At 38.8% G+C, this 144,179-nt stretch overlaps 1 protein-coding gene across 2 annotated transcripts; it reads right to left on the bottom strand.

Moving 5' to 3' along the window:
• Positions 1–34,738: 34,738 nt before the first annotated feature.
• On the bottom strand, positions 34,739–94,762 carry VIPR2 (vasoactive intestinal peptide receptor 2). 2 transcript variants are annotated; one of them, XM_065831225.2, is made up of 13 exons: positions 94,456–94,759; positions 91,265–91,367; positions 77,952–78,059; positions 74,227–74,324; positions 60,989–61,086; positions 56,465–56,606; positions 53,429–53,579; positions 52,632–52,692; positions 51,230–51,299; positions 45,921–46,012; positions 42,741–42,870; positions 42,612–42,653; positions 34,739–40,987 (listed from the first exon to the last, which is right to left on the bottom strand). In XM_065831225.2, exons 1-13 carry the CDS (start codon positions 94,504–94,506, stop codon positions 40,814–40,816), a joined length of 1,320 nt encoding a protein of 439 aa, XP_065687297.1. In that variant the 5' UTR covers positions 94,507–94,759; the 3' UTR covers positions 34,739–40,813. The 2 variants fall into 2 exon arrangements, with proteins under 2 accessions (XP_065687297.1, XP_071661412.1); XM_071805311.1 differs by lacking the exons at positions 34,739–40,987; positions 42,612–42,653; positions 42,741–42,870 and adding an exon at positions 42,877–43,514 and having other exon boundaries at positions 94,456–94,762.
• Positions 94,763–144,179: the final 49,417 nt, after the last annotated feature.

The raw sequence follows: 144,179 nt of genomic DNA, 5'->3' as shown, positions 1-144,179 counted from the left end.
ACCACGCTGGCTTTGCCTGGCCGTCTGTGCTGCTGGAAAGGATGTGGGGCTTTGGAGGGTAGTGCCCTTTCTGAGGAGGGGCTGGAAATACCTTTTGTATTAACTAGCCCCCGATTCCCTTACCATCCTTTCTTCTGTATACCTGTGGGGTTTTCAGGGACAAAAGACAGTCACAGGTATTTTCATTTGATTTTCATTGACCAGGTTTATTTGGGAGTGGCCAAACAGAGTTAATCAGTTCAGATTCCTGCCTGTGAGAGTGGGAAAAAACCATAATCGAAGAGTAAATGCACAGTCTTTATGAGGAGATGGACACTTATTGATTATAAAAGCAGTCAAAGAAAGCTGACATGATTTGAGGATGATAAATACTCCAGTAAAAGCATAAGGAACAAGTTCCATGAGCGGAAACATGAAACTTCACAGGAAAACTTGTGTCCTGGCAGGCACTAAAGAGATGAAAATCAAAGTTGGCACATGCGCATGTGCTTGAATCCAATCCACTTCTTGTGATATCAAGAGTAAATAAAGCCTAATAAGCAATCCTTCCTAAAAATAGCTTGTGCTTGCATGTCCCATCTATCCAGGTTCCCGGGAAGACTAATTGAAAGTATGCAGTGTGGGGAAGCTGGAATTGTGGGAAAAGTGTGTCCTCCTGGGTGGAGGGCAGTTTCTCAGGCTCAACCATTGCAAAGGTGTAAGAAAGAGATTCTGTGCAAGTACTCAGAAAGGAGACAAGAAGGGACAAAAGGAGGCAGCTCAGAATCTGGAGAGCACTGTTTCCCCTCACATGAGGACAGCATCAGGAGGGAGAGTTTGGCAAATAAATGGCTATAATCTATTCAATACATCACATCTGGCTTATCCTGGTGCTCTTGTGACCTGCTTTCAACTTCAAGATAACTGAAGAATGCTTTTATCCCTTATCTGCTCTCACAGCAAACCTATCCTTGGCTCCTGGGGCCAGCAGCGGTTCAATCATGGGAGAGCACATGGGGAAAGAGCCACGTGCAGCAGAACTCCCATGGCACCAGCGTCTTCCTCCCAGCCCCTGCGGGTTGAGCACTGGCGAGAAGCAGCAGGTGCAGGGGGAGAGGAGCTGTTTCACGGGCTGATGTGGAAGTGTCTGTATTTCATATGTGTGGCTTCATGAAATCACAGAATAATTTCAGTTGGAAGAGACCCTCAAGATCATTGAGTCCAACTGTTAACCCAACACTGGCACTAACCATGTCCCTAAGAACCTCATCTATGCATCTTTTAAACACCTCCAGGGATGGTGACTCCACCATTTCCCTGGGCAGCCTGTTCCAGTGCCTGACAACCATTTCCGGGAAGAAATTTTTCCTAATATCCAACCTAAACCTCGCCTGGTGCAAATTGAGGCCATTTCCTCTCATCCTATAACTTGTTACTCGGGAGAAGAGTCTTGCTTCATTTGCATTCCCAGCCGGACAGTCTTGATGTTTCATTTTTCCTGTGGATAACTGTTCTCTGATTTTAATTGCCTATCTAGCAAGCTGTGATTGAGAACCTTTTATCTCCAAAAATTGTGTCACTGTCATGAATAACTGGAGTAATGGAGAGCAATTAATAGTGCTGAAACTGACGTACCAAAATGGCTGAACTAATTGAACATGTTATGGTGAAATTACCTCAAAATATTTTCAGTACTATGCAAGCTGATCTTGAGGCGGAAGGGAGCTGGTTCACAGTACTTACACATTAATTTTCATTATGTGTTTTTCAAAAGCTTGAGAAAGGTGATGTTTCAAGGGGGTGGGGTGCAGGGAGGCCACCACGGTGCCTGCTGGCAGAGGAGCTGTGCTCTGGGAGCGCATGGGTGACAGATCCTGCGATGCCTCCTGCGGTGACTTTGGTTGGATTATTGCCATTTCTCTTTTAGCAAGAGCACCAAATGCCACTCTGGAGCAGCAGCTGACAACAGAGCCAGAAGAACAGGTTTATAATTCAATATTTAGGTCAACTGTCTTTCATTTAATGACCTTGGGACTGAAAAAAATGGTGATAAATCGGAGGCAGAGAAAGCGTTTTCTTTGAGCATGGGTAAGCACAAGAGGTGGGTAAGTGAAAGCAGGTAGGAGTTTTGAAAGCATTTCAGTCAGTTTTGTATAATTTTAAAAGTGCCACCAGTGCTTAGAAGATCACAAGAGCTGTGCAGACCTGTCAAGGTATCAAGAGTCACCTGACAGTATTTTCTACTGGACCTATGCAGCTCTCACTGATTTCTCTTCAAGTCCCACTTTCAAAGCTTCTAATTAAATTTACTTTTGCACATAAAATACTACTGTGTCATGTTTTGCTTGCACCTATCTCATGGTGAAAGCTGTCTGGCATTGAAAACATGGAGTTTATAGCTGTAGGTTTGCTAAGAGAAGGGATTGCAGTGATCATGGTGTCCACTGGCATCAGCTCAACAGCAGCGGCTGAGCCACTTTGGCCCAAAGCTTGGTGGGAGAACACCACACAGCCCTCACCCTCCTGCAAACACAACAAGTGCTAAAATACGAAAAAATAGTGTTTGATTTATAGTATCACTTAGGAGGGCTGAATTCTGAACTCATCTCTCCTTTATCCATATCATCCTTGCACCAGATTTTGTACTTACATGTCAAATACTGAAATGTACAGGACTTTCCTCTGAGCATCGTAACTAGAGGGGAGAGATTGTTTGCCAAGGCGAACCCTGTCCCAGAGATTAATGCTTATTACATGGGCTGTGTCTGAAGATATTACTATAAATAAGGGGGAAAATGCATGCATAACTGGTAATACTCTTAAATAAATGGCAGTATTCTAAAATGTATATTACTGACATTTTGATAAGGGAAAAATTACTGTTCACTTCACAATGCATGCAGTTGGTAGTGCACTGTTCCTCTACATATAATAATTAAATAGAACAAACTAAGTACCATTTGTCTGCCATCTAGGCTAGAATAGGAAGAGGTCAGGACTTAGGAGAATTTTAGCTGTTTGAAAAACGTTATTTCAAATGTTTTTGAAATTGAAGCACTCTAGCTATTATTTATTTAATTATTTTAAAATAACCAACCAGTCTCTTTATGGCTGTTTCTAAAAATAAATATGTTCATGCAAACCCTGCCAGGTGTAACCCGGAGGACTGACTTATCCGTGATTCATGTGAGGTGTGAGTCCCAGATGAGGGTTCTGGACGGCTGCCACGCTCCTGTATGTTGGGCCTGAGTGATGATGACTCCTCCAGCACTGGCTCTTTCCAGCAGCAAAAGCATCGTTTACTGATACGTGCAGATTTCCAGATGGGTCTGCAGGGTGAAAGTCAGCAGCAGGTGGATCATCTAAAACAGTCTTTTTTAGCTTATGATCCTTGCAAAGTGTCTGGTGTCCCTATTGGATCTGGGAGATGAAGGGCTCATTTTGGGGTGAGCAATCAGGAGAACAGCCCTGGCCCCTTTAAATAACAAATTACATTTATCCCGTTTTTCAATGCCAAAATACCAAGACTAACATGAAGAAGAATGAGCATGTGGCCCTGAATTGCTAGAATGCTACTTAACAGCTTTGGACGGGCTGAAAAATGGAGCTGATAATAGTCTCATTAAGTGGACATCAACATGGAGAGAAAATAAAGGTTAGGACTAACATATGGTTGCTGCATCTTCTATCTCACGAAGCTCACAGCAAGCAGGAGTCACTCCAAAGTCAGATCAATTTTGGCACAAGATTTCTGAGAGATGGCCAAAAAGAGAGCATTTTTTTTCAGTTTTGCTACAAATGCAGTAGACCAGGTGATGGTAAGTAGTGTTGGGAAGACCTCTGAAATCCACAGGTACAATTTGTAGTCAATTCCAGAGAGCGTTGTGAGAGATTTCCATCAGTGAGACTGTGATTTGACTTATTTCTCTGAAACTTCTGCCCAAGGGACAGAGGATGGCGAGTGGCAGGCCATGACCTGGTGACTGCTCATGGGGGAGCGACGTGAGCCGCGCACAGGCAAGGAGCTCACGTTTAAAGTGTGGTGCCTAAACTCAGGCAATCTCACTTCTCACACCCAAATCCTGATCGACTATACTACTCTTGTGTGGCTCTGAATTCAGGTCTGTTAAAACTCAAAAATGTTTTTTCCTTTGGTCAAGTGGGGTCAAGTGAAGAGATTGCTTTCTAACTTCTGCTAGCATGGATGCAAGGTCAAGGGGAGAAACAAGAAACAGTGGGGTGTGCAAGTTCAAGAGCTTTTCCTCTCACCGATTTAATTACTTTATTATTGATATTGTTATTTATTACAGCAAAGGGATGCAAAGGCTAGCTGAAATTTTGTTGTATGATTTTGCATCTTTCCTGGGCTTCTCAGTTTTTGCTTAAGGTGACCTCATAACTCATAATGTGTCCTGCCAGATATTTCTATGGGACTATTTTTTTAATTCTTTCATAATGCAAAAGTGCAGTAACCACTTTTAAATTATACATCCTTTCTATAGTACTCTATTGTGTCTGCTTCTTTTCAAAATACTTTTGTCAAGGTTTCTTACATCTATTGCTGCCCAGCATCAGCAGCAATACTTTCCTATTACCTTGGATCACTTTCTGCTCCTCCTACTTTATTCCACCATTGGCGTATTTGTTAGAGCCCTGGAGGGTTATTTTAATCCACCAAACTGCTGTTTACCGTTTTATCTTAACTTGCTTTGCTTGATTTAATGTATTTCTTTTTAGTGATTTCCATCACTGAAACACTATTTTGCCAAGCTGACCTTTGAAGATGTGTTACATTTAATTACAAAAATAGCATACATGACTCATAAACAATGTTTATACCTCAGCTTATTAGAACAGCACTTTATAAGTAACATGGCAACTCCATCTTTATAATTCTTGTTAAATTGCCTGTAGTAGTCATAGTGGAGGTAGACTTTAAGGAGAGATATTCAAGAGAATATCGCAATGGCTATGAACATCTTAATAAATGATAGTAATGGAAAATGAAAAAGTGATTAAGGTTTACATCACTGCATACAGGCATGCCAGCTTAGGCAGAAGTTAAGAGCACAAACAGCATAAAAGAGATTATGGTTAGTATAGGCGTAGGCCATAGAAAGCTTAAATGTGAAAATGAGTCAGTAAAATATTCCTGAGTATGTTGTAAGTAAAATACAACGTTAGTCTGCCTTCAGAGCATATCACAGCATCTTGGGGAGTCTTAGAGTAAGGAATAATGTTTTCAAATATTCACTTTTATACCACGCTGGGCACGACTGTAGAAGAAAAGTTTGTAGGTACTTACTGGATCTGGCAGCAATTACTGACTGGCTGAATGCAACGGAAGGGAATACATGTCTTGTGGTGCCAGATCCTTAGGAAGGTTTAAGAAAGTCGGAAAGTCACTGAGGTGAGTACCATAGTATTTCTCCAGTCTCAAAAGCATTTTGATTAAGCTGCACATTTTGGAAATCTCTTGTTTCCAAACTCTGGGACATCTGGAATCTGCAAGAAAGGAAAATGCTGGGTGAAATCCTGAAAATGAGGCCTGGAAAGAATTAAAGACCAGTGGCATACATACTGCCAGACAGCGTGTTTTGCATTAAGGATTGATCAAATAAATTTCTGTTCAATGAAGGAAATTACCTTTGCCTGATGCATGAATCATAAGTTGACACATATAAGGAACACAGGTCTGTGGTGGTACTAATCACAGTACATTGCATTACTGTTTTCATGGCTACATCTTTTCTTTGTATAGGGGTGGATCAGACCCTGTGTGGGTCATTTGACATGGGTGAGTCCACAGTGGAGAGCAGGTACTAAGGAAAGAGAAAGAATGAGAGAAGTATTTAAATCTGCATGGAGCTGCTGTGTTAAATGTAATGAGTGTGTTAGAGGTCAGTAAGGAAGCTAAGGAGGATCTCCAGGGTATTTAGCTCCTACTGACTTTCTGAAGTTATTCCAAATGTAGCCACTGCCCACAAAAATTGGTACCTTGGCTACATTCAAAACAAGAACCTGATGGTACAGTGTATGGGCCTGGTATTTCCTGTCTCAAGCAATCAAAGTACTTCACAGCTGTCACATCTGGTTGGATGAGCCTTTACAGACACCAGAGATTCAGGTTATTAATTTTTTAGTTTAAGTCAAGGTTGTGTTCCCACAGCTGAAAGTGATGGAGTTAGTGCAGACCGTTCACAGCTAAACACCCTGCATTCTGGAAGGTATCCAACCCAGCCGTGAGAGGAAAATCTTGGTTCTGCTGAATCTAGTGGAAAAATTCCCATCAAATTCTATGGTGCTAAGACTTCAACTTGAACTTTCTGAGATAACCTGGCACAATTTAGAGACACGTTGTTACTCAAGGGACCATTTTCTACTCTAGGTCATGCCCATTGCTGTCTTAGTTGATAGCTGGGAAAGCAAGAGACGAGGCAGTCCATCCAGCTTAGGAAAAGCAACCTCCCCTTCTTGATGTTTCCATCAGCCTTAGAGTAATTAGATTAAATGTTACGGGAGGTGCAGCATAGTCAAACTTTTCATGCATTTATGTTGCTTAAAAAACCAGCAGGTAGATTTCTTGATCACGCACTATCTGTCTAGACATTGATACTGTTAGAGAATGAAAGCCAGAAAACTCTGGAAGATTTATTATGATTTATGTGCTTTGAAAACTGCTGAGTGGCCTGGATTTTGTTTTGAGATTTGGTGTTATAAATTCAAATGAATTATGGAAAAGAGGACTGGGAGAGGCCTGCTGCTTCATTACCCCATCCTGCGTCTGTAAGGCCAGCCCATCTTCTTCAGATGCATGTCTAAGACATGCACACATTGAGTATAATCAAATACATAAATCTTAATGTATATTTATGTGTTGGAGATTCTTTCATCTCCCTTGGTGAGCTACTGTCAGGCTCATCAGTTACTACAGCACACATGCTTTCCTAAAACAAACTCCTCTGATTAATAATGAAGTTGATTTCATCTTGTTTTATGTTGGTGAAAATGGGAAAGCGTGGACTATCTCTGTGACAATCCTTGCATGTATATGGAAACTATTATAGTATTTCTGTGACATTTATCTGCTGTAAAATGAAGAAAGATAATTCTTCCAATTTTTTTAATGAGGTTGAGGGTCTTTAAAGTTTTTATTGTCTTATTTCCTTCCTCTAAACTGTTTCTCATGTATCTAGAACATTAAGTGAAATGTCCAGATAAAAATACTGTACTAGAAGTACAACTCTCCATTAAATAAATTGGGCTCTATAAAGGGAATAAAAATGTAGAATGCCTGGCACTGAAAAAAAAATTATTTCAAAACACCATTAACTATTCCTACCATAATTCTCACTGAGTACAGTGCAAAGCCAATCTGTCATGGACTGACCCATTGCCAGTAATACAACACCACAATATATTATTATTATTATTATTATTATCATTATCATTATTATTACTACTACTACTACTACTACTACTACTACTACTACTACTACTATTATTTAAAAGACAATTCATAAAATAATTGTACTGCTTTTTCTCTGTCTTCTCACTGTTCCCATCCAACAATAAACTCCCATGGCATCAGTTTGGGTGACATTATTTGGCTCCTGCTGAGGAAAAAGATCAGTCTTTCAGCTATGCTGGCTACCATTTAATCCTGATTTATTTTCTGCCCTAAGTACTGGCAGCATCTTTCGGGTATCATAGCCTTGCAGAATCAGACTGAAATGCAACGTGTCTGCATATGAATATCTGAATGTTTTCTGCTGGGTCATTGTGCTCACATCTGTACTGCCTTCACTGGACAGCAAAGAAAGGTTACACGTACCACAGCTGGGAGCTGAAGTGACACTTGGTGTAATAAAGCAATGAGGAAAGTCAAATGCTTGTGTCCTCCCAAAGATTAATTCCTGCTGAAGATGGGGGCAGAGTTTCTCCAATTATTAGAATTTGTACACGGAACACAAGGTATATCCTTCTCTTTCTGAGGTAGCACTTATTCTCTGCAGCTGCCTGCTGAGAAAAACATTTATATTGCTGATAGCATGAGGGAAATTTTCATTTTCCTTTAAGAGAAGAAATTCTGCTGTGGAACTAAGACTTTGAAATATGCAAAGGAGGCTTACGTGCGCTGGGACAGAAGCCCTCTCCAGCTGTGGAATTGGTTGAAGTTATGAAATAGGAAGTGCTTGTTTTAAAGCGTGTGAGACACTCTGCTGGCTTGCAGCATAAATTATGCCTCTTCCCTTTCCTGCAGGCCGGCACTGTGTGTCCATGGCTGAACACACCGTCCTTGGCCACAGTGGAAAGAAACTGTCTGGATAACAAAGGAAATGGAAGATTTGCTACTAGGCAGGATGGTCATTCCTCACTGAGCCTGTTGTCCTTCCTGACACTGGAGTGCGCTGTTAGGATGGATGCAGCTACTTTCCTTAGAAAGGAGTACTATCTGAAAGAAGTCGGGGCTCAGCTTCTGATAGCCTGTCCCAAGTGATTATCACCTCAGTAGATGAAGGGGAAACTAAATTTAAAACTTTGAAGGAAATTAGAGCAGCTCCGTGCCTGGAAAATATTTCTTTAATACTTTTCTCATTCCAAGCTAAACTAATCCTGTTTACATCAAGTTCAATGTTGCTCACACCAGATTCCCCTGCTCCTCTTCCTCTCCCATATACTTTCATCATTGGTTAAATATCTGTCCAGACCTGGTCTAAAGCCCAGTCTCCTGTACCGTACACACCATGCAGATGCCCTCAGGTTCAGATCTAGTCTGAGGCCCAGGACGTTCATGAGGAGACTTCTGCATGTGCTGCGTTTGTCAGGTTGGGCTTGGGCTTTTGCACTTCGAGCTGGGATGAAATTCTCACAGCTGAGTTTACCCCAAGCACAGACTGAACCTGAGCGTGGAGCACGGTAACCCCAGCCCAGCCCCTGTGTCAGAGGGAGCAGTAGTGTCAGCAGTCGGGGGCTGCAGACAGACCCCGTGACATCAGCTCTGCTCTCACCAGTCATGCAGATGCGTCTCTGTGCTCTCTCTGGTTGGCAAAATACGCAAATGTCAATTCATCTTTGCTTCCTACCGTCAGCCATGAAAAATGCTGGAAGCTGTTGTCTCCCCAGATTATCACTTCTTGTATCATGTCTCTCAATAAGTATATGATAGAAAAACAGAGGAAAAGCACAATGCAGAAATTAGTATTCAATATTACTTGAAAGGAGAGTAAATGTTAACACAATGGAGCAGTTTTTTAGGGCACAATTTGTTGACTTGGCAATCAATGTGAAATGCAACCGTAATCTCTACACAAGCATGAAACAGCAGACGCATGGAGCATCTTGGGTGCAAAGGAGCAGCCCGTGGGTGGGCTGGTGGTACCAACTGGCTGAGCTCTGAATCTGGAGGGAAATCCCCAGAACTAAGCGAAGCAAGCCAAAAGCCAGAACGTGTCCTCAGCTGCTGACTACAGAGCTGTGCACTCTGGGAGACTGCATGGGAAGTGTAGCATTTCTTCAAGTGCTCTGGGAGATAGATGATATGTTTGTTACAGACAAGAGCAAGCTGTAAAGTATAACAGAGAACAGTCACTAAGAAGGCACTGACTAAGTGCATAAACTAGGTTTAAATAAGAGAATAGTCAAGCTATGGCAGTGATACAGAACATATTCTTACAGAACACAAGGATATCTCTGACTGTAATAAGACTGTCCTTTCATATTTCATTGTCAGAAAAGCGTACTAACTGCAAAATGCTGCTTGGCCCTCATAAAACTGTACTCAGTTTCTGAGTGCTTTATTTATGAGATAAGCAGTGCGGTGACATTTTAAATGCTTTTTCTTTGAATGGCAATAATGATCTAATGATTATTGAAGTGATTTTCTCAAACAGTCCTGTATTTAGGAAACTGAAATATATGAAAAGCATTGCCATGTGAATGTCAGTGAAAGGAATTAAGCAGTGAGAAATTTAAGATTATATCATTTGTTCCCTTTTCCCCTCTTCTACTGCTATTTTTAAAAGCAAGCAGAAGTATGATGTCCTGGGAAATATTACAGGCTGACAATGTGGCGTGGTTTAAGAAAGAGTTTCCATCTCCTCTGTTGCAGTTGCCACATAGTATTTCTGTAAAAATTCAGGATGAAGTATAAATGAACTGTACACTGGGATCCCTAAATGTAATTTAATGGCAAACAGTCATTTCTGAGGGTAAACTGCTATCTCCATTATAGCAGAAAATAGTTTATCAGGGGACTGATAGCATGAAAGATACCAAACTATTCCGAATAAAAAGAAAAAGGTTAGTAAGCATGTTGACCAGTTACTCTATGAATTTCTGTGGATGGAAGATTTTTAGTACAAATCAGGCAATGCGCTTTGGGAATCATTTAGCAAGGTTTATCAGGAAAGCTCCTTCAGTCTTCATGCCACAACAACACCGAAGTTAATAGTTTAGAATCAGTTGATCCTTGAGGTTTCTTACAGAAGGTTCAGGGTTCTCCGATTCTATGATCTATTTACAAAATCAGTCAAACTAAGTGTGACAAATTAAGACAAAAAACGAGAAGGCAGAGCTAGAACAAATATCCTAATAATCTTTCTGAGATATTTTTTTTTTTTTTAAAGTTCAGTGTGGATATCATTGATATCTTTCTTTTTGTGTGTATTTATGCTAATGCCAACATCACGGTGTTGATGTGTCTGCATGCTGATTCATTTTGATATATGGCATGGTCTCCATGAATTCACTTACTCATAAATTTTCTGTACGGCAGCATATATTTCATTAGATGTTTTTCCCTTCTGCAGAGACAGATATCTCTGAAGAAACATTTATCACTGATTCCTGCAGAAAACATTCTTGAATTGTGAGCTCCATGCGGAGTTTCTTCTTCTTTTGATTTCTCGAGCTAGTCTATCTGTTTTCTGCGTAAAAGTTACATCCAAGACAAAAATCTCCTACGTGGCCCTTAATTAAATGACAACTGATTATTAGGTCGAACTGTTTTTCTGCTGCTAAAGACAGTGTGTTGTTATTAATATTTCCATCAATTGAGACTATGCTGCAACCTGTTTTTTTATATTGAAAATATGTCTGATGATGCTTTACTATTTATTTAAATAGATATTTTACTAAAGAAAAGAAAACTATGAAACCATGTGTTGCAGGTAGGTTGTATTTTTACGTTGTTAAAGGGAGTGTAGTGTGTATTTTGTGAATATACAGTATCGTATATTTATATGTAAATAAAAGTAGAACAACATTCTGCATAGGGAGCTTAAAGGTTGGTATTTATATATGTGTTTATGGAAATTATATTTGAGATATTAAAATTTTTAATGCACAGAAATTTGCATGACCTTGATGAACAACAGACTTTATCCCATTTCTGTAGGGTATGTGCGACAATATCCCTGCTAAGCTGGCTGCTGGGTGTTCTGGGGAAAAGAGGTGGCAGGGTTTGGAGTGGTGCAGGTTGGAGTCCACTGCGATGTTGATGATATGGTGCAAGCTTAACACTCCAACAAAACTTTTCTGTGACTTAGTACACACCTTCTCAGCTGCCATCTTCTCTAAAATATCTCCTGTCATCATTGGTACCTATGGCTCTGGAAGGAGGAGGTTTTTTCTCTGGAGTGCCAGTCATCCACTGGCATTTGATAACATATTTGTGTCTTTCCAGCGTCATAGTGTCACACTCCCTGCCAAATGGTTTGATCAACAAAGTTGCTGAGAAGTTGCATCTTCTCACCAGGAGACATGATTTGCCTGATAGTGATCAAACTCAATCTTTATTTTACTGAGAAAAATAAAGATTTTTTTACGATTAGAAAAAAAGAACACAAAAGATACCAAAACAACACAGTGAAACAGTGATTTTGAAAGCCGGCCACTGCCTAGACAGCCTCAGAGCTAGCAACAGATAGAAGATCTTCAGAAAGGAGATCCCTATGAGAGGCTGTAAGGTTTAGAATTCCCATGGCCAGTATCTTATTTTTATGGCCTCAGTATGTTTGGGTCCCATACATCCAATATAGGATTATTTTGAACAAAATGGACCAAATTGAGACAGTTTTTGTCGCTGCTTTGGTTTACAGTCAGCCTTGGCTCCTTGGGCAGCACCTTTTGGTGATCTCTCACTCTTTTTGGACCTGCCATGTCTCAGTCTCGAATTGTACATGAGCAGAGAGTGACCTCTCAGTCCTCAGCTGGACACTGAATGGGCAAAATTTTGCTCTGAATTTTCATTAACAGAAAACCTTCAGGAATATCTCTATCTTCAGACAAGACTTGGTGCACAATGAACTTCTCAGGACCAATGAGAAGTGCAATGGGCCTCAGAAAAACCCCAATTATTCACTCCCTCATCTCGTCCTTGCTCTATACCCTAGACATGACTCTGGACAACCCACTCCTACACCAGTGAAATGTTTACCTCCGTGCCCTTGGTACAGCGGGAGTGTCCCTCACCTCACATTTCATTTGGACTGTCAAACAAATCGTAAGGCCAAGAACAAAAGGTCTTCTTTCTGTCTGATTTTCTGTGAGTAGATTTCCCTCAGTAGTTTCAAAACTCTACATATTTTATAAACATTATCTGGATTTATCGCCTGTGACTTCATGCTCTTCTTCCAGGAATTAGCTCTTTGAAGTGCTTTCCCAGAGAATATTACAACTAAGGTATGTCTGTTCCATTGCAAACTCACTGAAACTACCCTTATCTTTTCAGATAGATAACACAACCAGTTCCCAGAATTTAAACCAATCTGTTAAACGTGCACCAGATCAATATAGCAAACAGGTAAACCCCATGTCTTTCCATGCTTTGGAGACTCCAAAGACAAAGGTTTCTAGGAAAGGAAGAAAACATGTCAAGCTATCACCTGCTCTTAACTCTTTGACTTGTTCTATCCAACTGCAGATATCATTGCTCAAGGACAGGGTGGTCCTGAGTGCAAAAAACCCCAGTAAAATTGGAAGATGGAAAGGAGTCCGATGCATATTAGTAAACACAGAATTTCTTTGAAGATCTATAATGCTCCATCAAGAAAAAGATGGGTCCAGGGGTTCCTGTTTTGGCGAGGACAACAGAAAGGACACAGTCCTAGAGTCATAGACTTCCTGTCATTCCTGTCCCTGGCCAGCTACAGAAAGAGCTGCAACTGTAACAGTGGGAACCTGTTTTGTACAGCACTGACTTGATTTTAATTAAGCAATTATTTAGACAATTCAGTCACACACCTGAGTGCTGTCACTCTCTTGCTTAAAGGCTAACAAAAGATTTTAAAATATGGCAGCCCTTCATCCCTTCTAGTGAAGCTGTGCCATTAGACTGAAATGGAAAGGCAGAGTCACAAAATAGGAATCAAAGTGCTGCTTGTTGATTAGTCTTTCTGGGAGAAGGGACTTGGGGTTTGGCAACATCTAGCCACCTATGCATTTTAGTCAGTGGTCTTTAGTATATAAAAAATATATGAGCAGCAGTGGGAGTCAGGACTGGAGCTGCGATAACTTCTCAAACATCAGTGTCCATCTTATTTTCTCTATTAGCCTTTGTGCCTTCAAAAGGAAATGAGAAAATTCCCTTGCAGAGAATGAGAAAAGAAGCCTCTTCCTCTCTCTAGATGGCTGTTTGAAAGCAGCTCTTCAGAAAGTGATTTATGTCCCAGTCTCCAGGTTAGATTAAAGAATAAGGGACCATTGGCCTGTCTTCATGATTCTAGCCTGAAGAACTAAATCAGCAACCTGCGTTCTTGCACTAAAAGTTACTGTCTTGGCTTATCTTCTGCTTCTTCTCTAAATACCTGTGGTTTTTGTGCATTTAGCCTGCCACTGTGGAAATAATCATAAAACACTCTAGGTAATTGAAAGAAATAATGAAAAGACAACCCCAAAAGACATATAAACAATATGGTGTTGCAATATGCTTCTGGGACTGAACAGCTGAGTAAAGTGGCAAGCTGAATAAGATCATTTGAACTCTGTCACTTTGAGAGTAAAACCGTTCTTCTAAACAGGGAATAAATATCTCCAAAAAAATGTTTGAGAGTTTGGTTTCAGAGATGCAGAAAATGTTCTTTGTACCTCAAGACACACAGAAGTTAGAAAAATGAAAAACGTTCACAGATTTGAAAACTGTTAGGAATTCAGTCTTGAATTTATCCAAAATGGTGTAATCCCCAACATTATTTAGCATGCATTTTCTACTTGTGTAGGTGCCCTTTGTGTTGCGCTTACTGATAGTACCATTGTTGCTACAAAATATATTACATTTTGCTCCTTAATAGTTAATCACTCCACTTTCCTATTAACAAAAGCAGCAAGTGGGAGACTAACTTCTTTCCTCCCCACTGTACAGAATATTTTATGCAGCTTCCTTACAACAGATGGTAAGTAGAAATAGAGACTGGTTACTGTGAATTGCTGCTATGGACACAAGTTTCTTATCTCTGTCACTGTTCTAAGACTGCATGGAATGCTTGTTAGTATATTAACTAAAAGGTGCATAGTAGTGGGTATCGCTATATTGCATTAAACTCTACTGCTCGTCTTGTTCGGTGATAGTCCATTCTGCAGAAACAAATGTCAAAGGTCCATTTCCCTTATAAATCACAAAACTTCTAACTAAGACATACAAAATGTTTAGTATAGATGTTACTAAGAGCTGATGTACAGCCTCACAAGGTACATAAAAAAGACCGGAATTGACTGGAGAAGCATTTCACACACATGCAATCCTTTACTGACCATTTATCAAACATTTTCAAATAACTCATGAAACAAAATTTGGAGGAAATGAACTTCTATTATTCTTTGTATAGTGTTCCTATGCTATTGCTGGCATATATGTAGGTCAGTGCTATTTCATTATAGAACTCTAAATGGTGTGTCTTGCTTGAAGACATCCACTTCTGTGAATGGCAAAATCAAACATAAAAGCAGCAAGATGAACAGACAAATGAAATAAATTGAATTAAGCAGCATAAGGATGTGGGTTGTACTTGCCAAGATTAAACAAATGGACACTTAAATGACTGCTGTGTGTGAAAGGACTTGTTTCACACATGCACTCAACATTGTGTCAGCAACGTATCTCATATGAAGAATAACAAGGGAAGTAACTCTTGCATTTGTTAGTTGACTGTGGTAGAAATACAATACCATAGTTACTGTGAGTGAAAAGCTCTTGATGTTGTTCTGCAACTCTCTCTGATTCTTCTTTCTTTTTAGGCTCTGTGAAGGTGACATTTGCAAAGTCCTTCAACCTTGAGTCATGCAAACTATGCAAATGGTCATTTGCATAAGTAAATTGTGCACTAGCCCACATAAAAGCCAGTATTATAACTATGAGCTGACTTCTCCGGTCTGCTTGAAAAGAATCCCAGCTTGACTGACATGTACACTGAAAGTTTGTGCCCAAAGAACACTTCAGCCTGTTCTTGTGTGAACAAGATGACCATGAGCACAAAGAATTGGAAAAGAGAAGCAATGGAAGACAATATCTTTTGCAATATGGAAAAATATTTTCTGGGACCAGAAAGTAGCACACTACTACTTAACTTTATGGAGTGTTTTGTGCCCTTTCTTTACTCTGTTCAGTTACGCAGATCTTATAAAATAAAATTTCAGGACCTTTTCAGGTTCTCATCAGTCTGCAGTCTGAGACTTGATCCAAAGTCTATTTAAATCTCTTGAAAAACAGGTGATGACTGGCCATAGTGTATCCCAGGCACATGCTTCATGTCTATGGGATTCTTAATCAAATGTAAATGGTTTGCCAGAGAAGGAGGCACATGAGTGATTTGCTTAGTCAAGGTCTATGAAAAAAATTAGATGATCTTGTCAACACATAATGGTAATTGTCTAATGCTGCCTGGCTTCTGAGGCACTTTCTTGTAACTTGAACTAATTCAATACTAAGTCACTGTATAGAGTGAACCAGGGATATTGTGCCATTAAATTAACTTAAATAGCCTTGTAGTAACCCAGCACCAATTCAGCTGACATTGCAAAGATCATCATCATCAGTTATCCCTGGTGACCATACAAACTGATGTGTTTTACCGGGACTTTTCTTGCTGAGGAATCATTGGTTTAAGTAGGAGCTACTGAATGTGAGATTAACATTCCATATAATCCACTTATTTTCTTTCTGCAGCTAATGAACTAATTAAAAAAAAAAAAAACAAACACAAAACAACTACGATTTTTCTTCACTGGATGTTTGATCTCACAGTAATCTTATTAATGCTGAGGTATGAAATGATCGTAAAACCAAGCTTTGTTTTAAACTCTTTGAGCAAATTTTGAGACTATCCATAAAGCAACTTGATCGCCTGCTCTGCAAATGGCACACAACAAGCCCAACTGCACACCACAAAACACTGCACAAATACAGGCTTTGTTTACAAACTATCAGAGCAGGCAGATCTGGATGTATTTGAATTGATTTATTTACTTTGAAGATTTATGCCTTGACTCGGTTCACCGAAGTACTTGGCAAATGAGGCGTTTCATAGATTTCTTTTGGAGTGACCACGTGCTAATATTCATAGACAAACATCTGCTGAGAATACGTTCACAAACACGTTGCATTTTGATGGAAACCATCACCAAGCAAACCTACTCCTGGGCACTTGTGCTACGTGTATAATACGTGATTAACTGGCAAGTGAGAATGGGCCTTGAATGCTGTGAGTGGTTCTTCATGAAAAATGCTACAAATAATTTATATTAAGAGGGAAATTTATTATCTGGCATTGTTCAATAATAATACTTACTAAATCCAGAAAAAAACAGGCTGTCATGTCTCTGAGAGTGGCCTAGTGTCAGGGGTTTTGCTGCTGGTACCCAGGGCTGCAGGTCTCTCTGTCCCTGGCTGTGGGAGAGACTCCTGTCCCTGTCCCCAGGGAGTTGCCCGATGTCCAGGGCTGGGGCTGCCCCTGCTGTCCTCACAGCTTTGCTGGCTGGGAGTGGAATGTGCCTTGCCTGCCATCTCTGCCTCTCCTGCCATCATCTCTGCCCTGCCTGCTCTGCCTGTCCAGAGGCCCCTGTGGCCCCCAAGTCCCCCACAGGGAGATGCAGGTCTACACCAGAGGAATTCCAGATAACCAGATTTTCTTTAAGACATCAGCATAGCATGCAGATTTGTGTCACAAATAACTACTGCTAAACCCCACAGAAATGAAAAATGTACCTCAGAGTGACTAAAAGATAAATTAAAACTGCCAGTTTAAAGTTGCTTTGAGGATTTTCATCACAATGGCAAAGGCAGTAGAAAATCATCTAGTGTGGGGAAAATCGCAACCCTGCTTCATCAATAGCAGCAAATCATTTATGTCTGAGATGAGCCCGATGACAAAACAGCTCTATGGCAATAGTGTGGTGTGAAGTTATGTCCTTCAGAGATTGCAAGGAAGACACTTCCCCTAAGAAAGGCTGATCTGAGTGCCATGCTTCTTATCCCCAGACTGGGGAATACTCTAGAGAAAAATAACCCATTATCTCCTTAAAATGTAGGCTTTGAAATACATTCTTATTGCAAAGGCACAGAAGAAGGAATAGAACGCTTTGTGTCAGAGAATTTAAAGTCACTTGAGTGTACAGTACTAACGTCTGGTTGAAGGTTGAATTGTCGTGGGTGCAATAGCAAAATAAGCCACAGACAGTTAAATAAAAGCAGCAAATGGCTGGTGTCCCCAAATAAAACTATATGAACCGTTATGGCAACTATATAAAAGAAATTAAAGAAGGCATTCCTTCACCTCAGTGATCCTGCAGAAAGATGACCTTTCCATCATGGCAGGTTTGTTTTTCACAATTTCTGAAATTATGAAGATCATTATTGTACGTGCACTGCAAGTATAAAAAAAGCCAAAGTCAGAATCACTATAGGAAGTGCGTGTTGAAATGACCATCAAATCAGTATTAGATATAGGAAAAGAAACAAAGAGCAAGGAAAGAATCTGTAACACGAAAGAAAGATTGAAGACAGAAACAGAACGAAAAAAAGCCCATTGTTTTTGTTATTAAACCAGACTTTAGGAGGACTTGGCAAGATGGATACTGGCTAGTCAAAATAACAGTGATTAAAGAGGTGTCTCCTCAGCCACACCAGCGCTGGCTCTTGCAGTTCAGTGGCTCCAAAGGTATCTGTTGCTCAAGACACATCAAGACTTGGCAGAGAGGGGAAGCAAGCACAGACACGTGTACCAAAATATTTTTCAAACTGATCCTGTCATTCAGTTAACTGAGTCTGGGAAGCCTTGCTTTAGGCTCTCAGGTGTTCCCAAAGACATAGCTTTATCTTATTACCTATTATTAATAACTACATATTTGTAAAGAGAAAAACAGCAGGATTTCTCTTAGGTTTAAAACACCTAACAACCATTTAATCTGTATCTCTTTGGGATAGTCCTTTAGTAGGTAATTTTTATTCACCCATTTTAATTAACATAAATTCCATGAGATTACTCACCCGTTCATATTTTCTCATTTTATAAGCTGTTCTGATAATCCATGATAAACTAATAAGAATGACTTGCTTTTAACTGAAACTGCTCTCACCATCCCTCAACCATTTGTAATCCTGACTTAGTAAAAAGGATTTACAGCTAATATTTGAGAATTAGAAGTTCTTTTTGTTTGTTTAGGCAAAACCATTACTATTAAAGGAAGAAGCATTCTGTTATAAGCTCTCCAAACACAGTTATAACAAAAAATATGTAGCTGAAGTAACTCTTTTTATTGATTTGGTTTATTTTTTATTTCCTTGCGAATCAAATTTTTCTAATTAAGGACTGCATTGACTTTAGTTGACTGTAATTGCACTATTTCCTAAGACAGGGCAAAATCATGTGAGAAAATAATTGAGAGGCTCATCAGGAGATGGATGAGAAAAGAAATACATATTAAATTCAGCTTTTTATGTTCTGTTTTCCACTGACTATAAATTACTTTTCAATTAACTCAAAATACTCCTGTAATGCCACATAGCAAAAAGGAGACCAATTGTAAGAGAAAAGAAGATTCTGCTAATAGAAGGATTCAGATTAATCTTCAACAATTCTTTTTTGCTCAGATATTTAAGGTAAATCCATAGGACTTCTGTGCTGTAAGGCTTTAAAGGTGAGGTATTCTGAAAAGAAGAAATTGAATATGTTACGGATGGTGTTCAGAAATTTCTGGTGTATTATTTTCTGAGGTTCGTTTTGCTTTAAGTCAGTTTTATTTTGGAAGCTACTCCTGACAAAAGAATGCAGATGGGGAATAAAACCCTTAGTTTTCTGTATATATAGCTAGAGACACATATGCGTGAACGATAGCCATCCAGACAGGTGTTTTTAGATAATTTTGTGAAAATGCTGTCTTGGTGCTCAGTGGTAGTCAAAAGTCAAAGAGAATATCAAGGATCTTTGATTAAGATCCTTTAATACTTATTTCTTAGCAAACAGAAATCATCAGAAATTCATTGTAGGAATCAATGGTGCACCCACTTCTTTATCACTATGTGCAGCTCTGATTCCTACTGCAAAAGGGACACAGCAAAGCTAGAGATGATACAGAGGGAAGAAGAGCATGATTAGAGGGAGAAAGCATTTATCATATCAGGAGAGATTAAACAGCTGTTGTGGGTTAACCCTGGCCAGCAGCTCATCCCCACGCAGCTGCTCACTCACCAGTGGGAAGGGGGAGAGAAACAGAAGGGTAAAATTGAGAAAACTCGTGGGTTCAGATAAATACAGTTTAACAGGTAAAGCCAAAGCTGCACACACAAGTGAAACAAAACAAGGGATTAATCCATCACTTCCCATCAGTGAGCATGTGTTCAGCCATCTCCAGGAAAGCCAGGCTCCATCACACGTAACAGTGACTTGAGAAGACAAACACCATCATTCTGAACATCCTCCTTCTTCCTTCTTTCCCAAGGTTTTATTGCTGAGCATGATGTCACATGGTATACAATATCCGTGGCTGGTCGGGGTCAGCTGTCCTGGCTGTATGCTCTCCCACCCTCTCATGCACCCCCAGCCTCCCCGCTGGTGGGGCAGTGGGACATGGAGAAGGTCTTGACACTGTGTAAGCACTGCTCAGCAATAGCTAAAACATCGTTGTGTTATCAGCACTGTTTCGGCCACAAATCCAAACCAGCACTTCAGGGGCTGCTATGAAGAAAATGACCTCTATCCCTGCCAAGACCAGTACAATATCCTAGCACTTCTTGGTTTAGAAGAGTGATGACTGCAGAGAGATACCCTACAGTCAACTCACAAACTGGGCAAAAAGGAAAACATTATTCACCATGTCTCATAATAAAAGCTTCAGGGCAACCAATTAAATCATTATGTTACAGTATCAAAATAAAAATATTACTTCTTCAGACAATGTATAGTGAAATTGTAGTACTCAGACTTTGAGGATGCTGTGGCAGTCAAAAAGATATAATTTTGTTCAGTTCAATTCATGGAGGACAAACCCAACAGTGAGTATTAAGTAGTAAGCAGTTGCCAGACACAACTTTGACTCAAGGTATTCCCAGACTAGTGTAAGCTGCAAAGTGGAAGAACATATGCAGGAAAGAATAATTTTATCTGTAGTTTTCTTCCCATCACCTTTCCACCTGTATCCACCACAGATTCCCACCAGAGACAAGCTAATCACCTGGGCTTATCTCTGGGTTGATACAGTATGGCATTTATGTTCTAATTCTCAAAGAAGTTATTCCCAGGTGAACACAAACCAAGACTGAAGAAGTGAAGATCATCATGCCTAATGTGAGCCTGTGTGGCTGCTGCAATCTCTAAACATCACGGTCCAGGACATTAGGAAGTTTAGCTCACATTGCATGTTAATAATAGCTTTATGAAAAGACTAAATATGCATCTGTAAAAATAAAGCTTACTGAAGATGTGAATTAGACTGTGTCATATTGGCATTTAGAAGAATGGAAAAAACCCTCAATGTTATCCACACATTTTTATAAGCAGTAAATGCAGTTTATGGGCGGATGTTATTGTAACCTATGCTCACAATCACTATGCTGTGCTTTGCAATTGCCAGGGCAAAACATTTCTGCAAGAACATAAAGATAATGGCACAGTTAAATTTAGTTGACAATTTTAAAATTCAGCCTCTAAACACACGTAATTGATAGTATATGAATGAGTCATGGAAACTTGCTTTTTATGAAGAAAATTACTAATGTTCAGTTCTGGCTTTTCTCATTACTTTTTATATCACCAGTTTCCTTCCAGTATGCAGTTTAGCGATCATCGATCCACAACATTTGAAGTAATTTCAATGTATTTCAGAGGCTGGGAAACATGGTTCCTGTCATTTCAGAATGCTCATGAGTTTCCAAGCTATTCTGCTTCTATTTTTGTTCTTTATGAGCAGACCATTATTTACCAAGTGTTTAATGATGAACTCCTGCTTTCCTCAGGCTGAAACGCATTCCCTTCACAGACAGCTTGCCAAGCCCTCTGCACCTTGCCTTCAGTCCAGCACGACTGCAAAGGTCAGCTGTGACCAGCAGAGACAAGACAACAAGATCAAAAAGGCAAAGGAAATTCTGGGAGATACACAAAGGGTCCCTTGATGAGTTCAGGCACTACCTGATGTCATGTTACGCTGTCATGGAGAATCACGTTAAGTGCATACTTCCAGGTATGCTTCCAGTTATTCATGTCTTTGACTTTGCTCCTTTTGGAAACAGGTAGAGCTCTGTATATTTTCCAGTTGAAGCAAGCATGAAAGGACAACTTGACATTCAAAGATTACTTCAATTAGCTTCTAAAAGGGTAACTTGAACTTTCAAAAATCATGATGACTGCTCTCGAGCTGTGCTCAGCTAGAATATAATTTTCTGTGTGCTTGGATGCCAGGACAGCCCCATGGGACTTCAAGGAGGACTGGTAGATATACTGAGTGGGTTTGGGTGGAAATGAGCCAGGTACAACCAGTGGGACTACTTATGATGTTGTCCAAGGACCCTGAAAAGCCTCAAACTGGATGGAAATAGGGGAAACTGTGGAAGCTGTTATGATCTCATCCATTCACATCATTTTTGAGATCCCCTTCTTTCTAGTTGTCTAGTGGATGTGGAATGTTACTCATTGCTCTTGACCACATGTAATATCTGGTGTGTAGCTCACAGGGTCAGAAGCATTGACACACTTCCAGTATTCTAGAAAATGTTCCCGTTGCCATAGCTGCATGGGAACTGGTAAGCCACCTCTGTCCTCATTTACTATAGCAGGCATTTCAAGGACATCTCCACTGATTTCTACAAACAAGAATTTGAAGCTAAAAATGGCCTCCTTCAGGCTAGAGAAGAAATACAAATGCATTTCTAGCCATTTAAATAATTACCAGCAGATAGCTATACACGTTTCTGAGAAATAGATTTGAATAACTGTATTAAATCGATTGAATCATGGTCAGAGTGTCACTTGCCATTAAAAGTGCCAGCTAAAAATTCCTGTCACTAACTGGCACACAAAACTGTAAATCCTCTAGCAAAAAGTCTGTGGTCCAGAGCAGCAAACTTGTATCATATGTCTAGAGAACACTAAGTGTAGTAACTAAATATATGGAAAGAAAGGACACCAGACAGACAGTCACACGAGTAGTGCAACTCGAACGGGATGCAAAGCTTCAAAACACCTCTCTCTACGTATATGTGTATATATACATAAAGAAAATAGTAACTTTACGAATGGAATGAACAGAAAATGGGAGGAAATCAATTATGAGTTTGCCACCGCTAACTGCGCTGTAAAATCCTATATCCTTGTTTGATAACAGCTGATCTCTGAGACAAAGAAAGATATATGTACTTGAATTAGTGCACAACATTTGGCATGTGACTGTCTGAAAATGTGAGTTAGGCAGAGAAGATGGGGATTAGTATAAACGGTGTAGAAAAAAAGCTGAAATGGCAGGCAATCCTATTTATGGTGGAGAGAGGTATCAGGGGAATTCCTCAGGAATCCGTCTTGAGACTAGTCTTACTTAACAGTACTCATGAATTAAATTCATAAGGCCTTGGTCCAGAAATGTAGGGATTTCCTGAAGAAAACTGCTGATGACACAAAGTCAAGAAAAATCATCATCATAGAGAGATTTCTTGTGTAAAGAAAATATAGTTATATGGCACTTGAAGATCATTTTAGAATTCTAACATTTTAGAAATGGAATTGAACATAACACGAGATAGATGGAAGCCTTCTGTGCAAAGGGCTGCTACTATAAACTTTGGCTATGTACCGAAGTGCCATCATTGGAGGTTCCAAGGCTTGGCTAGACAAAGCTAAAGCTGTCATCATCCAGGGTGGCAACAGTTTCTGTCTGTGAGGAGGATGCAGAGATCTTTTCCAACCATGTTTCTATGAGAATAAATGAGAGAATGAAAGACTGACACATTAGTAGCATCGTTGACTATGAACTGCCATCGCCACTCTGAGGAAGAACTTGCAGTCCCGGATGTCTGGTAACATATTTTCTGCAGAAATAAGAAGTGATTTGGGAATATGTGGGTTTCCAAGTCAGACACTTTATGCAGCTCTAGTAACCTCTGACAATAAAAGATTAATTTCAACTTTAAAAGGTGCTAGAAGAGCAAGATAGGACTATGAGTCAGCCAGGATTTGGGATGTAGCTGCCTGGACCTTTTAATTCTAACAAGTGCTTCGTAAAACAGAAAACATTTGTGGGAATTTTAAAAGACAAAGCCATGCTTTAACAGAAGATAACCTAGAACAATTAACATTTTCGAAAGTAAGAAAGATGGAATATAAGTAAAAGATGAAGAAATCTAATATAGAGGGGATTCTGGGGTTGCTGCAGTCCGGACAGCAGGATACAGTGCAATGTTATGGTCTTATTTTTTTTACAAAACTCAGAATATTGTATGGTTTGAGAAACTCCATCACACTGATACTATCATAGCAGGTTAAGAAGGAAATGGAGGGTAAGAATTTTCAGCTCTCAAGAAAATCACATCACGTAGACCATCTGTCTCCTCCTGAATGATTTCACAAGAATAGCTCAGATCAGTCTACAATGGTTTTCATAAACTTGCACATATTCCTTGAAAAGGAGAACATTGGCAGACAAACAGCTGATTTTACTTTGCTGTCACCCAGAAAAGGAGTAGAGGGTGTTAATGACAGCATACTTCATTGTAGTACGCTTCACATGCAACCCTGCAACCTTTCAACTAAAAACTTTCCAAAATGTCTATTCTTGAAGTTTCTGTGTTTTTCTTGATGATGTCAAGCCAGTCTGTCTGCTGGTAAATTTGAGGCTTGTCTGTATGTATATACTCACCAAAAGTTCCTAAATCCACCACAAAGTCATACCCTTAATCCTTTTGAATTTAAACATTGGGGGCTATTGCAGACTACGAGATGTGACTCAAAACAAGTCAAGTCTAAGGAAAGCTGAATTCATAGCTAAATTGCAGGGCTGCGATTCAGAAGCTCTGGTCTATATCCTGGACTGCCACACACTTCCTGCATGAACTAAGCCTATCTAAAATATTTAGTTTTCATCCTAGGAAAATGCAATTAGTTCTATCAAGATAATAAACTAGCTGTTATTTTTCAAGCCCTTTGACACGCTTGTTTGAGACAGTATAGAGCTGCAAAAGGCTAATATAAATTATATTTTGTCCCTGTGCATTACAGGGTGTCTACACCTGGAACCTATCCTGTTTCCTTATAAGAGTCTAAATTATTTGTCCTCTGCAGATTTTAAATGCAAAATATTGGCATAATATTATATTTCACTTGATAAAATTAATGTTCTTTGATTTCTTGCTTCTTCATTCATTCTTCATTCCCTTCTCTTCAAGCTACTAAAATTTCCTTCCCTGCATTCATACTTTACCAATGGACCCTCCTCTAAGGAAACTCAACTTGTAGCTACTCTGAAAGGCCACAGGTAGGATCTTGTACTATCCCCACACATGGGCAGGGTGTGACAAGTCTTTCTGTGTTAAGCAGCATCTGATCCCCTTTTCCCATGCCATTCCTTTGCCTACCTCATCTCTCAGGGTGCTGAATTAACCATTTTCCAGGCAGCATGGTGAAACAGAGCTGGGAACTGCTCTAAGCTAAAACTATCATATTTTGCAAGGCGGTTTTCTTGTGGGGATACATGTGCACAGAGACAGAATAATTCCTTTGCCAAAGGCTCAGAGAAAGGATGTCTGACTGATTGGCAGGACAACTCATGCCAAAATACTCCGATTCCCTTCCCTTGCCTGCTGGACCAGGAGCTTGACGATTGCTCTGCACCAGCTATTCCTGCTGGTTTGCAGGAGAGAGAGGAAAACCAGCCCCTTAATTCTCAGCTCCATTCCAGTGAAACTAATCTGACAAATAATGTGAATTGACAGCCCTTGCAGTATTGTAAACAAAACACTTTGATTGCTTAATTAATGCCTGATCACAGTCTTGCTCCTTTCCAACAATACGATTTCAATTGCTCTTTCCAGCTCCACACAGAAGTAAGCTGCACTTCCTCACACAAAATCACTCAGAACTGGCAATACAGGGGTATGCCGCATTATTTAAATTCTGGATGTCACCCTCAGAAGGAAATACTGTGAGCTGAAACCCACAAAAACTGCCAGCATGCCCATGATTTATTCATGGATGGAACAGGATACGAATAGAATGGGGTCCTAAACACCAAGTATTAGGGAAAGGGATATTAGTTGAATTAAGTAGCTTTATTTATCACTACCTGTGATATCATATTCAGAGCTTTTTACAGCCTCACAGGTAGAAAACAGCTTTGAATCTGGCAAAAAAACGTGCTTTGAAAATTATTCATCTAATGATGCAAAAGGTTTTACTAGAGCACTTCCAGAAGGACATGACAGATGAAAGCAGAAATATGTGAATAAAAGTATTAAAGACTATTACACAATTTGAAGGAGAAAATTTTCCTTCTTGGAAAAAGAGGTATCATAAGGTGTTCCCTTGCAAAAGCAAGAAACAAAGAGGTAAAGTTTTATAATAGACAAATGGCCACAAGAAGGTTTTCTAATTTATGTGAGCACATGAAAATTCTGGCTTTTGGGTCCTGTCCTTAAAGAGAGAGAAGAGCAAGGGGAGTCAGGAACAATGCATTCGCATTCTTAAAACTTCATCTTAACATCACAGAGTTAATTCCACCTTGGTTCAAACTGGGATGAAAGCAACCAAGGGAGAATTTTATTATTAGTCTACTGATGTTTTGCAATTACATCTGATCTTTGAATCTGTAAGGTTTATGAAATAGTAGGGTCTGAAAAATCTGATGTGTAATGAAGCTTTCCTTTCCTCTGGGAGTGGAAATAGTGAGAAAAATCGCTGGTACATCCCCCTGTTTTCATCTGTGCAAGCAGCCTGGAAATTGCTATTTTAAGGGCTGGGGAAGGGGGAGGAACATCTTCCAGTGATCAGCAGTAGCAAGAAAATCTCTTGGTGTGCAGCAAAGCAGAATCGAGCAACACAGAGCAGTGTTTGTGCCCAAAGGCTAGATGTCAATGAGAAAATGCAATGTCTTAGTTTGGAAGCTCTAGACTGCTGGAAGTATTGTATTATATAGCACGGAATTGTCAAAGTTGGAAAATGCACTGGTCAACTCAACAGCCACAGCTAGAAAGAAGGTTACCCTTTAGTAAGAACAGTCTACAGTGGGGTAGCAGTGGAAAATAATAAGTCCTGGGGGAGTGTAATGGAATAGTTAAAATGCAACAGGGGTAGTTGGGTGTTGCATATAGATCATGAACAATTTGGGTTAAAAAGAAACCAAGCATAGGTTGTTTAGTAACAATGTTTAGATGTGTTTTTTCCTGAAGCATGTGGTACAGATGATGGTAAGATCATTGATTTGATGGAATATGCCATGCTGTACTATCTGTGATATAGTAATGCATTCAGAAATGTTTGTAAATAGGTAAAAAACCCAACCAAACAACCAAAAAACCTCCTATTGAAAACTAGCTGATATATACATGATAGCCAGTTTATAGCAGATCGTTGCAGTCATCATCACTATTTTACACCAATTATTCCCCTTTGCAGGGACATCTCATAGAATCCAATTGTATGGTTTGTGGAGTAAAATGGTATTTGAAGTAAATTTATGACAATCTGATGCTATGAAGACAAATAGAAAGACACCCCTCACAAGTCCACAGAGTTTCTGTTTCTGGAACACTTACTTTACCTGTAGGCAAACCTCTGTGTTTCAATCATTGATAGTGCTGTTGACTTGAAAAAAGTCACAAGCTCTAGCTTTCTTACTTTCCCCTATCAAAAACATGACTTTAACAATCATCTCATTTGGATCATGTGTGACTTAACTGGAGATCTTGAAGTATTTTACATACACCATGCCATTCTCAAGCACAATCATTAATTGCACAGAAACTTCTCCACTAATTCAGTGTCCCATGTCAGTGATTTACATCCTATATTTTCAATGTCCAGTCATCACCTCTGGGGCTTGTTAATTTGGCACTAAAACAGCGTGTGATAAATCAGAAACAATATTGCTGTATGGGGGAGAAAAGATGAAAGAACCTATGTATGAGAAACAAGGCTGTAGGAAGAAGCAAGAATTACTGCAAATGTCATTCACAATTACTCAGCTGTACAAGCAGTGATATAGACTACTATTCTTATTATCCATCCAGAGCACAGAACAATTTTAAAAATAGAATTGCATTGGAGGTTAGAAGGAAACTCTAGTGGTCTCTCCACTTGTTTAAAATCCTCATTTATGTTGCAGAGGCTGAGTTTTAAAGAATGGTAGGCGATACTGGGACCTACATGGACTTGCATAAGTGTTTACTTGTTTAATGTCAGTTAAAATTCAGTTAGAAACTAGCTCCCAGTTATTATTCACCAAGAAGAGAAGAAACAAACTCTGGCCTAATGGCCCTCTGCATTTTGGCTGATTGTTCTTATGTCTTACAAACAGCATAATACACCCTATATCTTCAAAATCTGAAACTATTTTTAATTTAGTCAAGCTCTCTCCTTCTACGGTAACATAGTTATAGGCCTAGCAGAATCTATTCCAAGCAGTGCTACATCAGATCTCTCAAGTTCTTAGTAATTAACTATGATTAAAGCCATCTCAATTTAAGCAACTCTCATGATATTCTCAAGCCATACATCAGATCCATAATTAACAGTTACCTCTGTACTTGAAACACGATGTCAGGAGTTAAAACAAATATTTGCAAGAAGATATCTGAAATAATAAACAGAATCTGGAGCAATGATAGCGAGACTTTCTCATGTATGAGCCAGAGACACCGCTGGAACCCACAGCTGGGAGGTCATACTGCAAGTTTAGAGCTGTCTGCACTGCATCCAATGGCCCCAGATAAGATTGCTGTCCCTTAGCATCACCCACTGAAATAGGTCAACTAAAGCCTTCAGAAGAGCTGCCTGAGCACTGATGCAGCTGATCCAAGTCCCCCCTTATGCTCTTCTAGTTGGGTGTCAATTTATATCAACACCGAGATCAGTAGGAAAGGGTTTCAGAACCCTCAGCGGGAGACTCCGGTTGTATCTCCTGGGCTCTGCCCATAGTATTATGGGTTCTTGAGGCTCTTTCCTCCAGCATGTTGACATGCTCTGGTCTTCCAGCTCTCTGCCTTGGCACTCACCCTCTCAGCTTAATGTTCCAGTCTCCTTTTCCTGCCCTGAGAGGTCTCATGACTGTCTTGTCTCAGATATATCTCTGATCTTGTTTTCTTCCTGCCATAAGGATTCTGAAAATGCATCCAGAGACAATAATAAGGCATACACTGATGCCAGCAAACAAGTAATGTCTATATACATTAAAGGGAAATATGTACAACATAATAAGTATTCACAGTATTGCAAAGAAACTGCATCCTGGGGAACTGCATAAGATGAGTTACAAGCAGATGCTGTTCTTGATGGGTAAGTATTGGTAAGGGATTCTCAAGATCATATATAACTTAACATAATGGAAACCATGAAGCATAAACAGGGGAAGAACAAACACTCTAGCTCCAAACTGTGTTTATGATGAGCAAAACCCCAGAACAGCTCCTTAAGATCTGCTGATGTTTTAGGACGTAAATAGAGGTTTAAAGCTTGAAATGTATGTTGAATAGGCCTGAGACAATGTTCCTTTGTAGGAGATGGGCACATATTCCTAGCTGGTATCATACTGTCACTTGTACACCCCCAGCAGATACTGTACAGGAGTAGTTGAAAATTTGAATATTTAAAGCAACAAAACTTCATGGTAAACAGATATCCAGATGCTTTTTGTTGCTTTTGTGTTTTGTTCATTGAAGAAACTGAACTAAAATATATTGCAGAAGACTTAGTTTAGAGCAGAATTACTTTCCTGCCAAGAAGCACTGATAGCAGGACATCTGTGGATCCAGCTTGAGGAAGGGCTGTACACAAAGCATAGGTCTTCAACCAGCCACAGCTTGTGACAAAAATCTTCCCTGATGGGATTTCTGCCCCAGGAAGATTGTTTAGTCCCTGATGATGTGGGACATGAAGAACAGATTGAATGAATATGTCAGCAGTAGCGGAGACAACTGAGACTGGGATATGCAATAGGTGACCTTGGGGGAATTTGACTTTGCATGTCTGCAATTTATGGCTTTACAAAGCCAGATGGCAACCTTTAAGCTGTATTAATAAAGAAAGAAGATGTTAACTATTCACAAGTAGAAAACTGAAAGGCAAACTAATGAGTCATCATCAAAAACTGGCATTCTGCTTCGCTGGTTTTGAGTTATACTTTGATGGTTAGCAGCCTGCTGGCTACTGTAATTGTACCATTAGTGAATCATCTGCAATTAAACAAGTACAAACTAGACACTAGCGAAAGCCAAAATGACTGTGTTTTGGTCTGGGAGAATGGAAGAATAAAGCCATGCTGTGTACAAAAAAAAAAATTTAGAAAAATCTCTGATATAGTGGAAATACGTCAAGCAATATGAAAGTCTAGATTTATGTCATGATTTATATTAAATGCCTCCCAAATGTATTACCTTATTTGCTTCTTAGTGTAAAAATGCTTTTTCAGTCTGGCGATGTGTCTTTCTATTTTAGCAAATGAATCAGTGTTTCCCAATTCTTTTCTTTTCTCAGAAAATTGTTCATTCTTTCATATGCAGACAGCCAAAAAATAGCCTTCGTATTACCTAAAATATGTAAAATTTCTATTTAGGAGGAGAGGAACATAGACATCAGTTGGTAGGTAGATTGTCCCTGAATACCTGAACTTTTAAGCCTGTATAACTTTGCTGCAAACTGGAGCAAAGCTGCTGAGGTTTTATATGCAGTCCACTTTTTTCACTGAAAATTTAGCTTCTAGATTAGCTTAATGAATATACAATGGAAAGTTTTTTCAAGATCATTCACAGTTCCCCATGAAAATGGTCCCAAAGGAGTGACTGACTTAGACGGGATCTTCAGCAAAGCTCTTGACTTCCTGTCACAACCCATTTTCCACCCACCTTGCACTACCTGTGGCCCCCCAAACTGAGCTTCTCTTTGCCCTTCCATCTTTCTAGAGCATAATCTTGTTTCCTCAAAGATAGATCCTATCTTTGACCCCATTTTATTCCCCAACTTCACATATTTTTCTGTAATCTGATTTTTTTTAAATGTACTAAAGCTGACTGCAAATTAGTTTTGAGGGTCAGAAGATGCTTTCCAGCCTATGAGCCAACCAAATATTTCAGCATCCAGATTGTCCATTTTCACTATTTTTTAAACCTGATGACACATTGCATGAGGAAAGTTAAAACCACTCAAATACATTGCCAGATGCTGACATGAATAATCACAACTCAAAGAAAATAAACTATTCAGCCCAGGCATTTTGAGAACATGTATAGAAGTACAGTTGTACTAGTCATGGATCAGTATATAAATAGGTAACTGGAATAACTTTCTTAGGCCAGAGATCAATGCAGAGCACAATAGAGGGAGAAGACGAACTTAGACTAAAAATCTCTTTATAGTATTCACGTTTTCTTCCCAAATATCTACATCAACAGCAGCTCCTGTTCATCCAAACACAATGGAGACATGTCAGACTGGATCTACAGCTGAAAGAAGTGACTGAAATAGCATTAATACAGGACTTTATGATAGCAATTGACAGCAGATCAAAACTTAATGATTTTTGTGATTCATTTACATGTTTAAAGTCTCAGATTTGGAAAAGTTTATAATCTTTTTTCTAACTTTTCCTTTTTCTTTCCAAAACTTTGGACATATTAATGCAGTCAAGATTCCACAGTCTTATGGGAGTGTAGGAAGTATAAGTGCATGGGTCATGAGGGCTAATCCCCTGCTGCTTTAGACTCATACCATATTACTCCCTCTAAGCCATATTAACAGGAATCTGAAAGTAGAATTTTCCTTAGATACCACGAGGCTTTTTCAAAACCTTACTCCTCTGGTGATTAAAAACAACTTTCTAACTTCCAGCCTCAGCTTATGCTATGCCAGTCAATATTTGACCTTTGTATGGGAATTTGCATAGGCAACAGAACCATGAAAAACTCCTTCTGTTAATGTTTATACATCCAAGGACAGCTGTTACTCAACATCAGTCCTTTTAAATAAAACTCTCCTCCTCCTCATTAGGCTGTTTCAAAGCATTGCTATCGATTCAATATTTCATTGCAGCAAAGTTAGAGAAGGTTGTAAACATCTTACTACGGAATGTCATGGGTGTGGGACAATAAAACTAATGATCACCTGGTTCAAATTAAGATTCAGCTTTCATAAGCAGCTGAAAGAATGAGGAAACCTCAATTTATCTATGGCACAACCATGTCAGAGTGCCAATAAGAGGGAAACTGCGTGTGGGTTAGTGGCACTGTCAGGACTTGCTGAACCCTCTGCGGGAACACGGGTCAGGTCCTCAGTGCAGCCCTCCCTTTGGGCAGAACATGAGATACCCCAGAGTCAGGATCCGTCCGTGTGCGGGCTGGAATTTTGGCTTTGCATTCATCCAAAAAGCAGATTTATAAATAGAATATTTAACTGATGTGTTTACATTTAGACAGAAATGAACTGGGCCTAAATGACAAAAAAAACCCAATGTTGCCTGTGTCTTCCAAGCTGGAGTCAGCTCTTATTTGGGGCATCATGATGGGTAGCCAGAGCTATACCCTGAGTAACGTGTGTCCTGGGATTTTTAAAACTTATTAATAAAATAGCACTTTCAAGTGTCTAAACTGATAAATTATTGGCCCAATTCAAGAAACAGGAAGTCTTTATAGGCAAATGAAAATTATTCTTTAAACATGTTGTATTTGAGAGAAACAGTATTTTTCTTCATGTTTTTATTGTTGAGTAATAAGGTGAAGTTATGTGTTTTTAAAACAGGCTGTATGGTTTGGGTACTTACCTAAATAACAGAAACTAGGGTCTGCAGGAATGATTAAATTGTCCAATTCATCACCTGGCTGAGAAACAATCATTCTCTACAGCACGATTTGGTGTATTACTCAGATTGTATTCCAGTTTTCAAATTGCTTCTCATGAATGCAGCTCTGCATAATAAAATGTCCCCTGGTAGTCAGGATCCATTATTAATTATATTGTTATAAACTTGCTTACTGATTCCCTCATCATTTGCAGAGTATTTTTTCATATCCTACAGAGACAGGCAGCCAAAGCCCAAGGCACTAATTAAGAGCAGGTGAAGAATATAAGCAGGAAATCAGGGATAAGCAGTGGCTGAGGGCTATTGCTAAATAAAGCCTTTCTGAACAGAGAATTTCACAGCTTAACAGGATTGTGTTGAGAAGCAGTCTCAATTACAAAGGCACCAGCTCAGAAATACAGAAGGGCTTCAACATAAAGCACAGCTCTTCATTTTGCCTTCTCTTGTTTTCCAAATCCAATTTTTTAATTTAATTGAATATCCCAGGGTACTGACTATGTTCTCTAGGATATTACTAGGAAAATATTTATTTTTCCTATGAGAAAAAATCTGCAACTACTTTGATAAAACATATACTTGATTATTAAATGTTTTGATAGAATAGTTCAACCTAAATTGTATGTCAGCTATCTTATAATATATCCCAGCCTATGCTATTAAGGAAAGATGAGGGTATCAAAATACAATCAATTATAAATAATAGAACCTAATTAATAGGCAGCATTTTATTTCACTCAGTTGGACACACAGAGGCTTTGTATTAGCTCAAAAGCACTGTGCAGTCTGTGGAATACCCTTTCCAAACTGGAATGACCTCTATGCTGCTACCGAGCCCCTGCAGTAGGAGTCACCCCCAAACCCCATGGACAATGCTGTGCTGCAGGGTGGCTGCACATGGGCTCAGCCTTTACATGGCCTTGCACCGAGTGCCTGCTTCCTCCTGCTGGTCTGTGCACATCTCCTTTTAGGTGGTCACTGTTGCCTGAGGGCCAAACTCTCCCTAGATACCAGCAAACAGAGCTGGAACTGGGAGTGAGACTTGGATTTGTTTTATGCACTGCCAAGGGATAACAAGCTGTTCTGTGACAGCAACCTCGTTCTGCAGTCCACACCTAAATTTACACACATACAGAAACATACAGTTTGCAATCCCTTTTCTTTTGCTGTCTGCTCTGCAGTTCTTTGGTTCAGTTCTCTGGTTCAGTTCTTTCATGGAGAGGAGGGGAATGCATCCAGTCTTTCTAATAGTTTCACTATCCCAGGCACTGATCTTTCCCTTTTCAAATGCCCCAGTTAGAAGCTCCTTGGTACAACCAGACAAAACTAGGAGCTTTGTTCTCTATTCAAGCCTGCCTGTGGGCCAGTGGTTACAGGTACAGAGCTGAGACTCCTGCAGGTGAACCTGCCTTGCACAATCAAGCAGAAATCGTAATCGTTTGCTCTCTTACACTGTTTTTTGAGTGCAGTCTCCCTTACTTTCTCTCTCCTTCCCAACATGCTGACTCTCGCCTTTGTTCTGAGAACATCCATTTCTCTAGCTACAGGAGTCAGTCAGCACTGATAGTGTTAAAATTATCCAGCATTTTTTAAAGGGATACACTTTTTGCATTTGACAGGAGTCAGACTCGCCAGCACTGATGGGAATCGGTCTGGTTGTCAGTGACCCTGCTCACCTGGTCCTGCTGCACGTTCAGGTTCCTCACCCCTAAAGTAGCTCATTGGCAGAAGTCAAGGTGATCTGGTTGTGGAGGCACCCAGGTAGCAATGGGGGAGGGAAAACAAGCATGTGGGCAAGGACAGACTGACAGGCAGCTCACACAGGCACACACACACGTGGTGGGAGAGGATGAGAGCTCAGGTCTCTCAAAGGGTCAGAAGACCCCTCCTGGAGATGTGGCTGTGTGCTAACTATAGATACATACATAAGAGGACACATTCCCTGGTCCATGAGGGACAGCCAACAGCAGTCTGTCCTTTGTCCCCGCTGGGTGTTGCTGCCAGGGGACATACGCTGCCCCACAAGGTGCCACCTCCTCCTCCATGAGCTCACCTTCCTCGCTGGCCCCACCAGCAGCCACTGCTGCCAGCCTTGCCCTGCTCTGTCACTTCCCCCTGTCCCTTCCCATCGCAGAAGCAGCCTCAGCCTTTCCTTTTCCATTCAATCCAATTTTAATCACATTGCTGAGGAACCCTGAGGTGCCAAGGCAGAAGGATCATTTTAAGTTTTGAAAATACGGTTTGTTAGTGCATCTCATACATACATAAATCACATAAATGAAAGAAGTTCTGTGCAAAACCTCTAAAATTTTTATTGTCTGATTCCTCTTCAGTCCATTATGGTGTTATTAAGTACTATTATCTCTAATAGCATAAAGATGTAAACGCTTATTTGTTCACAGCTTTATATATAACATCTCAGAGAAGGCTGTTAGGTACGTGACATTAAAAACTGAAAACAGAAAAGAACAAAAGAGCAAAACCAGAAGAAACATATAGTGAATTACAGTATGAAAAGGAAATCTATTTACACACATTAATCTATACATCATAGTCTGTACATTTTGTAAAAAATAATCACATTCATTTACATCATCTTTAATTTTTACCATACTCAACAGATAAAAAGTTATTGATAGAGACGACAAAAGAGAATTTCAGAACAGTACTCATACTAATGTGCCAGGAAAAAAAAAAAAGCTTCAGGTTATCATAAACTTACTAAAGCACTTTGGGAAATAAAGGGGGTTGGGACATATCTGCCACTGGTTTATCTGACAATGGAAATGTTACTGACTTAGATTTGACTGCCTGCTGTTATCATTGGGCAGAACCAGGTCCAACACAGACTGGCTAAACCATATCACAGAATGCTTCTTTTAAATGTTATCTTGATTTACTGTTGTAACATACATGTTATAACACATTATTATTATTTTAGTATTGTTTTATCACCAACAGAATAGCACTGCATACTAACTTCTGCTACTTGGTTATGTCAGGGTAGTGCTGACAGCCCACAGCTTATATAGGCACTCATGGTACTGTGAAGGTACTTTTGTTAGTAAAAGTATTTCCTGTATCCCTCTGCACAGACACTAATTGCTCCAACAATAATCATTATATACATAGCAGTTTTCTCTGCAGGTTACTTGGCAGTTCTTCCTTTTTATCAGACATATTTAATGTTTAATTTTTCATTGGAGATGTCTGAAAAAAACCCTGCTAAATATGGATTTGGACTTTTTTCTCAATTGCTTTGCTGAAATGGGCAAACTCACAGTCAACAGAAGATGTGTATTAAAGTCACAAAAACTGAAGACAAATAATGCAAGTGACCCCTCTTAATCCTTATATATGGAGTATGAGATATCTGCATCTGGAATGCTTTGTTTCATAAAGACAGCCCAGACAGACTCTGTGCTTTGCTGAGGGCCTGTACGTGTTGCTCTCCTCTTCACCGTGTCAAGGGCAGAAGGACGCCTGTCTGGGTGCACCAGGACTCGAAGCAGATGCTACAGAGTGGGGCAGACTGCCTCCAGCTTGACTGTAGGAGGCTTTTTGTAATGCTTTTCACCACCAGTTAGTTATTGCCTCTGCAGTCCAGTTCCAATGTATGCTAAACCTGAGTGGTTCCTCAGCTGGCTGCCTGCAGCACCCATCACTGTGCTGCTCAGATGCAGCCTGTTGGGCTCTCACACACTCCTGTATAGAGTACTTAAATACATGTCAAATTCTTAAAATTTCCTGAAAGCCAGCACTGCTTTCAACAGCTAAAAGGTTGCTCTCTGCATTCCTAAGGTGATTTTGCAAATTCTGACCCAGACATCAGGGCCAACATAGTTTAAAATGGTACTGGTTTATATGGCAAAAAACAGGTGAGCAATAATTTAATTGCATGTCACTAGCCAGTTCCAGGTCAGTTAAAATGACCACATAAAGTCAAAAATTTCAAAGGTATGACCAGGTGAGCCGTAAGAGGGAGTGAGAAATACGGTCAATGGTGTGTGCACTCTTGAAGGATAAGATGCTGAAATACTTTCTTTACTTCTCTTGGCTGATGGAACAGGGCACAGAAGAGAATCAGGAAGAATATTTAGAAAATGCCTAACTGTCAGAATTTGAAATATTTGACATGTTGCTTTCTCGGGAGAGGAAATTAAGACGTGATTTAAAGAGTGACTTTCGAGAGATTTCACATAAAGAAAATTGCTGGTAGTCTAAAGGATTTTGTTTTAGCACGTGGCCCCTCTACATAAGACAAAAAGCCAAACAGCTGAAACAAGAAAAAATTGTTGAAAACTGAAGCCAGGCAAATCAAAACAGCACATAAGACTTTATCACAGAAGGCAGTCAACCACAGGGACACCCAAATAGACTGAAGGATCTTTCACTGCATGAACTTTTGAAGCATCCTGCACATTTCTTGGAGAACTTTGGCTAACCCAAGTCACTTGGCTTAAAACGGAATATCTGGGTAATATTAGCCAGATAACTGAATGGCCTCTTCTGGAGAGATTCATCTTGCCTGATTTTAGATGTAGAGTGAGAAATATAAGTACTAGCCAGCTACTCTGGGATCATTTTATAGTAAGTAGAGGGAAAAAGGTGATGCAGCTTACCTACCTTAGATGCTCAGCTAAACATAGGATGATTCATCTTCAATTAGTGCCTATATGTGACAACTATAGTAGGCACTTAAGAAGAATCTTTAGCTCAGAGACAGACATCCAGCTTTTAGATAGGGAAACCAGGGCAGACGAATTTCACCTGAGTTTATCAAGCACACAGCTGAAAATGGCTCTGCAGAGGAAAATTAAATTCAATGCTTGCTACGTTTTCAGATTTTGATTATAGTTAGTAACCAGAGAGTAATCTGTCTCTGTGTCCCCCACGCATCAGCAGCAGGTAATGCTGCTAAAAATCACTCAGGGTGAGCAGTGCCACCCTGGCAGCTCCAAGGAAACTACAACAATTCACCGCAGTATGAGAGTGAATTCTATTATCATTCTTGCTTGGTAATGATGTGCTACAGGCTTTCCAGTGGCGACAAAAAACCAGATTTCCTGCTCTGAAGACTTTACAACTCAGTTTGGACCCTGATGCAACTGGAGAAAGGCAGTGAAGGAATAAAGGGAGGAGAATTATGTGACACTTGTCTTCCTGCCTCTACCTCCTCCACTGGTGCTGCTGCTAGGATTGAGCAAGAACTAAGTTTAGGGATGACAGAAGGTCAAATGTTTGCTTGCATTGTCCTTTTGACTCTTAGAATCACCACAGCAGAGAGAGGGAGCATTTAACTCCACACCCCTGTGAAAAATTCCAAGACAGACAAAGCCACGAGAAACTCCCATGTTTCTGGTGTCATAAAGAGATTGATCAAGCACTAGATCTGTCAAACTGTTTTGCAGCATCTACCTATATTTTATTACGATGTGTATCTGTGTGTGAAAAAGCAGCTGAAAGTCAAACAGGTGATGATGGAGTTGATGCTGTAACTTTGCATAAAATTATTTGGAAATCAGAATTTTCCGGGAGTGGAAACAAGTGAGCACAGGGCCCTCTAGGACTTCACTGACATGGAAATGCTTGCACAAAGTGTTATGAAGTTTAATTGTCTCACAGAAAACAAATTTTCTGTATTTAGATTCTGTAATTTTTAATAGGGGAATGAGGTTCTACAAAATATGCGCTTTTCACTGGTTTGAAAGAAAAATATTTGCAGCACCTGTCTCCCTTGTGTGGCACTTTTTGTATGCCCACATAGTCCTACAAACTTAGTGATTTCATCTATGTTCTCCCACTGGTGCAACTTCATCCTCTCATATGGCATTACTCCCTCCAAGAAAAGCAGAATCAAGTCCAAATGCATCTGCGCCCTGTTAAAAGAAACTATGCTCTTCCATTGCAACTTAAAATGTGTTTTCTTATTTAAGCTTTTCTGTCTTACAACCCAGAGATACAGATTTTCTCCATGCTCACCCAATTAGAACAATGATAGTTTGCTCTAGGATACAATGAATTATAAACACATATAATTGGTGATGCATCATGCAGAACAGACTGATGGAACTGATTGCTTGAAATCTCTATTTTTATATGATCATTCTGTCTATGTGCCAGGTCAGTCAAAGAACCTCCCTTGAACACAAAGATGAGTACACTTGAACGCTTGTCAAGCGTACCTTTCTATCCTAGAAATCTGGGGAAAAAAATACATCCTGCACATCACATCTCAGGGAACTGAACAGTCCCAAAGCCACGTCATACAAAGAAGCCTAGAGAGGGCACAGATGTATTTAATTTAGGTATAGGAGCAGCCCTCAAAGCTCCAATATGTCTCCATATATTTGCAATTCAGATTGTTGATAAGGTTGTTCAGTGATCCAGGAAAAATACTAAAGTTTAACAGTGGCTTCTGAGTCTAAACTTTTGGGAATATACTTAATTTAAATAGAGGTGTAGGGCTTATCTTTAGACCCCATGGGACTGTCACGGGGCAGCCTATTTCACTGCAGAGCCTCTTAGTTAACTTCACCAAGTGACAGCACAAAACACTGAATGACTGCAGGTGGTCAGTAGCTTCTTTCAAGTCAAATTAGGCCAAGTATCAATTCGTCAAGTGATTATTGTTTAACTCAAATGATAACTACTTTGTAAAGTTTACTGTCACGTAACATTAACAGAATTATAATATGTGTTTTACAGTACTCATGTGAACCATGGAGGCTCTTTGGTCTCACGTAACTTTGCATCACTCCTGGGTATTCCCATTAAAATAAATTGTGTTTGAATGATAACTAGCTAAATTAAATCAGATCAAGTCGCGTATGGAGCCTTTGATGACTGCCAGCAATATTCCCAGTACTGGTAATATTTTCAAGAATGCACATGCAAGCCTGCCAAGACCTGCCCTTGCTGCTGTCCTTCCCTTGACCTGGCAATATGATGGACTTTGGATTCTGCCAGCTCCACACAGTCTGTTATTTGAAATATCAGGGCAAGTGCTTTTATGGATCAGAAGAATTAATGCAAATATGTATTATTCCCACTTGCTATTTAGAGTGGACATGGCTAAACTTGACCTGGGAAGTAAACATCATTTGGTCTATTTCTTTTGAAGAGTGAAAATGTTCTGTATATATTTATAAGAATCTGGCAGTTTCATGTATTTTTTTTTTTTTCACAAAGTGGCTCCATAAGAGCCTTGGCGTTGTTGAGAATGCCTTCTATTTATGCCTTTTATGGTAATTTTTAGGGATTCTGTCTAACTTTTTTTTTGCTGGAGTCATGGTCAGGATTAAATTTTAAATCAGCTCAGACAGATACAGAATAAAACTAAGCAAAAAGAATGTACATTATTCCTTAAATGGGAGTTGTAACTTTATTGCAATATTCCTTGTTTTAGCTGCCAAGTATGTAGTTCTAGGGACATATTTCAATGAAAATATTATATAAAAATGCTACTTTCAATGGGTAATATGCTATCCAAGGCTGTTTATCCTAGGCTAGACTGCTCTAGCAATAAAGCACCTCTTCAGAAAATTGTTTAACAAAAGATCAACACAAATCTCTTTGATTTTAAACAGAAGAGAACAACTGGTGATTGCAATCACACTGTTGGAAAATGCTCATGCTTTAGTCAAAATTATTACATAGCCTGTTCTATATGGACTGCAAAAGTAGCCCTACTTTCTGCACCTAAACATAAACCCAAGCACTTCTGAAAGGAAAAACAGGATTGGAATAAAACTGTAGAAAGTAATACCTGAAATCTATACAATTAGCCAAGAAGAACTAACTTTTTTCCCTCTGTATAAATAACATTAACAATTTCCTGGATTAGCACACTAAACTCCCACTGTGGTTAATTATATTCTTACAGTTCTTTATTTTTATTTTGTTTTCCATAATTAGGAGAGAATTTCCGAATGCTCAAGGAAATAAAAGTTTCCTAAAGTATAAATAAAGTGTGAGAAATTTTCTTGTTTCCCATCTCAGCCTTTTCGACATGTGCCAAAGCAGTCTGCATTGAACAGGATACCATACATCTATCTTGTAGACATGCTGGAGGGTAAACGGACCATTATAATAAATGAGTTTTTGTATAGTTACGGCTCATAAATGGCAACAGAACATCAGAATGAATATGGATACCATTAAAAAAAACCCCAAAAGCCCAGAAAGCATCCATGGGGCAGGCCTCTCTGTTATTAACTAGTTGGTTGCACAAACCAATTTCCCAAATACCAACATGTATAAAAGCAAAGCACTAAACTGTACGTTTTATAAAATATCACATCAAGCTGCATAATGAATGATATATCCCACAGTTTTTCATGTCCTGGGGGAACTAGCTGATTTATATCATGGTGGTCTCTGTCTGCATAAATGACTGAGCCCTTGAATTCCGGTGGAGCTGAGAAACGCTTTCTGATCCATTTCGAGAAATCGACGAGCTGTGGAATCTGTAATCTCTGCCTGCTGTTTGCTTCCAGCACAAACTCCGCCATTTTCTTTTCAGCTCCCCTTGGACCTGTGTTAAAGAGAAAATGCACAACAAAATGTTATTTCATGCGAGGAACCTTTCCATGTTTATTTGCTGTCAAATGGGGACCTGTGGGAATAGAGTTGTAGAATGTTTTGGGCTGACCTTTAAAGATCACCTAGTCCATCCCTCTTGCCATGAGTAGGGACATCTATCACTAGAACAGGTTGCTCAAAGCCCCATCCAACACGATCTTGAACACTTCCAGTGCTGGATATCCACAGCTTCACTGAGCAACCTGTTCCAGTGCCTCCATCACCCTCATAGAAAAAATTTCTTCCTTACTTGCAATCTAAATCTACCTTTTTTCACTTTAAAACTGTACCCCCTTGTCCTGTCACTACAGACCCTGCTAAAAAGTCTTTCTCCATCTTCCTTGTAATCCCCAGTCCTTATACTGAAAGATCACAATAAGGTCTCCCTGGAGCCTTCTCTTCTCCAGGCTGAACAACCTCAACTCTCTCAGCATCTCTTCACAGGAGACCTGCTTCGGCCTTCTGATCATTCCTGTGGCCTCCTCTGAACTCACTCCAAAAGGTCCATGTCACCCTGGTACTGAAAGACAATCACTTGGCTTGACCTGCTGGTCACACTTCTTTCAATGCAGGATATGACTGGTCTTCTGGGCTGCAAGTACACATTACCGGCTCATGTTCAATTTTTCATCCCCCAGCACCCCCAAGTCCTTCTCTGCTGGACTGCTCTCAATCCATTCATCCCTGATCTTGGGGCCTGCCCTGACCCGGGTGCAGGACCTTGCACTTGGACTTGCTGAACTTCATGAGGTTCACATGGACCCACTCCATAAGCCTGTCAAGGTCCTTTTGGATGGCATCCCTTCCATGTAGGATACCAAATCAAAGATTACAAAACTGAAGTGAACACTGTGCCTACACTGTCTGAGGAGATGTCCCAAGGCCACTTTCAAAATCAATTTTGTATCACTTGTGCTGCAACATTAGCTTTTGATATCTAGCTATTAATCACACGTACTCAAAGCACAGAATCAAACGATTAGCCCAAAATGAGGCATCTCATGAATATCAAAGACCAGAATAGCACTCAGGACACCTGCATGTCTATTCCCTGTGCAAGAGTCTTCTTCAGACAGGTTCCTCCAATCAGACACTCCATGCTGTTTCTTTTATGTTCTACCTTAAAAAGTGGCTGACACGAAAAGGAATTATTTGCATCTTCCTCAGTTGAGATTAGGAGAGCTGCTACACGCTGAGCACTTCTAAAAATCTGCTGTTGTTCTGGCAGATTACCCCTAAGCACTTATTAAATGTTTTTTCACGTTTTGGATGAATTTCTAGACTTGCTGCACCTCGCTTGCACAGTCCACATTGCTTGTGACACGGGTAGAAATAGATTAATGTTAAATGACAGAAGGCACATCTACTAACACCTCAGTTGGCAAGGAATTAGATTTCAAACAGCTCTTAACTCTTCACTCAAATACAATAATTTCTCCCGTTGAGTAGAAACTGCCACATATTTATTCTATAGATAGGAATGCAAACATCCTTCTGAAACAGTTTAATATATCAGAACACAATTATAGGGGCTGAAAACAACATTTAACATCCTCAGGAGGAAAGGTGACACTTACTTCACTGTTCAGAAAACAATATAGGACTGCAACAATCAACCCCTGGAAAAAAGAGAATATTCCTTAGTTAGCAGGCAGCATCCACCTAGGTAAATAAAATTTCTTTTGAATAAAAACTTTTAAATTTACCTGAAAAGATCCCAAACACAACTCAAAGATTATTTTATAATTATTGGAACTGCGGTCAGGGAACAGAGCAAACACTGTGTAGTGAACTCCAAACAACGGAATAAGCAACAACGTGGATTTTGCAAGTCTCCTGGGTAAATAAAAGAGCTGGAGTTAATGATAAGCTCTCATTTTACTAAGATGCAATGCCATTTACATAAAACTCATATGACTTTAGATTTATTAACAGTCTTAGAAAGAGTCATTTATTGCAAATTGTTTGTGTTTCAGGTTTGCTATGAGATTAGCCACATAGTAACCTCATCAATTAACCTGTGCAATTCCACATTACACTTGAATTTTCTGACCTCACACTCTTCCAAAAGCCAGCAAAAGGCTGCAGGGCCTCTCAGCAACACAAAGAGCCTTTTTCAGTTGCCCCTGGACAGCAGCAGGGTGTAGGACCTGCTCTCTGCTCTGTCTCTCTGACACACATCCAGCCTGCAGCTTGGTTTCATGGCATGGGTTTTGGGGTGAGGTTTTACTGCATTATTCCATGGGACCACATTCAGCAAATTGGTGTGAGCTGCCATCAGATCTCACAAGGTATTTCTTACCTGGCATAAAGGGTTTAGAGTAGAAAGGAATAACGCCTTCCTCCAAAGACATACTGATAGATCCTCTTGTTTGGGAGGTAAAATCTAAAATCTCTCTCTTGAAATTGAATGATTTCCTTTAAATGAGCAACTGTATGGTGAGTCTGTACATTGCACATACACAGTATGCAAACGGTACCTAGGAAATGTAACCCAGAATAATCTCAATTGTGAGATTTTCATGAGTCATTTCAGGTTTATCCCCAAATACTAAAATCTCGTAACTATACTGATAGTATTAAGCATATACCATGAACTAATGTTTAATGTTGATTACATAATACATTTTACCACAAGACACTGAAGTTAAGGAAGAAATTTAGTTATTAAGCAGAGCAGCTCTGACAAACTGTCTGTGAAACCACTGAAATGATGAATTGCCAATTATTCCTTATCTGTCACTTATTTCACTCTAATAACATCAGTTTAATATATTATGCAGGGCCAGTCATGCATGATTATGGATGTCTGGTATCAGATCAGATTCAAGAAGCTATAATGTCGAATCCCATAATTAATCACTGTCTCGGTGAATATAACTTGCTTCAACAATGAAATGATGCTGTCATGAATTCGCTTATTTTAACAGAAAACTCAAGGTATTTCAGGCAGTTTTATTTTTCCTGTGTCAGTCTTCATGGCCTTGCTTTGTCCATAAAGTCCCAGAGGCTGCATCTGTTTATGTGGAAAAAATCAGTTCTGACAGCAAAGTTTCTCAAGAATAGTAAAACACTCACATCTAAAGGTGATGCCAGTAAGTGGGACAAATAGGATTTCCTTAGCAGAAGAAATTCATTTGCAACTAGGGGAGATGATGATGGCAGCAAATTTCCCAGTTTCCGAAGTGAAATGGAAAACTGATTTTATTTGAACTTAACCTTATCCGCTGCGGAAGCAAAACGAGTAGCAAGAAGGATGGAACAGGGACAAGCAAGGGGAAAGAAGAAGGGAAGAAAAATGGTGAATTGCAAGAGTAGTATTCATTTTAGACTCCTTGCTCACTTTCACTCCATTCTTGTTTTAATAATATCTGTCAGCTGATGTTACTTTCTCCATACTGCACTTATGTTTTAGTGAAGGAAAAGGACAAATAAAATAGCCTATTCTACTCTGCATTTTAGAAAATGCATTTTCATTTTGAATAACGAGCTTTCCAGAGCTTTAATTTGCTCTATAGATGCAGCCTTTCTTGAGGAGGTTAATTTACTGTTCCCATGGGTATCAGCTAAAGACCATCCAATCCAAACTTAATCAGGCAATCAAATGCTAAAAGCAAAGAATTCACAGTGCTGGATAATGAAGGACAAGGTTGCTATTAATGAACAGTTTTCACAATGAAGTGCTACAGTAAACTGTGGAAAACAATGAGACTGACAGGAAGGGAATGCCTCATTTTTCTACAATGCATAAACACCACACGGAAACCAAAGTAAAGTTCGTATCACAAGGAGTAAACTTGGGGGCATTTCCAGCCCATAGGTTGGTCATTGTGCTAAATAATAATGTGGTGACTGCATAATTTCATCTAGGTTGATTCGGTTCTCCCACATGTTTAGTTAATTCAAGCAGAAAACACAAAAAGTACTCTTGTGGCCCTACGAAGAAAAGTCTCATGTCAACCGGTTTGTGACACCTTTTCCATGGCACATCAGCATTCTTCTCTTTCGGCATTTAATGTGTCATGTTGTTTACAAAACACTTGGAGTCCTAGTTCTTTTGACTTTGAAGATATGCTTTACTTATCACACCATGTATTATCTGCCTTTAGGACAAGAATTCAGTATTTTTGAAATGAAGAAGAGGTGTTATCCAGGAGCACATTTTCAAAGACCACTTCCATGGTTTTGAATTTTCAGTGTTCATGTCAGGATTTATCACTGAAATATAATACTAACATCCTGAAGTGTAAACTCTGTGTCTATATTTGGGCTTTAAAATAAGACCTGTTACAACAGACTCTTGATTCTGGATTACAGTATCCATCAGCTAGTATAATAAACAACAAGTGATACGGCAATATAATAAAGAACAAATCCAATCTTAGCAATGTATTTAAATTGCCTCCCAACACTCTTTGATCCTAAAGCTGTGGAAACAATGAATGTTAGGATTTGATGTTCAAACCAAAACATGAAAGAAGAAAGCCTAAACAGAAGTGAAATTGATCTAAATCAGAAACATTTGTTTTCCTCTAAGAAAATAAAGATGTTATTTTAAATGAACACAAAACATTGTATTTCACTTTTTACTTTTTGGGAACAACGTAACTTCTTTCCAGCTCTTAGAAGACATGTAAACAGTACAACTAAATAGTTTGTTGGTCTTTATGAAATTGCATATTTTAAAGTAAATTTTGTTTGACATACAATTTATGTTCATCTTTAGTCCATCGTAGTGATAAAATCTTTATTAAACCACATCTAAAAGCATTTCTAAATTAAATGCAATTATAGTTTCACAGCCGTTGTTGGTAGTAAGTTTCAGCAGAGGAAATCTTACAGAGGTTATTTTGGTTCTGCATATAATATCTAGAAATACAACTCACTTGTACTGTGACTGGTCATTTCCTCCAACATCTGGAGATCTTAACTTCTGCAGTAAGATTCTTATAATACTAATGAAAAGTATAAAATTCACCTGAAAAAGAAAACAAATATAACGGTTATTTCTGCCCACTCTGCTCAATACACAGCACAAAAAAATGCTTGTAGAGTCACACAAATCAGCTCAGCAGTGGGTGCTGTGTACCTCCTGCCAGAAAACATCGAGTTCTACATGGGCAAACCTATTGCCTGTGTTTGTCCTCACCAGGTTTGTTATGTCCAGCACCCTTTTGCATGGCCATCAGTTCTAATCTGGCTGGCAAAAGCCTTTGAAAGCCCCAGTTGTCCCCCCCCTGCCCAGAAATGCCTTCCTTCCAAAATCTCAGCTGAAGCCAGGTTTCCTAGCAGGATGGGACATCTGATGTGATTTGGCGCAATCAAGCATTGTCCTAAATTGTCGTGTGGATTCGCGACTGAAAGCCCAGGGAAAAGATGAGTCCCATACAGGGTTTTGATTATTTCTTGCCTTAACTTTTAATATTTTCTGTGTGAATGACAGAAAGAGATTGTTGCACAGGTGATCTGTCCACTTCAATCAAGCATTAAAAGTGCCTCTCACAGGTATCTGTCATGGATATTGATGGAGATATTATCACTGAAGGAACTGAATCCCTGCAGCCTAATTCTTCTAATGGCCCTCTGAGATAGCACAGCAGTATTAAGTTATTTCAGATTTTATTTCATGGAAAGGCACTGGCATAACAAAAGTTATGATCAGACCCTGGTCAATCTAGCAAATTGAAGTATAAAGCTTAGTAGATTCTATCTCTCACTCACATTATTTCTTCATCCTTGGCTTTTGCCATCTTGTGTTCACCAGCCCTTCTGGTGCTGAACTTTTTGGTGTAGTATAGAAAATCACACACTAAATATATCGTGCCCATACTAAAGGGAGGGAACACTTCAAATCCACACCTTCACAGCAATGCGAACTAAAAACTACAGCCGCATCAAATGCACACATTTCAGAAGAAATCAACCTAGAGAAAGATTTTTTTGTCACTGTGAAAATGAGCATTTTATTGTTTTTAACTAAGCTCACCTCAAAGCCCAGAAGCAGGAGGTTTGCTACCACTGCCTCACTGCTATAAACCTGCAGTCTCTGCCTTGATGTATTGTTGGAACTCTTCTTTTTGCAGTCTTAACAATTGGGCTGTAAGCTTTTCAGTTTCAATGAATGTCTATGTCTTCTCTGACATACCCACTACAATTTATGTGGTTAATAAATAAACTATGGTCATTGCAACTTCATGCCCCTCTGTATTTAATAATTTGTTAGAAATGACAAGTGAAGGGAAGTGACCGGAACTGACAGGTATTACATGAAAAAATAGGAAAATTAGACATGTTAAAAAATATATGGATTTACTGAACTTAACATACATTTTTCATGCAGGTGATGACTTAGAAGTTTTCCACGATGAAGTCTCCTATAAAAGTAACAGGCAAAAGCCTGTTATTGCTGATCGTGTCTACAGACTTGCCACAGCAGAGTGTACAGACCAAGGGATACACATGTAGTTTGTGATATGCACTGAAGCCAGTATTAGTGGTATTATTAATGTAATTATATATTTGATAGCCACAAAATAGGAGAAGGGAAAAAAAATCTTTATCCTCTATTTGCAAAGGGACTGGCAAAATAACTTCTTCACAGGCATCCCTAGTTTCTACTATAACAGAATAAACCATTATCTACTTGGTTTCTGAAGAATCAAATCATCTGCAAAACTACACTCAGTGACTCATATGCTTGACTGACACTCATGTATTACTTTTGAGTCTGTTTTCAAACACACGTCCTTCTGTCTGTAAGCACAACCTTGTATTAATGAAAAAAAAATTCTGGATTAGAGCTTGTATCAGTCCTTGGCACTACTGAGCTTGTGAATCCAGCCAGCTGAAACTGCGTATTAAGATCTAAGCGTGGCAACTGCCACTGGATTACTACAATTCTCAATTAATTTATCTAAGATTATTATTAAACTGATCATTTGTTAAAATCCTTTATAGGATATATCTGATTTAGAACAGTATATTTCAATAAAATATGAAAGATGGAGTGCCCTGGAATTTCATGTTTAGTATTGTAGCTTTTCAGTCCCATAACATACTTTAAGCATAATGTGTCTAAATAGAATAAGTATATACTGTTTAATGAACATCTAAGAACAGAAAAATGAGAAAGTGATGTGAATCCAGAGAAACTGCGAGACAGTGACGACAAATGATGCCTCTTTAGTGGAGTAACAGCAAGATGCTGCTGGTACCCTTTTCTTCTGGTTGGCTTCCTCTGACAATGAATTTTTGAGTCTAAACACATTGCCTGGGCATGTATAATTTAAAGTGTCTTCACTTTGCTTCTTTCTTGCTATTTAGTCCCTTACACTCCCTGCAATGTGAGATAACAAGACAAACATTTCTCAGTTACTCCGATGTGACAGAAGTCTTGTTTCCACCTGAACGTCATTCCTGCTCAAATGAGGGCAGTTTATGCAAGTGTAGGTATGGAGAAGGCAGCTGTGGAGGCATTTGCTAAATGGTGAATACGAGTAACACCACATTAACTCTTTGGAATAGTCACTCCCAATTAAATAACTCTGAAATATGCACAGCTTGAAGCGTGGAAGCCTGCCAAATAATTTTTCTCAAGCCAAAATTGCCAGGAAGAGGCACCAGGGAATGTTTCTGACACACTGAGTTGACAGAAGCCACCCCCACTTTGAGAAGTGACTTCAGAACTTTCTCTCACAATACTGTTTACTGTTGGATAATAACCTTGTAGAAAGCAGTGAAAATGTTTGGAGTTAGTTAACACAGAAATTGATGGAAGATAGTGAATAAGGCATGAAGACTGAGCAGATTTCCTGTTAAATCCAGTGCAGTTAAACTATTGTTCTTTAAAACCTTTGCCTGACTTCCTCTGTCTTTTTAAAGCATATTCATGGCACCATCCTCACAATCAGGCTCTATTCTACTCGTATTTTCTTCACTCTTCTTCTTCCTCATAAAGATTTTCCATAACAGCCATACTCTGGGCTTCCTTTTGTGCCATTACATGAGACAGTCGATGAGAGTTCTCAGCTTAGGTGTTCTGCTTTCCTTTATTCTCCTGAAATTCAGCTTCTTTCAGATTTTTCCTATGCTCACCTCACTGATGACTTACACAGATTCCCTTCCTACTGCTGAAGTCATTTGTTATTGCTGATCATCCTTGTCGCCATTCTCTGTGAGTCTTGTCACGCTACACTCCCGAGCAGACTGAAGGCACCGTGTGATATAAATACCTCATACTTTTATTGAGAAACATCATGACTCTTTCATGACAGCTGTCCAAAGAAGTTGCAATGATCTCTTTTCACTGCTGAATGGCAGGCAGCACTAAACTCATTAGTCAAAGATTTGAATCTTCAATTTCTGTTTTTTCTAGAAGGTGACAGGAAATGTTCAGGTTCATTATGGTGTATGTATATGAAAAAATGTGTTTCCATGAATGTAGTGTTTTTCACTCAACAATGACCAATTTTAAGTGACATTTTACTAGCAAATCTTGCTCTATGAATGCATGCTCTCCTTTGCACAGCAGTAAGTTTGGATGGCATCCTAGCTGTCACAATGGACATGCTGGTTGTCGTTCAGTGCTCCAATAAGATACGTTACTTATCCAACATGAACGGGTGAGTATCACTGCTTATATAACTCCCTTTCACAACTTCTCAAATGCAAAACACAGTTGATCAAACAGCAGAAGAATCATCTAATTGGAGAAGGAACTGGCTTCACATAGTTCACACTGTAGAATCGCTTGACCCTCTCTAGTTGCTCTGAAATCTAAAACATGCTGTTTAAGTGAAGAAACACATCTGGAAGGAGGCAGCAGATCCTAAACATGTGCACCCAGTAAGCCAAAAAAGGTCATTTGCAAAATATTTCCCTGTATCTTACAATCCCTTTGTATCAAATCAGTAATAGACCCATTGAAGATAAAAAGGAGAACAACAGTTAATTTGCTTCAACCAGTGACTCTGCTCCATGTTTTATGACACACTGGACTTACTGACTGACTAGTTCTCCATTTTCGTAACTCACAACTCCTTCCCAGTCTTTGCTAAGATCCAGATGAAATTCAAGTCTGGCAATGAAGACGTAGATAACTTCTGTTTCCAGGTCTAGGACTTAGGAGAAGCACAGCTTCCTGGCACATGAAGTCTCAGCTGCCTATCAGCTGTTTAAATTGAACATCCAGAGAACAGACATTCATCTTCCTGTAAACACCAGCTGGTTTGTTCTGCTTTTATTTTTCAGCATATTTTCTTCACACTGGACCATTCCCCATTCTCCAGCTCCTTTGAGGTTCATGTATTATCTTCCTGCTGTAGTTCTGTTGAATGCCAATTTCTTCATATCATAAAACATCTTTTCTGTGAGTCCTTACTTTATGTCATTTCACACATATGCCTACTCTGCGTCCTCTTTAAACACTGTAGAATTCACTCTGATGAAGATGATAGGAAGTTCTCTCAAAATAATTTTCAGCAGGCAAGCCCAAACATAGTGTGGGCTCTTGAAATGTTGTGTAATCTAATAATGTCCTAATTTTTCTGACTAAAATGTTAAAAATAAGACAAATGTATCTGCAATACATTAATTTATACCGTGACTGTTTTCAGAAATAGATATAAAACCACAGTATATTATGTCCAAACTTAATTGCACAATCATCACAATGAATAGGAATTTTATTATGCTATTCCAGTAATTCTAATGAGTTCCACATAGGAAAGCCCAATGAAACATTCTCAAATGATATGGTTTTGCAAATACTTCATGTTCAATATATATTCCAGTAAGCTACCAATTAAAGAAAGATATACACAGTCATAGTTTTTTATGGCTGCAATAATGTCAGATTCTCAATTGCAGGGCTATCTATTTACATGCAAAATCAAATCTGCAATTCATTGAAAAGTATAATTAGATTTTTGCTTCCCCCAGGCTCATAAACAGGAGAGATGTTAGGGAAAGAACAACATACAAATAAAAGCAATTTTTCATTTAATAAGAGGCAGATAAATTTTGAAGGCAACAAATTTTAATGGCTTTGGCATCTGTTTAACATTTCTCCTACAGTGCAATTTCTTTTCATTAAAACAGAATTCTTGCCTATCTGTAACTAGCAGCAAAGAAAAATGGCTATATGCACTGCACAATGCTGAACTGATCTATAATTCATGCTTCGAAGTTTACTTACTATAATAGAAATTAAAATTGGTATTCGTATAACCCACCAGGGACCACCATGCTCATTTGTATCCCAGCAACTATAAAAAAAAGAGGGAAAATGATGTTGACATTAATATCATCCGGTAACTAAAACTTATGAGGAGAAGTATTTCTTATATACAAGTCAAAGCACACTGAAATAATGCCTCTTCTAGCCTAGAATTTGGCATTCAATCTTCTGCTTTTAATTTTATTACCCTGGTTTAATATGCTTATGCAAATCAGCTACAACATTAGGCACACTAGACTGTACCATTAGACATCCTGGAGGACAGTGGTCTGTAGGTAAACCAAGCTTATTTTCACTTTGTGGAAGGACACTTCTTTCAATAAACTCTTCACACCAGCCTCTGGGTAGCAGGAAGATCTAAAGCAACTGGCAGCTACAATTGGAATGATATAATTCCTGTGGGATATTTAGGTTACCAATGGCTGGAACTGGTTTACAAAAATGTGAAACCAAACCTGAAACTTTGTCTGAAAAAAAAAAAATTTAATTTTCACTGCGAGCTCAGCACTTTTTGTCCAAATAGTCTGAGAACGAGCACTCTGAAAGATTAATCTTAAGCAAGGGCAACACCCTTCAGAGTTCCTCTAACTGTGATCGCAATGACAGAGGAAAAAGTAGTTAGCCTTCGGTTTGCATGTTAGAGGTCTTGCAAAGAAAACTTAGAAATTATTGTAGGATACAATTTTTCATTTTAATTGCAGAATCAGTTGAAAAATATAAGCCAGGTTGGAAATAAGGAGTGTGAAAACCATTTATCCCACTACCAAGATTGTTCTCCCACTCCCTGGCACCAGCAGGAGCATCAAGTCTGATTTTCCTACAAAATTCTTATTTCAATTCCCCTTTCCAAGCCAGGAGCCAGGCCTAGCTCTAGTTAGTCATAGTTTTACCTGACTTCCTGCATCTTAAATACATTTACATCACATTGCTTCACTTCTGGGAATGTAATTTATATATACCCAAAGTTATCTAGATTTCAATCTTTTCCATTGCCAGTTAACGAATTAGAATACCCAGCATCATACTACACAGCAGCACTGGACCCAAGGACCCCCCACTATTTTAAGCATTATTTTGACTTCCAAAGCACATAGCTCTAAATGTGGGTTTCAAGGGGTAACATTAGTCAGAACCTATCTCTGCCCTCTCCTGCCCTTGGAGATTTTCAAATAAACAGCAAGCATAAACAGCAAAGAGCTCCTCAACACCTGTCCCTTTATTGCCATTATCTGGAATTTCAGTTCTGTGCTCGTTCCCTTCAGAACAGCAAACCACCCGTGTGTGAACACCACCATATCCAAGGCAAGGATTGCAAAGGCACAGCTGGAGGCTTTAAGCTTTCTCTCCGCCATACACTTACCCCGTATCCTCTAAAATGATTCTTGTTACTGTCCACGTAATAATGAATATGGTAGGAATTCCTGAAAAAAAAAAAAAAAAACACAAGGAGGATTAGAAGATGGTCATAAAAATATAAGTTCACAAACAAAAAAATAAAGTTCAGCCTGCTAGTAACCAATTATTCCCCAAATATACAGCATATAGTAAACAGTTTAGTGAATGGAGGGAGAGACCCATCTGATGAGCCACGTGATGTAAGCAATGTGTTACAAAGACTGCAGGGAAGTGGGGTTATTTCTTATAAAAATGCAGCTGTAATGACTAATACATGAAGAACGTGCCTTTCTCGGGTTTCTTTCAAGCTGTCAGAGTGACCTACCAGGAGACAGATACAAGTTGTGCATTCCCAATGCAATTCCAAGGACTACAATATAAAACCGAAGTGTAAATCATTTCGTAAGGAACCATTCCCACAGACTGGCTTATTCTCATTTCCCAGTAATACCTAAATGTTTTATGACCATCTTTTACTGGAAGCTTTTAAGTGCTCCATGTAAATATCATTGCACTTTCTGGGAATGAAAAGAATAATATATTTAAAAGCAGATGGACAACATTATTGTGCTTTTTAAAAAAATCAAATAGCACAGAATAGCCCATGCTTCAGCATCTGGAGCTGGAGTTGAACTGAGGAACCAGAGAGTCTGAGGAGTCGTCCAACAGAAATAGCACGACTGCCTTGGTGTGAAATATTGAACCTGACTAATATGCACATACAGCACAAAGAATATTATTGGAAGACATTGACGTTCTTACCCCATCCAATCAGCAGGTAGATTGTGAAGTGTCTGTTGGGGGAGAATATTAGCACAAGGAGGATGTGGAGGTAAAGTCCTTCAACTAAGAGCCAGTAAAAGTTTGCCATAACACCATACTGAAAAAACACCAAAATAGCCTTGCACCCCATCTGAAAAATGAAAGCAAGGATCAAAACTGTTGCAGGAAAGATATTGTATTATTCTGTTATTAATATATCCTATGGGTCTTAACTGTCCATGTCATACTAGTAACCCAGATCCAGTAGAATGTTCTTTTTTTTCAGTCAAACAAATTGAGTCATTGTAAATGTTACTGTATATATAAAAGACAATTAATTCTGAAAAAAAATATTTAGATGGCTCTCATAGAAAATTCACTCAGAAATTTTGAAAACTTCATAGCATAAATATTGTAAAAGGCGGTGGTTGTCAATAAATGCACACATTTGAAACAGGTAGTTAATGAATGGCTATTAGATTAAATTATCATCTACTGGGTGGCTAATAAATATAATAAAATCTCAGCTGTAAAAATTCACAAAGAAACTGCTTTATGGATTTTTCAAGGCTAAACAGGAAACAGAGTGAAAAATATAAATTTAAATGATGAGGACTGTAAGTAGACTTAGAAGAAATATTTGACTGGACTTTTTAAGATTACATTTTCCTTTTAGAAAATGCTGTAGCATTTCTTAATTAACAAAACACACAAGCATATGCCATAAAATGAAGTCCCAATATATTTGTAGTCTGCGTGCTGCTTTTCAGAATTAATTGTTGGATGTCTGTGCTGCTGATGTCCCACAGTGCTGGCTGCTGCTACTTTGGTACTTCCCATCAGGAATCTCGAATGTGAGAACTGAACGTAATAAAGTTTCTGCTGAGAATGAGCCGAGAAATGCGATGGTATGGTGAATTTAACAGACTAAACAAAATGGACTAAACCAAACTTCTCATTTCTGCCTGTTGTACTCCTTTCCCCATTTTAAATATGGTTCATACCTCCACTGTTTCTGTTAAAATTCCAAATACACCAAATACCTAAGTAGGTAACTTACTCATTTAGTGACTGATTCCTCTGTCTAAACATAGGTGTCTGTTATGAAGTGAGATGCCCTCAGGGACTCCAGGCACCAGCTGCTAAGCCAGACAGATGTAGACCTCCTAGAGATACTTCTGTGTGTCCATCAGCCCTTTCTGGTGTCTCAGATATGTCAGTGCACCCCAAGTAATGTACACACCTATATTGATGCCTGTGTACATGCCTACAGAGATAGCTGAATGAGACTCCAAAGGCTTGAATTTGCTTCACCTGATTTTAACTGCCTAAAAGCAAGGTTTCTGGTAAAAGGTAGCCACTTGCTAGCCAGCTAGTGCCTTTTACAGCTCGTGAAGAGAGACAGGCATATCCAGAGAAAATCTTAAAGCAGATAAGACAAACTGTCCAGTGAGAAAGACAGAAGCACAGAGAAACTGCTTAGTGCAGTCATCTCATTTGATGAGGCTAATCTTACCTCTGGACGTCGTGCCCACTGAAGGGATATCCATTGCAGACCAATAATGAGCCAGAAAATTATATGGAGAAAATTAAACATTTCAAAATGCAAGTTGAAATTTTATTTATGCTTATGATGACTTAACACCAGATTAGAAGTAAAAGTGTAAAATTTTTGTAATCTCTTTTAAATTCCAATATTCCCCTTTACTATATTATTGAATTACATACCAGAACCCTGCACCAACCTATTTTCCCTTCCACTCGTAGCTAATCCTGTATCAGGTGTATTTCCAGACGCTGAACAGGGAAGGTATCCTCAGTAAAGAGTCAGCCAAAAGGATGGCTCTGTGTCATCAGGATCCAGGACCTAGTTACACTGCATTTTGAATTGTGTGCTTCTAGACATCTGTGCATGCAGCAGAACCGTGGAACATCACACATGTGACAAAAGGGGCAAACGCCCCATGATGTGAGGCAGCATCCAGCCAGTGCAAGACAGAACAGCCTTGCCAAGCCGGCCTCAGGTCATCCCACGTATAATGCAACAGAAACTGCTCAACAGTCCACAAAACTGGACATAGCCAAATAGGAAAATATGAGGCTTTGCAGCCAATAATAACTGGAGAATACAAGAAATTGCAGAAATCAAGAAGTATTTTGGAGCCCATTGACTCATATTTCAAGGACCTAAGAGCTTTTGATTACTCCTGGCAGTCTGCCTACTAACTACTTTGCCTACTTTGGGTCTACTAACTTAGGGCCTATTTGTCTTCATTAGAAATATCCCAGATTACAAATTCATACCTACAGCTTGGTAGTCACTGCTAAGAACTTTATACTTTGGGACAATATGACTTCATCAATATAAAAATATCTTCTGTCCATATTTTCTCACAAACTGACACCGTAGTAAATTAAATTCAGAAGTTAGTCAGCAATATCTGTAGGGTTGTTTTGCAGCACTTTTGACTGAAACAACAGAGGCAGAGAATGAGAAATATCATATAGTGGTCTGTCTTTTAACAGCAAGACTTGAGGGGTTTATTTTTAACAACTGTGCATGAAAATGCAGTAAACATATTAGCTTGCCAAGAACGAAGATGACAACACTTCTGTCATAGCCAAAAAGTAAAGAGGAGTTAATAAAGACAACTCCTGAAAAATATTTAATTCCCTCACTCATTTATATCCCTCTATTGATACTTGTCCAATTCATGGACCCCTGCTTAAGCTGCAGGAACATTTCCAGCTGATGACACTCCTGTTTGTCTTAAACTCTTCCAGCTGATTAATCCATTGGCCACATTTATTCTTAGCTGTAGCTGGTCTTGATTGCTTTTGGCAGATAATGTGTTGTCCCTTCACAGATGTGCAAAGCAACATTAACTTCTCTTACCTGTGCTGCAACATTCTTTCTCTGGTTACTTCTAATAGATAATTTCGCTAGTCATTATATTCCTAAATATTTAAAAAAATTGGGGAGGAAAATATAATGACATAACAGCGTTATAGCAGGTAGCAAATGAGGTTTATTACCCATGAGGTTTGATCCTCTGGACAGTGAGCTGTGTTGGAGCTGGAATAGAGAATATCATCCTTGACTAAAACAGAGATTGCTCTTAGAATGAAAGAGAGGAACAGGTTCAGATGGATGTAGTTCCGAGTACAATGAAGTTTTCTAAGAAGAGATTTAAAAACAGGCATTTTAGATTTTGAGACAGAAAGCTCTTGAACAGACTTTTGTTACTCTCCTGTCATTTCTTAGTAACATGAACCTTGAGTAAGAGCCTGCCCTTTCCTCCTCTGTCACACTGTCAGTGCTGTCTGGCTGTTTGCTTTTATCATAATCATATCCTCATCATCATTATAGGCTGTCCAAACTATACAAATAAAGTATCTCTCACTCCTTTTCAGTATCGCAGACCAAAAGATCCAAGTGGTATTTCTGCCACACTTTTAACATAAGCTGACAAAAACATAGTTTGTGATATCTGTCTGTGTGCACTCATCCTAGTGTTTGTCTTGCAAACAAAGCTTTGATAGTCCTGGATGTATTTCAGACATGCTGTCAACTATTACTTTCTGGTTTAAGTTTTTTATTTAACTCCTGCATTTTGCTATATAATGGCTTTTCATTCTATTATGTGAGTTTATGCAGAGCAACTAAAAAATGCATTCAAACACCTGATTGCCTATCCTTTCTATCCAGTGGTACATAGCCCCCCTTTTTCAGTCCTGCAGCCATGTGGGAACCTGACAAACAAATGACAAATTAAATACTCCATGGAAGTGAATGAGTGCTCATGGGAAGCAAGTTGTAAGTTGAAGGCTTTCCACTTAAAAGACATTCCCTTGAAGGTCTTTCAATTTAACATAATTTTTAATAGCAAATCACCAGAAATCAAACTGCTAAGAGAATTATTTGGTCAAAACCAGCACCTTGAACTGCACCTGGAAATAAGCCAGAAGCCGGGACATTTTAGCAAGTGTGAGCAATGAAAGAATGGAGATGCAATAGGATGTTATGGTAGTGTCCAGCTGTAGCTTCCAAGTAGTCCTCGTGTTTAGATTTTTACTGAAGAACACTAAATAATCTATTCTAAAACTACTAGAACAAGGACAGCTACAGTGAGCATAGGGAAATACATAACTGATACATCTTACTAGCACCCAGTTTGGCAAAGAACATAATACCAGGCTGATCTTCAAGCAGTTGTCAAAACTCCAGCAAGTTCTGTGGCTATGCTGAAACAGGTTCTGAGAAAAACTGAAATACTGCTATTACTTTGGACTGCATCGTATGTTCCTCAAGAAATCAGAGATACATGCAAGCTGAAAATGGGAGGAAAATATTTTTCTTGGGTAACTGATTTAGATCATGGATTCTTCATTGCATTTAGTAGCTGAAATCAGAAATATTGTGTATATATGAGGTAGTGGGCAAGAGAGTATTTTTATTTTGGGTATGTATGATGAATCAGAATAACAAAGAAATGCTGTTCTGTAACAATGAAACAGAAGCTGTCATGCTTGTTCCTTTGATGTGAGTGCCTCATGGTACAAAACTACTACGTTTACTGACAGTTGACACATGAGAGCACATCTTATAGAAATGATAGAGATTCATATTTTTCTCCTCAGTAAGAAACATAAATCCGAGAAACTGACATTTTTTGAAGGTTTTGTTATACAGGAGTGACCCTGAAGGAAGTCTAAGAAGATCGATAGTAAGATCTAGAACGTCAGTGTCATGCAGAAATATGCTGTTCTACAATTTATTTTCATTCTGTGTTGGAACAAACTAACCTTTCAAAAAATATCTGAAAAATAATATTTCCATTTTCAATAATTTTGATTTCCACTTTTCTAAAATGTTATGATATATTATATTAGAACTCAGACATTCAAAATGAAGAAATAGAAACTTGCATTCTAAGAAGGCATAAAGAAACTACTTTTGAAATAACCAAAATTATTACCTTTGCTGTTTATAAATTAAGTTTGCAGAAGCATGAATGTACCTGAAAAATCGGGAAACTCCAACAGGAAAATATTGTGCTGGAAGGTTAAAAATTAGCTTTAATTATAGTAAACACCATAGTATGGCACCATAGTAACTTGAAAAATGCTGTCAGTTTAGTCTGGCTTTGTTTTTACAGATATTCATGTTTTATGTCTTTGTTTTGAGATTAAAAGATTAGCCAGCATAAAATCCTTTCCTTTTACAATGTTTCTGAATGTGCCCTTTACAGATATTAATAACGGGAACCATTATAATGTTTCTGTAAAGATTAAAATCAAGTCCAGTTCTTTGCAAGAAATGCAAAACAGAATACTACAACTGCATGGAACCTTTCAGAAACAGCTCTCCTTTCCCCACTCAACAGTTCTGCCTTTCTTGTGCTTCTGCTGATCCTGTGAACAACTGCAAAGGCCAGGGGCTGGATCTGTTCCGCCAGACAGTACAAAACAATACATAACAGACTGCAGAAGTCAAGCCATAATACTTACAAGAGAATGTCTACTTCCTTGTCATGAACACATTACCTACAACTAAATTAAACTCCACATTATTCCATGGTTGGTTTTTTTGTTGTGTTTTTTTTTTTTCTTTTTCATTACATATACTGCACATATTCAGGATTAAATGCAGTATAATTTGAAGCATACATATACAAATCCTGCAATGCACAATTTCAATAATCTCTTGTGTTACTAATGTCCAGAGTTCAAATTCTAATACTGCTTGATGAAGTCAGGATTTTTACAACCCTACTGAGTTAAGAACTTCTGATTTTTAACTCATCGTTTAACTACCAAATCTCCTTCAGATGGTTCCACTTAGAAGAGCTGTTCTTTGTTCTCCTTTTTAAACACAGCAAGGCGAAAGTTTGCTGGTTACATTCAAAGTTGAATGTGTTTCAGGAGTGAGTCACTGATCTTTATAAACAGTATGTTGACATTCTCTGAGACCTTTCAGGGCAAAATATGTTACTTGGATCAGAGCTGTTACCACCTGAGTTCCAAAAATGTAAAACTTCTAGAAATATTCTTATTTTCCAAACTCTGTCCTTTAAAATGACCATAATGTACAGGATGCCCTACAACATGTCTGAGAGACAAACATATACACACATAGCCATTTGCATTCACTTTTATTATTGATAATTTACAAGTGCTTCAGTCGCAGCCTTCCATAATAACTGGCTGGTTGCTACGTGCTTGGGAGTCTAAATACTGCACAGGGTGTTTTTGCAACTTATTTGGGTTCCTAATTCACCTCACTAGGTTAGGAAGTCCCTACACTCTCTGTCACTAACAGAGGAACAGGCTTCTTTAGGGGGAGACTTAGAAGATCATATATTCCTCCCTAAAAAAAAAAGCCTGGGTCTTTCCACTGACTCAACAGAGAGATCGAGAAGTTCTCGATTTGGATATTTAAAGTGAAGGTTTTGAGTACACCTCTGAAATTCTTAATCTGTTTGTTATAACTGACTTCTGGTGATGGACAACATTCCGATGTCTACAACACACTGTCTTAAATGCATTATTAGGTTTTAGCAGTTTTGAAAATGCACGATCTGCCTGTGGTCTTTGTTGGTAGAAGGAAGATAACCATGAGTGACTCAATTATATTTTTTTTCAAAGATATTCCAAAATATAATTACGGGTTATGTATCTGCTCTGAACAGTCTCTGAATATTTAAATATTGAGAAAATCTGATGTGAGACTGAAAGGCTTACAGGACTTGCCATAGGAATAGTTCATCGGAGGAATGAGGCTCTGATAAACAACATGCTGTCCTCTACTTACCAAATGTACTTCTTTTCTATCAAATGATTGTAATGCATTTTCTTGTTTTTCATGGTGCAGAGTGGAACAGACAAGTTGTGTGAAGTTTATAATGGAGAATATAAAGGCTGTTCTTTTAGAGATGCAGAAGTGACACATAAAAGCATGAATGTGGAGAGACTGAGAAAGGCTATGATACCAAGAATACCATTTTGCAGTCTCTCTTCCCAGACAGAGGTTGCTTTCAGACTCAGAAAGCTCCCAGAAATTAGGCAAAACTAACAGGCAGTACTGCCTTTCCTAACACTGACTAACAAAAACGTTGCACACCCAGCGCTATCCTTCAGTACAATTAGCCATTCCTGTACAACTCCACTTGGACAAATTAACAATTACCTTTGATTACAGTGCCCCTGGAGATGACTCAGAAGCTTCTGCAAAATCTGGGTGCTCACTCAACCAGTGCTCAGACCAGCATCCTACTAATTTTCAAGAGCAATTCAAGGTGTTGATTTTAATAATCAAATAGAAAATGCTTTATGTATATTCCTAAATGACTATTCTTTCTTACATGGGCTGTAATGTTTGTAAATTTGTGAAGTGCTTTGAAATTTTTTAGTATGACAAAATCAAAAAATTACATTACATTATTGTCAGCTATTTAATTGAGAAAAATGTAAAGCTGATGCATTTCCTAAACATCTGAGTAATCACATAACAGTTAAAACATCTTCTCATTGTTACTATTTACTCATGAAAACCCATACCTGAAGAGGCAAAGAATTATACTTCCTGTTGTAAGAGCAATCAGAGATACGCTGTGTCCAAGGGTATAAATTGCCTTCACCCTCACATAGAAGTTGACCTGCACAGAAAAAGATATAACCAGAAATCACTTACTGATATGTAAAATTGACTGCGAAATGATACCACTTTCCACTAAAGAACTCTGACAGCTAAATAAAAAGCATTATTTTCACTCTTAGCTCTGCAGTAAAAGAATGTTAAAACTTTATCCCAGCATATTTTTGCAATTGATCTCAGTAGAAAATTCAGACCCAGAAACTCATAGCTTAAACACACAAGCTGGTACAATTTCAGCTGATTATTCAGTGTCAATGAGGTTAAGGAAAATATCAGATTCAACAACTTCCAGAAACACAATCAAACTGGGAACATTGAGGCACAGTTTGACAGAATGGATTATCTCTGAGAGTCTCTCTCAGTCCTCCTGCTCCAGTGTACTCCCTAATGCATTTATACATGAGTTTAATTTTAAAGACATGTTTAAGTCTCATTAATTTCCTAATCTAAATGTTCAAACACTTTATTAAATTGTGACCCAAACAACCCTTTCTCTCTTTAGTAAAGTTATTTGCTAAAACTTGGAAAGGAAATTTTTCAACAGAAGGAAAGCAGACTGAAGTGCACAGTCTGCTGATTAACTGCAGTTATCTGTAAACTTACCAGCTATGTATTACATTAAATCCTATTCTGAACGACAGCATCAAGGAAAATAATGCTAAATGCACTCAGAATTAAGCTGCTTCTTTTACAACAAAGTAATTAGACTGACATGATTTTCCACTGAAGCTGGATAAAATACTTAAATTGTACAGTTTTTTACTATGTTATGAACTTGAAGTTTTTAATAGCAGCATAGAATGTGCTGTGCATAACAGACAGAATTTCAATATTCAGTGCACGTGGGTACATTACTCAGCTTCTCGAACAATGTTTGCAAAAAGTAGCAAGGAAACAATACTTTTAAATAAACTAAGATAGTAAAAGGGAAAGCAAATCACTTAACATATTTTTATGGCACTTTAGGAATCCCAAATCATGATGAAATTAGCTGGACATTCACTTAGAAAATATTAAACAGATACATAAAAGTCTAAATGAAATGTGAAATGAAATGCAGAATCTTGAAACTGCACTATTGACATATGGTTAAAGGTGAAAAATGAAACAAACATAACTGTCATAAATCTGAATTGTATTCATAGGAACTCATGCTTGTTAGGAGCTAAAAGGGGTATATGAGCTGTCACAGGAAACGGAATTTTTTTTAATTAGAGAAGTAAGCTGTGACGGCCTTTTTGACAACAGCTCTGGCATTTTCCTGTTTCGCTTGCTTTATATCAGATTCATTTACTGCAGAGATAAAGAAGGAAAATATGGACTTAATGGAGTTTTCAGTTCCATTGGAAAGACACAAGAAAGTTCCTGAGTTAAAATCCTAACAAAAAACTTGCCTTTTTTTTTTCCTTTTTTAAAAGGTGATGTCCCTTAGTGTTTATAATGATAAAACCTAAAGTTTTACCCTATTACATACTGCACATCTTACTATCACATAATGATTCAGTTAAGCTGTATCAGCTCCTTCACATTTAATGTCTGAAATGTCTTAGATCACACTAAGTCTAGAGTGTGCATTCTGCTCATCAGAATAGAATATCTCAGCTCATTGATGTTCATTCTCCTTTGAAATACATAAAATAAAATGAAATAGCTACAAAATATCTAAGCAATAAAAACCCGTTATCAAATTGCCTTTTTTTCTTTGGCTGGCCAGTGGAGATACAAACTCACTACACTGGCATGAACACGTCAGATGTAGCACCAGCTGATTTCCGATCAGTCCTTGATCTGATAGCTTTGTTGGCTATCATAGATGACAATTTATTACCACATAGGAAAGGATAGAAATCTGTTCTCATCTTCCATGATCCCACTTGCAACATTTTACGTTACCTAAAGGTTTGCCCAACAGACATATAGGTCCCCTACTTACACAGCCAGAGATACTGATTACAGAATCAAGACATGAAAAAACGCAGTCAGGCGAGACATTCAGTTCACCCTTAAGCAGACATCACTGTTTGGTCAACGCAAGTTCCCCTGACACAATGAACAAAATGGACCTACTTGCCTAGCTGGAGTCATCTGGCACTACCTGGGATGCCCCTGGGGTACCCAAGACAACTGCATGGCAGGTGTGACAAGGGACCTGTTTGCTGGAATGGCAGTGGCGAGTCACCTGGCACTGGATACCTGTGTTCAGGCAATCACATCAAGCCCCGTTTCCACACACTACTGCTTAGACACATACAACTCAAGTAAATATCTGACTTCAGGAATTTTGATTTGCAAGTTAAATTTCTGTCTTCCAGGTTTCAAAATACATGGTATGCATGTGAATGCAAACAACTGGGGAGAATTTGAAGTGGTTGACTGTGTTGGCACAGCCATGAATGAGAGATCAAAAAAATGTGTTCCAGCACCTGCTCTGATGTTCTGGTCACGGCCAAGTCAGTGCCCACAAGGTAAGAAAACCTGGTGCGTACGGTGAGTGAAATGTTTCACATTCGGCTTCTACTCTGAATGGGTAAGAACAGATCTCTTGTCTTCAGATCACTTCTTCTGATGCAACTATTTCCTATTCAACCAATTCACTGCTTATAAAACAGTCACTACTTATGCTATTATATAATTCTCTCATCTATGTATTATATTTTTATTATGGTAATAATCCTTTAAAAGGTCCGAGTATGCCAGACCCAGACAGAGATTTTATATTCTCCTTAATTTTTGCCTTGCCTAGGAAGTTTTCATTCAGGAAATATGCAAATTGTTTGGTGCTAAGTATTTCAAATATCTATCTATGTTTAAGTCTGCCTTGCCTTTGCTCATTTTTTTCACACTTCTCCCATCATCATTTCAGAATGAAATACGCTGCTCATACATTCTTTTCATCTCCCCATTCCTGTTGTAGACACTGCACCCATTATACTTTCATAAATTAAGAACACAAAATCAACTGATTTACAGACTCGATGAATACATGGTCACTATAGTCATTAGATGGCATGCATTAAGATTTTGATAGGAATTATTCTGGACCAAAGCAATTATTGGGAAATTGCAGTCAGACCAATGTTCCCATGGGAAAGCTTTGGTTCTGCTTATATGTTCTGCATTGTTTCATGTCAAGAACAATTCGAACTCAAGTATCTTTTACTTCCCCTTTTCTTGGAATCCATTACACTGAGTAACAACACAGAAATTCATCTGGTTTATGTAATTCAAGTGAGTATTTTCTTGACTTTTTGTAGGATAAATTTTTTGAGATCTCTATTAAGTTGATTTTAGGATAAGCAATTTTGCATTCCTGTAAGTGTTTTCCATGTCCAGGAATGCAGAGTCTCTGTTTATTTCCTCAAAACAAGTTAGAATAAAGTGCAGGACAGTACAATAAAGAAACAGATGCACTAATAGCCACTGAATTTTGCAGGGATGAGGTCATTTGAGTTGAATCTCAAGAATCTCTTTATAACCAATGACTAGGAGCAGCAGAGTGCTTATTAATGTCATCCTAAAGCAGGCATCTAAAATAATTTAGAAGGATAGTGAGGTAAAAACACCTTATTTTTCTTCATTAAATATGAATGGAACCTAGAGAGACTAGTGCAGATGCAGATGACAGATGCCTGAAGTCAAACAACATGACCCTGTCCCAGGAGTTTCTCCAGTGATTTGGTCAGCTTTCCATTGGGCAGTAAAAGCATCACAACACTTTGGGTTCTTTCTTCATTAAGATTTTTTCCCTTATTCTTCTTTTTCCATCTTGTTTTGAAGGCAAATATTAGAAGTCTGGCATTTGTTTTTGCTTTTATTTTGATTTTTTTCAACTCAGGTCCAACTCTCATGGGATTTCTGATACAAAAAGTTGTTTTTTTTTTTTTCTCAGTAGTAATGTCACAAAGAAAAAATATAACATTATTTTAAAAGCTTTCGAATAACTACTGGTGACTAGGGGAAATGAAGAAGGTAAGACTCCTGTAGCTTAACACATGTAATAGTGGGATATAATCTTTATAAAAGGCAGGCAACTCAACAGAATTCGTCATTGTCTCCCAAAAGGTGGGGGAGGCAATGGAGAAGAACAGACTCTTCTACACTACAATTAATGTGCTTCATTGTGGTTGTAGTAATTTGAAGAAATGTGAATGATGTGATTTCCATCCAGGCTCCAAAGAACAGGTCTCCTTCGACTGTAGAGAAGCTGTAGGCCGGATGAAATGCAGATGAGTACTTTGTAAAATCTTGTCAGATGAAATTCATTGCACTTGTAATCCTAGTTATGCAAAAGTATGTATTTTTTGCTTAGTGTTCAAAAATCTCCATTTGGTGATGTGTCCTTACATTAGCAGCCATCACACTACTACTGGTAACTGCAGATTGTCCTGGTGATGCCAACGCGTAACACGATGATCTTGTATCTCAAAGTTATGAAGACTAATGAAAAACTAAACCAGCAGTGCCTGGTACAGAGAAATTACAGGGAAGTGAGGGAGAAGGCATTTTTGAAGGGTAATTCACTAACAGATCAGGTGTCAGAAGCTACTGATTAAGCTACACTTAAAATACTGTTTCCCCACAGAAATACATAAAAATCGTGGATTTCAATCTTGTGTTGCAACATTCCCACAATAGAGAGGGGCTTTAATGTGAATGTACAGCTATGTATGCACACAGATAATGTATACTTTATAAGTCAGTTAGAAATTAAGATAAGTAAATCTATTTTAAACAAAATTAAATGCAGTGTTTGTCAATTCAGCTTACTTCAAAACCACATAGTCAAAGGGAGTTCTGTTTCTATTTCTGGCTAGCCAGAATTTGAGCCTCAGTCTTTTTAGTTCATTTCTTCTGTTGTATTTTACATTTGTTCAAAGCAAGACCCTGGTCAAAAGGAGTTGACATTCTTACCAGATCTAAAATGATCACAGAGCACACAGTGAGCACCACTACAGTTCTGGCTGCTGCAAAATGCAAATGCTATTTTTGGTCAAAATATCCTGTGCTTTTCTCTTAAATGGTGTCTTGCAGAAGACAGTGCTGTGGAATGATTTTACAGTAGGTTAAAGAAAACGAAGATGTTAGTTTCAAATTTGTTGGGTTTTAATAGCATCCCTATGTTGTATTTGTTCGAGGAAAAGTTCTGATAGAAACATTAAGAGTTAAAAGCCCTTCTCTAACATGTTTTTTATCTCACAATCATTGTCTTAAAGTTATGCCTCCTCTTAATACCTCACTGTGTAACTTCTCTTTTGACTTGTACTGTCTATTTCATGAGGTGTGAATCTAAACTCAAATAGGTCAGAGGAAAGAGAACAATATAATTGAAAGGGTTTTTTTGCCTGATGGACTCCTGCCCTTAGGAATAAAACACTATCTGCTTTTTTTACCAAAGTGTACTGCACAAAGCTCTCGACTGACCTGTTTGTAGTAATGCCTCCACAATGTCCTGGGGAGTTTACATCTAATTCATAACCCCTCGGTGCTTATGGTTAAGTGGACAAATTGTTCCTTTCAGGTCTGCTGTTAACTGGTCTGGCTAGACTATGATCTGCCATCATGCTGCCAAGTTAACCAACTTTGGAGGTTGTCAGTTTGCAAAGGCATCAAATAAACAGACAAAAGGAATAACATACGAAGAAAAAAATGAAGGATGTTATTTAAGAAAAATGTTCATAAACATTCAAAGAGGAGAAAAATAGCTTAAATGGATTTGCAGGCAGTCTCCGAATTGAACAAATATCTAACAGCATTTGTGAGATTATTTTTACGTGTAAGGAGTACATTTCCAAAGTCAGTAGTAAATGCATTTGCTAAAAGGAATGCTGTACGGTCCAGAAATCCCCTGAAGACAATTAAGGATCCCACTAGCGGCATCCTTACCCCAGTTCTCTCACTCTTCAGCTGTTATCGACTTTCAGTTGAGATGATCTCAGCCCTTAGAAAGCATCTAGTGGCCAATTCTTTAGCACTGGCAAGAAATACAGGAGCCAAGAATCATGCCCTCTATATATAAGCCATATGGCACCTCTTGAAGTAGATGGAACAATACCAGTCATATGCACTATGTTCATAGAATTGAAACTTGAAAGGCCCTTCACCTTATCGATTTTTGAAGGCATCATAAAACACTATTATTCATGTTGGGAGTCAGACTGCTGTCTAATAACTCCACCTGCAGATGTAGATGCATAAATTGAATTCAACTGCATAAATTGAATTACCAAAATTCTTTCCATCTATAAACAAACTTGCATGGCAGGTGTTGATATTACCATATTGAGAACATTACTCTAAGTATTTTTCAGCCATTGGACTATATAATAAGAAAGTGTTTTGTACTTTGGTATAAAGAAAGTAGCTATGGTTCAAACAGCACTGAGTCAATTGAAACACGCCCAGCAAAATACTTGGACTTGTTTTGGTTATTTTTATCATTCCGTATTGTCTTGAAAAATCTGCCTAGATTATATTTCAGAAAAACTCCACTGACAGAATCTGTTGAAACTGAACCTGTCTTGTATGACTCCCGGAATTCTTAAATGAAGGAAAAAAAGGTGGGATGCCGCATGAACTTTCTAACAAAGCCTTGGTTGTCCAGCCACACTGATGTTACTGCGCCTCTAATTCAGCCTCTGGCTACGCAGTCTGAGCTTGACAGTAGCTGTCGGGCAGCCGGGATGGAAGATGACTCCTGTCACTCCAACCCACCAGGGAGAACAGAAGAGGTTGTCTTCATCCAGATAAAAAAACCCCTGCATTATTTAAAATAATGTTTCTGGCACCCTGTACACATGCATGACCCCTACAACAAATAGTCTGACTGAAATCAAAATCAGAATCCGGTGTACTTTTAGTCCAGCGCAACAGCTGTCAGTGTCGGCAGGACTGAGTCTGTCTGCTGGGTGAACACGGGACAGCTACAAGGAGGTGTAAGTCAGGACTGAAGCTACTCAGCCAAGAGTACTTTGACATTATCTTAACACTGACCACAGTCATTTTGTTCAGACTAAGTAAAAGCAAATAAGAAGTAATTGCACATTGAAATTATTTTATCATACAATGCTGCACTGGAAATTGTGGCTAATGAGCCCATTTCCTTCTTTCAGATCATTTTAATGGTCTAGTATTATGAGGGTCAGAAATCTTGAATGTTTTTACATTTTCTACTGATTGAAAATTAACCCTGCTTCTCACACTATTGCAAAGCCAAGTAAACACTACTACATTTTTAATCCATTATATAAAAAAATACAATTATTTAAAGTCAGGTGTTACCCTTTTCAAAACCAATCAAAATTTTAGATGATTAGCATGAAGCACTTTATCAGACTCAGACTTAAATTTCCTATATGAGTGTAAATAGAAGTGTCTTAATTTGCTTGTAAGACCTCTATAACTATTAGTGACTCAACAAAAAAATTGGCAAATGATGTTCTGAAATAAAATATTTATTAAATATACACATGACCTGCATAAAGACAAATAATTAAATTCTGCATTGTGTTGTGGTAGTTGAAAACCTGGAAATTACTTCAGCTTAAACCTCTGAACTTAATAAAAAAATTGCAAGATCGGCAGGAGTAATATGAGTGCAAAGCAGGTGTGGATTGCTCAAAACAGAATTTTAAACTGAATTGTATTTTTAAAACATTTTAATACAGGAAAAACATCAAAACCTGTTTAGATCTGCTAACTGTAGTCAAAACTGATCAGAGTCATGCATACGAAACTGAAATGTCATTACAAAATGGAAATGCCATGAAATTTTCTGCATGTCTAACAAAAATAGTACTTTTGCAACAGCAGTAAGAACAGCTGGCCTCTGCAAAATATTCACAGGATTTTCTGAGCAACGCTGATTCCAAAACTGAAATCCAACAATTTACTTTTAAAGCTTTGAGGAAAATACTCAAATTATGGTCACTAAACTAAACTCAATAGGTAGGTAGGCCCAGCAAAAATCAGTGGCTTATGAATTTCAGAACAGTTCCATGGAAACATTTACAGAATCTGTAACTGCTTCCTACTCTATAAATACCTAATTCTAAAATGTTTCCTCTTTTTTTTGTGGCTACCTAATGTTAACAGTTTCTAAAAGACTACAGAAAACCCACACGTATAAAAATAAATTGTATTAGTACAAATTCATGTAATTAGTGTTATCCTGAATACTCTTTTTTTGTGAAAGCTATTCTTGCAAACACTTGTGTTTCGTTTTCTTAGAACAGACACATTTTTCTGCTAATGTTTCCTTCGAAGTTTGTTTCATGTTATTTTTACTAGGTTCAGGAGACAGAAGTTTCCTGTTTATTTACAGAACAGACATATTGCAGAAGCTTCCTAAGCAAAGCTGACAGCTACCCAGTGGATATTCCAGCCTCAGCCTTGGTTTGGAAGGACCTCTAGGGGTGACAGGGTAAGTCAGTGCTGGAGGACAAAATGCTCTGAAGGCAGTTTAGGGCTTGAATCTTTGTCCAAAGGAGTTTTACTACTGACCAGACATCATCCTTAACACAAAAGAAAAACCCACACTTCTTTATTACTTTAACCAGAAATCTAATTGATCACTACTGAACTATTTAGGACCACTAGCAACCTGGCTGACTCTTCGTTTTGTTTATTCTGTGGGCTAATATATTCCTGTAATACTGTAAATAAGAGAGTATTTGCAGATATGGTTAATTACAAGTATACTAAAATTTGTGGCTTACATTCTCATTGTACATGTGTCAGAGTACGTTCCACAATATCTAAATATTCATACCAGAAGAACATAGCAGAAAACCTGAAACCGTAAAATCAGTGTAAAATCAGAACTGGGCCTGACAAATGAGTTCAGTGCTTTAGAAACACTGAAATGAGCAAATGCAAATAGAAGTTGAATAAAGAACCCAAGTTCTTTCCTTTTGCACAGTGAACTTCGACAACACAGTAGCCATTTCTAAAATCTGGTAGTACTTATTTAGAAGAGAATAAATATAAACTGAGATAAAGAGATGGATTACATGTTGTGGACAATTTATTGTTTTCTTATTAGGCACTTCTACGCTTTTTTAATTGTTGTACAGCAAAATAGAATTTAGTAAAAATATATGTAATAAAACTGGTATTCCTGATGGTATTTAATAATCTTTATGCAAATAATCAATGATAAGCTTTTTCCGACGTGTTTCTCCTTCAATTCACCTTAAGTTTAAACATCACCCAAAAAAGATGACAGCAGTATTGCCTTAAGTGTCTCTTAATCATAGTAACAAAGATGAGACCAACATTGCTTTAAGTGTCTCTTAGTAGTAGTAGCATCATTAAGTAATGAAAAATGCAGAATGTGACAAAAATAAATATGAAAGGACTCATCAGCCCACAGAAAAAGCATTGGTAGATGGTTGCCCTGCATGATGTTTTGTTGATGGGGAAGAGTTCAATTTAGGTTCAACACAAACAATCCATTAGTCCGGAGCAATGATCCACTCCCTGAAGAACAAATATATCTGTGTTCTAAAGGTGGCTGCAGACATTCAAGACAGTGTCTGTGTCAGTCCTGTCCTCACTGCCGTGGTGTATCTGCAGTGGGTAGCACACCCAGGACGTGATCTCTGACAGCAGCCTATGAGGGATGCTTCAGGGAACCAGCCAAATAGGGGACCACTTCTTCCATAGATGATGCGTCTACTTATGCACAAGCTGCACATTTAACAGCCCTGAGGATCTTTCTCTCCATGAATTTGCCTTTGTATGACCTATGCATTCAAATCACACAGCCTGTAGCTTTTGTATATTGTTTTTTGTGTGATGGAATAAACCTCGGGCCGGTTCATGCTAAGATTATACAATATTGTATTAACCGACCCAGTCATTAAGTGGACACGTTTCAAACATTTACATTCACTAGTCATCTTGGCAGATATTAATAGTGTTGACATATATTGATAATGTTGACAGAGAGTCTAATACCCTTTGAGGACAGCTAGGACACATCTCTAGTTTTTCAGTCTAGATGGAAGATGTCAAGATATGTCCACACAAAAGGAAAGTCTGAGGTGAGGCTTGGATTGGGTTAACACACCTTGGCCTGCGTTTCTAGCGTGGTCAAATCAAGCTACTCATTTTCCTATTGTGCTGCCACGACCTCAACAGAAATATAAAAGAGAAAAAAAAAGAGACACTCGCTCATTTGATGAATCTAAAACTTGATCCTGAAGGTTAGCAGTAACTTGTCTAGTTATAGGAAAGAGACTGCAAGTATATATTAATAATAAAGATTTAAATCTACAATTTGATGTGATAACAGCATACAGATTTGTACAGATGCTGTCACACTTGTCAAATTGATCCCCTATAACAGGAGCTGTAGAGAATACTAACAGGAGATCTAACATTAAAGAAAATATTCTATTTAAGGGTGCTGTATCAGGAACTTAGAGTTAATTTCAAAGTGTTAAGCTGATTATTTATTTTTATAGAACCTTCTAATATACGCATTTGACATGGAATAAAAATGGAATGTTTTGACTCTGCGTAAAATCAATGCAAACCATGGAAGCAGACAAGATTTTTCATACCCTGAACAGTATCAGTGAACTTGGCAGAGAAATAATAGATAACATACTTATGGTATTTTTAAATAAACATTCTCATTTCAGCACATTTCAGCATAAAAATTTGGTACCTATTAACATATTGCCTGTTCAATAATTGCTCACCAATCTCTATCATTTAAACATTCCCTAGAATATTCAAAATTGCCCCAGATAGATGCATATCTGGAGAGGTACATATGCCTGTGCATATGCACATATATAATAATAAATATAAAATATGTATAGAAATAAGTCTCCTTTGAAGCAAAGACAGAAGTTTACATCCTAAAAGACAGGAAAAGAAAAATTAATGTGAACTACAATGAAGATTCATTCAGCAGTGAAGATTCAGGCACGGAACTGACACCAAAGACAGTTTCTACCTATTCCTTTACCATTGTCTTCAGAGAAAACATACAGAAGAAAATTAAAGACTTACCATAAGAAAAGTATTTTGCCACCTTCACTAACTATGATGCCCTTAGTTACTGTAACTTGAGGGCAACCTCACACATCTCCCACAAAGCATATTGCCATATTATAGATGTCCAAAATATTCTGTGCCCAAAATATTTTGTATCCATAATACTTAGGATTTTGTATACAGATACTTCGGATTTAATTTTCAGTTCTTTTTGTTGAAATTCTAGGTCAAATAAAAATGAACTATACTGATTCATGTTGAGTAAAGATTTTTTGTTTTGAGGAGCACTAAGATGCAATTCCAGAAAACATATTTCACATTTCTGCATAACAGTCAACCAATGCACAACCTTAAACGCTCCCTGAAATCTCACAGCTGCATGATACTTGCGTTTTTATGTTGTCTCACAGGAAGATATGGATTTAAACATACACTTTCCTGTTTCCCTTTTCAGATTTTATTCTTTTTGTCCTTTCTTTAACTACCAAAAATATAATATTTGCACAGGAACAGGTTATCTTCTGACAAGCCAGCACTATTGTATCCACTTTTTGACTCATCATCTTTAAGTTTAGTAGAGAATGATTGACTTGTCCCATGAAATAACAAGTTTATGATCTTCAGGAAAAGAATATTCCCTGAGCAATGACACTGGTACTTGAGAAAAGAAGGAAAAGGGCCCTCGGGCCACACTGATGAAATGCAATCAATGCTTGCATTTCCACTTTCCCTCCCTGCAGCGTGCTGTGCATTTATGTACGCAATCTGTGTTAGAAATCTATTATATTCTATCTACCTATTGTACTTTTGTTAATAATTAATAATTATAAATCACTATTTTTTTCAGCACCTGTTTTCCATATCTGTCTTTTTATTTTTATCCTCACTGGATTATTATTTGCTCTTTTCTAGGCTTTTGTAAGTGTTGGTACTGTTCCTATTTCCAGTTTCTCTAGGTTCATTCCTGCAAGTACAGCTTGCATTTCATTCTTCTTGAGATTACTAATGAATATGTCAAACAAGAACTGCTTTTCTATTATACTAATATACTACTGCTAATTAAATACCTCTCACTACTTCAAATGTGATCTTCTGTTAATTCAAATTTTTATATTTTGACCCATTTTCACTCCACATGACAATGTCTGGGTTGAATGACAATGTTTCAAAATAGTTGTTTTAGCAGTGATGTGTGTGCAGCCCCAAGCTGTCAGGTGATACCGATGTTTTAGAATGTGTCTTCAGAAAAGTTGGGAAAACAACATACTCCATCCATTTTCTTTATTATCTATTTTCAGCACAGTAATGGGTGGGATGGGCTTTTAAATACAAAAAGAGACGGCAAGAACTGCACGTCTTAGCTGGAATGCCAGCACATCTCTGCAAACCGGACAGAGCAGGTCTGCTAGAGCCATTCCACACATACAAAAATCCAGGAAAACACAACCAGCCAAGTATCTTTATTCATGACAAGACTTCTGTTCATGATAACAAGAGTTTTACTGACATTATGTGCTCATTCTTGCAAATAAAATCTTGCTCTCTTAGCCTCAGCAGAAAAAAACAGATAGAAAATAGGTAAAACATGATGGAAAAACTACTTCCCTCAAGAAAAAGAATGAGAAATAGGATCCACCAAGTGAACAAATTCGTTTTTTCCATTTATAGTCTATTGGTAGCTTTTGAACCACTTCTAATTCCTAACACATTTTAAATTTGCAATAATTCCAGTGACCTCAATTCACCCTATTTTACTTATAACTCAAACACATACCAGCAATCAAGTGGTTCATATATTGTTAAGAGATTATTACAGTATTAGGTTTTGTTATAATAGAAACCTCTAGAAATAACATGATGAAAAACATACTGTGCATAAGCCCAGTAACACTGCAATATTAGAAATACCGATGTATAGCCTTGAGTTTCAAACAGTTACTTAATTCTACATTTCTGATTCTGTCTTACATGACATTTGCAATCCAAGCATATGTCAATCGGTCCTACCAAAAATTACTACAGATTTCCATTAATTCTGATGATAGACTAAAATTGGAATTATTAGAAGAAGAATATGTCTGACAGCTGTATTGAACACCTGCAGGTAAATGAACAGAAAAAGTATTTTTCCTACCTTATAATCATCTTCATAGTCATTATATCCACAAGTACTTAAGATGTCAGGAAAAATATCTGTCCATCCCTTACTTGTACAATTTTTGCTAATATTTCCTGCAAAGCAAAATTTGAGAGTTTAAATCAGAAAGATTCAAAAATTTCTTCATCAATGAACCTCTAGACAACTGAACTTTGTCACTCTCTGTTCGCATGCTGTACTTCCCAGTCCTCCTGTTAAAGCAATCCAGCCATTTCCTTCACCGTGCTCTTCATTCATACTACTTTGGCTTTTACTCTTGCTCTGAGTTGCCTTTGCACTAAAGAAAAAAGAAAAGTAACTGCAAGCTGTGATGAGAGGCTTTTGCTTTGGTGTAATGGCTATTTATGTTACATCTGCAAAAGCCTGAAATATTTTATTGTTTTATGTAAAGTATTCCAGAAGGAGTCCTTCAGCTCACTCTATAAAGAAGATAATTCATTGGTAATTTGATAGAAAAGTAATTTAAGTGAGAGTTGTTCTAACCTCCTGTTTAAGCTTTTCTGAGAAGGTAATATCAAATGGTCTGCTGTAGAGTTATAAAAGTTATTAGATAATATGATGATGACTTATTGATACAGCAAATGTTGGTAGAGTTGGTAATGAACTTTAAAGGTCAAATTATGTGGTAGGTTAAAGAACAAGGAAATAAAGATGCACACTGAATCTGACTCTTCGAACCAATCACTGAAAAAATGTAGTCCGAGGAATGCACAGGTGATGTCCAAGTGTGGTTGGAAAGGAACTTTGAACATCTATTAATTTCAGGAAGGATTTTTCAGCTAGAACTGGGAGAAGTTGACTCTCTTCCCAGATGAAGTCACACAAATGAGATGAGGGCAACCCATGATTCTACTCCTTAATCTAATTAATGTGAACTAATGTTCATACAATGTGGGACAGCTTCAGTAGGAGAAAACTGAAGAGTCTGATGTTAGGATAAAGAACAGTAATTACAATTATTCTAACTTAATCTTGCAATTTTTATTCATAAGCAACTTCCCCTCATCTTTCTTACAGCAATTTTTATATCCACAATACTTGAAATGTATAATAACATACTGCTTTGACTTACAGATGCCTGGTTTTCACCACACAAGAACGAATTTATGTATCACAGATCAGCTTTGCCCACGAATAACCAAAACTGTTTATATGTACTCCAAACTAAGGCTTTTGTGATTTCATCTTGCTGATTGGTTACTGGAATTTATTCTTTGTATAAAGTCTTCAGTGTAAAGTTGTAAATACCCTACAAATGGTTGACCAACCAACAACCAAATCTTTCTAGCTTACAACAAGGCCTTGACCTCAAACCACAGTGTCTCTGCAAACAACAAGAACACTTCTGCCATTTGGCATAGGCATCATAGCATTTTTTATAGAAAATGTAACCTATTTATACACTGTGAAGAGTCTTCTCTTTAAAAGTACATCAAGATTCTCTGACTCTGCAGAGCAAAGTGTTAACAGAACCACAAATTACATCAAAGCCAGTTTTACAAGAAAAAGACTCTACGTACTCAAGATGCTGAAGTATTTTGTACTGTAAGTACTGTAAGACCTTCTAACTTAAAGACAGTTAGGGAATGTTCTGTGGAAGACATTGTTTATTTCTACACCATCATTCCATGCAATTATATATTTCAGATGGCAATCTCATTTAAAATCTTTAACTTGACACATACATTGAATAAAAAATTCACAGAATAATTTTCTGATACTTACATACTTACACTGTCATGTACAATAAATGAAAAACATTATAGAATAATATGATCACTCTTACAGTAAAAAGTAACTTAATATAAAGTTACTAATATTCAATAGAGAAATAATTATGTGGTACGCTTAAAATTATAACCTTGACCATCACAGTAGAAATTAGGAGCCAGTTCTCAAAAAGTTGTAAAGATCAGAAGACAACTTCTTTTTTAAATCACAATTTCAATTAAGAAATAATTTAAAGAATTGTCAGTATTTAAAATCCTACTTATGATTTGGAATAGTTCAATTAAAAAGAAGGAAAAAAAACCCCATACGTCTCACATATCTGGCTAAATAAAAATAGTTATATTTCTCATTTAAAGGTATTTTCATAATTTCCTGTCATAAGAATCAAATTAATTTGAAATGTGCTGTGTATGAATTAAATAAATTATATGTTTCTGAGCACAACCGAATTATAAAGGTGCTGAGATACCCAGTTAGATCTTAATTGAATCAACCATGCAGTATGTTTCTCTGTCTTCCTTCACTAATTATAGAAAGACAAGATTTAAAAAATCCTCTTAATTGAACAAAAACCCAACCTGTTAGTTCCACAAACAAGAAATAAACAGGTAGCTATAAAAAAGCTGCATATGGGAAACTAGAAAAGGGAAGCGATCTTTCAGTCTTGGCAATGCCATGCCCAAGTGAGATGGAGTTGTAAGGCATTGTGAAAGTTTCAACCTTAAATATTTCTTGCAGTTGTTTGATAGGAAAGTTAAAATGTTATTTTAATATACGATAATAGCAGTTGTTAAATATCAAACATCCACACTCCAGAGAGAGCGTGTATGCTCTAGCTTTTGGCAAATAGACATAAGTGGTGTGTTTTAAATCAGATTTTGAAATTTTGATATTTATTAGTTTGCCTTGTCCATGACAAGACTGTAATATCTTTGAGTCATTTGAATACTTTTATAGATTTCACAAGATTTAGTGAAGATTACTCATACTTTCCCCTTTATAAACAGTTTAGACTATCCATGATAAACTAATCAAGATTCACCAGCTCCAGGAATGAAAACCTTTGCTCATCTGTATATTGTTTTAGTTATCTATTTTTTACTGGAACAAGATCTAATCAAAAGTTTTGAGAATAAAGGTATTTTAGTCATACCGCAAGTTAGCCTCTATTTTAAAAGTAATATTATTATGAAGCTCTCCACAGAGACCTCAAAAGCAGAATTGAAACACTCTGATAAATTTTGCATCTTTCACCAACTCTCCATGACAAAGGTTTCCCACCTGAGCAATGGGGATAAGATTTTTCATGCTGTGTTTCATTCTGCGATACACATGTGAAATGCTATGTGTGCATCTTTTATTTTTAAAACCCCACTAACAAGACAAAGTGCAGAATGATATATTGACAAGATGGTGCAGAAGATGGTAGACTTAAAACAGTTAAATGCTTCAGCAGTCTGAGACACCAGTGAGCTCTTTCCAAATTCCTATAAAAAGCAGAATAAAAGCTTTTATAATAACTACCTTAAATTGAAATAGTGATAATGTTTAGGTATTATGTGTTAATTTTGGCTCATTAGTCTCATGAAGGCAAGGCAGAGCTCCTCTCCTGAGTACAGAAGGAACAACCTACATGTGACCTTCTGGCAGCTATTAAAGATGTCAGTCAGGCTCAGCTGCCTTAATAATTACCATAAATCAGTCAAAAAGAGCAAGCAATGTCTTCAGTTTTGATGAGTGTCACTACATCAGCATATATATTTAGTATATTACTCAAATAATACTATATAGACCACAAAGACAATGATTTGGTCTTTTCATTATGTATCAAGAACAGCTCTGTTAAGAATCTATTAAGAATTTTAACTATTTAAAAAGAAAATAAAAACCATATTACTGAAAAAAAACAGCATAATATGTTATGAAATACAAAAGAGAAGCCAGCAAAAATACACATTAAAATGAAATACCTGGTTTGCCAGAAAAAAGGCTAAATACTTTTGGACAAGGGACAGTGACAGTCTCTCCAATCTTTGCAGGACGCCAACAGGTGATGTTATCCCAAACTCCAACACATCCTGAAACAAAACCAGCAGTAATAGACTTGAAAGTTCAGTCTGGTCCAACTCACTCTGCTGTATTTACCCTATAGAGACATGGTGGAAGCTTTGGAACCAGCTTATTTTTACGTCAGTTAATACATTCTTTGCAAAATGCCTCCTTAAAACCATGTCATTTTGATGGGATTATGCTAAGAAAAGATAAAATAAGAAAATGTTTTTAAAAGTAAAAGTAGTTCATTGAACTCAGCGTCACAAATACAATGAGAGCACATCATGACCATAGAATTTTTTGAAACAATGGGCATAGATAAATAAAATCATGTATCCTAAACTAAATAACAGAGATTTGAAAAAGAGAATGTTTCTGTATATTTATTTCAGGAAGGGAGAGGTCATAAAATGTTAAAGGCATTTTTTATAGTAGTACTAGTAACAACAGGTTACTAGTAACTATAACTATTTGTTTCAGTCTTGTCCATGCAATGTCTCTATAAATGTGGCTCCAAAGCAGTGTCTTGTGAATGAGCATAAATCTTCCTGTAGGCTGGTACAGGCACTCAGATCAAGCACTCTCTATTTGTTTAAAGGTGAATGCATAATGCAAGCCTTCTAAGCTAAGTGAAGAGTTGCGAAGGTTTCTGAGTATAAGCCTTATGAAGCTTTATGAGTACAAAGGAGTAAGGAAATGTTACTCATACTATCTCAGTTCAAGTTCTCTCTGAAAAAAAAACTAACACAAAAAACAAAAAACATGGGCAAACTTCTGACTCCTGGCATTTATGGCTTCAAATAAGGCAATTGGCATCTGACAACTTAAATTTGTAATGAATGCTAGAGAGAGAAACAAAACTTTTATCCTACCAGTATCACCTCCGTAAGATTATTAGAAAGTATAAGGGACAGGTTGTTTCCTTCAGTAGAGAACATGAAACTTGGATTAGGAACTACTCACATCCATGTATAACACTATTAGCTATAGTATTAGTATAGTTATAGTTATAGTATTAGCAATTCACTATTCATTTACTCTGTGCTAGTGAGGTCATGCCCCAAATCAAGCCACTTGAGTTAAATGATGCTGGAAAAGGAACGTTTTAAAGTTCTGTATCTGTATTAAACCATCTTAGCGTGATGAAACTTGGACAACCTGTGTGGATGTAAAGTATCTAGCATCCTACTTTCAAAGTTTAAGTTACTTTCGAAGTACATGTAAATCAGGGAACCCAAGAGTGTGTCACAAAACCGGCAGTTGGATTCACCCTGGGGGTACGTCCCAGCTGCACCTCGAGCATGATATTCCCATGGGCCTGGCTTTCCTTTGGAAGACATCTAAGCATGATAGTCAGGAGAGAGCCTCCATACTGTACCAAGAATAGAGGCTGGAGATGATAAAAGAAGATTAGAGGAGGGTTATGGCCTAAATTCAGCATTTGGACACCAGTTCCGTAAAGTCGTCTTTACAGAGTTTCCCAAGGAACTGCTATTCTCCAGAGGAGTCACTTTTTCATGGGGACTGGGTCTTTCTTCACTCCACTTTGGATTATACAGCTCTAAATGCAGCATCTGTTCTATATTCAGAAAGATGATGCCAGAAATATGGGATTACTAATGGAAACACTTCACAAAATGTATTTGTGTGCGTAGATAATATATAATGCTCTATTCTCCACTGCCTTGTATGCTGTATCAACCTCCAAAGAGGGATGCAAGAAATGCATTACTGTTCATTACCTCATACACTCACCCATACTTGCTTCAATGCCTTTTCCAGTCAAGCACCAAAAATCTCCAAAGAGATCTGGAGATTCCAAATCTCCAATCTATCGCAACCTCTCTGGGTAATCTGCACACACACAACTTCCACATGAAGAATTTTGTCACACATCTCATTAGGACTCCCTTACAGCAGGTTGTTTCCACTGCGTTTTGTTGTGGGTTTTTTGGTTGCTGTTGGTTTTGTTTTGGGTTTTTGTTTGTTTGTTTGTTTCCTTTTTTTTTTCTTTTCTCTTTTTCTGTTCACATCTGGCTTCATCTTCTCTATAAACCCAGTAGGTAAATGAAGAGAGAAATCAGATCACTCTTCTCCAAGCTGGACAAACCCTTCTTTCAGTCAATCATTATATGCTACATATTGCAGTGCCATCTTCGTGCTCTCTGCTGAGCCTGTGAATGGTTTTCCTGTACACAGGAGCCCCAAACTGGAGACAGTATTCTGCTGAGATGCAGTCTCGCAAGAGCCAAAGTGAGACAGAGAACTGCTTCTCTTGGTCGGCCAGTTTGCTCATGTAGCACACTATATGGCTAAAACTCACCTCTGTAAAGGTGCACTGCTGACTCATGTTTAAATACTGTATTTCTAAAGTAAAAGCCTAAAATGGGTTCAAAGAATTTCATCCTAAAAATCATTTATTTCTGCGCAGAAGAGCATGAAGTTGTTGATTCAGTTGCAGAATTTAGACTGTAGGTACCTGTCTTTAATCAATCTCACCCTTATTTGCCTAACACTCTGTGACTAACTTCAGCTTGTCACATCCTTCAGTTACCTGAAGAGGACTAATTCTTTTTTGTACCTTTAGTAACTCTGACTCCTAGACCAATATATCGTATTTCTTCTTTTAGCCTTACCTTAGGGCAAGGGAGATTTACTTATGACTAGGAACTGTGAGAGTGGTATTGTTTTTATCTTTATCCCACAGCTGGCTGAGAAGTTCCTGTTCCCACTGACAATTGACTCTTTTCAGGTTTCTGGTCCTTAGCTCTTGAATGAATGTTTTTAGGAAATGACTCAATGTAGTACTCTTTGAACTCCAAAATAATTCCTTTTTTTCCTGATGATGAGGTATACTTCGTCCTTTCTAGTGTATCTGCCCCTACAATGGGTCCATACATTTCTTTAAGAATTAACTCCTATGAGTTTTATGTATGTTCTCCTTTACCTGACTACCTTCTATTCCCTCCAGCACTTGTGGCTTTTCTTTTAGCATTAGTAATGATATCTCTGAGGTGATGTTGACTTTGCTGTGCATATATAATTCAAGAGGTCTACATCTGAGCAAATCATCTTTGTACCCTTTGAAGTCAATGGAACTTAAACACACATAGGTGCTTCCTGAGTTGCAGGACTGGATTAAAATCAAGTCCTACATCTCCATGATGCAATATCAGGGCTTATGCAAAGTAAAAGAATATTTAATTCAGTCAATTCAGGTCATGCTTCTTCCCAATTGATTTTAAGCCAGAAGTGACATCAACAACGTGACATGCAAGAAAGACAAAGAAACTATTTTCTTCATCTGCCAGCAAGCTCAACTACAGTGACAAAATGCAACTCTTTTGGCTTTGATGGATGTACTGCCTGAGCCAGCATAAACAAGCCCTGGAGTACACAAGAATAATTAACATCTTGTGCGACTTCAGACCTTTTTAGTTCATCCCGACTTCCACTAACAAGTGAGAGCTGAGATGAGTCAGGAAAGTGTTCATGCACACCCATAGAAGCTGATGACTTTCACAAATTTTCCCTTTTGTTCAGTATACTCTCTGTAAAATGGTGGATTTGCTACTGTAATCTGCAAACAAGTCAGGGGCCTTTATAAATTTTTGCTACACAGCTTCATGGACTGGGTTAAGGTTTTGATAAACAGGCAGCTGAACAACATGGACTTCGGAGCTCCATTAGTATTTTTTCCACAAAAAAACCCTCTTATTCAAGCTTCATTTATATGAAATATTACACAGAAAAACAGAGGTCCAAGTCCTATTCCCAATAAACTTAATCAACACAATTTGTATCAGAACTTGAAGCTACCCTGCCAGAAGGAAATCCGTATACAAGTTCTTTACATTTAAAACATTACAAGTCACAAATGTTTTCTGGGCAACGTATTTTTTACCTCAGTTTCTTCTCAGTATTTTGGGACTTTACAGGCATCTATGGCAAAGGAGAGAATAATACTTTTTCAGACTCCTCGAATCAAATAGATGAAATAACATAAAAGATGTACTTCTTACATCCAGACTACACTCAGATGCATCAGTGAAACTTGTGTGGCTGTCATCAGAATTTCAAGAAGAACAATAAGCCTCAATTTATGTATATTTCCAGGTTTATTTATTATGGTGCAAGAAAGCTGAGAAAACTGCTGAAAGGTCCTGGAGGCATTTATAGCCACTGAATTACCACTGTGTGCTTCTGAAAACTGGTCTAGGGCTGGATGCTGGAATGGTGATGCTACTGGTGCCCTGCTAGGGGCTATTAGAAGTACAACTGTTAAACAACATGCACTTTTCTGGGCTTTCAGCTCACACATTTCTTCCTCCTCCTCCTGTTACTACAGATTTTTGACAACATTGCAGCCATATATCTTTTTATTCTCTTAGCAAAACACACCCTTATGCAGAGGTGGGATACAATGAACAAGTCCATTCTTACTACGTTTGAATCAATTTGCCTCTTCCGTCCAAAAAACGTATCTCTATTGTACGGCACAAGCTTGATTGTGCACACCTAAAGCTATCAATTAATTTCTCACTGATCTCGGAAATTCAAGATATGGCACAGCTGGAGACCTTGATGAGATTCACAGACCTTCCAAGTAGATATTGCTCGCTGTCCACCATAGTATCCTTTTATAACAACAATGGTGTATGCAATGTTGTCAGAGGGTGACCGAACATGATTCGCTTCATCCTAAGCCAGATGAAAATGGACCAGATTAATTGCTCACAATAATTGCATGTTTCTCCCCAGCGACTATGGAGCAGTCTACAGTGCTATAAATACCTATACTGTTGGAAAATGAAGGTGTGATAAGTGCCATGTCAAATGTGTCTCTTTCTGCACATGGAATATCTAGCTTGATCAAGCTTGATATTCTCCTCTCTACTCACTCTCTGCTACTTCTGTCCAGCCATTCATACATTCAGTGTTAGGATTTCTGGACTGTCATTCATCACTGCCACAATTCATAAAATCATTATGTACGCTCTCGTTCTCTGGAAGTTTTACTGATCTCCTGCGTGTATAAATCTGTTTCCTACTATGTCCAAAGGATATTAATCAATTATGATACAAAACATATTTATTTGTAGCTTTAATGAGGTTTTAAGTTTTGGTTTTAGTAACAATTCTACCAACCATTCTGTAGAAAATATCCCACATTTTACATAAAACTTAAATTGCTCCAGTGTTTATTTTCATATCTGCAATTTTCTTTATCATATATTTTAAATTATTGGAAGCATCTCAAATTATTTTAAGTATATTTATATCCTTTTATGTTCATCCATAGATTTAATCTCTGTATCCAGCTTCAGTAAAATCTCTCATAGCCTTGAATGGTTTTGTCCTTTCACCCTGATATGTAGACACATAAAACCAGTCCAGCTCCTGATCTGTCTTAGCTCCCCAGCTTTTCCTGTGCATCTCTACTACTATTTACCTCCTTCTTTACCTATTAATAAAGCTAGCAAAAAAAAAAAAAGAGAAAAACAAAACCAAAACACACAGAAAAAAAAAACAAGAAAACAAACAAAACCAAAACAACAACGAAACCACAATGTTTTTCATCTCTATTTCTGTGGTGTCTAGAAGAACTTCCCTTCAGCCTACACATAACAATCTCTTTTCAGTCTCTTTGTATGCGTAATTTATTTTTCTGGTGTGTCATTCACAGCATACCCAAGGAAACAATCAATCTTCACAGAAAACCTTTGCACAATGACTGACTCAAAAGTGTGGCCATGGTGTCTCACTCCTCTATTGTTCTTCCCTCCTGCTCCTCCAGATGATATTGCACATGCTATTCTTAGTCTCAATGAGATTACTGATTTTATGTTAATGTTTGGTCTTTGATGCTGGTGATGCATTTGCAGATACTCCATAATGAAAGGAAATGGAACAGAATATAAACTACATTTTCCCATTTGTTTCAGCTTATGTAAGTATCACCACCGCATTTCTCATCCTGCTATCTGAGATCCAGTCTTCGAACAACAAATTTGCTTACCCACGTTTGCTTCTCCATCTAGAAAAAATGTGTAACACTGACTTTGCACTGGTAAGTTTTGTTTATATATATATTTGTGCATATAGTAGCCACTAGGTGGCACTATGCATTTGGATTTTTACCATTGCCAATTAACAGAGAGGTTTAGCATTTTTTAAGCTGTCTAGGTATGCATGATGCATGAAACAAAGAGAAAGTGCTTTGAAAATCAACCAGAAAGTTGTCAGCTAGTCCAGGGTTTATTTTTCAAGCTGGGAAACGTTTTGATTTTTGTACTTAATTTGACAAAGCAGAAGCAATCTCGCCTCTTATGGGCAGTGTTTTCTAGACTGTAGGTCTGAACACCCCAGCATGTGACTTAGGCCGCATGAGAATTTAAGAACATATATGGATGGATGTTCTTTTTGTGTTTTCACACAATTAAGCAGAAAAGGAGGTGTGAGAGAAGTAGTGAGCTAGCAAAGCACACAGCAGAACTGCTTAAAGCGGTGGTAAGAAGATGACAGTAGCAAAAATACTCCTGCTACAAGATGTTTTGCTGAAGTTATTTGCTGTCTACTTTTGTCAGGGCCCTGCAAGCACTAATGGCCCTAATCTGCCTCATGCCCAGGGTCCTGTCAAGCTCCAACCTGGGCATCCAGTGATGCTGTGGGTGCACCTGACTTCAGGTTCCTCACAGCAGGGCCTGAGTCTGTACCTGGGGGCCTGACCCACCATTATGACCCTGCCCGGCCACCTCAGGGCTGTGTCCCACTTTGTCCCCCTGCCCTGGGCTGGATCCTGGCCCCTTACCAGCTGTCTCGTGTCCCAACAGTCAAGAAGCAGCTCCAATACACCTGTGTTGAACTAAAGCGCTGTTGCGAAATTGTACAGAGCACATACAGGCTCTGATCATCCAGAAATACTGAGGAAATGCGAATGCAAACTTTTTAAAATCACTGCTTAACAAAAGTTGCTCATACAGAGCAAGCCGAATTGTGGAAGTCTACATTACGCACCAGATTTAACTAGTTAAACAGAATTGAAACCAGTAGAGTTTATCTCATATTAACATAAAATGTTCACAGTTTATAGGTTTTCAAAAGCCATTCCTATTACCAGGTATGGCAAAAGTACCGTTGCTGAGATTTCTAAGGACTTATTGAATTTTCACCAAGTGAAGCATTTCAGAAGAAATGCCTTATTTCCTTTCCGAAGAACAGTTTCCCATCAGAGAATCAAAAATTCATAAGCCAACTTTAGTTGTAAATGTAATTTACATATTTTAACGGTACTATAAGGAAATATGGAATTGCCAGCTAAAAATTTTGAAAAAAAACTCTGAAAAAGAAAACACATTTCGCTCCAATTTTTCTACCATGTAAATCCTGCTTTCCAATTGCTCAAAATGTTCTTTGGAGACAGCAGCATTTATTTTTGTATGACTGGACAGCACTTTAATCTTACCCTAAGAACACCATTTACTGCTGTGCTGGAAAGATATTAATGGATGCTTAGTCAAAGCTGTAAGAGGTACCTTCATCTTCGTGTTGCCCCAATTTAGGCATGCTGTACATTCTTCCAAAAATATTTTAAAATAGCAATCTCCTGTTCATATAAACCACACCACAAAATATTAAAATCTCTGTAAAGTATTTGGACCATATATTTCTGTTCGTTTGGATTACATCTAACCCACATGTTATTTGTTGTATTAGCTGGAGCTTTTTTACTGTGTTGGTATTCAAGATTGCTTCCTCGTGGTATTTGAACTTTGGATGTCATGGAGAGCAGACTGCCATGGTCACAGCTGCCGTATCACGACTCAAGCGCAAAACTATCTGGAACAGTATTTCTTCCAGAATCTTCTGAAAAACACAATAAATTCACTCATGGCTATGCACTTTCCCTTTTCAGGGCTCCAAATGTCATTTATTAATGTCTACTGCTGAATTTCTATTTAAGTTTGGGGGGGGGTGTACTTCAGACTTTCAAAATTGTGGAATCTATCTGTGGCCATGTGTTGCCTTTCTTCTTTCCAAAAAGGTTTGTTATTGTCACTCTTAGTAACCTTTATTATTTGAGGTTTCTGAATGAGGCTGATCAGGACATTTTCTTGGCCTTCATCACTTATTTCCTGTTGGTTATTTTTCAGTAGGCAACTCCTTTCATTTAAAGTTCTTTCTTACCAGTCACCTAGCCTCCTCAAAAGATGAACCAGCTCTGCCTCTCTTCTGCTCTCAATAATTAAGTATGGCTTCCACAAAGCCCAGGCATTGTCAACACCATAAAGACGATCACTTTTATGTGGTGTCATTAACGATCACAGTTCAATTAATGAAATCCAAAGTAGACTAACATTCAAAGCAGCCCCTTTGGTTGCCCTCATGAAAAAAAAAAAAAGTGTGAACCAAAAAGTAGTAGCAGATCTGTACTACAGCTAGAAAAGCAGCAGCAGAGAGGTGCAAGAAAGCTAAAATTCTCCTGCTGAGAGCTACTGGTGCTGCATGAAAGCTCCATGATCCCACTATTTCATTTAATTCTGCTTTTAATGCTGCCTTAGTTAATTCTAGAAACACTACAGTCTGAAATGCTGACTCATTTTACAGGAAAAATAGCTGGAAACAAACAAACAAAACAAACACCCACCCCACCCTCCAACTGATGGATGACCTTGATGAGATTGGGAGGACTAAGAACAGGGGAATCTTGAGGAGATTCCTTTTCACACAGCAAAAGAACAGCAACATTTCTCTTTGTGTAAGTCTCTTACTGTTTTCCAACGCAGAACAGACAGTGATCATCAGGTTGGCTTAGTTATGCTCATAGTCAGTCCTTCTTCTGAGCAATGCAGACATATGAGTGGGGGCAGGGGCGGGTTTGGAATGCAAAATAGGCACCTTTCTTACTGGAGAAAGAACCTTAACAGCAGAGGTTACTTGGATAAACTAATTTTTGGACAACTTGCCATGGGTCCAATATTTGAATATTCATCCCAACATTCTAAAGAGCTTTCAAGATGCGTCCTGTTTCATCCACATCTTCATGAGCTCAGTGCTGGAATCACTGAGTGAAATTCTACTGGCAGTGTAATTTGGGAGATTACATTACATTGTGATATCTTGCTTTAAATTTATGAATAAGTGAGTGTGTCACTTTAGTAGACCTGTCTGTTTTAATTTCCCATTACTAGCTGCATTATGAAGCCTCTCTTTGAGAGGCTTATGAAATTCTTTCCAAAGCCATTTCTCTTTCTGTCTACATCCCTTTCTCAAAGTTAAGATGCCATAAGTAAAATTAAAAATGTTGTCTGGCATATGGGTCTCACAAAAACACGTTTTGGAAGACAAGAGCTTAAAAGACTCATTTAATTGTACAGCTACTGTGTCCAAAATGAAAAAAAAAAAAAAAAACAGGCTTAATTTTTTCATAATGAGATCTTTTCAGAACTTTTTGATGTAGAACCCTATCAAAAAGTCTGCTGATTGGGTTTTAACATTTTCGAAGGTAAGATTTCACTTGTCATTTAAAGGTGAATGAAAATTAATCAATTGCTTGATACGGTAAATTTCTAAATACTAAATAAAGACAGAAATTTGCAGCTTGAAATTTTCTATTGGGAGCTTTCTACTTTTTTAAGAAGACAAGTCAAGCCACAGGTAGTAGATAAAAGATAAATCAGTGCTTTCCCATATGGACCTCAAAACCTGTAGCCATTATAAGCTACTTAGAATGCAATTAATCTGCACTCCAAAAATGAGAATGAAAAAAATAAAATCCTCTCCTAGTCTTCCAGTCAAGGTGCATCCATACCTTGGGTATCAAATTATAGGAGGAAAGAAGAAAACAAATACAGATGGAAGCTAATGCAACCTTCATAAAATAAACAACCAGATTTGCTGGAGAGCATTACAGAGAGGAAGGCAGTGCCACAGATCCCTGGTGAATGACTGTCTTCCCTAATTGAAGTGTAATTCTCCTAATTGATGAAAGAGTATGTGCTAATGCCTGAACATCCCACAAAGGGTGCAAAGCAGGAGGCCTGGATGTCTAACCGTTTCATGTTGGCAAATGAGCAGAATTTAGACAAACTGGGTCCTGTGGTTTTAATATACTCTTAGTGTTGTTCAGAGGATATTTACACAGTATGTATACAATGTTGCCTTTCCAAAACACACTATTGTTTTATTAAGTCATGAAGTAAACAAGTCCTCTATAGACTTCATATCCAATGATTTGAGGTGCACTACAAAAATTACTCAGTGAAATTCTTGACCTGATATTTTAAGGCAGCTCAGTTTGTTATGTAAAACACACAAACAAACCAACCACAATTGCCTTTAAATCCTTCCTTTATGTTTCCCTGACTGGGAGTTGAGAAGCATTAGATAAGGTATTCCATACCTAACTGCCATCTAGGCCAAAAGAGCCTGTCCCATAAAATTTGGATCCTCCAAAATTCAGTAGCAGTGCATGCAGGTCAGCCAAATTCTATAGTCTGCTTCATAGAGATGTGAAGGCTTCTCAGGTGCCCAAGAAGTTAATGAAAAAAAAACCCTGATTTTTATAATAGAGACCCAAACCTTTTGTGGAAAATCTCAGTGAAACTCTATTTCCAAATTCTAGTCAGTATCTTCCACTAAATTTTGTTATAGCTTTTGTGAGGCAGGTAGCAAATACTACATTAGAAAAGCATGACAAGGGCTGTATAATTGTCCCATTCAAAAAAAAGGTGAAAGAGGTTTTGTGAATTTATTGTAACAAATTACGTTTCAAGTGTACTACAAGTTTTAGGTGTGAAGCCAGGACTTGGCTTAGTTCCAGATTGCCAATTTTCATTAGTAATTCTTTATCAGCAGGCAGACAATCATTGTAACAATCTGCAAATCTCTGTTCAAAATACTCCTTACATCTTTGCATGAATACAGAGAGTTTATTAGGAAAATAAGGACACATAGAGAATGGATATTTCTGGAAATGCAAAGCCATATATTTAACATGGGCTCCTCTGGACAGGTTCTTGGTAAAGGTATCTATAACATGAAGCACAGGATAAATTCTCCTATAACATTAAACATACAGTTTTTAGGGTTCATTACCATAGGGCCTTTATTCCAGTCTCCTATAAAATGGAATATTTCCTTAGTTTCAGTTAGGCATTCAGTTAAATGTATAAGTCCTTCCCATGCTGTTTTGTCACTACCTGCAGGGCTGAATCAACACCATCAGATATACTGTCTCCTTTCAAGACATGACATTCTTACACAGCAGTTTGCCTTCAGGAGGCAGCCCTCTTCCAGGGAAAAGAGAATGTGAATAAAATATTGACAGAAAACTTCTTTCTTTCCCTAAGGAACCCAAAATAAGACTGGTGTTCATCACAAGGATACCCTTGGAGCAGCCCAGCATCTGGGTCACAAAAGAGGATCTCAAAGAAAGCTTGACTTTCAAAACTGTATAATAGCTAATACTGCATTTATTTATTTAAGATTTAATTAATTAGGCTGTCCGAGTACTCATCTCTCTGGCTTGACACTAGTAAGATTTTCCTTGGAAAACATATCTGTGTAAATCATTATCCACTATTATAATTTTTCTAATTACTGATCTGGATCAAACAAAAGGAAAATTTATAGTAAAATACAAACTGTTGATGATCCTTTAAATTATTTTGTTGTATACAAATTGACATCAGACTATGTACTGAAGGAGTTAGACATTCAAATCAAGAGCTGGGACCCATGTTTATGCTCAAAAGGCACTGCAGATGGCAGGTCCCTGAAGTATCATATCCATCTTCACAGTGCATTCAAAAAGGACTGAATGTTGAAAAAAAAAAAAATGAAATACACTATGTATTACTTAGTTCAGCCAAAGTAAAAAAACTGCACTACAAGAGCTGTCATATTCCAAGGTGCCCAGTTTTTACTGAGATGATACATGACTGGACTACCATGTCAAAAGGCAGGACAATAACGACGTTTACGGCTTTGTAGAACTAATGTGAAATTAAATACTTCCAGATAATTGAAGATCATTTAGCAACAGAAAATTAATGATTAGTTTTAGACATGTCATTACTTTGTAAAAAACAAAACTGAGTTTTGACCTGCAAAGTGTTCAGTTGCCTTTAGATCTGAAATTTCTTTCCCCTTTTCCCAAGTCTCACTGAAACCCTGTCCTTCCCTTCATGTTACCAGAGGAGTGCTGGGCAGGTAGCATATGAAAATTAAGCTCTTCAAAAAGCACTTTTACCTTTTCACGTTTTCTGCTCACAAGTTCTGGCATACAGTTTACAAAAGATAATTAATCATAAACCTTACAATAATTAATTGTAAATACTTTTGTCATAATAAAAAGTAATACACAGTTCCAATTTTCCTATAAAGACAAAGAACTAGGGCAAGTTCTGCCCTAGCTACTTTAATGTTACAGATTTCCTTTTCATTTGGCTGACTGGATTTACCTGTCACCTTTGCATTGCTTTATCAGCAATTCCAACTTACAAGAAAAATGTCATTTTTTCATGATCTTATGTTCTACTCACATGAAAATGGAGCAAAGAAGTGTGGTCAAATCTAAAGTTAAAAAATAATAAACATCTCCTCTTCCTTCTTTGTTCTGTTAAATTACAATTAGTCATATCTGTACCTATATATATATCTTTCTATGTAAAGACAAAGTAGGAACAATGAAGTAACAGATAGAATTTGGGTTTTTTTGAATGTAACACTACTATCCAGCTTTTCCTTTGCATGACTCCATAGCAGGCTGGTTGTGAATCTGATCTTCAGTCTGAAACATCTTCTGCCTGGGAAACCCAGAGGTCATTCCTGCCACTAGTACTTTACTTCCAGCCACAGCTAGAGAGATGCTCTGATCCAAGACTTTCAGATTTCCCTCACACTTGTTCTTACTGCTGATCCTGGCATCACCAGCCTGCAGCTTCTCTGCCAGTCAGAAAACACCAGCAGCAAGAGCTGAGAACAGGAGAATGAGTTTGGTCCCACACAGGATCCCATGTGGTGCATGCCCACTGCCTAGCACAGCTCCCCCCAGCATGCTTGCTGCAGCTGTACCTTTAACACAGAATCTGCATAAATTCTAAAAGCCATAAAACTATAAGCACAGTACAGACAAATACAGCAACTTAAACTGCAACAGCAAAGAAAGTAAAAGGAGAAGATGTTGAATACTCCAGTTGTGACTGCATTACAGCTTCTCTTTTCTTACCTTTGTAGTCCACTGGCTTTGCATTCTTTAGAAGTTCCATGCACCTTGCTTCCTCCTTGTGAATCTCCAGCTGAAATCTGCATTCTGGATGGACACCATTCACCTGTGTCAATTTAACAAACAGGCCAGGATCTTGAAACATGAATTTAAGTGCTTTATGGAGGATGCAACTACCAATAATGAAATCCACAACTTTAACTGGCACTGGTTTTGCCCAAGTACGTGCTAGGCATTTTACAGACACAGTCATTGCCCATTTTAGCTTCTCACACATTGACTTTTCAAAACAAAATATTAAAATAGAGCATTCACTGACTCCTTTCTGTAGCATTTCAAGGCCAATTGTCATTTACAATAAAATGTTTAACTTGCTGGTGCATTCTGCAATATTGTTTCATGCGACTTTTTCCTTGAGAAAAACTGCGAGTTAAACTTAAGCAGGAAAGTAAACACAGTCGCGTTTTTTGCTTTTGTAGTAAATTAGGAAGCTGAAAGTTTCATACAAATCACTGAACATTAAAACCAATCAAACCGCATTCTCTTTGACATGGTAAATTTTCCTTTTCTTCCCTTTCCCCCCGCCATGTATATTTTGACTCCTGAAGGCCCCAGAGCATGATTATTTGATTCGAGTAAATGCTACAGAGGAAAAAAACCCCACTCATTTAAAAATGCACTATTGCCTTTACTCATTTATAGCCCTGCCCCCAGTTCCTTGGTTTTCAGAAAGGGTTATTTATGTCCATGGGAAGAGATAGTGCTGCAGCAGCACTGGGGAGAGAAACAAGACACTAAGAAGTTGTATTGAAGTCAGTTGGATTCACAGGGGCAGAGAGAATCTAAGAGAGAAACATGCAGAGACCACAAGAGACGGCACAGGAGAAATGACTGTTGGAGGTGACAACGGAAAAAGAGGAAATGCCACTGCAGCTGAAAGGACAGTGAGATTAGCTCAAATGAAATAACATCATCATGAAATAGAATGTGACTATGCTGTACTTCAATCATCCTCACACTTGTAGTATCAAGAAAAGTGCGGTCTCTCTCCAAGCTTCTCCCCGACCCTTTTTCATTCTCTTACTTTTTCTAGGAGACTTTTAATAGTAGAAACTGATAATAGTATCCGATTGACAAGACACTTTTTTAAAAAATGGTAATAATTAATTAAGCTGTGACCATGAACCCAGAACCCAGGACCCAGAGTTAGCATGGAGGGACTGGTTATTCTTCAGTCTCCTTGTGGGCAAGCCACATGCGCAGCTTTTAAAAATACAGCGTAACAGCCATAAGGGAAACAGCAGGAGCTGTTATGAAAACTCAAGAAAACCTGTCTATTCTCCAAAGGTCTCATTTCACCGTTTATGACATCAGAACTTTATTTCCTTTTCTCCATCTTTTCTCTATATTGACTATTGAAATTATATGTTTTCAGGGTAGATTTTTTTCTTTTGAGTGGATTTGTACAGATCTTTAACATAAATTAGGTCTTTTTAGCACTTACAGTAGAAATTGCAGCGTTATACTGAAAATATCTGTTTTCTTGTGTATTATCTACATTCCCAACTGCTCCCATGTAAAATAAAGTCACATATATATCTAATGTTTTGAATTGCATTTTCCTTTCACATCATAGATTATTTATTTTCTCTTCCTGATTGCAAACATTCACTGAGAGTAGATCTCCTACTCATCAAAACATAAGTACAGAAATGGAAATGTTAACTAGATCAGAAGTAAATTAAAGCAGCTGCCGCAATTAAGAAACCTGCAGAATAAGTGACTTTTCTCTCTCATACTTAAGAAAGAAATGTAAGTTCCTCAGTACCAGTGATGCAATAGCAAAGGTTATTCTGAGAACATAAATTTGTTAGTACCAAAAGCTAACACAACATTACTTTTTCAAACCTGGGCTGCATACCAAACTGTAATATACTCTGTCCTAATATATACGTCAGTTTTTTCAGATGTACTTCACCAAGTTAAAGAAATTCACAGTTCAAGACTATGTGGCACTGACCACATCCCAAAACACATCAAGAACCCCAAAATGGATTTTGAGGGCACTCGCCACTTTTCAGGGCTGGTGCTCATCCCCCTGCTTTACCATGGTTAGGTTATCCTTTGTAACCACCAAATACAGAACCGTGTGCTGTGTTGCACATTTTAAAGGTACACAGCTGGCAATCCAGCTGAGGACTCTGTTTTTAGTGACTTAACAATTTTTAAGGCAACCAGAACAGCAGTTTGACTGGGAAAACATTTCTGACAAGCAGCTTACATTTACCCTCAGCATTGTTTCCCGACTTTTGGCGAACATCATCCGTTATTTTAAATTTACAGTGGAAATGGAAAAATTTAGAGGGCAGGTTTTGTGTTTGGTTTTTTTTTTTTTCATAAATCATGTTTCTAACCATGTTACAGACTCTAACAAACAACTGAAGAAATATTTAAAAATAAAGATGTTAAAAGCAGATGCCCTAAATTTGAAGTCTTTAATATTCTGAATGCTTTGTACATTGTTATCCTGTTGCATGTATTAAAGACAAATTAAACACGCAGAGTTTTTTTTCACCATATTATGACTGCTAACGACCCTCCAGACGGTACCAGGACAGCGCTCTGTGAAAACTCTTAGCAAACTAGTGACCACCGGTTGCCGGGGAAAACAGCGGGGAACAAGTGACTCCGCGACAAACGGCGCCAGCCCCGTTCTGCCGCGAACGGGGACCGGGAATGACGACCGGGATGGGGACCGGGCCCGGCCCGCGCTGCTCCGCCCGGGCGGAGCCGTCCCGGCCCCTGAGGAGCGCCCGGGGCTGCGGAGCAGCGCCCCCCGCCACCTGCGCCTCCGACCGGCCCGCCGCTGCCTGAGCGGCCCCGGAGAACGCCGGAGTGGAGATGGGCAGGGAATTCCACCGGGGGCAGGACCCCCCTCCCTGCGACATCCCCGCTTACCGGCGACACCCGGTGAGCGCGACCGGCAGGACTCACTTGCTCCCGGAGCGAGTGCGGCGGGGCCGGAGTCTCCGCACCTGCTGCGGCTGAGCCCTCCGCTCCGGGAAACGGGGAAGCTGTAAGGGAACCGCCAGCCCGCCGGGTACCGCACGGGCACCGCCGTAGGGGTCACCTCGTGCGCGATCTGGAGGGACGAGTTTTACCGTTCCGCCGAGGGTGAGCGCGGGGTGACTTACCCGCCCCAAGCTCCAGCAGACGGAGAGGAGGAGGATCGGCAGGTTTCTCATGCCAGCCGAGAGCCGGCGGGCTCCGCTGCCCCGCGCCGCTCCGCGGGCGCCTTCCGAAGGCGGCGAGCAGGAGCCGGGTCCCGCCGCGGCACCATAGGGCCCGGGGGCCGCTGCCGGGGCGCCGAGCCGAGCCGAGCCGAGCCCCCCGCCCGCGGGCGGCCGCCGCCCTGCGGCTGTAGGCGGCTCCCGCACCTGCCCCCGGCCGCTTCCCACTCCGGCGGCCGTCAGCTCCCTGCCCGCCGCCTCTCTGCGCTCAGCTCCTCCTCTGGCCCCCAGCTCCTTTCCCTCCCGCTTCTCCTCAGCCCCTCTCCTCCGCTTCCTTTTCTCCTCCTCCCTCTCCCTGCCGCGGTTGCTCCCTCCATAAGAGGTGCGAGACCGTCCCCTCAGCCGGGACGCCTCTTGGCCATCCTCAGGTGCTTCTCCGCCATCCCGGGCTGGTGCCGGGTTATGGAAAGGGCTTAGCCCGCTCCGCCTGTCCTCAGGTTCTGGATAAGTCCCTTCTTCTCCTGCGCACACATCCAGAGGGGCCTGGGTGCCCGGACTGATGCCGGGATGCTTTTGCCCGTTAAACCATTAAGATAATCGAGCACAGTTTTCCCCCAAGCTAGACACAGACAAAAACTCCCTCACAGATGTGGGGTAAGTGAAGTGACCCCTGGCAGGGTCAGCCTTCTCACTGTGCAGATCAGCAAATTTATTACAGAATCTTTCTTCCCCCCAAGCTATTTTTTTTTTTGGAGGTCTCAATACAGGACCAACAGTTTAAGGCAACTCTGTATTATTGCCTGACAGTTTACCAGGCATAGATCTTGGGGTTTCCCTCACAAGGCATATAAAATATATAATTGGCATTTATGTTAGCCCATGCCTTTTATTATAGAAAAAAAACAGAGATTATATACTGGCTTTTAGCTGAGGATGAGAATAAATTAGAATTGTCTTTCCACTGTCCTATATGTGCTGTAATTTAAGTAGTATGTGTTAAAAGGAACTGAGTCGGCAACATAAGACTCCTGAATAGCCTTATGCCAGCCAAAATAATCAGCTATTAGCAAAGCCAGTACACTTCCACAAAAAAAAAAAAAAAAGCTGAAGAGAATTTTCATTTTTTGGATGGATTTGGAAAAAATCATATATTGAGAGGAAAGACTTGATTATAACCTCTGTGGTATCGCTAAAATGAAATACCACAAACCATAATGGGCAGTGTTAAAACCTACATGCTGAAAGCAGAGGGAAACATTAATGGAGAGAGAAAAACTTCCTATAGGATGGCATATGATTGAAAATATTTTCATTGTAACAGAAAACAGTATCCCTTTGGATTCACTTCGATTTGTATGTGATAGGTGGACCGAAATGCCAAATTGCACCTACTTCTGGAACAGCTGGGTTGCGGAAGAACCTGGTTGTGCCTCTAATTCTGGGATTCCCAGAGTCAAACCAGACTCTCAGGTCAGACCTCTTGGAAACGGAGAACTGCACAATGCAACCCCCCTGACTCCTGAGACCAGTGTCCAAGGTTCCTCTTCTGGGTCCTGGTTATTGACACATGCAATCTGAGGGTGCTCTTAGCAATTTCTCGAGAGCTATAGGTTTTTCCAAAATAACAATCTCAAAATCTCTCATCTTCTGTTTCACACAAATCTGATATCTTATCATTGTTGCAAGGCTTTGGAAAAATCTGTTTTCTCTCTTGTTAGAAGTTATTTCTTGCACTTTGTGATGACTGGCATCCTGCTAAGAAACCAGTCTTTAAACCCAGGCACCCTCATGAGTGAAATTTGTACGTGTCAAGGCTCTTCAGGTACTTCAGCAGCAAACCCAACAGCAGTGGCTTGGCGGAGAAGCTGTTGGGCAGACCGTCCACCAGCCCGGCTGCCCCAGCAGCTGAGGACACATGAGTTGCCAGACACCAAAACCCAGTGCTTGATTCCTCGAGCAAATGATTCATTAAGCTGTTGAAGCTGAGTAGCCTGGGAAACTAATTAACAAATTAGTGTTAACATTCTGTGTAGAAACAGTCTTGGGAACTGTCATCATTATTCCTTCTGTGGAATGACAGAAACTGGTATCTTGGGTAGTAAGCAGGCCACATATCCCAGAACTGGCATTGAAGTTCTGAAGCTTGTATTTGTTCTATCAGAAGATTGTCCAGAGTCAGATTTTGTGATGTTTTGTTTTCAATGAATCAGCATTTTTAGGTGAAAAGAAAAATCATCAGTTGTATCTCAGTGAGTCTTTGACACCAGATAAAAGAGATGCATCAAACAGTAATATTTTTGTTTAGGTATAGCTAAGTGCTTCTGCCCCCCTAACCCTCCCAAAAAAAATTATTGAAGGATGAAGCCCAGAAAACATGTTTCATTTTGCTTAAACATAGCACAGTTCAGTACCCTGTGACAGTAGACGTAGAGAGGGAAAAAAAAAGAACAAGAATAGAACTGTAACAGCTGCTGTTATATAGTGATATATACAAATGAGGCTGATACTCTTATGCAGTGAAGAACGAACAGGGTTATGAAGGAACCAAGAAGTCATATGAATTTGGACAGTCAGTGCATATTTCATGCCATTTCCAAGAAAGACCTGTCAAATTCAAATGAAAGAACAAAGAGAGAGATTTTGTGGAGGTATCCATGAGGTACAGAAGGACTACACAGACATGGAGCACAAGGATGGCATCCAAACACAGAGAGAAATTAATCCCCTCTTCACAATAGATGCTATTTTGAATCAGCAGAGCCTGGGTGCTATAGAGAGGGCAGCAATAAAAGTGGAAATGGAAAGTTCAGTGGCAGGTCCTAGTGACAAGCAGTGCTGAGGTACTCCAAGCTCTCTGCTCCCATGGCACATGCAGGAGCCAGAAGGTTTTCTGCAATTCCAGCAGGTGGAAGAGCCTGCCTACCAAAGAAACATGTGTGCCAGCAGAGTTACAACTAACAAGTACCTTCTGCCTGGCCAGCTGTCTCTTTGAGGCCTTTGATACACAGTGTTGGCAATAAGGAGCTGATGTGATTTTGGTCAGGCCCATGGAGAAGAAGCTGACAGCTTTGCATACTGAAGCAATGACATCAATCCCCTTTGAGCTGAATCCTTATTTATATTGTTTGTGCAGTTCAAGATGTTTTGACAATTTGTATTCTACCCACAAATCATGTTCTTGTCATGTATAAAGACTAAAACCCCATTGCTTTCATTGTTTAAAAGGAGATTTTCTTTTGTTCAATCATCTAACAATTATTGTTTACACAATGCATAACATACACTTGCCAGAAATACCTGGAACTTAAAAGGATTTCACTTAAAGCATGTGTACTAGCCATCTCGGACAATTTGCCACTTTCAAGGGGGGCTGGCCCTTGAGCTGCTCAAGCTATTTCATATGTTTTCATTCCTGCTTTCAATACCACAGAGAGATTTTTTGCTTTCACTTTGTGCCAAACACAGTTCTAAGTCTCATTGCAAAAGGAATGCTCGTCCTAAGTCTTCACACTCAGCAAAGACACTAGGTCTTTACCAGATATTCTTAAATCTCCCAAAGGCACTCTCTACTGTCATCCTGCATTTTGTAAGGCTTTTTATTTTTTCCCTGCAGTCCAAATACTTAAGGAAAGATTTTATCAGCCATGGAAACAGACGTCAGAGAGGGCTTCCAAGAAAAAGGAATTGCGACTTTATATGCTGTTTGGACCTTTGATGTTGGAGAAGATTAAAGTTCCCCAAAATTTAAATGTCGTTAACTATTAACGTAGATGATCTTATTGAGCCTCTTTCAGTGATCAGATGGAAGCACGACAAAGAAGGTGCCAGGCCAGAGTGGGGCAAACAATGTGTGTTCAGCTCATGACAATGGGAATTCAGACCTGGGACAGGCTCCAGGGCACATCTGGCTATGACACCACCCTGGGAGAAGCAGCACAGTGTTGCTTCTGTCCAACAGTTGACCCTCCTGCACCAGATATTGTAGTAGCTGCAGAGAGAGGAGAAGGTGAAATGCAGATTTGCTGAATGAACGAAATAAACTCAACAATGTATTTTCTCTGCAGCTTTTAAATGGTTTGATTAAGGAGATGATCGTAACTGCGAAGTCTTCCATCAGGATACGACACAGGGACATCGTTCACCAAAGACGCAGAGTGTAGTCCATAATACTTCCTGTAAGAGTATGCAATTTTGTCCTCTCTCCCTCAATTTTATAAGACTTCCAAGTTTTTTGTAGTTTGAATAAGTCCTTTCAGTACAATAAGCCTTTCCAATTTCTTGGCCAGGGTATTATGTTTTTAATATTTCTGTAATAGACAGGTCCTTTCATTAATACTTATTGAACACATTAAATTAATAGGTATCCTGTTACATTCACATGTATTTATGAAGTAGAATCTGGTCTTTTCAATTTCTAAATTAAATATAAAATAAATAATTTGGGTGTCTGGCATAATAGAAAATACTTGGCTAACATCATTTTAGCTATGATTTACTACAGGTTTGATCAGTGATTTTTGCGTCTTTTACTGGACATGAAGATACCAAATCTTTTTATGCTGGAAATTTGAAGTATTTTTTATTCTGATACCATGAGTAAAAAATTGTCCTCATTAGTTTTTGGTTTTTTTGTAATGCTTAGTTATGATGATGTTATGTTTTTGTTTTGTGTTAACAACCTAAAGCAAAGGATACACTTTGGAAAAAAAACTCTAGAGGCAAAACTCAAAAACTGCTGAAAAAGTGAACACCTAGAGTGGTAGGCAAGGCTTTAGAAAAATAGAGAAGAGTAAGTGCGGAAGATGAATGAATAATAGAATAAAATAAAAATAATATTTAGTAAGAGGAGCCAGCACCAGCTTAATCCACACTTTTCTTTACTAAGACATTTTCTACTCATTGAAGACATTAGATTTATTCTAGATAGCTCTTAGTAAAGCATTTGATACAGTGCCATAGAAATTGCTAGTTAAAATTGAAATGATGGAGCCTAATGAAAAATTTATTTGACCAAAATGTGGTTAAATGAAACCTGACAAATAATGCTGATGTGTAAATAAGAGGGTAAAAGGAAGTAACACTGAAATTCCTCAGAGATAAGGCTGGGGTCCTATTTTATTATTTTTAGTAATTATTTCATTTTTGACAAAACAAAATTTGCAAAGGATTTGAGGTGCTGTCAACAGTAAGCAATATCTGGATATGTCACAGAACTGGATGAGCTGAAAATTAAGCACTAGAAAAAAAGCTGGAAATTTAAAAGAGCAAAATGGAGGGTCATGTGCTAACAAACAATGAACAGCTGTATCTCACATAAGCTAAAGGGCAATAGCAGGAAGTCCTGTGTGTACAAGTCAGTGTGTGGCAAATATGAGCATTAATGTGACATGACCATTGAAAAATAAATGTGGTCTTAGGACATGCAGGGGAGATGCTTGCTGTAGAGTTACAAAAGTAATGAGGCTAGATAACACACCATGGACTGGTCAGATCTTATCTGAAGTGTTGCATATAACTTTAGCAATCTGAAGTCAAGAAAGATGAATTGGGCAGGAGCAGAGCAAATAAATTAAGACCGAAGGATTTTGGAGAACACTTGGTTCAGTAGCCTGATAAAATATGAATTGAGATTAAACATGTCACCAGGAAAGGAACTATGTAGACTAATGGAAATTTGACAGAATAACAGGTGGATTAACCTAGGTGAGAGCAAATTCACAGAATGATATCCAGGTAGCTGTTCTGGACAAACATATTAACAGTGAGGGCAAAGAAATAGATTGTTTTTCAAGATAGAACCTGATCAGCCAACAAAAAGGATTTTATATATATGCACCTGGGTCGAGGCAATCCCAGACATGGGTACAGGCTGGGCAATGGGTGCTTTGAGAGCAACCCTGCAGAGAAAGGCTTGGGGGTACTGGCGGATGAAAACCTGAATATGAGCCAGCAGTGTGCTCTTGCCTCCCATGAAGTAATTAGCATTCTGACGTGCATCAAAAGAAGTGTGGCTGGTAGGTCAAGGGAGGTGATTCTCCCCCTCTACTCCAAACATGAGACACCCCACCTGGAGTACTGCATCCAGCTCTGGGGCCTCCAGCATAAGAAAGACAGGACTCAAGTGGGTCCAGGGGAGGGTCATGGAGGGAAGCTGGGAAACCTCCTGTATGAGGAAAGGCTGAGAGAGCTGGGTTTGTTTAGCCTGGAGAAGAGAAGGCTCTGGGGAGACCTTACAGCCGCCTTGCAGTACGTAAACAGGGCTTACTGACAACCAATGGTAGGACAAGGGGTAATGGGTTCAAACTGGAACACAAGAGGTTCCACTTAAATTTGAGAAGAAACTTCTTAGTGAGGGTGCCAGAGCCTGGCCCAGGCTGCCCAGGGGGGTTGTGGAGTCTCCTTCTCTGCAGACATTCAAACCCGCCTGGACACCTTCCTGTGTAACCTCATCTGGGTGTTCCTGCTCCGGCAGGGGGATTGGACTGGATGATCTTTTGAGGTCCCTTCCAATCCCTAACATTCTGTGATTCTGTGATACAGGAAAGATGTGGAGGGACTCTTCATCAGGGAGTGTAGTGATAGGATGAGAGGTAACGGGTTTAAACTGAAAGACGGTAGATTTAGATATGATATTAGGAAGAAATGATTTCTTTTTAGTGTGGTGCGACACTGGAACAAGTTACCTGGAGAAGCTGTGGCTGCCCCATCCCTGAAAGTGTTCAAGGCCAGGTTGGATGGGGCTTTGAGCAACTTGGACTAGTGGAAGGTGTCCCTGCCCATGGCACGGGAGTGGAACTAGAGGTTCCCTTCCAACCTAAACCGTGCGATGATTCTGTAATTAAGCCCCATGCACCAATATCAGACCAGACTTTTCTAGAGGTCTTTTCCAAGCCTCCATCCCTTTTTGTGGTAAACAGTCCTTCTCCGAACTTCTCAATCAAAATCACTGTTGTACAGAAAATTAGTTGCTGGATCTTTTTGTCTTTTTACACAGAAAAAGTAGTTTTCTATACGAAGTGGCCACCTTTGTGGAAAATTCCTATTTTCCATCAAAAATATGAATATTTTTGGCAGATATACAAATATTTAGCTTTTGGATAAATTTTTCCATTTGAGGTTTTCAAAACAACCATAAATTTTGCTAGAGGGGAAGAAAAAGTCTCTACTAGGCTCTACTTTCTGAAGATTTTTTTGTTCAGTGTAATCCTTTACTGGTACAAAGCAGATTTTAGGCCAATTTACAGAAGCTGGATCTGGATCTTCATATTTTGGTAATCTGGGAGTATTTGTCTCAGGAACCCTGTACTGGGCTGTTCTCCAGAAATAGGTGGGAGATGAAACATTATGACTTGTACTAAAGGATGATTGAAAATGAGATTAAAAATCCAGGCTACCTCCGGTCTTGGTAAAGGGAGAGAGGGAGAAGCTGCGTTAATATAGCCAAAAGATTTAGTGCTAATTTTGCATTATTTTAAATTTTGGAATAGAGCCAAGTAAATTTATAGTGAATTTGTAGTCAGAGTAAGATACAGCTTGAGATTGTTTTGATTGTTAAGTTTTTGTATTTTTAGGATAGAATATTGTTTACAACATGGAGGTTTTTTGACACTTCAGGAAGAAGACTGAAGCTTGGCATACTTTAGAAATTCAGAACATAATTCTGTCAAAAACCTTGTATAACCATCAACCTGATGGGATATACACAAAGCAAGAATTTTAGAAAGAAGAGAGATGGGATTTTTGGGTAGTGATCAATGTGTGGCTTGATTTCTATTGCTTAACTCCAGTTAACTCAGGAGATACGAAAGGAGAAGCTTCATATTTGTGTAGTCAAATTTTAAACACTATAAAACGGTGTCCTCATTAAGAGAAAAATTTAACAGCATAAGGAAATAAGTGAAACCTAATTGTCCAGCGTAATATGACCTGGATGACAGTCTAATCAAGAATGGATTACTGTTGTATGAAGAATTTTCCCACATAACAGGAGGGCAAACGAAATACATGTTGACAAAACAAGCCCCTGTAATCCACAGGAACGTTCCATAGCCAAAATCAATACCACTCACTTCAGGTGTCCAAGTTGAACTGAAAATGTCTGAAAAGCAGGAAAGGCAGGGCAATTGTGACACAGGTTGCCAGTGTTAGTGGGTGAAGAAAAGCATTTGGCTGAGCAGGCATCTGTTTGCAAAATTAAATATTACGAGCAGATGTGTGGTCTGTCCTTCTCTAGCAATTAGATGTCTTTGTCCATTCTGGATCCAGAAATCTTTGTCAAAAACAAAGGCCTAGTTGAGCAGAATTAATTCCTTAAAAGAAACACCTCAAAACCAAAAAAGCAACATTAAAGAGAAGGTAGCTATGAACCCTTGTGGCACAGTAGCCCCAGGGTTGCTGAGGACTTAATTTCCACGTCTTCCCTAGTTCAACCTGAATCATGGCCATCATTATGAATGAGCCCCAATAATAACCCAGAGGAATGATGAGACCACAGGACAGTTGAGATTGTGCTGTGCTTTTTCACTTGATGGTGGTGACAGACAAGCCTCTCCTCTGTTTGGTCATCCATTTTTATGAAATATGGAGGAAAATTTCACCTTTGATACTTTCTCTCTGGTTGAGATGCACTAACTGGTTTGAAACTTTTTAGAAATAGGTAACTCTAAAACGACAGCCAGATTCATATCTGTGTACTGGCCCAGGTTCTAGAGGACACATGAAGCACATCTTTGAGCAGAGAGCCTGGTAGACAGGACAGCTAGGATTTGAATGTTCGAACCCTCTCAGGCTTGAATTGCCCTGGAAACCCACATTTTACTCTTCACGGTATCACAGTATCACAGTATGTTTGGGATTGGAAGGGACCTCAAAAGATCATCTAGTCCAATCCCCCTGCTGGAGCAAGAACGCCTAGGTGAGGTCGCACAGGAATGTGTCCAGGCGGGCTTTGAATGTCTCCAGGGAAGGAGACTCCACAACCTCCCTGGGTAGCCTGGTCCAGGCTCTGTTACCCTCACTGAGAAGAAGTTCTTTCTCAAATTTAAGTGGAACCTCTTGTGTTCCAGCTTGATCCCATTGCCCCTTGTCCTATCATTGTTTGCCACTGAGAAGAGCCTGACTCCATCCTTGTGGCACTCACCCTTTATATATTTATAAACATTAATAAGGTCACCCCTCAGTCTCCTCCAAACTAAAGAGCCCCAGCTCCCTCAGCCTTTCTTCATAAGGGAAAGGACATTTATTGCTGTGATACATGAAAGATTGGCATTGCCAGCTATGGTTCTGAATAGATGTGACATAGTGCTTGTAGGCCCTAGATGCTTAAATTTTGCTGGGAAAATATATGTCTGTGGGCTGGGTCTTGCCCCATGTTTCCTGAATCATTCTTCAACACGTGCTATCTGAGGCCTGGGACTCTACCTCCAAAATCTCTTGCTCTGATTCTAGAGAGGTGTGGAGTGTCCTTGGGTTTGTATAGCTGCAGTGGGTATTGAGGAAGCTCAGACTGGAATCCCTGAACCCTCAAGAGAAACTGAGCATTGCCTTGTTAGCCTTAATCCTGCATTTCTGGCCCAACCTTGTTCACCTTGAGATCAATGACAGTCCCATTGGCTTCAGCTGGGAACACAACCAAGCGCTTGGCTGTGAAACCATGTAAATACTGCTCAGACCTAAAATTTCCATAAATCACATTGCTCTTTTTGAGGTGAGCGCATAGCTGGCTGGTCTCATGATCATCAGAGAAATGATGTCAGAGTCTCCTACTTTTTCAAGTATCTTAGAGCAGCTATAGTGTGAGCCACTTCATACATTGAGGAATGATATACACTAACTAAAAATGCCAGCAATTAGCTAACCAAGTCTCCTGAACTGAAAGGCCAGTTCAACTTTTCCCCAGTTGCAATGTTTTTCTGGGTTGGAAACTTAGAAATTAATCCTAAGAGATGTAATTTCCCTGCTTTAATATATATTGTCTTTAATGGAATTATACAGAATGATTAGTAGAGGCAAATGTCAAAATACCAGACAGAAACTGACTCACCAGTCATAGGATTTAACATTAAGGTCAGGCTATGGAAATACAATGGTGCTCAGTCTTTATTGCCTTGCACTTTATGTAGTGATTTAGATTGGAGCAAGATGACCGGAGTGAATGTAATGTCCCATTTTTCGAAATTTGATGGTATTTTACATATTCCTTCCATTAGCGATGACATCGGGCACAAAGCAGTTAAACCAGACAAGAACCTAAAACAAAGGAACAAGTTCAGAATGTCCTGGAAGATGATTATGAGCAATTGTCTGCAGAGATTTTAAGGTTTACTTTTTTTTTAATCTTTTTTTGGGGGGATGGGGTGGGGAGCTGGATTGAAATGTTGAAGTTCCATCCAAATAGAGCATAGCAAGAGCACTCACAGTGCGCTCTTTCCCTTCCCAGTCATTCCAATTTGCTCCCCTTTTACTAAATGCATTTGCATATGCCAATTGGTAACAAACCTTTAATGTTGATGTTTTTTATCTGAAAAGCAGCTTTCATCACAGAGCTTTGATTGCATGGACTGCTCTAAACTAAATGAGCTCCAAATTACATTATGCTTGAACTAACTGCATCTGCTCACTAGAAGTATCTCAGTCCATACTGGCACAGGGGGACCTGAAAGACTAAGATCAAATGCTAAAACCAGCTTTCATGCAATACTAAACTCACATGTTGATCTTACTCATTTAATTCTTCATCTCTATCACTGACAACAGCCCCCAGCTCACACATCCTGTAAGACTTTGCTCCATCTCTGTCCCTGAACTGCTCGTCATCACCTGTGCTGCTGATTTGACTTTTGATTGTGATATGATGAAGAATTACAGGGCTCACATTCAAAGGGTCGTCTACTTGTGTTCCTGCTGTTTATTGTTTTGTCATCTGGTCTTTCTGTACTGCTGTCTATTCACCTTGTACTAACTAGACATTAGATACTAAATGGTAGGAATTTCACTGTTTTTTGCTGCAACAGCTTCTTGCAGTCATTTGCCAGCTCCCACTTGTCAAGCCATGATGCTGGCTTCCTTGGGAGTGCAATGGTGGGACAATATCTGCATTTCAAAATACCCAGAGGCTAAGATTTTTTCCACAGTAGCCACAGCAACTTCATTAGTACTTCATTCTGAATATATTGCTCATAGAGGTCACCAACCTGACTGAATTTGAAACTAAGAGCCTTTCTGTTATTTCTGAAAAGAATTATGTGTTTCTGAAAATGAATGGTATGTTCTATTTTCTTGTAGCTACTCTGAGATGTGAAGGGCTTGCCATTCTGCCAAGGGCTGAGTGCATTGATTATGTTAATGCTGATGGGAAGAAAGATGCAGACATGACACTGCATAAAGGATGCATAAGGGAAGAATCAATTCAAGGAGGTAGCACGAAGTTCAAGAAATAGATGGTTGCTCTTGGAATGATGAAATGCAGTAAGTGTTTATGGAATGATAAGGTATGGGAAGGTCTATAGGATGATGCTCAGCACTCTGTTGCTTTCTATGGAGTAGGATAAATGATGTTTTTGGGTAAGGCCTAGATATTGGTTGTATTTTCAGTTGTGCTAGGAGATTCATATTTTCAAAAAGAATTACACACAGAGGAGGAAGCTCAATAAAAGGGACAGTCAAGGGGTAAAGGTCTGGCAAGCAGCGAAGACATTGTTCAAAGACACCATATCGGAATTCAGGGCAAGTGCATCTCATTTTAGAAAGACAAAAAGAAATCCAGCATGGCTGAACAGAAGGGTAGAGGAGGTTATTAGAAGAAAGAACAAACTTTTCAAAAACTGAGATTCTTACTTGTAAGTGATGTTTCAGGAAAACCTGTCTGTAGTCAAGATTTTGGTAGAAGTTATGGAACAGACAAAAAGAACAGTGACTGCTAGGTCTGACAACATTCTCAAAGGATCCTAGAGGAATTCCCAAGTGAAAAACCTGAGCAGCTAACAGTAGTGTGCAATTTCTCACTTAAATATTTCGTGCAGAAGAGTGACACTGAGTTAATATGGTACAAATTGTTAAATGGTATTCCAGGGGACGTGTGGGTGGCATTGAGATTAATAATGAAAGATTGCTGGTATTCTCTCTCAATACAAAGACCAGTTAGGACATTAAATTAAACTACCAAGCTACTTTTGCACACAACGCACAGACAATGCATAGACCTTTCTAGAGGATGCTGGGGTTCCTAAAAGTTTGTACGGGTTAGACATTGAATAAATTAATGGAAGAAAAACCACAGAGGCTTAAATACAAAGGTATTACCACTGGTTTAGGAAGTGCTTTGAATGCAAATTACTGGATTCAGGGAGAATATGCGTGAAAGACCAAATGTATTTTTCCTGTTTATATACTCTATATATTTGCTGTTTCCTGCTGTCAAGAGAGAGCGTATTGGATTAGTATGGAAGTCTTGATGGTGTTAGATTTTATGTTCCAGCAATTTCAACAAGCAAAGGTATCTGCTGGTTCTTCTGCAAGTAGTTAACAGGAAGAGGGTAAATTCCTTCTCCAGAGTCATCCTCAGTAACCTGAAGCTGCACAGGATCTGGGATTAGAAATTATTCCCTTGGAGATAAACAAATGAGGCAAATGATGTCCATTTATTTAACTCCTCTACAGCTCTACACAAAATGTGTAAGAACAGACTGAAAGGTAAAGAAACACAGAACAGGAAAAGAGGAGGCAGCATAACAATTCTGCCTTTTAATTACTTTTTTCACATTAGTTTTAGTTTTAATTTACTCTTTGGTGCAAGTATACACTTTGTGTAAGTGTATACACATTTGTAAAGACTTTATTTACTAGTTGGAAGCGCACATTTATTTCTTATTGACAGGTAAGATTATTAATACTTTTTTATTATAATATATTTACCATTACAAGTATGCTTAAGCATTTTTTGGTGTCCGCTTAATTGTAAGGAAATGAAAAGCTGAAACTATATCAACCTCAAAAGATTTTATTAAAGGGAAGAAACAGCAACTAGCAATATGTATTAGCCAAGTCCATGGTACACTGTGTTCCCAAATGAGTGAGCACAGAAAGATCCATTTAGATTGATATTTTATTTGGCAAATAAATTTATTCTTACACCACTTATTCAATAAATTAGACAGGTACAATATACCTCATACAGTCTAGGAGTCTTCTCCTTCTTGGAGTTTAAAATAATATAAAAACAGGATCTCCAAAGACTTGCGACATATCAGGAAAGACCCACAGTGTTTCACTACTCCCAACCCAAAATTTGTGTTAGCAACCAGTTGCTCTCTGAAGCCTGGCTCATCTGTGTCAGAGGTCAAACTGAGAGATCTTCCAAGATGCTCTTTATTAGCTCTTGGCAGCATAAATATGATATTCCAGTGGTATGTCGTTCTGCTAAGCCAAACAAATGCGAGGAATGTCCATTTAACACAACCCCTTACACAGGCTGATCATGAAAATGTGATGGAGCAGGAAGGCGGCAGAATGTAAAGAAAAAAGAAAATATACCTCTCTAAAGGGAAACTGATATTCAGTTTTGCAAAGGGACACAGGGAAGAAAAGACTGATACTCCAAGGTGTAACACTATAGGCAAAAACACACTTAGAAGAAAGCGGTTTCCTCCCAGCTGGAGTACAGAGCACACAAAGGAGGAAGGTCTTTTGTGGATGCTGTTAGGGCTGAAAAGCCTCAGACTCGAGAGTGTGGGTGTGTATATATATACATATCCACCAAGATTGTCTCCCTTCAGAAGACAGTCTTTGTGGATGTGTATATGTACATATACATGACCCCCACATGTGTGTCATTAGTGGTTTGGGATAGTTGGTGCACATAATCCTCAGAAAGCTGTTACCAATAAATGAGAAGTAACTGATTTAAGCAACACCAATGACTTATTTTGGAGCATGTAGTTTTCTACAGTGATTGGTAATTAACATGATAGAACCAGATGCTTCCTTAATGGTACAGGAATGGGGGACACTTGTTCACGGGCTTTAACATTGCTCACAGGTTTGAGTTGGTACTGCTACTGCAGCAAAGTAGCTGTGGGTTGTTTTGGAAAAGCTAACACAGAAAAGACTATTTGCTTCTGTGAATCTTGTTAGGCATGCATCAATATGATGCTAATTCCTATAGAAACACTGTATGTCAGGGCCATCTTAAGATACATGATAGAATGTTGTTTAAGGGTCATTTAAAAATCTTCATTATGATATTATGACTGGCTTTGATTGTGTTATTTCTGAAGGATATCCATATCTCTCTCACAGTCAATTTTCTTTTTCTTCCTTCTCTTTTTCTTCTTTTTCTTTTTCTTTTTCTTTTTCTTTTTCTTTTTCTTTTTCTTTTTCTTTTTCTTTTTCTTTTTCTTTTTCTTTTTCTTTTTCTTCTTTCTCTTTTTCTGTTTCTTTTTCTTTTCCTTTTCCTTCTTTCTCTTTTTCTGTTTCTTTTTTCTATTTCCTTTTTCTTTTATCAAGAAAAATCTGACAGAGACTAAATTTTAAAAATATTGGTAAAGAATGGCTAAAAGGCAAGTTTTGAAAGTAAACAGTCCTGTAAATCCCAGCACCAATTGCTGGTGGACAAAAGAAAAATGTATTTCCAAGAATTCTGGGCTCAATCCTGGTACTTGCAGGCTGCCTCAATGAGAAGAGTTGCCAGCTCCTGTTCGTGTTCCTGGAAGACCGTGATTTCCAAAAGTATGTGTTAACGTGTTTCTAGACTTTGGCTATGATTTTAGGATCTCATCCTAAAAACATGCTGCAAGGTGAAGACTAAGCAGCCTTAACACCACAAGGCTGGACTGAGTCCCAATACAAATGCTCAAACTGTTTAGTTAACTCCAAATATTTATACTTATAAAATGTATTTCAGTAACAAGCTGTGTATTATTTAGTAAAGTTTTCTCTGGAATTACCCAGAAACAGAAGTATAAATTAATTTCCTGCAAGGTCAGTATTTCTAAGATTAATACATATCCTTGTTTATTATTTCTGTTCCAAACTGCTTCATTCCTCTATGATAACTTTCTCTGAAAGATAAATCTAATTTCTAAATCCTTTCTACTGAATTATAAACCAATCAGATGTACAGCTGAAAACCAGTTCCATCCACAAACTGAAGATACAGAATTTATCTCCCCAATTTTTCAAACATATAATTGGGCATCAGGTCAAAGAAAATGAAATACATTCCTGAATGCTAGCACAGGTCCTTGTTTCCAATTCCTCATTTCAGATGAAGTGAAGTAGCCCATATATTCTTTCTGAAGGCTTTGGTTCTAATGATTGATTATGGGACCAAATATTAGCCACTGGATAACTTTTGTGCCCTTCTACCTGATGTGTACTCACCTACTTAATATAAAGTTATGACATACTGAATAGAGCAAAATTTTCATTTCAGCAATTTGCTCTATAGTGCTCCAACTATGTAATTAATATAAAAAAGGCACTCCTTTAAAACATTTTGTTTATCTAAAAATAAATATGACTGTAAAGCAACAAAATTCAGGTTCTCTTTTGTACTTCTGTGTGCAATACATCTCCTAGGAAAGTTTAAGAAGTGCATCCAGGTGGGTACTGAATACACCGAGTGCTCTTTAGGGCGTGCCTACCAGGGTAGGACATAGCAGTCTGAGGAGAATTTGTTTTTCATTTCTCTCTCTGACCCTCCTCTTTAGCTCTTTGATTTTCTTCTTGATCTCGCCCCAGTCTATATACCTATGCACAGACTTCTGCCATGCCAAAAGTTTTGATCATTATTTCTAAATACCTCCAGTGCAACTTCTTCTATTACATCAAATGCAAGTTTTCATACCACTTACAGAGCTCTGTAAAGCTCTTTCTTCTTCTAGTTGTTCCTGCTCATCCTGACTCAAACTGTGGCACATCAGTTCTCCTTGTCTCCAGTTACAAACATCTCTGGTGGTTTCTCAGACATTTGTACATTGCTTTCCCCTCTCCCTATCCATGAATCAGTAGTATTATGAAGTAATGACAGTCCCTCCCTAGTGCCTATGAAGTGAACACAGGGAATTGTCACATCTCAGGAGAGCTGCAACAGCCAGCATGATGAGCGGGGACAGCTCAAACCAACTTCTAGACAACACTGAAGAGGGATGTGTGACCTAAGACTGCTCTGTCATTCTAGCATGTGCACTGGAGCTCAGGGTCTCAGGCAGACACTTCATCGCTTGGACCTCTCTTGGGCAGGGTCGTCTGAGAGGAAAAGTTATAATTTTGCTCCAGAACCTTGCAATTAAGAGCATCCAATCAGTGGGCAGAGGAGCAGAGTTCTTCTTTACCTCATGGGGCTTAAACCCATCTCCCAGAAGAAGTTTTCTCTGCAGAGAAGCACTCATCATATATCAAGTTGGAGTTGTTCCTCTGCTTGGTATTTCACAAGACCCTGGCCAGCCCAAATAGGCAGCACAGATGAAGTTTCTCAGAGAGATGATGTGGCTTCCCTGAGGTCAGTCCATGTGCTGGGGGCTGAATTCCACCCTCCTGACTCTGAAGGCAGCATTTGGTCTCCTAGGTTGCAGAAAACGAAGAGATGCTCTTCTTAAAATTTCCTTGAAATTAAATTGTTGCATTGTTCAAAATATTGAGGAAAGCCTGAAGGGATTTAGTTACTGCATTCCCAAACAAACCAGCAGGGCGGGAAATAGGCAATTCTTCTCTTTTGTGTATATTCCAAATGCTAATTAAACAAAAAGTAAACTTTCTTTTAGCAGTTTCCAATATGAGATTGCAATATCTCATTTACCGCCTTTTATTTCTTTACTTCATTGTATATGCATAGGCACACATGTGAACGAACTTGGTATGTAAGATATCCTCTCCTTCCCACCCCAGCTAGTAAAATAACTTCCACCACTCCTACCCTAAAATGCATAGACATAAATCCAAGATGTATTAAAATAACTAGATGAAAAAGACAATATAAACTTGTTGAAATACTGTGTCAACGTAGTTTTGATTGAAGTTATTTCAATTTCACATCAGATGACCTCAAAATACTAATAAAAACAGTTTTTGTAGTTCCAATTTCTAGAGTATTACCCTGAAATTTTCATTTTAGACTCATATTTGTATACATATTTCTTCATAATACTTTTCATTTGCTGAACGTGGAGAGAAACATCTGTTCCATTATAGTCTGTAAAGCATATGTCGACTGAGGTCTCAGCCTTTTAAGTAAGAGAACTTCTCTTCTTTCATGAACTCTCATACTTAGTTTTAAGATGAAGGGTTTCACTGGAGACACCTGACTGTAAATTTGAAGCCCTTTCTTAAAAGTCATCTGCAAAAAATTGTATCTGGTTTCCTAAGAAGATGGGCCCTTTGTGACCACACTGCTGATAGGTATCTGCTGTCTACCATTTGTAAAATAAATGGAGATTTGGGTAGAAGATTACTTAGGGGGCATTGTATTTATTTTCTTTTTTTTTGTTTTAAACCTGTAACTTAAAAAAACAAACACACACATAAAAATGAACTCTTATCTTGTTTGGTTGGATCATTATTTTGAGAAAATTAAGATGTTTGTTGTAATCTCTTAATAGCTTTTTTAAAATGCGAAGAATACTGAATATTTTTAAAAGGGTTAGTGCAGTTCCTGAAGTTAAGTAACAAATAATAAAGAGCCATGAAAATCCAGAACGTTTTCCTTAGCATAAGAGGAAATCCTTTCTATTCTGAATAGCTCTACTTCCCCTGCCTTTGATCTTGCGATGTCGCTTCTGATCTAGGATGTGTCACTATTCCACTAATCTTTCCAGACAGACTTTTGAGTCTGCTCATATTGCAATAAAAGGGTTATAGCTTCCTCTTCTTTTTTTTTTTTTTTTAATTGCAACCTCATTAAACCCCTTATACTATAGAGAGAGGAAATTTTATTTTTAGTTGTGTTACCTAGCAGAGCAAAACCTCCTGAGCTGAGATTTTCCATAAGCATCTAATGCAATTCTTTCAATTGCTTAAAAACTTGCTACTGAAACTGGATTTTCCTAAGTACCAGACTTAGTCTAGAGAAAAGTATAGGCTCCTAGAATTTTAAAATCTAAATAGGATCAACCACAAAAAAGACCCCCAAGCAATCAACAACAACAACAAAAAAGTGACTGCAGGACCAACGGAAGAGAACAGGATTCATGTTTAGCTTTAAGTGAGAGCATTACTGCAGGGAACTCAAATGGAAGAAAAATCTGGAGGGAGGAGTGCATTCATCACTACCTAATAAGGTGAAGTTCCCACTGACATTTTTCCCATGCTTAGAACATTTCTAACATTTCTGTCTTCCATGAATTCTCCTCTTTGTAGCAAGGCCTGAACTATAACTGCATTCTTCTCCCATGTGGGGACTGATCGACTCCTGGAATTCTTCCTTTTTGATTCAGCTACATTCATAAAGTTTCTGGCAACTGAGTTTCTCACTTTCTGTAGTAACTAAGGTCGTATGGCTTCGGAGGGTTGTATTTGAATGCAAAAACTCTGTCCTCGATGTACTATACTACATATAAAAGTCCATTGTAAACAAAAAATGGAATTAACCAAAAATATTTTCCTAAATATCTCCTTTTTTTAAGTGAGAAAATTGATTTATACCGCTCTAAGAACACATATCCTCAGCTTTAGCTTTATTTTATATATCTAAGTTAGTTATATGATTCTAACAACAATGATAATGACTCAAAATCTGTACAGCCTTTGCTTTCAGAGCTCAGCTGATAGTTCAGGTATGCCCATCCTCTTGATTTTATAGATGAGAGATTGAGACACACAGATTAAACTACAACAACATAAAACAAACCAGCAACATAAAAACAAAAGGAAAAAAAGTCATTGTGTGGACTATAGAGGGAAAATACAAAACTGTGATCCCCAAAACTCCATTTCTTACCCTATGACCCTCTGCTTTATGCAAAGCAGTACAGCTTCAGTGGGTAGACAAAGAATTCCCAGGCCCTGCAATAGCTGACAGTTGCTAGTTAGGGCACCTCCAGACATGTGAGAGATACAGCAGAGAAAGACACTAAATCTGGATCTCAGAGATAACAATAGCAGTGAGCACAATAACAGCTGTAAAAATCATTCTTATTGCCGCCCAAAAGTGTAAAGTTTTGGCCCATCAGTGGATAGAACTAGTCAAACTCTTTCTGTCTTAAGAGAGGCAGCCGTCTGCCTTGGCTTTGGTACAATCATTATACTGCTGTCCAGAAACTGAATTACATTGCAATTGATATTTCTGTTTTTTTCTCCAGTGATATACTATGCTTCTTTTGAGAAGAATAGAGCCATGGTGCATCTTGGAATTTGTAATTCAACCAGCTAACCTGGATTATGGAAAGGAACAAAAGCAAAATGTACTTGAAATACATTTCCCTGGTAATTCTGTGTTGTTTTTTCCTAGTGGAATTCTACCCCCAACCTCAAATTCCTTTATCAGTGAAAACAGATTTTCTGAACAGTGCTAATAACTGCCTACTAAGTAGTTTATTTAAGAAGGGGTTACATAGGTTTAAATAAAAATAGATGTTGATCTGGTTAGATTTTTTAAAAATAAATGCTGTAGGTGAACCGAGACTTGGTGAAGGAGTTACAGAGAATTTTAGTCACTTGTGTAAGGAGTCAGAGCATCTATATTAATAACAGTCCATTCTTGTTTTAAAACATACAAACTTGATTTTTAGTTATCATTGTGCTACCATTAATATTCTTAAAGTGCACACAAGAATATGGGGGAAGAAGACCAGACCTGCTGAGCTCTCACCACCTCTTTCAGTGCATGGTTCTTCATTTGCCGTGACATGGAAGCCTTAAACATTTAGGAAGCATTACTAGTGGTTTGCAAATGCTGCCAGACATTTTCAGAAAGATTCCGCAGGACTCTAAAGTTAATAGCGAGTTGTTATGTCACTGTAGCACCTAGAGACCTCCTGTCATAGCCTCAGCCCCGGGCTCCCTGCTGCTGGGCACTGTTTAGACATGTACTTTCAAGAACTGTGAGCAAAGAAAGAAGTGACTGCTCCAAGATTGCACAGCAAGTAGACACTCTGTACCTATATCTGTAAATGCTGAGGGCTGTGTTTTCATTGCTTATACGCAATAGTCCCTGACATGGCTGTGCATGAAGTGTGCTTGTTCTCCTGCCTGGCAGAGAGCCTGCAGCCACGTCGTGGCCATGCTGCTGGTTGTCCTGGTTTTAGCTGAAATGGAGTTAATTTCCTTCCTAGTAGCTGGTATGGTTCTGTGTTTTGGATTTAGCATGAGAATAACGTTGATAACACACGGATGTTTTAGTTGCTGATAAGCAGTCAAGGACTTCACAGAATCACAGAATGTTATGGATTGAAAGGGACCTCGAAAAGATCATCTAGTCCAATCCTCCCAGATGAGGTTACACAGGAAGGTGTCCAGGCAGGTTTTGAATGTCTCCAGAGAAGGAGACTCCACAACCTCCCTGGGCAGCCTGTTCCAGTGTTCTGGACTTTTCAGCTTCTCACACCATGCCAGCTGGGAGAGGGTACAGCTGGGACAGCTGACCCCAGCTGGCCAAAGGGATGTTCCATACCATATGACATCATGCTCAGTATATAAAGCTGGAGGAAGAAGAAGGATGTTCATTTATCTTCCCAAGTCACCATTACATGTGATGCAGCCCGGAGAGGAGAGGAGAGGAGAGGAGAGGAGAGGAGAGGAGAGGAGAGGAGAGGAGAGGAGAGGAGAGGAGAGGAGAGGAGAGGAGAGGAGAGGAGAGGAGAGGAGAGGAGAGAGGAAGGAAGGAAGGAAGGAAGGAAGGAAGGAAGGAAGGAAGGAAGGAAGGAAGGAAGGAAGGAAGGAAGGAAGGAAGGAAGGAAGGAAGGAAGGAAGGAAGGAAGGAAATAAAAATGATGCATTAACGATGCAAAGCCAAGCCTTCAAAAGTTTCAGAACGGAAGACTTAATGTTATCTGTAACTTTCTTTTGGACTTCTGGCGCATGTATTATGATTCAGACCTTCATTACATGATCATAATTTTCCCCCAGTAACTCTGCCTCATTCAGTGCATGGATATGTAACATTTCCTTTTATTTTTATTCAGTATCTGACCTTAGAGATCTTGCTTAATTCATGCTATCCAAACCCTTCTTGGAACAGAGATTTGTAAATTTTCTCAATGGCTGTTCTGATGTGCTGAGAGTATTTAGATACTTCACAAATGTAATGGATTAATTTTCAGAGCACCCAGCTGAGATGCTGCATTATTATTAGCCCTTTGCAGGAACCTAGAGATGAAGGTCGAAAGCTAACTGGCTAATTTTGTGTTCCAGGCTGAAATGCTTAGGACATCTTACAGAATTTTTGAGCCACCTGCAAACTGATAGAAACTCCAGTGAGAGTGCTTCAGGCAGTCTCATTATGTTCCTGCTGCTCTCTGTTAAATCATGTCACAGTTACCTGGAGAGACAGCATGGAAACAGAAGGAATGAGGCAGGGGGAGAGGAGAGGAGGGGAGAAAGGAGAAAGGGAAGAGGAAGGGAGGGAGCAGCAGGGGAAAGAGGGAGGAATTAAATTTGAACGAACAATAAATGGCATAAAATGTGTAAGTATAAGGAACAAAATAGTGATGGAATAGCCATCACGGTGACCACACTGTTACACCCAGGGTGGAGTGGGTTGTACCTGCTTGGAGGTTTCAGCTTCAGCACCCCCCCACTGGTGCTGAAAAAGGCTTGTGAAAACCACAGGAGCTGCCATCAGCTGTCACTGTGTGGGATGAGTGAGTTCGGTTGGGGCCATTCATTAGTCCAGCAACAATGAGAGTTCAGTGTCAGGTTCTTCAATGAGATTTAGGTCACCTGGACCTCACCATAACACCTGTGCACAGGACACCTATGCACATCTTGTTGTATTCTTATATTTTGAAATCTTGATTTTTCAGTTGTTTCATATGTTACTTTTGGATGTCATTTCAATTTGCAAAAATGGTAAAATAATAACCTATAACCCATAGGTCGATATCCTCTTAACATCATTGAAGTGTTTGCCATGGATTTCAGAATGTTCTTCTGATGTGTTCAGGATTCCAGCTGTTGCTAACTACATGTTATTTTTATATTATGCTCTGAATATTTTTTCCTCTATTTTGTAGAATCATAGAATAATTTTGGTTGGAAAAGACCTTTAAGGTCATCAAACCCAGTCACTAACCTAACACTGCCAAGTCTGCCTCTAAACCATGTCCCTAAGAACCTCATCTATGCAAATGTTCCTTCTGTTTCCTCCTTCTTCATGCAGACTCTCTCTCCCACTCTCCCATGCCCTTAATTTTTCTTCCATACAATAGGTTTACTGAGAGAACAGCGGAACCTTCTTAATGTTTTCAGCACCATCAAGAGAAAAGAGCAATTGCAAGGAACAGCTCAAACTGTGCAGGCATGGATTGCAGCATACTGAGTACAAACAAAATCTCAGGAAAGTCAGCTAGCTATGAAATACTTGCAAGTTTCTATTGCCAAATGATTTTTCAGAACTTTGCGACATACCCAGATTTTGGAAGATTTACTTAGGAGTAAAACCAGGACAATCCTCCAAACCACTGAGGTCCCCCAGTTTCTCAGTGGAATCAGTTTTAATCCGCAATTGTTATAAGCAACACTCCCCGCCTCTCCCCTCCATGTCTGTCGGTGTTTAAAAGGCATTTGGAGAATGTCCTTAATAACATTCTTTAACTTTAGGTCAGTTGGACTAGAGGGTCATTGTAGTTCCCTTCCAACTGAAATCTCATCTCTTCTCTTCTCTTCTCTTCTCTTCTCTTCTCTTCTCTTCTCTTCTCTTCTCTTCTCTTCTCTTCTCTTCTCTTCTCTTCTCTTCTCTTCTCTTCTCTTCTCTTCTCTTCTCCTCTCCTCTCCTCTCCTCTCCTCTCCTCTCCTCTCCTCTCCTCTCCTCTCCTCTCCTCTCCTCTCCTCTCCTCTCCTCTCCTCTCCTCTCCTCTCCTCTCCTCTCCTCTCCTCTCCTCTCCTCTCCTCTCCTCTCCTCTCCTCTCCTCTCCTCTCCTCTCCTCTCCTCTCCTCTTCTCTTCTCTTCTCCTCTCCTCTCCTCTCCTCTCCTCTCCTCTCCTCTCCTCTCCTCTCCTCTCCTCTCCTCTCCTCTCCTCTCCTCTCCTCTCCTCTCCTCTCCTCCATTGTAGGCGAACTGAAACAGAGTCTTGAATGGAAAATGCTGGTCAACATTAATCAACTCCATCTACATTAATTTCTGCCAGAGTAGCTATACAGAAAAAAAAAAAAAAAAAAAAGTTTAGTAAAACTACTTTAGCCTTATCATCATGACACTGATGGGCTTTTAGCAAGCAAACAACTTCATTTGCAGTCTGTTTGCATTTTTTATTAAACAGTTAATAATTGTGGATGTATATGACTCAGAAAGTGCTGGACCTGTTTCTTAGAGTGTTACAAAACAATATCAAGTGAGTTTTATCTACTTTCTATGTAGTTCTATTTAATTTGAAATTGGTGAGTTACAGAGAACTGAAATCAGTAAGTACCTTTTTGAGGAAGAATTAAATGAAACAAAAAAATGGCACTCTAGATGTTAAGAGCTTTACCGTTAAGCACAAATTCATTCCGTAAAAGATTGAACATGCTCAGTGCCTTTTGAAAACTGTGGTGGTAAACCCAGATTAGATGACAGCTCTAAATAGGAGCAAAATAAGGTTTTCTGTATTGCATCTGGAAAACCAAAATCCCTAAAGACTTCAAGAAAGCAGATATTTTGCTGTTTCAAGGGTACTGCACAGGGCGTTCTTCTTTGTATTCTCTCTGTTCTGGTTTAATTAGTAGCTGATACTTTCTAGGTTTCAGACCATTGTCATCAAATCTGTGCAGTGCCAATGAACTCAATGATGTTACTGAGTACAGATCATTTTTAGTCAGTAAAAAAATCTGTACTGAATATTTCTATCCTTTATAAACAGAGAAAAATAATCTTTCTAAATGTATTTAAAACTTTCCAAAGAAGTCAACAGTAGAGGTATACTTAGCTAATTAATTTCTAAAAGCTTGAAATTGTGCAAAATTAAGTCTTTAAAATTTGTTTCATAAACCTATTTAATTCACATAATCTCCTTTCCCATTTTTTTAGTTGTAATTAAATTCAATGGAACTTTTCTGTAAAGATTGTTGTACTAGTTCCTGAAAATTCCTTGTTAATTCAGTTTGAGAAAGTAAAAATTCTTTTTAACCTACAGTTAAGTCTACAAAACCATGGCCTTAAATGACTGACTTCAAGTGCATTCTTATAGAAGGAACATACATTCCTAATTTATCACTGTAAGACTCTCAGTTTGACCAGTATTATTCTAGGAATCCACTCCCTTTACTACCTTTTCCACCTCTACATTAACCCTGCATCTATATGGACACCTGATGGATGGTTTTGCTTATTTGTTTTGTGCTGATGGAACACTATATATACAGAAGAAAAAAATGTGTCAGCAGTGGGGTGGCAGAACACAGACACAGCAAATAAGAAATGCTGCTATTGTGACCACGGTGGAGCAGCATTTTCTCCAGCTCCAGGTGCAAACCAGGAGAACTCCAAGCACTTTGTCTCACTAATGTCCCAGTCCTGAGTCCTGGAATGAGAGTGCGAGCAGGGATGGAAGAGGAGAAGGATACAGAGGAGAAGGACAGTGTGTACACAGCGTCAGTACGAAGTGGATGCTTCCCATGAAAGCCAGCATTCTGACCACTTTCCATCTCCTCGTGCCAAGCCAAGAAATCAGTCTTCATCATTAGCCCAGCAATATCAAAAAGCAGATCTCAAATGGTGGAATTAAGTTTTGAGTGAAGTGATGACTTTCGTGAAAGGCCACAAATCATTTTAGAGCACTTTCTGGAGTTCAAGAATGGGTCAGGCTATTTGTACAGACACAGCCAATGTGTTTTGGTTTTTTTCCCTAATTGAAGGTTTATATGAAGACATCTGTTAACTGGCCCTAAAATTTTGCTCGTGCAGCCTGTCTGAAACCAAAAGAAGGGGTGTAAGAAGAAGACAAGCTGGCAAAAGGGGAATTAAATTGATACTATGAAGTAATATAAGAATGTATTGTTGCAGAACTCATTTTCACAACTTCAGGCTATAGTGATCTTTATTAAAAAAAAAAAAAAATCTGGATTGCTGACAGTTAGAAGTTATTGGTTGCTGTTTCATTAGTTGCATACTGTGCCTTGAGTGCCATTTTGTATAGAACATTTTCAGATGATCTGAAATATTGATGTAGAATATATCGAGAAACTTTGGTAAATCTCAGGGTTGCACTGCCGTAAAAGAAGTTGATGAAGCTGAGCTTTACTGTCCTGTGTAAATTTACAGCTACAGTTTGTTTAACTACTTTTCTGCAGCACAGTCATCATCATGTTTCATCTGCAACATGAAATCACGAAGAGCCCAACAATAGTCTGAAAACAGATAAGGGAGAATTATATTCATCTGTCACTAATGTTAGCGTTGGAAGATTTTTTCCAACTGAGCCATTTATTAACTGTGAAATATGCTTTTCAATAACCCCAAACCACTTGTAATTGCTGATTGAATTCAGAGGAAAAGTTGTTAATGAAAATCTTTACTCATTATACACTTATTGCATACAAAAAGAAGTTATTAATAGCTTGTTTTCTGTTTATTTTAGAGCTAATCTGATCAAAAAGTGAAAGAGTAGGTTCACAAAATGCTGGAAAAGGTTGTCTCCTTAGATACCTGGACAGGTTGGAGAGTTGGGCAGGGAAAAATTTAATGAAGTATAACAAGGGCAAGTGTAGAGTCTTGCATCTGGGCAGGAACAACCCCAGGTTCCAGTGTAAGTTGGGGAATGACCTGTTAGAGAGCAGTGTAGGGAAAAGGGACCTGGGGGTCCTGGTGGACAGCAGGATGACCATGAGCCAGCACTGGGCCTTCGTGGCCAGGAAGGCAAATGGTACCTGGGGTGGATTAGAAGGGGGGTGGTCAGTAGGTCAAGAGAAGTTCTCCTGCCCCTCTACTCTGCCCTGATGAGACCACATCTGGAATATTGTGTCCAGTTCTGGGCCCCTCAGTAACAGAAGGACAGGGAACTGCTGGAGAGAGTCCAGCGCAGGGCAACAAAGATGCTGAAGGGAGTGGAGCACCTCCCTTATGAGGAAAGGCTGAGGGAGCTGGGGCTCTTTAGCTTGGAGAAGAGGAGACTGAGGGGTGACCTTATTAATGTTTACAAATACATAAAGGTTGAGTGTCAGGAGGATGGAGCCAGGCTCTTCTCCATGACAACCAATTGTAGGACAAGGGGTAACGGGTTCAAACTGGAACACAAGAGGTTCCACTTAAATTTGAGGAGAAACTTATTCTCGGTAAGGGTAACAGAGTACTGGATCAGGCTGCCCAGGGGGGTTGTGGAGTCTCCTTCTCTGCAGACATTCAAACCCGCCTGGACACCTTCCTGTGTAACCTCATCTGGGTGTTCCTGCTCCGGCAGGGAGATTGGACTGGATGATCTTTTGAGGTCCCTTCCAATCCCTGACATTCTGTGATTCTGTGATTCTGTGGTAAAGAGACTGGCTTTTACCCAAGGAATGGAGAAACTACATCGAATTCTCCTTTCTCCCTAAGAGATCCACTTCCACTGCTCCCACTTCCCAACCATCTCACTCCCCTGTTGATAGTCTCACACTGATTGTAAAATACTAATCACAGAAGCAGGACTGCACACAGGAAAGGGCAGCAGCTGTCCTATAAAGTCACTCTTTGTTTCAGTGACAACATTGGTATTTTATACTTCAAACAGAGCAGGGGAAGAATATGGTGGGGAATGTGGAAACCTTTTAAAAACTTCAGAGAAGTCAACCTTAGGGCTCTAACCAGCTGCAGTGACCTACCTCCAGTTTTACAGAGGCTTACATCACACTCATCTCTTCATTATGTCGTGGTTGAGGGCGATGCCTGCTATTTAAATGAAACATTTTGTTGATGGACAAATGAAAATATTTAATGAATTTTTTTCATATTAAAGAAAGAAAAAAAAATTTTCTCTCTCTTTTTTTTTTTTTCCCCACTGTATGTTCCATTTCAGGAGATTGACCAAAAACATATGACGTTCACAGTGCACGTTTGTATTACTGGTGTCTTCTCCAACATACAAGAGCAGGGCAAGTGATCATAAGGAGAACTGCTTTCAGGAACAAGCAATTGCCTTTTGTTCAAGATCACAAGAAACTGAGAGACAGTCACCAGGACAGCTGAGATTGCAGCATAAATCATCCAAGAAAGGTAGGAGGAAAAGATTACAGTATGCTGTAGGTTCTGGCCTAAGTCTCCAGTGCTCTAATCCAGATACTGCTCACCAGAGTGCTTATTCCTTTGTTAGTAAAATAACTGCAAAAGGATATTGTCAAAAAGATTAACAACATTAACAAATTAGCAGCGTTTGTATTACAACAGGTTCCATCAGAACAAGATTATCCTATCATGATAACTGTACGAACGCTTCTGATCTGTAGAGCTAACAGTCTGAAATCAGACACAATAAGCAAAACAGATGGAGAGACTGAAGAAGAGGACAGGAGGGGAGCAGCGATAAGAACACTTAGTTGGATAGACCATGTACATGCATAATTGTGGCTCTATTTATAAGGTAGAGCTAAACATGAGATATTAATGAGGTTAGAAATCCCTGCTGGCCAGCTGCCTAGCCACTAAAGGACGGACAATTTGTCTGTGAGGAGAATATTCCTGCACCCCGCTGTGTTACTGAGCAGGATTTTGTAAATGCCATGGCGTTTATTAAGTTTCTTAATTCTGCTGGCCTTACCTTCTTGAGTCAGCTATGCAAGGATAGAAGTTGAACCTCTTATGGCTACACGTTCTCTTTCATTTACTTTAACAGTTACAGTAACTAAAAGGGAATCTTTTCCTACCCCATTCTCTACAAGGGGACCACTTGACATTTCAGAGTACAAAACATACTTGTAACACAGATAAGTTAAAAGTTGCCTCTTTTTTACTGACAGGACATTTTGTGATTTCAAGTTTAGTAGTAATATAATCTGGTATAATATGCAGATACATTTCACAGTAATAAACACATTTCAATAATAAAAACTTTGGATTAAGATCAACCAGTCCCCTCCCTTCTTCTCTGCCTCATGAAGCTTAATCCTGATTTAAAAGACTGTAATTGCTGTTTATGGCATGAGGATTTGCCGTTAACACAATGCTCCATGCAATTTTCCGCTTCCCATGGGGCCCTCAGCCCTGGCCATGAGTGCTCTGCTCTCCTTAGGCTTGTGCTTCCACTCCCGGGGAGCAGCAAGTGGTGGCTGTAGGGCTGGGGTGAGCTGTGCCGATGGATCTTACGGGGCCAGCGTGTTCATGGGACAAACGCACGCATGTGCCTGACTGAATACTTTCCTGACAGGTAATTCTGCCTCCAAATTGACACATCTCCCTCTCTCTCTGTTGATGCCTGCTTCCTGGGAGACAGAGCTCTCCTGTTCTCGTTGGCATGAGCCAGGACCTGAATACAGGGAGAAATCAGTAGCAGTCAATGGGAGGGAGGTTCATGCCCATCTTTCCCTCTGCCCTTCCCTCATTTCCCACGGTGGTTTTGAATTGTTTTCTATAAACAAGACAAACCTCTTCCCAATATTCTTTGCTGGTAAGATGCTCCCACCCTGTGATCTGTCTGCTGTACAGGGAAAGATCAGCTCAGAGCAACAGGGGTTGTTTGTGCCTTTTGAGGAAAGCTACTGGTAGCTGGAGGGTGAATTTGTAGGTAAAAAGAAGACATGCAGGAACTACAATCTCCCTGTTCCCTGTGGGAAGGGGCTGTGTAGCCCATCTTTTCAATAAGCAGTGCTCAGCACTGGGATGTCATTGCCACCTCAAGAAAGCCATGAAATACAAGCAACAGGGAGCAGCCCCAGGGAGGTATGAATATGTGCCTGTCCTGTTCTTTTACTTTTAGCTTGGCACCTGCTGCTGGTTAGATACAAAGCTAGACAAACCTTTGATCTGAATAGAGCTGTTTTTGAATTTTTATGGTCTTGTCGACTGTCATGCTAACTTCTTGTAACAGAGGAGTCATCTCAGATCAAAAAACTGGCCTCATTATCTACCTTACTCCTCTCTCCTCAATCATCTTATCATGCACCTCTCTTTCAACTTCAAGGTTTTAGGCAATCTTAAAAATGATTTTCCATCTTTGTTATCACACTGCCTGAGGCCTCTTGGGACCAGAATGGGAATAGCCAAAAAACTATGAGAAAGCCTTTTCTCAGGCTATTTACAGCTTATCCAGAAGCAGAAAGAACTAAAAACACTCATAAAAAAACAGTTCTCACAAGCCTGTCCAACCCAATTTAGCAGATAAAAGTAATTCAAATAGCTTCACAAACTATTCAGACTTTGAGTGGTTCTCAAGTCCCGACCTTTTTCAACAGTTTATGGTTTACTGATCACAATCTGTATTTAATATCACTGTTAGATCAAGATTTGTTACTTGCCTGGGTTTTATTTTCTTTTATCCTTCTTTTTGAACACAGTGAACTTTACAGTCAGTGAAGAGATACAAATGCTTGACTTATGCATAATGCACCCTCTTCCAGAGCCATCAGAGATAATATATTGGACTCGAGCTCCCAAATTACGCACCTGTTACACATCATGCCTAAGATTTAGAGTGTTGAACATTCCTGTCAGCCTCAGTGTTACATCAGTCTTGTCCCAAAACAGGAAAAGTCACTAGGGGAAGTCTCAGTATTGTGGTTCCACTCAAAACATGAAACTTGCTTTTCAGGCCATAAGTGAAGTTAATTGTGAAAAAACAAACAAACAAACAGAAAAACAAAAAACCACAGTTTTCAAGCTTCCGCATAGGGGCTTTTCAGAGGGTTGACTGAGAGGCTGTCCAGAAGGTGAGAAGAGCACTCCTTTTTGTATTTCATGCTTTGCCTCAAAGCTAAAAGGGAATTGGTACTGGAGAGGATCCAATGTGAATAAGTGCTTTAGCTCCTATGTTTTCCCTAACAAAAAATTTCTGATCAGATGTAACAAAAACAGATCCAACAGAGTTCTAAGGTATCAACATGTGCAATATTGGTCTCAGTAAATTCAGTGGTAGAACTACCATTGACTTTAGCTGGATCCAGGTTTCTCTCAGATAATTTCGTCCAAAAAAATCTTTTTCCCTCAGGTGTCTTTCAACAAACAAGACTTATAATACAGGTATTTGGAGAACTGATATGATTCTAAGGAGAATCAATCTCCCTGCTTCCCATCAACCAATCAACCTCAAATCCCTGAATCCTATGTAAAAATGAGCCTTTGCAACCAAGTTTTGAGCAGGTATATTGCTGCTTGCTCGAGAGTGTTGTGGCACTATTGAATCAACTCTGATATGAAAGACCTTAACAAAGACTGTTTTATCGTGTTGAGAAGGAGTCTGCATTGTAGTCATATCCATCACCTTCAATCATGTATCTACAAGTGATGAGGAAGAAGAACTGAATGAACTCTTAACAGTACGAGAGCAGTCTGTAGCTGTACAACAAAACGATAAAATGGGAAACAGCAGTAAAACTCATGAATTTGGAGGATTTCAGGATGAATTACAAGATACTTGGTGGAGTGCAATGCGTTACTTCTTACATGTAAACTCAGGTTAAAACAAAATGTCCCTTCGCATAGTATGATTATGTTGAACCAAAATAAACTACACTGTATGATAATCAAAGGAGTGAAAGAAATAGTAAATAGAAAATACAATAAATAGTCTGGACAGGGCTAAGTCTGCATTTGCAAAGATCTTCCATTGCAGATACAGCTAAAAGAGAGTGAGTCAGAGCCTGGAAGGGAGAGGTGAGCAGATTCAATGGAAATTCATTGGAAATTAATGTGAAAATCCCATTGGCTTTTTTTTTTTTTCCCTCATTATTTTTTTTCTTTTTCCTTCTCATTCATTAAGAATTTATGTAGATAAACAGAGGCAGTTTATTCAGCATACCGGCTGTATTTTCCAAAGGGTAGGTGGGATTTGGGTGCATTGATGTTGAAGGGAGGAACAGCAAGGAGCCATCAGTCATTTGGAGGTTGGGAGGGAATGTAAGGCCTACCTGGGTGATGTCAATTAGTTGTGAAAAGATGGAAGCAAAAACTAGAGGGTCATGGAATGCTTAGGTTGCATGCAGGTATGAGGAGACCAAGACATACATTGGAACAGGCTGCCGAGAGAGGTTGTGGAGTCTCCTTCTCTGGAGACATTCAAACCCACCTGGACACATTCCTGTGTGATCTGCTCTAGTGGGTTGGGCTGGATGACATCCAGAGGTCCCTTCCAACCCCAACCAGTCTGTGATGCTGTGATTCTGTGACATCCCATCCCTCACTCAAAGGGAAACTTAATTCTGTTCGCTCTTATGGTGATCCAAGAGAAATCCTTGTCTGAATGCTACAAATGTATGTCCTAGCTCTGTTTATAGTACTTTCAGTCAAAAATAGCTGGGACAGGAGGGAGTTACGTAAGGAAAGCAGTTTGCTTATGAACATGGTTTTTCTGTTTGTATGCAATTTGTATGCACATCCACACACTCACACGTGCATAGCCGCATCTCACAGATAAGTTTTTCCCTAAACAGGCTCAATAGAGCAACCACTCATGATACTTTCTCACAGCTTTGCTTGCTAGCCGTGTTTGGAACAAAGAACTCGGTTCATAGTCCATTGGAGTTTGTGGAAAGATGCCCATTGACTTCACTGAGATTTGGATCATGTCCCAACATTTTCCCTATATAGAAGTTGGAAAATAGGCTGCAATTTCTTGTCTGTGCATGCTGGACTAACTGGGCCTGAAACTAAGTGCACAGAGAAGCCCCACATACCCAAGGCTGTACCTTGCAAATGAGTCTTTTGTTTCTGTCTGCTCATGGATCATGGAGTTCTTCAAAGTCAGTCAAACAAATAATGCTTCTAGTCATTGAATTTTCTGTCCTTACAAGGTTTGGCAGCTCTCAGACGTGCTATCTGCAAGATGTAACCTTTCCTGTGGTCATCCAAAACAATATAAATTTGGTCCTTTTTTTGGAAATTGGAGGAAGAAGAAATATATTTTCACAGAATCACAGAATGTTAGGGATTGGAAGGGACCTCAAAAGCTCATCCAGTCCAATCCCTCTGCCAGAGCAGGAACACTTAGATGAGGATACACAGGAATGTGTCCAGGCGGGTTTTGAATGTCTCCAGAGTATGAGACTCCACAATCCCCCTGGGCAGCCTGTTCCAGGCTCTGTTACCCTCACTGAGAAGAAGTTTCTTCTCAAATTTAAGTGGAACCTCTTGTGTTCCAGTTTGAACCCATGACCCCTTGTCCTATCATTGGTTGTCACCAAGAAGAGCCTGGTTTCATCCTTGTGACACTCACCCTTTATATATTTGTAAACATTAATAAGGTCACCCCTCAGTCTCCTCCAAGCTAAAGAGACCCAGATACCTCAGCCTTTCCTCATAAGGGAGATGCTCCATTCCACTCCATCATCTTTGTTGCCCTGCACTGGACTCTCTCCAGCAGTTCCCTGTCCTTCTGGAACTGAGGGGCCCAGAACTGGACACAATATTCCAGGTGTGGTCTCACCAGGGCAGAGCAGAGGGGAAGGAGAACCTCTCTGACCTACTGACCACCCCCTTCTAACACACCCCAGGTGCCATTTGCCTTCCTGGCCACGAAGGCACAGTGCTGGTTCATGGTCATTCTGTTGTTCACCAGGACTCCAGGTCCCTTTCACCTACACTGCTCTCTAACAGGTCATTCCCCAATTTATACTGGAACCTGGGGTTATTCCTACCCAGATGCAAGACTCTACACTTGCCCTTGTTATATTTCATTAAATTTTTTCCCCGCCCAACTCTCCAGCCTGTCCAGGTCTCTGGATTGCAGCACAGCCTTCTGGTGTGTCAGCCACTCCTCCCAGCTTCGTGTCATCAGCAAACTTGCTGATAGTACACTCTGTTCCCTCATCCAAGTAGTTGATGAATATATTGAATAATACCGGCCCCAGTACTGTCCCCTGAGGCACTCTGCTAGATCCAGGCCTCCAAGTGAACTCTGCCCCATTGACCACAACTCTCTGGCTTCTTTCCTTTGGCCAGTTCGCAGTCCACCTCACTACTCGATCATCCAGATCGCACTCCCTCAGTTTAGCTGTAAGGATGCGGTGGGAGACTGTGTCAAATGCTTTACTGAAGTCAAGGTAGACCACATCCACTGCTCTGTCATCATCTATCCACCTCGTTATGTCCTCATAAAAGGCAATGGGGTTGGTCAACCACGACTTCCCCTTGGTGAAGCCATGTTGACTGCCCCTAATGACCCTCTTATCCTTGATATGCTTTGAGATGGCACCAAGGATAAGTCGTGCCATCAGTTTCCCAGGGATGGAGGTGAGGCTGACTGGTCTATAGTTACCCGGGTCCTCTTTCTTGCCCTTTTTGAAGACTGGAGTGACATTTGCTTTCCTCCAGTCCTCAGGGACCTCTCCCATTTCCCAAGACTCGTCAAAGATGGTGGAGAGTGCTCCAGCAATGACCTCAGCCAGCTCCCTCAGCACCCATGGGTGCATCACATCGGGACCTATGGATTTATGGATGTCCAGATTGCCTATCTGCTCCCTAACCCAGTCCTTGAAGAAATTCTTTTCAGATTCAGATCTGCAAAATAAATATCCTCCAATCCTCCAACAGGTTTGAATAAAGAGAAGCATCTGTGGTTTAGTCTTGGCATTAACACTTGAATTTCTTCCTAAAGCACAGTTTTATCAAAGAAGTTTTGCAAAAGCTTTAAATGAATGACCAGTGGAAGCTTTTGCATGACAAGGGGTGCATTGTTTCTGATCCCCTTCTTGAGAATTAATTAATTAACTACTTTCATAACTTTTTTTCCCCAGGATTAATTTCTTTTTTTTTTTTTTTTACGGTAATAGCAATCTAGCACACTAGATTTTTGTTTTGTTTTTAATTGAGAGATTAAAATTACCACTTCAGGCCTAGAATTGTCATGAATAAGGATAGGCTAGATCCTGTCTTCCATCTATGAAGAGATCTGCACTGTTTTGAGGCCTTTTAGCATCAGTGAGAGTTTTTCCATCAATTTCCATGTGGATTACACTGATTTTAGGCTCAGGAGAAGCGCTGATGGGTGACAAAAGTAGCTTTAAGCTGGATGTCAGCACTCTGTTACTTCTGCACCAGAGGAATCTGTTCCAAGTCTATTGTTTTATGTACTGATACATTACTAAAGTGACATAATTATGTGGGTGTCATAAGATTTATGATATCCTTAATTATTCATCTATTTAAGTGTTTGGGGGTTGCTCTTAATGTGACAGATGTAAACACTTGTCAAGGCACCAGCTGAACTGTCTTTTTTTAAATAAGGTTATTTACTTGTGGAACAGAACACAGATGTAGATAGTTGTCTAGTTTTTTTCAGTTAAATTTCATTCAGACTAATAAGAGAGTTCGTTTAATTTTCTTATCTTCACCATATTTTGATGACAACTTAATTATTTTAGAAAAATTAATAGTTCCTCCACTTCCCTATGTTAAACATGAGAAAAGCATTATACACTAATTATAAGGAGTGAACTGCAACTGACGTCAACAGAATTTGTGTGACTGCATATATTATAAACGAAATCAGAATATTCTACAACAGCTGGAAGACAGTCTAAGAAATAACTTTTTGACTGCCATGTTAAGGAACATGCTGACTAAAACATTCATTTAATTCAAGAATCTCTACACAAATAGTACTCTTGTCTACTGACTTCTGCGTAGTCTAGGAAATGTAAATGCACCTATTTGCATGTTTGTTCTGCCCAAAAGTAGTGATTTATATTTAAATACGTCAGTTGTACTCTGATTAGAAATTGGTTTAAACTGCAATGAAGCCTGACGCAGGCAGAGTCTGAAGAGCTCATGACAGAAGTCTCGTCTATAGTTACTGTGGGTGTATAAACAACAAAAGGCTGGGAAGGAAATTCATCACCGGCTCCAGGGTTTTGAAAAACAAGTGAAGTCCAACATCTTCCTACTTGTTATACACAAGAGCTCCTTTTAATAATTTGTCATCTAAAAAAGAACACCCTAGCTTTGGATCTTTGGCTGCACTATCCCAGTCCTCTCTGGGTGTAATGGATACAGTTTTTTTGGTGACATTACATGAAGAGGGCTCGGCTGTGTGTTTGGGGAGTTCCTGCAGACAGGAATGGTGGGCTTGGAAGCAATCTGTGGCACAGAAGGCCACAGAGAAAACAGTGGAATCGTTTCTCGGATAAGGAATTACTTAAAGCGGGCAGGAGTGAAACAAAATTTCTTCATTCATATATCTGATTTTATAATCTCATAATCTACAAACTAGCAGTGTTCATCACAGACTCCAATGCTAGTACACAAATTAATTTGTGCAGACATTTGAGAGTAGAGATTTTCAAAGCCCCGATCTGTAAGCTAGAACAAGGATCACCAATAACATCTGCGCAAAGTGTAGACAGTAACTATCTAGAAATATAACTAGTCTTTACTGTAAAGTCTTTATAGCCATTAGTGCACTGATTTTCATGATTCTGTGGAATAATGTGCTGGTAAGAGAGTGACAAAAAACAAGTGAATGTCGGTGGAAGATGAGCTCCTGCTGGACTCACCCAAGAAAATGGAGCATAAATTGTCCATTAATCAAACACCATTTGCACAAATCATCGGTGTGATTGACCGTATTATATTATATATTTATCAGGTACATATTAGTATTAATTATATTCAAGGTAACATCAGGGGCCTTTGTTTCCCCAGGCTTTTTAGGGGAAGGTTTTCTTTTTGCTGGTGCTGCTGCTATCCATCCTTCGTTTGTGCCTGAAGAGGATTTACTTTGGTAGACTTTGAAGTTGCTTATGAATTCGATACAACAATTCACTCTGTAAAAATGATGATTTACTCCAAAACAACTTGAGTTTCACATTTGGTATATATTTTTTTCTTTTATTAAACTGCCAGTGAAGACTAAACTCTTACTCTGCAAAACTGCTATGATGATTCTTGGCTGCAGGTATGCAGATTGATTTTCTGCAAATTTCTGTAAATTTAGAGCTGTATACTTGGTATTGCACTTTCATGTCACAGATCAGAGTGAGGGGAAAAAGAAATCATCTCATTGAACACAGAGCTTGCCCCATGGAACTGAGATGTTTCACTGTAGCTCTAACATGAACAACTCCTAAGAATCATGAAATATGAATGGAAAACTTATAACCCTTCTCGGAGAGATGCAGTCGTCTTGAATATATGCCTGGAGAGAGTAAAGTGTCAAAGCAGTGGTTTTTTTTCCTGAGTTTATAGATTATTCATGTTCCACTCATTTAGCTGCCAATATCAAACAGCAAACACTGGGACAATAATCTTCTTTTAATATTTCCTCTGCTCCCTTGATAAACTTCATTCTCGCAAAGGAAAGGGAGGGAAATTGCTATTTATCTTTGCTTTCCTCTGTAAAAATATAGAAGTTCTCTGGTAAGGAAAGAGATAAGTTTACTTGACATAAGGACTTCTGAGTCATACTGGACAAAGTTAGGACAACAATAGCAATATCAGCAAGTAATTGTTAATGAAATTCCTTAACACCTAATGACATTTTCTCAGTCTTCTACTAACAAAGTATTAAAGATAGATCTAATGGGATTCAAAGTTCACTAGAGCTCCAGAATAATAATGTAATGTGTAAGTTTAGATATTGGTATAAGTATCTTTCACTTAGATCTTTTGATGTAAAACATCTTGTATCTTATCAACCTATGTATTTTAATATATGCACACTCCTGGCAGGCAGTACCAGAGCACACACATTACCCCTGCAGTTACAGAGCTGCTTCTGTGCACTATGTAACTCAAATAACTTTGCTTTCCTTTTCCCATGAGTCTATTGAAGATACCAAAGACAATGATGTCTTAGATGTTTCCCTAAAGCTTCAGCTTCTGAATATTTACTTCTCCCAGAAGGTGTGAAGAACTAAGGCTAGCCAACATGCTGGTTAGGGGAAAAAGGGTTATTTGAGATTGAGGTAAAAATTAAATTGCCTTTTAAGGTTGTAATAATTTCCTATGTGGTGAAAATTAACTTTATTACAGAACACTCAGGAATTCCCAAGTTCTGGTGGGCTCTAATTATTGTTCTCTACTGAAATCTACACAGTGTGTTAAGCATATCGCTTCAATTCTGTTTCTATCATATTCGAATTTTAATTGTTATCCTCTATAGTATTTCACATGTGAATAGCAACTTACAAGTTGGGAGTTTTTTTGAGAGAAAGATTACCATCCTGCTAGCACTGGCAGTCAGTCTCTGTTTATGCTTCCAGCAACATACAATCTTTAAAAGTTCCCATAACTACCTGATATTTATAGGCACATTTATTATCCGAAGCATAATTTTACTTGTGGGAAGACACAAAAATGCCCTGCATTGCAGAACATCTGGTTTGAGGTTTTCTCCTTTTCCAATATTTCTCTGAATTTATTAATCTTAGGTGGGATTCACTTGACCTGAGAGTAGAGTATTAGAGTGAAACTACTGGTCATCTTACATCAGCAACTTACAGAACCAGGCACTTGGGAAGAAGAGATTAATCTCAAGTGTCTGGGGTGCTTATTTCTCTTCAGGAGGTGCCTTTGTGCCATCACCAAGGTGGAGGGTACTTAGATGTCGTGTCTACCTTTTGAATGGTGAATACTAAGTGCGGTGAATTCCGAACTCTTTATTTACAAAAATACTTCACACATCCTAGGTAATATTCTGAGCAACATCAAAATGACATATAATTTCTGATAACAAAGATGTTTTCATGTCCTCATTCTGTCCCATCTGCAAAAGAAAAAGCAGCAAAGGGATTCCAGTCACAATCTACAACCACGGCATTAATGCAAATTACTTTGCTGCTCACTCACCAAACCACAACTATATTTCTACTTATGCCCTGTTTAAGGAAGGAAGAAGCAGGCTAAATACTCCCAGGAAGAGTTTCTAAACATTCTGATTACATGGGAAATTCAGTGACTCAAACAAAACCCTGAACACTTTGTTTTTAATTTAAATTTTTGCCTCTATGAGCATGAAGACTGTGGACATCTTGTTCTGCTCCATTCTCCTTGGGCTACATTTTCCAATCTAGGGGGCTGTGTGCCCTGGGACTTACAAAATCTCTGACAGGGTTAGCAATGATATAACTCAGATCTTTGCTATTAGCGAAGGACCAATACAGTGGATTTTCTTTACTTTTCAAGAGGTTGCTGAAACTCTTGGCAATCATTACTGGAGAAACAGGCTAGTTCTAACTTTGCTCTTTTACAAATCCATTAATGCTTCATAATAAATCCAGCAATGTTCACACCCCTGACTGCCACCAGCCTTCAACAGCAAATGGATAATGCAAGATCTTCTGTTAACAAGACTCCATTCACTAAACAGGCTAAGATGCATCGTGCCAAAAAGCAGAAAAAAATAAGCAAAGCAAATACCCCAGACATTGACTATTTTTTGCTTTGAATTACCATGATGTAAACCAAACCAAATATATAGAGAGTTCTCTTGCACTTACAGTGGGTAAACATCATTTGGGTGTTATATTTTGAGATGTATAATCAAAATCTTGTTTGAAGAAGGCCTATGAGAAGATCACAGATTTTTCTGTATTGATGCAGATGCAGGAAGTCAGAGTTCACAGCAGACAGAAAGAACTCCTGAAGATCTTGACTTCTGCCAGCTGTCCAGACTGTTAACAGAATCGTGGACAATACAGGATGTATGAATATATTTCTTCCTCTTAATACTCTTTATAAGCTTCTTTGAGGGAAACACAAGCACACAGAACATGAATAAAGTTTCTCCTATCTTTCATCTTTCAACTCTTGAGAAACTGGGCAAGCTTTCAGCCTCCAGCTGCCTATTACTAACTTTAGCTTGGTTAGTTGCTTTTGTGTGCCCATTTAACCAATTCATCATGACAAATGCTCCACGCCGGCTCCAGAGCTGGCACGTCTGAAAATATTTACTTCCCCATTTCTTTTGTTATTGTTTAGTCTCATCTATTATTTTCAAAATTGTATAACACAGGAGATGGGCCAGTCTCTCGACCAAAATACAAGATTGATATGAGAATACGCTTAAAGCATATCTAGACAGCAATTTAGGAAGCAGATCCTTGCTTCACTGTTTTGTTTTGTCCTGAATGTTTATTAATCACTTGGATGTGAGAACTAACTCGAACATCATATACTTGTTATGGTCAAGTTTCTTCAGAGAGCTGCCCAAGGAGATCCCATACCAACTCAGGAGATCTCACCAACATGGTTTGCTTTGTTGACTGGAACCTCACTGATCTCCTGAGCCAAGCAAGCAGCTCAGAATGTCTTCAAGACATTGTCCTATGCACTAAAGTCTATACATAAAGATACTATATAAATAATGTATGACATACACATACTTTGTTTGGATTTGATTTAGATGTGCTTTTTTTGCCCCCTTTTGTTTTTAGAAGAAAGGTTTTGCATTCAGAAATCCTAGGATGTTAATTTCTATGACAAAATCCTTTTGCAGATTTTTTGCTAAAAAGGGAGCTCAACGTAATGTACATTAGAAATGGCCCAAAGATACGAGTTGATACTGCAAAGCAACATGAACACAAATTTATTTCTGATTCTCTGTAAACCTTCAGTTTTGGAGCATGCAATCAAGTTTTGTCTAGTATTGGTTAATCTCATTTTAAAAATATATAATATAAGACCTTATCCTTATTTTATTTACCTCATACTGATCTACAATAACTGCTCTAAAGAAAAAAAAGAAAAACCTGTGTGGTTTATTTTCCTGGAATTATAGGTTAGATCTGCTCTTAAAAGTATTGCATCTGGTGCAAGCTATCTCCTTTCTCCTTTTCCTAATCTATAATATCTGAATTAATGCATCAACAAAGAGAATGAACAGGTTTCAGCTGAGGGAAGATTGACTTGTTTATCTCCAAGGTCCACACCTGACCCAGGTCATACCCGTCAATGCCATAATCTTCAGAGAACCACACAGGCTGATCAGGAAATTACAAACAGATTGCAACAGAAATATGGTAGATACAGTCATGGTAGCTCAACAATGCTGCTGAAAATTCTTTTGCTGGCTGAACGGGCATTTCTTCTTTCCAATTCTTTCTCCCTCACTTCACTTTAAAAAAGCCTAATGGAAAAGACAATAGAAATAACAGAACAGAACGCTCAACTAAAGAGCAATATTTTCACAGGAGAAAAAAAAAAAGCTGTCAGGAAGAAAGAAAAACATTTCAAAGATGCCCTTTGTGATGACCTCAATCATAGAATAAACATAGTAATATCAAGAATGGGAAAATGAATTTGCACACAAATAAATAAATAAATGTGTATCACATCTTTCCAGACTGGAAAAAGACAGAATGAAAAAATATTCCTTTCATATTCAAGCCATATAGCACAAAGTGAAGGAAAAAAAAAAAAAAAAAAAAAAAAGCATGCATCCTGACAGATTTATGGTCTGAAAGCACTGGGAATCTCCACATTTTTCAAGGCTAATCACATTCAGAAAGGACTTAGCCCTGGAGCAGAGTATATATATTTATAGATATTCCATAGACTCTTCCACAACTAAGCGAAACACTACACTAGTTTCTTTATTAGAAAAGCAAGAACTGATGCACTTGCAGCTGGCAGCAGTAACATAGAGATCCAAAGCCCCAAAAGAAAGTGGTAAGAAGCTCTCTGGCTTTCTGGTCAGCATGCTCAAGCGGTTCAGTCCCAGCTCCAGGCACAGGTCTTATACAGGCATAATGCTTCAGTGACTTCAGAAGAGACCGTGGTACCACCTTGGACTTACTCCAACGTAACTAAAATCAGGCTTGTGCTCATCTACTCTGTGAGACATGCAATACCATTATTTCATCATACAGCAGCACATTAATATACATGAACTGGACTTTCTGAAACTCCTCTATTACAGGTCTGACCTCACTGGACATAAGCTTCCTCCAGGCTGGAAATCATTTTAGGAAGGCATACTCCAGCAGGCTTTAATCTGGCTGGCCCACGCTGAACAAAGCCAGGTCTGGGCACATCTGCATTAAATGTACAGACATACTTTCAGTCCATAGAGGCAGCTCAGGTCTTGCAGTAGTGTAGACACCATTTCATTTTCATTTTCCTGCTCCAAGACAAGGACTCAGACCCCTCCATTCCTGCTGAAAAGCAAACAAAAAACCCCCAAAAAACCCCCAAACCAAACCAAACGGAAGTATAATAAAAACCAAACCAGAGACGAGCTAAAGAACAGCCACAAAGTTGTCTGCCAGCAAGAGAAGGTGGAAGCATTGTCCCCACTTCTGGTGGAAGGAGAAGCCTCCTACGATGTACCCAGTGGTTGCTCGTTGATGCAGCAAAAACTGCAGCTTTGCAGGGCTCAAAGGCAAAATAAATAAGCTGTGGGCCCACAGTGTCTTTAGAAGAACTGCTTGCTGCACCTGGGCCAAGAAATTACCCTTCCTGGTAGGTTGCCTGGGAGGCCAGTTCTGCAGTGAACTGGTCCACATTCCCTGACTGGTCCCATCTGCCAGCTGAGGGTCACCATGGGGCTCAGGCACTCATGTGTCCAACATCCATCGCTTCACCAGTGAAAACAACTCTTCTAGGCTGCACACAGGGACAGGGAAGGATGATTTCTTCATTTCCAAAAATAGTTCTTCAAAAGGATAATCTAACCCTGATGACTTTCAAAAATTAGTACTGCATATGGCAAATAAAATAAATAAATAAATAAATAAGAACTTTTGATAAGCATTCCAAAGTGCCACTTAGCACTATAATTCAACTAGCAATTTCATTTTCCAAGGTCTAAATTCAGGATATGATGTGTAAAAAAGACCGAATTCAAAGGACATATGAATGAAATGGAAATGCGAGCGTGTATGATTCATTCCATCAGCATCATCAGCTTTATAAATGCAGGTTCAAAATACCCAAGGTCAATATTTCTCGATTATAAAAGCGAAAGGAAACTGCATTCATGAAAATCAGCAATAACTTTGGAGCTGTAATGAGAGATCTTGTGAGAGTAACAGCTTCTTTCAAAACTGTTTTCCCCAGAGCATGAAAGGTAACATTCACAGTGCAGAGATCTGAGTGTCAAAACAGTTGATGGTGTGGTTTTTTATCTGAATCTGGATTCTCTTATACAGTCAAACAAGAGCTAGGAGAGAGGGTGGAAAGGAAAGGAAAGGAAAGGAAAGGAAAGGAAAGGAAAGGAAAGGAAAGGAAAGGAAAGGAAAGGAAAGGAAAGGAAAGGAAAGGAAAGGAAAGGAAAGGAAAGGAAAAAGGAAAAAGGAAAAAGGAAAAGGAAAAAGGAAAAGGAAAAAGGAAAGGAAAAAGGAAAGGGAAAAGGAAGGGGAAAAGGAAAGGGAAAAGGAAAGGAAAAAGGGAAGGGAAAAGGAAAAGGAAAGGGAAAAGTTTCCCCAAACCTTGCCGCACTGCAAGTTACTTCTGCTGCCCCACTTTTTCTCGTCAGGCAGTGATATACCCTGCAGCTTCATTCTTAGCACATGATGGAATGATTGAATTTTAGGATAAAACAATGAATCTGTTATAAATTAATCTCTGCTTAATATTTAGTATTTTCTCAAAGCACTTGCTTTTAAATTATGGAGATAACCAGATGTAAATTTGCGATTTATATCTGAAACAAATATTACTTTGGTCTTGAGTACCTAAATTTGCAGTGACCAAATTTTGTTTGATTTAGTGAATGGTGCAACTGACTTCCCAATTCATAAGACAGTTTCCACCTGATTATTTATTGGATCTACATGAAAGGAAATTGTATTAATACTCATTGCCCTCTAATATAATGCCAAAAGTAGAAAATATTTGGTGCTCCATATTGCTTTTATGACTGTTGATTAACCCATCTTTCTCTTCTGCTTGCCCGTTAGCTGATTGTCTCAAGCAAGAGCTGCATCATTAGCAAAACCCAAGTAATATTCTGCTGTCAAATCACTCTGTTCTCACTTTTTCTGTTCAATTCCATCTTAAAAACTTATAAATTCAGTGCCCAATGCCATGTTGAGAGAATCTCTGACATTAGTGCTAATGTTTTCCATCGTTGTGCTTACTTCATCTGTACAAGCTATACCCTGATATAAAACCACCATATCATATTTATTTTCTTTTTGTTTATATAGTATTCTAAGAAGGCAAGTATAAAATACTTGTTTAAAGTCTGTAGTGCATATTTCAAGAATTTGTTGTTGTTTGATGCATCTTTGATATAGCCTTCTATGGCCGAAAACGTGGTTGAAGACTGGTTAAGATCTACCTTGCTTTTGCTGAGCTTTGTCTTTATTTTCTTTAAGATGCTTTTGTATTATATTTGACTTATTAATTCTGTTGTTAACTTTTCTCAGATTGAGCTTCATCATTTACTTCACCCTTATAACTTAAGAGTATTATAGATGAATGTAGTAGATCTTATGATTTACTACAACCTCTTTCAACATCCGTATCTATTTCCTTAATAATCACGTAAATCCTCTCGGATTTTTCTGTACTGCTTTTATTGATGTGGTTGTTATTGATTTGGCTTTGCATAGCGGAGTTGTGCACTTGTCAGAGTTTTTGAAAACGTTTCTTCGAAAAGTTAATTTTGGCTGATTTATTTGTGTTGATACAGCTCTGTATTTTTTCATTTACCCATTCTGAAGGATTGCTTCTCTGGAAACTATTTTTTTCCGGAATTTATGACACTGTCATACAGAAAGGGCTTCAAGATATCAGTGTTGATATCCTGTGATGAGTCAAGACTTGCAGGGTGTCAAATCTTTACTTCAGTTTGAAAATGTCACAGTAAATAGCTCTGCTCTTACACCGTTGCGGTCAACTTTCTCTTTTATTTTTCAGTGGTTTGTTTTCTTATGTTTCATCTGTTTTCTCATAACATATAGTTTATTATCTTTGGTTATGTGGATTAGGATTGTGGAATATCCAGATATTCTCACAATTTTTTTCCAATACATATATGCTACCTGATAGCTCTGTTGGGAGAGTTTCATATTACTTCATGGAGTTCTTCATGAGGAAATATAATTCATGTGCTCCTGTGCCAGAAACAATTCAGACATCTATGCATCATCTACTTTGGAAACTCATGCTATATTTGTACATTTATTCTGAATTGTTTTCCAGCTACTGGTTCTAAAGCTCCTTATTAACCTGTTTGCCAAATACTAAATAAGGTGGGGTTGAAGTTTATGTAAAAACAGGGAAAGTTCTTGACTAGAATTTTTGTTTAGTTCAGATGTTTTTTTTCTTTCTTGTTATTTGGCTGTTGTTTTCTTTGTTTGTTTGCCCTTTTTTGTTCTTTTTATTTGTTTGTTTGGTGGGTTTGTGTTGTTGTGGTGGGATTGTTTTGTTTGTTTGTTTTTTCCCCCCTAACTTAAAAACAGTTCCCCACACTTAGATTTAGACACTATTACAGGAGTGGAATGAGACACAGTCAGTCAGTAAATATTTCTTTAAATTAGTTAATGTCTTACAATGTCTTTGACAGTACCTGTTTATTTATCTGTAGCATTTTAAAAAATATGACTGGAAAAAATATGATTTTTGTAATCAGGAGGTCGTCATACAGCAATACTATGTGCTGCTAAGAGGTGGCATGCCTGGTTAGGTGTACCAGTCACCTGGGGTTTGTTTCCGATAAAGCCTCACTGCATATTCTCACTCTATCCACTTGTGCTTAAGGCTCTGAAGTAGACTTCAATCCCTACTTGGTAGGAGTAACCAGTGCTGCCAATTCTATAAATAAAATGTAACCTTTCCTTTGAACGTAGATGTAGATCTTACTTTCTTTGTGGTCCGTGACCTCATAGGGACCCAGCTAGTTGGTATAACCAGGTAGACAGCAGAGGTGCCATTACCACAACCATGGTAATTTCGAATATTTTATAACTCTTTTTCAGTACTGAATTTTGCATATGATCTAGAGGTTAGTAGCACATTTTAGTTTCTCATCTCTAGTGACCAATTTGTATTTCATCTGCTGCTGGACACAAGAAGAATATACTGCCACATATTGAATAGAGAGTCAAATCACAGCAAATGAAATTGGAATGAGGCCTTTTAAATACAGTTAAGTTCACCATATGGTAAGAATTATTATTATGCATTTTAGAAAGATATTGGTTTCAGTGAAAACATTTAGAAGGGGCTTCTTAAAACTCTAGATACTTTCAAACGATACATCCACATTCCTAATCCCTGAAAGGCCTTTTCGACCATTGATCAAGCCATGCTGGCTTTTGCCCTTCACATCTTTCTTCAGACTAATTCACAGAAACAAGCAAATAAATTACACATTAAAATTTATGAGTACAAATTTTTCCTTTCCTTTAACTAATGTGTGTGACTTTCCCTGGAGAAATTCCCTCCTGCATAAGAAATTAAAGCTTTTAAGCAAAGAATAGTTCCACTGTCAGAATGAAAAACAAAACCACTGCCATAACTATGTTATTTTCAAATATTTTATGCTTTGGAATACTATATTGCACATATGAATGAGGCCTTGGTAGCATGTATAACCGTATTTAGCTCCAGAATGTCACAGTACTATAACAGAGTGTGGAAGAAAAAACTTCATGGGTTAAATATCTTTTTCTGCCAGCAAGAAGATTTTGTAACAGTTTGTTCTTTAAAGAATCCTCAATAGGAATCAAATGCTCAAAGCAGCAAACCTTTCAGTTCTTTTGATCTCCTGGAAGCTGAAATCAACAACTACAGAGCCTATGGACACTTTGGTTTCCAGTCGAGGTGATGAGCTGAATTTGCAGGAAACTATTTGTTTGTAGGGAATAGACAGACAAACTGCATACATGACTTGAGAAGGCTCTCTCAGGTCAGATGAAGGTTTTCAGCAGTTTCTGAAGGCTCAGCAACACTGAAGGATCGGTTGTTATTTTAGTCAAGAATAACATTTTGGGGTCAACACGGACATTTTGAAAATCACAGAAAATGTAGATCTACGTATTTTAAACTCCTACTTGATAAATTGCAGTGGTATTGCCACTAGAAGTTACTGCAGCATACATTTAACATCATTTTTATAATGGAATGTATTTCAAAACCAGATTATTTGTGCAGAAAAGGGCTTTATTTTGGCTTCCAAGAATATATCCAGCGCAGTTATCTGCTACACTATAAATACACATTTTGAAAGAGAAAAAGCATAATTGCCTACTGTCAGTGGAGCTGATTGTTAGAAGATAGTTCTGTTCTTGGGTCACATCAAGATAGGGCTTTGATTAGTTCTATATTAAGCCAAATCACTTAATTGCATCAAACATTTGAGCCAAGCATGCCTTAGTTTTACCATAATGTATGTAAGAATGTTATATGTATATTGCAAATGCGGCTTTCCAGCTGTAGAGTGGAAGGACCTACAAAGGAAGGACCAGCCCATGGCTGCTGAAATTCCACCTGGTGTTTACCCAATATGCTAAACATGCACATTTTGTTGTAGGCTCCCAGAAGTAAAAGACCTCACAAAACAGACAGCAGCACTGACAGGCTCTTTGCAACCGACCTATTCAGTGTAATTATACGTTATCATTGCTCAGATCGGTTCGTTCTTCTAAAAGGCAGAACATGGGGGGCTACATTTTATTAGAATTATCTGGAAAACAGCTTTACTGAGATCAGCTGGGTATTCTACATAGAAGAAATAAAACATAATCTTAAAAAAATCCTAATTACAGAATAGGTTTGAGTCAGATCTGCAATAAACTGCCAAGTGGTTTTATTTTGTAGAGCATAAAAGCAGAGAAGTTTACCTTTTCTGATTTATACAGATGCAGCATAAAAATACGACACTGGAAGTTATTAGAAGGTTTGTGCTTTCTCATTTTATATTCAAAACAGTTTACATGGGGGGCTTGACTTTTCCAAACTAGAGGGAATTTTAAGGGTGGGTTATCAGGCGAATTACATGGATATTTATTTAGTAGCCAGACGCCAAGGTAGAACTGAGAAGAGAAATGCAATCCATTTGTAATATGCCACTCCAATAAACCTTAAAACTACAGAATTCAGGATACAACTCCCCTTTTGGTCCTGGCTGATCAGCTCCAACTTTTCAGTTTCAAGGTATATTTGATTTTTTGGTGCAGAGCGGAGGTTTCCCATGTTCGACAGCATTCAAAAGAGAATCTCCTGTGCTCCAGAAATGGGTGCTGCCACTTTCACTGGGACCATCAAGCTGCATTCTTTCTCTGGACATGTTGAAAAAATGTGGAGGACACAGACATCTGTCTTGCCTGAGTTCCTGAGCTTTCATCCAAAAAGAGATTTAATGGACCCAAAAGACAACACAGCTTCATACTTTTTGGGAGAAAATAGTTTTCAGGAATAAAGAGGGTTCATTTTTGAAATAACCCCATGGCACTTTGGAGAAGGATGGAAATGAGAAGGTATTTCACATCGAAACAAGAAAAAAACGGTATGGATAGCCAAAGGGTTAGATAAATGTATTTGACATAGCTGCATTTTCAATTTGACTAGAAAGAGACAGAATTACAGGTTTGAAAAAAAAAAAAATAAAAAGAGAAGAACATTATTACCTCCACTGACTTTCAGTCTTTCCAAATCTGCTTTTAAGACTGAAGAAACTCAGTATAACCACGAATATTTTGATTGCTTAGTCTAAGCCAAAATTAACAGTGAAAATTTTGATACCTAACTCACTACAAGTATTGGAAACAAACATTGTCTCCTAAACTGTTACTACTTGTTCTCATAATTTAGGGGAGGAATTGGGGCTGGGGTGGGGGATCATTTTTATTTTGTTTTATTTGTTTGTTTGAAAACTTAAATATGAAAATTGCCAATGGCTGTGGAAATGAGAACTCGTAACAGCAGTTTTTCATGTTTCACTTGATAAGCTTAATCAAAGTATCTGATTATAACCCTTCCCTTAGCACTTCACATATTGTCTCTTTGGGAGCACAATAGAAGTAATTTCACTCTTTCAGACTAAATGATTTTCATGGTAATTTCATTGCCATTCTCCATCCCACACGTGTTGATTTTGTATATAAATGTGTCTGACCTGTGGCTTCTAACTAGTTGTCTGAAAAAAGTAGCTTTCAAACGTAATGAAAAGGTGGAAGTCATAGCAGAGCTAATAGCAGCAAGTACAGATAAAAAGACACAACTTGGACACAGCAAATTTGTTAAAAAGAACCTGAGTTAGAGGAGGATTAGGAGAGCAAACCTGATTACTCTTCAGTGCAAATAATTCTTGTAAATATACGTAAGTTAACTCTTGCTAGACTATTCTGCACAACAAATATTTCATCTGCATAAAAGTCTGATGTATCTCAGGTGTCTCTGTGGAAGACAAGAAATTCAATGTGATTCACCTTTGCCTCTAGTATTAAAGTATTACAGCTCTGCAAGAAAGTAATGAGACAGATTATATATTCAGAGAGGAGACTCCCAGTGACTGGAGGCCAGCAGAAACCAGTAGTCCAGCTGAAGAAACCTACTGGTACTCCTGTAAGAGTGCTCAGTGTTACTGCCTCGACATATCCAAGAGAATATCTCTTCTAGTATAAACATTCTGTTCTTCCAAAACATAAAGATGAGATGGAGTTGTATAAATAGCAGTATGGAAGTGTATGATGAGATACTACATGGAGGTAACAAAACAAATTTTACTTGTTCATCCATTATTCAGCTATGACAATGGACAGAGAATTACTCTTGTGAGTAATACAGGGGAATTCAAAATTCAGGATCCCCTACACAATACAAACAAAGCTCCCGTGTGGAGCAGCTGGCCTGTTCTGTTCCCCAACACTTTGAAACATCACAGCTACTTTTGAGTTCAGAGCCAACACCTGTCTCCTGTAGCTGACCATCTGTGTCTGTTCAGTCCTTTCTTTCTCATAAGACAGAGACTCACCTGACAATGAGTTTGGCACAGTGGGACAGATACTCTGTCTAGAAACTGTGGTCATAAGTAAGTTGTCCCCTTCACTTGGCTGGAATAAAAACTAGAATGAAGGTCTCCCACCTTGCAGGTGTGTACCATAAACACTGACATATTTGCTTCCATCCCACTGAAATTGTTCTTTTGCAAAACATCTAAATGATTGCTGATCAGAGAGGACTTGAGAATGTACAGGCCAGAGAAGACTTGAAAACCACCGAGAGTAAAGACACATGTGGGTATGTGGGTCAGAAAACACAGGACCTACTTTCTGCTTCACTTTGGGTTAAAAACCAGTGATCTCACTACATTTGTCCTCCTGGGACTTTTTCCATGCTGTTGCTACTAAATGTTTAAGAGACTCTACTGGACCAATTTTTTTTCCTCTTATAATTCATTCTTTTATTACCTTGTCTACTACATGGGTAGAGTTGGCCTTATTGCATACCAGGTGGTATCCGACTATGAAATACTCACATTAAGTCAACATTGCATCTAAAACTCCTTGAGGGCCTCAACAATTCAAAAAACAAAACAAAACACAATACCACAATAAAA

The sequence above is a fragment of the Patagioenas fasciata genome, chromosome 2 (assembly GCF_037038585.1).
Source record: "Patagioenas fasciata isolate bPatFas1 chromosome 2, bPatFas1.hap1, whole genome shotgun sequence".
NCBI lineage: Eukaryota > Metazoa > Chordata > Aves > Columbiformes > Columbidae > Patagioenas > Patagioenas fasciata.
This window is presented reverse-complemented; position numbering and strand designations above follow the sequence as displayed.

What these genes read in the sequence shown, in the direction of transcription:
- VIPR2 (XM_065831225.2), bottom strand. Translation starts at nt 94,506, where the DNA reads ATGAGAAACCTGCCGATCCTCCTCCTCTCCGTCTGCTGGAGCTTGGGG. An exon ending in ACTATGAAGATGATTATAAG is followed by an intron (nt 61,087 to 74,226) that starts GTAGGAAAAATA and finishes TTTTCTGTGCAG; the next exon opens with GTCAACTTCTATGTGAGGGT. An exon ending in ATCATTTTAGAGGATACGGG is followed by an intron (nt 51,300 to 52,631) that starts GTAAGTGTATGG and finishes TTTTTTTTATAG; the next exon opens with TTGCTGGGATACAAATGAGC.